Source organism: Dermacentor andersoni, chromosome 9, assembly GCF_023375885.2.
Source record: "Dermacentor andersoni chromosome 9, qqDerAnde1_hic_scaffold, whole genome shotgun sequence".
In the NCBI taxonomy this organism is placed as follows: Eukaryota; Metazoa; Arthropoda; class Arachnida; order Ixodida; family Ixodidae; genus Dermacentor; species Dermacentor andersoni.
The window spans coordinates 70,008,585-70,152,763 of record NC_092822.1 but is presented as its reverse complement, the minus strand read 5'-3'; the positions used below and the strand labels follow the sequence as shown (position 1 = coordinate 70,152,763).

At 46.1% G+C, this 144,179-nt stretch overlaps 2 protein-coding genes and 2 long non-coding RNA genes across 5 annotated transcripts; 1 reads left to right on the top strand and 3 right to left on the bottom strand.

Annotated features, from left to right (window-relative positions):
* Positions 1–26,102: 26,102 nt before the first annotated feature.
* LOC126528611 (carbohydrate sulfotransferase 5-like) lies at positions 26,103–40,512 on the bottom strand. The gene is made up of 3 exons (XM_072284549.1): positions 40,066–40,512; positions 36,131–36,385; positions 26,103–26,385 (listed from the first exon to the last, which is right to left on the bottom strand). The coding sequence occupies exons 1-3, from the start codon at positions 40,510–40,512 to the stop codon at positions 26,116–26,118; spliced, it is 972 nt and encodes a 323-aa protein (XP_072140650.1). The 3' UTR covers positions 26,103–26,115.
* Positions 40,513–51,207: 10,695 nt separating this feature from the next.
* On the top strand, positions 51,208–56,991 carry LOC140213102 (uncharacterized). The gene is made up of 3 exons (XR_011890022.1): positions 51,208–51,332; positions 53,990–54,134; positions 56,882–56,991. It is a non-coding gene; the product is annotated as an uncharacterized lncRNA (long non-coding RNA).
* Positions 56,992–80,115: 23,124 nt separating this feature from the next.
* On the bottom strand, positions 80,116–87,530 carry LOC140213101 (uncharacterized). Its single transcript, XR_011890021.1, has 4 exons — positions 86,883–87,530; positions 85,788–85,892; positions 82,973–83,117; positions 80,116–80,225 (listed from the first exon to the last, which is right to left on the bottom strand). It is a non-coding gene; the product is annotated as an uncharacterized lncRNA (long non-coding RNA).
* Positions 87,531–102,150: 14,620 nt separating this feature from the next.
* On the bottom strand, positions 102,151–124,421 carry LOC126528233 (carbohydrate sulfotransferase 1-like). 2 transcript variants are annotated; one of them, XM_050176118.3, is made up of 3 exons: positions 124,303–124,421; positions 110,267–110,555; positions 102,151–106,684 (listed from the first exon to the last, which is right to left on the bottom strand). In XM_050176118.3, exons 2-3 carry the CDS (start codon positions 110,448–110,450, stop codon positions 105,396–105,398), a joined length of 1,473 nt encoding a protein of 490 aa, XP_050032075.1. In that variant the 5' UTR covers positions 110,451–110,555; positions 124,303–124,421; the 3' UTR covers positions 102,151–105,395. The 2 variants fall into 2 exon arrangements, with proteins under 2 accessions (XP_050032075.1, XP_054925173.1); XM_055069198.1 differs by lacking the exon at positions 124,303–124,421 and adding an exon at positions 117,389–117,500.
* Between the last annotated feature and the right edge of the window lie 19,758 nt (positions 124,422–144,179).

The window sequence follows — 144,179 nt, the reverse complement described above, 5'->3', positions numbered from 1 at the left end:
GAGCATTAAAGAACATTTACCCTCACATCTGCGTGTCACTTTTGTAAATGAAAGATGCCTGTGCGCTACGCCCATGCCTCGCAGATAATGAACCGAACCATTATTGCGCGGGGTGGGTAGGCTCACTTTCATTTAACTCGCCTTCGTTCATTAGAAATGCGAAGATACAATGGAATATACAAACGCTTGATAAAGGACAAAAAAGTGTCACTGGAAAGAAAGTTCACTGCAGGTATAAACAAAACCTCGCAACAAGATATTTAAATATAGGTATAAGTATCCGATAAATCTACGCATCTAAGAAAAAGTCACTGTATATAATGCGTCAAACAAAGCAAATAAACATGTAGCGCAATCACAGATTCACAGAATCCTAGATCCCGCCCCCATTCCATCCACTCCATCCGATGCATCGCGCGCGGCGGAAAGCGGCGCGCTTGCTCCCCGCTTTTCGCCTTTGCGCACGCAAGACTGAGCCATCATCGTCGGCTCACCCATTCCACCCCTACCTCCCCTGTTCTTTCATTCGCACATACAACATGCGGCGCGCGGTCACGACGTTATTGCCATGAGACTTCATACGAAACATGAGGGCGACGGCGACAGCAGGAATGCGCCTGGAGTCTTCATATAATCGCTATCACAATAATATAATATTAGTATCCGGCAACCTAAGCGTGCCGTGGCCGATTACTTTCCGCAAAAGAAGTAACAAACTGTCACCATGCGACAATTCGCTGCGCCGCAACAATGCATCCTTTTTTTTCCTTTCGTGGGTTGGGGGCACCGAAATGAAAAAAAAAACGCGAAGGAGAGTATGTTGGGCACAATCCAATGCCTACTTTGGGCAACTAATGCGGCTACCGAATGAATACCTAAGAAAACGTGAGACGCTTGGTCCACCGAGAACCAAACGCACAGTGCTCGGTATTTTACACCGGTGAGACAAAGACTTTCCGGAGAGGTTGCGCTCAAGCGAACACGGTGTAATCCGTCAAGTCTTCACAGTGATCGCGGTAAGCGGCCATTGTATCTTTTTCTCGTCTGCTAGCCAGAAGGCGTCCAAAACTCTGCCAGGCGAAAATTCACTCGGCCAGAGAAAACCACACGCGCACCGAAGTACGCCGCGCGGTGGTCGGGGCAACACAAGAAAAACGCATCCGCTCTGGCTGGGTCTGGTAGCCCGTGGGTAGGGTAGCGAGAATAAAAAAAATTAAGAGGCTCAATGTGTCCTCACGAATAAAAGTCAAGGTAGAAAAAAATAAATATGAACGTAGTTACCCTGGCTGGCTTTAGTGTCTTGACATGGATGCTTCGGCGTAGATGAAAAAAAGAATGTTGATATTTTTTATGCAACATGACGCACAAATGAACCACCACAACGCTTCGTCTCATCGTATCTCGCTGCGTGTTTTGTCAACTTGTCTGATAGTGTGTTGATTTGGCTTGTCTCGTTGTATGTTCCGATCTAAGACTTTAGAAAAGTCAATGCACCTTGGGCGTCAAATGTTTATAACAACGTTAAGCCCACAATGTTCCGGAATCGAAAATCTAAAGCACGACTTTGGAAATATCAATGCACGTTTCGCATCAAAAGTTTATTAGAACTTTATACCCACAAAGTGTCAGAATTCAAATCCAAGCGCCATCGATTCCGCGGCCTCAGCGAGATGCCGCGACGAGTCCGCCCGCCACGCCTTTGGAACTGTGTGCTCGGATGGAGCTCCTTGCGTTACATGTGACTCCCGGTGCATGGGCGTTGCCGCGAAACCCAGCCCGATTTCACAATGTTCGCGCTAAAATGTTTTTTTGATCGTGAAAAGGACATTCTAGACAAAAACGAGCATGATTTCCGGCCGCGGGGGTTGTTTTGGCCGGCGGCGCATGGACAGCACGAAAAAAATTTTTTTTTTTTGGCGGGGGGGGGAGGGAGGCTGAAGCCCCATAAGCCCCCTCGCCCCCGGCTACGCCCCTGTCTGTCACCGAAACATTTGGAGCCTTTTTTGACAGACTCAACGAGCTCGCAGTTCACCAAGACTGCATCATGTTCGGGATGAGTGATCGTGCCGGCAAATTTGCGTGACTCGCTGCTGGACGAACTCCACGAAGGGCGCCCAGGCATCGTGCGCAACCAGCAGCTGACGCGCAGCTACGTGTGGTCACCGTCCATCGAGGCGGACCTCTAGCATCGTGTCAAGGCTTGCGTAAGTTGTCAAGAACGTTGCGAGCCGTGCAAAGCGCCCCTGCATCCTTGGTCTTGCCCAACAGCACCATGGCATCGCGTACATATAGATTTTGCTGGCCTCTCTCTGCACGACAAGTTTCTTGTGGTCGTGGAGGCGCACTCCAAGTGGCCGGAAGTGTTTCTTATGTGCTTGACTACGGCGGATGCTGTAGTTGACAGACTGAGAGAGCTGTTTGCGCAGTTTCGTTTCCCAGAAACCATATTCACTGATAACGGCCCGCAGTTCACTTCTGAAGAGTTCCCGTTTTTTTGCATGAATTTGGCTGTCGTCATGTGCTTACAGCACCGCATCATCCCAGCTCAAACGGGCTGGCAGAGCGTTTTATTCAGACAGTTAAAAACTCTCTTGGTAAATCTAGCGGAGCGGACACGTTACATCTAAGGCTTCAAACGTTTTGCTCACCTATCGCAACGCACCCAATGCGACAACACATGAGTCACCAGCAAAATGTATTCCTAGGATGACGGCTGCGAATTAGACTCGATGTTGTCAAGCCATCGGGGGGAGGAACGGTTGCGTATAGTCAGTTCAAGCAAACCGTGGCTCGCCCTCGTCATGAACGTGATATAACAGTCGATGACCAAGTGATGGCTGGCAATTATCGAGGAAGACCAAATTGGGTTCCTAGTGTTGTTGTAGGCAAATCCGGCCCTTTGTCTTTTACTGTTCGTGCTACCACACCCAGAGGCAGTTTCACCTGGCATAGTCACAAGGACCAGCTGCTCGCGCGGACCACGGATCCAGACCGCGAGGCAGCTGACCAGGAGGAATACGAGTTCCTGGCGTTTCAACCAAGCGTCGACCGATTGATCTCCTCCGCTCATACCACAAGCGGTCCTGCCAGTTCGCTAGAGATCCTGACGGCTGGTGGAAGACGTTACCCGGCTAAAGACCGTCGGCCACCAGACAGATATCAAGCTGGAGTTTAGGTTGTTAAACTAGCCAATGTAAAAGGTGAGGGATATGGTGTCCGGCCTATTGCCGCAGTTTGTCATCAGGTCAATAATGCACAGGCGCGCGAAACCTATAAAAGGCGTGCGCCGGAACTTGCCGGCAGGCTTATCTCGACCAGCCGCGCACCACCGAACATGTGATAATAAACTTCTCTCGTCCCCAACTGCCCCCCCCCCCCCCTCTTGGAAACTTGTCTCTTCGCATGAACCCCGCAATACAACACTTCGCATACACAGATCTCCGCAGTGTGGGGCATCTCCACTGACTTTTGAAGACAGGTTCTTTTTTTGGCGACTTCAAAGCTTTAGCGTATCGAGGATATGGATAGCTATGCATGTAATCTCTTAAAATGGCAATTTCCGGGCATTTGGGATGTCGTACAAATTGCAAAAGAGCCCTAAACAACAGACATGCGTAAAGCAATAGTAGTCGTGGTGTACTTTAGGGTAGAGCCGTAAATAGCGCCAATATAGAGAAAATCTAACCATGTGGCACCGTATATAGCGCATGTCTCCGGAATTAGCCCACCTTGTCTCTAGGTGATATAAAACATACCGTCAACCGCAGGTGTCTATAACAAAGACAACGACCAAGTCATGATCGCAAATAAAAAAATGGCTTGAATAAAAATGAATGTGCCAGGAAGAAGACCCGAGATCTGACCGCAGAACGAATAAGGTAATGCGAATAACGCCAAAATATGGTCACATTACGCAACATTGTATAAGCTGTATTACTCCCAATTTTATGGCATAATGCATCTATGTCGACCTTGTCATGTTTCGTGTTGATGTGGGTTTGGACGCCTTTCTTTCATAAAACCTTAGTTAATTTGAGTAGTTTTTGTTACCTTCTGGTATAATCTTGTTTCCTACTTCAAGTCCTTGTGTCCTTATATTTTAGTAAAGTGCAGAATTATCGTTGTGCAACTTTTAGTACATAGAATTAAAATAAATTGTGATGTTTAAAGTGGCAAAATTATGATCCAATTGTGCGGAACGCCGTAGTGTACGACCCGGTATTATTTTGACCACCTGAGGTTAATTAACGTGCATCTAAACATGACTGCACGAGTATTGTTGCATTTCGGAGCATTCAAATGCGATCGCCGCAGCCGGGATCCCACCCATGACCTCGACACAGCAATGCAATGCACCATCCACTAAGCTAATACGCGTGACCTTTTTTTTGTTAATTTATTTCGATTTCGTTGAAATTAAAGTGTTCCTTTCGTATTTGTAGCCCAATACTAAAACTGTTTTCGTATGGTTGTTCTTTCGTATCGTTTCTCCCTCAACGTGTAGATTTGTTCTTACTTACACACCCTTGTAGGTTCTTTTGACATTTATGTTCTGTTTGCTGCGATATAAAAACCGTGTCCCCGTATTCACATCTTAAGTTTGTGCCCAGCCGCATTGCCTGCATGGTTAGTAATAATTCCACATTCAGACTTCACCATGTAAGAAAAAGCGTCACAGAGCTCTAGCAGATTGACAAGGAGACGATCTCCACCCAGTCTTCACGGTTCCAGCTATTCGTGCATAGCTACAATATTAAATTTTGGCAAATGTTTAGCATATTTGCAATCAGTAGGATATAACATTGATCATCAAATAAGCGCGCATACGTCGAGGTAGGAATATAAGAGGGACATACACGCCGCTCACTGCCAAGTGGTCTTTATTTTGTCAGAGGGCGCCCATTTATGGTCGACATAGAGGAATATAAAGAAAACTAAGCCAAACTGGTGTGCATACGTTATAACATTTGGGCCTTCGTTTTACGTGCTGTAATTGCATGATCAATCAGCAAGCCCGAATTTCCGCTTTCGTTTAAGTTCACATAATCATATCTAGTTAACGAATCTCAATTTTTATTTCTGTTGGTGTGATATTGACACGCACTTCATAATAGGGATAGAAGAGCTTGGTGCGAGATCATTCTTAATTGTAGTTACTCAGAAAATCACAGCTCCGCGATAAGCGTAAATGCGAAGCTTCCTGTAAAGATTACGGGAAATTCCCCGAATCTGAGTGGTAACTAGATTATGAATTTTTGTTCACACGCGTGTTGTTCTTCCCTCTTGCCTATTTCTCTTTTTTTTTTTTAACAGAGGCAGTGATGGTCACCGCTGACCGTCTACTTCTTGCTGTAGCCATGTTCATCGTGGTGACGAATGTCGGCGGTCTTAAAATTGACGACACGGACGGCGAATATGTTGACTTGCTTGTCGGTATCCATCCTGATATTCTACCTAATAAAACACTCACCGACAATATGAAGGTGCGTACGATGCTCTTAAATAACATTACTATACTGAAATAAAGAACGCGCGTATGTGTGCACGGCCTATCTATATACACGCCATTTCTACGAAAATGGCAAAACGCACTCATTTGTGTAGCTGCTCTCTTCGTCTCCGTAAAGCATTTATGTAACCATCTTATAGGATAAATGCTGCACAGCATTTGGTTATGCCAAATCTTGTAGCATTCGAGCTACTGTCTACAGACTTAGCCAAGCCCTATTCAAAGTTCTCCGTATAAGGGGTTGTTCCTACTAAAGGCCACGCCAAAGCTACTTCCAGGCGACAGCATGCGTAACAAAACGCGCCCGACCCGCTGGTCCCGGCTATATGCGGCCAATTATCAAACGCAACGTTTACAGACTGTTTCGTCGAGGGCGCCGCCATTTTGCGATCGCAGCGGCGTCTATCATCCGGCACATTAGGCCGCCATACCGCTAACTGGAATCGCGCGGCACGGTAGATAGTGTACGGGCTCTTGACTACGAGTTGCCAATTTTCGCGCTTTCCTGAGAGGGCTCAAGTTTTTGGTGATTGGGAAAATATTTAGGCGTATCGTTATAAGCTTTCAGTTTCGATATAGCCGCAGTGTCAAAGGGCGATAGACCGTTAGGGGCTCCCACAGTTCTGCTCGGGACCGAAATACGAGGCGAGACAAGTCTGCACATTGTCGACACATAACATACGAGAAACGTGTCATTATTGTATGCCTAGATTTGACTGTCTATTAAGGTATCGCTCAGGTAACAACAATCAGAGGTGTCTCCATGTGCCACACCAGTGTGTATTCCTATGCAGGAAACTATAAAGAATTGCACAGGAAAAACGTTTTGGTAGCTTTCCTGCTCCTTAAGTTTCCGCGGTACTATATTTAGGAGTTTGTTTCGCACACCTGAGATTGAGCTTCACGAAATACAAGAACTGTAAAATAGTAATCTTTTTCCAGCCAATCTCGCTTTCAAAGAGCCTGCCCACGGGAACTAATTGTTCGCGTAGATCCCATATGAAATCCGCTATTCGAAATTTATTCGTTGGGATAGGTATTGTCGAGGACGGGCCCAAAAGTACTGATTTGCTGTACCCAATTACAGTTGATAATTAGAAAAGTAATTACCGTAACTTCGCTAATTAGGCATCTACTTGTGGAAATGGCTCTGTATCTAGAGGCTGCCAATCCGTAAACTCGCATGGTAAACATAACGTTACCGTGATTTTTACTTTTCCAGTTTTAAGTATTTGGTGCAGCTAATAAAACCCTGTATAATACAGTTCGCGACGCGCGGCGTCGGCCAGACAGCTTGTCGGCGAGAACTCACAGCGCTCTCTTCCTAACATAAACCATCCACCTAGATAAGCATAACACAAAATAATTACACACGAAATGGAAACACCTAAAGAGCTACGCTCAGATTTCGCATTAGAGAGTCTCGGGATCGTCGGTGAAATTTTGTACCGAATACGACACAGCGGTATCCCGTTCACCTGGAGAGAGCTGACGTTGCAGCAATCACAGACGGAACACGTTAGAATCACCGTAATTTGAAATAACACCGCTACCATTCCAAGCTGAGGCTGCGAGAAACAGCGATCCGCACATACCAGTGCGAGGAGCAGAGAGGCATGGCGCGCTGGTTTGATGCTACGTTCCTCCTCGCCGATAAAACTGTCCATACCGAGGGAACCATTTTTCATTTGATTCCATGCGTCGTACGCACATTCTGGAGCGTACTCGAACACCAGGAATCACGCTTGAGTCAACGACTCATGTATAAAAATCACAGCCCCTTCCAGTCCGTGAAGATGGTCGAACAGCGAAGCTGTTTTAGTTACACCGAGTAGAGCATTGCACGGGCCTGATTTTACAGCCCGGGCCAGGCCCGGGCCCGCTTTATGAAGCCAGAGCCCAGCCCAGGCATGTGATACCAACCCCGGGGCCGGCCCGGGCCCGGGCGTACATGACCGAGCCCAGCCCGGGCCCGGGCTTTATTACTAAACTTAGCCAGGGCGCATGTGTTCATGACCAGGCCCAGCCCGGGCCGGCTACATGATATTTGTTGTTGATGACTATTATTATTGATGCGTTGCGTGATCAGACGGAAAATCCGGTGTGTACATGCATCGAAATGTTGCTTTACCCGTGGTGGTAGCTCACCGGTTAAGCTTTTGCGCTGTTAAGCCCTAGGACGCGGGTACGATTCCCGCAGCCACGGGGGCCGCATTTCGATATGGCCGAAATGCAATCACAACCGTGTACTTCTATTAAGGTGCACGTGAAAGAAGTCCAGGTGGTCCAAATTAATCCAGTCCCCACTATGGCGTGCCTCGTAATCATATTGTGGTTTGGCACATAATACGAAGGAATATAAATGAAATTTGGTGCATGAACATGTGGTACATGAAAAGTCATTACAATGCAAGTACAGCAACAACAAAACATAGCAATAAGATTTATTTAAAAGGAGTGTACAACTAAAGTGGAAAAGCGGATAGAAGCAAACCAGGGACATTTTCTTTGATGCTCTTTTCTACACTCGCGTTGGAAACATTATTTACACAACTTTTTAAAAGAGGCTCTTGAATAATAATTTGTTACAGTAAGGTAAAGGAGCTATATAATACATTTTCTATATTTCACCAGCAAATGCCGATGAAATATAAATCGTTCATATCCTAACGTCGGCACGGAAACGTAATCGCCACGTACTATCATCATCATCAGCAGCAGCAGTAGCCTGGTTACGCCCACTGCAGGGCAAAGGCCTCTCCCATACTTCTCCAACTACCCCGGTCATGTACTAATTGTGGCCATGTCGTCCCTGCAAACTTTTTAATCTCATCCGCCCACCTAACTTTCTGCCGCCCCCTGCTACGCTTTCCTTCCCTTGGAATCCAGTCCGTAACCCTTAATGACCATCGGTTATCTTCCCTCCTCATTACATGTCCTGCCCATGCCCATTTCTTTTTCTTGATTTCAACTAAGATGTCATTAACTCGGTTTGTTCCCTAACCCAATCTGCTCCTTTCTTATTCCTTAACGTTACACCTATAATTCTTCTTTCCATAGCTCGTTGCGTCGTCCGCAATTTAAGTAGAACACTTTTCGTAAGCCTCCAGGTTTCTGCCCCGTAAGTGAGTACTGGTAAGACACAGCTGTTATACACTTTTCTCTTGAGGCATAATGTCAACCTGCTGTTCATGATCTGAGAATGCCTGCCAAACGCGCCCCAGCACATTCTTATTCTTGTGATTATTTCAGTCTCATGATCCGGATCCCCGGTCACTACCTGCCGTAAGCAGATGTATTCCCTTACCACTTCCAGTGACTCGCTACCTATCGTTAACTGCTGTTCTCTTCGCAGAATGTTAAACATTACTCTAGTTTTCTGTAGATTAATTTTTTAGACCCACTGTTCTGCTTTGCGTCTCCAGGTCAGTGAGCATGCATTGCAATTGGTCCCCTGAGTTACTAAGCAAGGCAATATCATCAGCGAATCGCAAGTTACTAAGGTATTCACCATTAACTCTTATCCCCAATTCTTCTCAATCCAGGTCTCCGAATACCTCCTGTAAACACGCTTTCAATAACATTGGGGAGATCGTATCTCCCTGCCTGACGCTTTTCTTTATTGGGCTTTTGTTGCTTTCTTTATGGAGGACTACGGTGGCTGTGGAGCCGCTATAGGTATCTTTCAGCATATTTACGTACGGCTCGTCTACACCCTGATTCCGTAATGCCTCCATGAGTGCTGAGGGCTCGACAGAATCAAACGCTTTCTCGTAATCAATGAAAGCTATATATAAAGGGTGGTTATATTCCGCACATTTCTCTATCACCTGATTGATTGTGTGAATATGGTCTACTGTTGAGTAGCCTTTACGGAATCCTGCCTAGTCCTTTGCTTGACAGAAGTCTAAGGTATTCCTGATTCTATTTGCGATTACCTTAGTCTAACGTCGGCACGGAAACGTAATCGCTACGTACTATATAACTCTATAATCAACCTGCCCCGTACCATACTTGATGCTATTCCAGGTGAAAGGTTTCTCCCTTCTTAATGAAATAAAGATAGAAAATACGCTTAAAATAACACCCAGTGACACAACAAGACCGCACTCGAAAAGAAGCCACTGCAATAGGAGTCTGAAAAGGCCAGCAAAAGGCAAACATTTACATGTTCTTGTTCAAAAACAGCAGGTTGTCCAGGCTCTCCGGCTCCAAGCATATTCTCCTCTCCTGGAGTACGTACCCAGCTGCAATAAAATTGCGTTCGCTACTGGCGCTCACGGATGCGATGCAAAGTACTTTTTTTGCAAGAAATAAAAGCCCTAGGTATTTGCTACACTGGGTTTCCCGCCATTCAAGCAGTTTGTCAATGTCCTCACACGAGTCACTGTCCTGTAGGTAACTGTCAAGCTCACTGTCGGCTGGCTGAGCTTTCGCAGCATCGTGTCACTCCTTAACTTCATCAAGGAACGTACGCTTCGCTGGGGCTCAATTATCCAGCTGGTCCGTGCACGCTTCTCCTTGTGGAAAAAGCAGATGTACATCAATAAACAATTCGCGTACTCTTTCGTGAACAGTTTTCCTCTACTTCTCATCAAGCACGTGGAGATAACGGAATGGCGGCCACAGCAACGTTGCGATTTTGTGAAGCTCTCCTATGGACATTTTTATTTGAAGAAATTCTAGCGTCCACAACGTGAGCTTGCATACTTCTGGTGAGTATGTCGAAGCAGCAGTAAGGTGCTTCTTCAGTTTTGTGTAGCACATCAGTACAAAGGGCAGCGTTACAACTTTGTCCTGCTCAAGGTTTTCGCTGGCCTCCTTGAAGGGCTCCGAGAATTCCACGACCTCCATCAACATTGCCTAATTCACGTCTTCAAAGAGTAGATTGCCCCTTGAATCCAGGAGGTTCTCTAACCTATCGTACTGAGTTAGCACGGACTTGATCATGGCGAGCTTCGAATCTTCTTGCACACACCGTGTGATAGCTGGCCCGTCAGTCCGCTCTGTTCTAGAAAAGTCACGACAGCCTTCATTCCTGGCAGTTGTTCCAAAAGGTCGTGCAGTTCCTGAGCGAGGTACCTCTCATTCTGACATATGGACGCAGCGCGCTATGTTGGCGCCCTGGTCTGACACGAACGCCACATTGCTTAACATGGGTTCATCAATCCCCAACTTCGCGCTCCTTCGTACACCCTCTTTACGGATGTTCTCTCTCGTTTTGCTATCGGGGGAAAGTCACTAGTGAACAAAAAAAGGCTCCTCAGTTCCCATTTCGTACTCATGTAATGCGCCGTTGCAGCGATATAGGCTACTTTCTTGAAGTCGTCGGTCGACCTTCCTTCATCGCTGACTGGATCTCAGGGATCACCGCTACTCGGAGTTTGTTTGCAACTTCGGACACCTTGCAATACTCCGTCGTAGGATGCGGAATCAAGTTCTTCGCGGATAGGCGCCCGTACTTGGCATCCATAGCAATCAGTTCGTCGGAAACTTTTAGGAATCCGTCCTCCCAGAGAGCGTCAAATGGCCGCGTATCTTTTGCGCAACACTTTACGCGAGCAGTCGTCAGCATCCCGTTAATGGTATATGAAAGCTGGGGTTGCTTCTCGGTTAACAACTAAGTAATGGCAGCGGTGTCATCTGCAGCCTTGCACTTGTGGCGGTTCAGGGGCGACGTTCCTGTCTTCCCGCCATCGTATGCGAAGAAAGCTTTGCAGCTTTTGCACTGCACATATCCTACTGGTGATAGGGTGTGCACGTCAACAATTTCCAGGAAATGTTTCCAAACCTGGCTTTTCTTAAGTTGCTTGGAGACAAGTTTTATCTTCCCGGCAGCTAGCTTATCTCTTAATACAGCTGCATTCGTAGCGCCACTTGTGCAGGAGACAAATTACGAACTGTATAATGCCGGTAACCAACACATTAAAAGCATCAGCGCGCTCTGACGAGCTACGACAGAACAGCCAAAGCCTTTCTTTCCCTCTCTTTTTCAGTAGATGGCGACGTTGATCCCAAGTTACGCACGAAGCAGTTCCTCGCAGGAGGTTCCCTAAGGGTGGGCCGCGCTCTGCACATGCTCCGCCTTGCTGTCTGTCGCCTAGCAACGGAGGCCGTCTCTTAGGCGCTTCTTCCCTCGTGAGCCTCTTATTTCTGCTCACATGTGGAGTTAGCAAAATCTCGCAGTGGTCGCTGCAAGGCGGAACGGCCTTCATTTTCCGGATAGCGCGAATTACATGCGCTTGCGTCTTCGAATGGTTCAGGCGTGCGCCTCGAGCAAGACATTTCAGAACTTACAATGTCTGTGACGAGGAATGTCCCGTTAATTCCCTCACTGCCCAAGGAAAAAATAATATGACGCTTTAAAGGAGATTTAAAGCTTACAAACGCCTTAACATCAGCCATTCGACCAGAATAGTCATATACAAAATGTTTCAGTTAACCTGGGCCCCACTTTAATGATATGCAGATAGTTCGTAGCACAACAGGACCAAAGTAATGTAACCAAAATAACCAAAGGCCACATTTAGGCCTTTTAATGAGCGGCCCCGAGTCCAGCCCGGGCCCGCGTCCTCAAGCGTGGGCCCGGCCCTGGCCCGCGCTTTCAAGCCCAGTCCCAGCCCGGCCCATTTATAGCCTAAGTATTTGGCTATAATGGGGCAGCATTTATCAAGTGAATACGGACCGAAATGACGAGCGCGTTCAATTTCCATAGTCTGTAAATTGCCGATTACACTTGTGAGCGCGTTAATGATGTGGACCTTAAATTCTTCCCATGATTCACGAGAATCAGGGAAGCCATAGGAATTACATTATTTCTTCGCTATCTGTCGTCTAGGTCGTTAAACCAAGATTGCAAAGAATCAAGGTTAATGTTGCAGGTCTGTACACATTGCTGCAGACCTGCGACGTGTTCCTTAAACCGATCGAGTTTGCTTTTTTCTCAAGAGTATCCACTCTTTCTTGGATGCAGCCAATCTTGCTTTCTACATTTTTTTGGCTGCCTTTGATTGCGATAGTGTCAGCTACCAATTCTGTCTGCTTCTTTGAGGAGTGAACCGACCGCACCTGAGCATCTTTCAGAAGATGGAAGAGGACCGCGATTTGTTCCGAGAGTTCACCAGGTAACATGTGTGTTTCAAGAAAAGACTGAACGCGTGGTACGCCCAGGATTCATTTCGTCGTCACCACATGTGAAGACACTCGCAAATTATATCACAAAGCACGTGTGGGCGTGGAAGTAGAAACAAGCAGAGACCGTTGCTGGTTTAGCGTACAAGAAAAAACGCTTACACAATAGCGAAGTGCCGAAAAGTGGAAGGGGAGCCATGTTCCTGTTGGTACTCCCGCGCCCACTGACGACGGTGTCGAACGGCCGGGAATGGGCACCGGGAAAATACGTCTCCATTGCTGACGTACACGCCCTGTAGGTAGGGGAAGCCTGTCTGGATAGACTCAGTAGGGAGTAGTTATCAGAGAGGTGAGAGGCAAGCGCTGACCACAGCAGAAAAGACGCCAGGAAAGCTTGCGAAGTGCCAAAAAGTGGAAGGTTAGACATGTTGCTGGTCGCTACTCTCACGCCCACTTAAGACAGTGTCGAACGGCCGGGAATAGACACCGGGGGTTGACGTCACCATTGATGACGTAGATGCGCTGCAGGTAGGGCAAGGCTGTCCAGATAGATTCAGTAGCGAGTAGTCATCGGAGAAAGGATGACCGGCGCATTCGTCTGGCGGTGCAGCACAGTCGAGACGGCCCGCTAAGTCGTCAGAGGCAAGCGATGACACCTGCAGAATAGACGCCAGGAAAGCTTGCGAAGTGCATAAAAGTGGAAGGTTACCCATGTTGCTCGTTGCTACGGCTGCCCCCACTTAAGAGGGTGTCGAATGGCCGGGATTAGGCGCCCGGGGTCGATGTCACCATTGATGACGTACATGCGCTGTAGTTAGGGCAAGGCTGTCCGGATAGACACATTAGGGAGTAGTTATCGGAGAAGTGATAACCGGCGTATTCGTCTTGCGGTGCAGCACAGCCGAGACGGCCCGCTAATTGGTCAGTGGCAAGCGATGACCCCTGCAGAATAGACGGCAGGAAAGCTTGCGAGGTGCCAAAAGTGGAGTACTCCCGCATCTTCTTAAGACGGTGTCGAACGGCCGGGAATAGGCACCGGGGGTTGACGTCACCATTGATGACGTACATGAGCTGTAGGTGTGGCAAGGTTGTCCGGATAGATTCAGTACGGAACAGTTATCAGAGAAGTGATGACCGGCGTATTCGTGTGGTGGTGAAGCACAGTCGAGACGGCCCGCTAAGTCATCAGAGGCAAGCGCTGACCATAGCAGAAAAGACACCAGGGGCGTGCGAAGTACCGAAAAGTGGAAGGTGAGCGATGCTGCTGTTGCTACTCCAGCGCGGACTTCAGAGGGCGTCAAACGGCCGGGATTAGGCGCCGGGGGTTGACGTCGCCATTGATGACGTACATGCGATGTAGGTATGGCAAGGCTGTTTACATAGATTCAGTAGGGAACACTTATCGGAGAAGTGATGACCAACGTATTCGTCTGGCGGTACAGGACAGTCGAGACAGCCCGCTAAGTCGTCAGAGGCAAGCGCTGAACACAGCAGAAAAGACGCCAGGAAAGCCTGCGAATTGCCGAAAAGAGGAAGGTGAGCCATATTCAATATGAAACGCAGTAAGATTTCTTAGCATTTCTTTCACTTACTTTGTTAGTTTGTTTAATTTCATTTTGTTAGGACATGTAGAATACTAGTAACTGGCATGCTTACAATGTACAGGGTTTTTTTTTTTTTTAATCCAGACAATTGTTTAACTGGGGCAAAAATGAGCTTTCTTTTGGGTCAGAAAGTGAACACATTATATTTCTTACATTTGGTGTCTAATAACTTTTCTTCGCTGTCAGTGTCTGTCTGGTGCATTCTTCCTTACAGCAAGTAGCAACTGCTCTCGAAGGCGTTTACTGGCCTCGGAGGCATTGCCGATAACTAGCGTTCTTGCTAGGACGACTGTATCAAAGATTTTCAAAGAGGGGCTCTGTGATCAGTGAAAGGAAAAAATTAGGAAGTGCGGCGATGGGTTCATTCGCCATTGGACCACGTGTGCGTGTGACTTCCTCAATTCAGCGGTGGCCCTGTGCCGTCGATTGGGCCACGTATCGTACATGTGGCGAGCACGCGGCGAAATGCTTCGTGGCGGTACGTTTCGCCTATGCAGTGGCAGACGGAATACAGCAGGCCAAAGGGTCGGACACCGGCGTTCGTTCCGAGGAGGTACAATGCCTGCTCGGGTGGCCAGCTCATGGACGGCTGAGTTACCTTGAGCGCCGGCGTTCGACATTTCGGCCTGCAGTGTTCCGTCTGGTGCCGTGTAAGCGCTTGACCCGCGCCACCAAACATTTAGCTACTGCTTGCCACACCTAAACTAAAATGCCTTTAATTCCTTCACAATACCCCCATTGCATCTCCCAGTCAAATGGGGGTGAAGTAGGCGTATTGCGGTACTCCCGCTGTCTGCCTAAATAATGCCCACCTCAATGGCAGTTTTATCGTACGCCCTTTCTATGCGAGCAAAAATATGTACGAAAGGTAACGTGCTAGAGGACAAGCAAGAACGCCTATCTGGGTGTTTTTCTGTTTACAGTGTATGATCATGGGACACGCCGCAGTATAGAAATCTAAATTAATTTGTCAACCTGGGGTTCCTTCAATTCAATTATGGCATTTTACGTGTCAAAATCACATTCTGATTATAAGGCATGCCGTAGTGGAGTACTCCGGAGATTTCGACTATCTGGGGTTTCTCAACGTGAACCTAAATCTAAGTACACAGGCGTTTTCGCCCCTGACCGAAATACGGCCGCCGCGGCCGGGATTCAATCTCGCGACCTCGTGCTTAGCAGCCCAACACCATAACCACTGAGCAACCACGGTGGGTGGTTTATGGAACCTGCGGGTTCCTTAAAAGGCACTTTAATCTAATCACACGAGAGTTATCGCATTTCGCTCCCATCGACATGGGGCCGCCACTGCCGGGATCGTACCCGTGAACTCGAGATCAGCAGCGCCAAGTCATAGCCGCGGTGGGTGCCTCTACTGTACTGCACTAACTTCTGCCGTCAAAAGGTTAAAAGGGAATGAATGAATGAATGAATGAATGAATGAATGAATGAATGAATGAATGAATGAATGAATGAATGAATGAATGAATGAATGAATGAATGTTGTTTAATGGCGCAAGGGCCAGGTATGGCCAAAGAGCGCCAAGACAGTCTAATTGATTTCTCGGTGGAATGATGAGTTCTGTGAAGTTGATGTGACGTGGCTGCAGAGGGGCCTAAAGATAGCCGCGGTAAAGTGCGTAAAATCTACGTGCAATAAGAATATGGCAATGACTAATGATGAGTACTATGAGCCTTACACTGCATTGCGAAAGAATGGTGTGATATGCAGAACATGTAAGATGCAAAAATTAGCTACAGCACAACTGCCTCGCCAGATCCCTTGAAACACAAGGGCCTGGAGCCATGTGCTATACAGTACAATTATCCCAGCGGCATCCTCTAAAGAGAGGAGGCGCTACGAATGTATGGGACTAATAACATGTAAGGCCACATCTCTGAAAAAACCTAGGACTGTGTCTGTATTAAAAAGCGGTTCTGGACCGAGAACCATTGCAGGATGAAGAGGAATCTGCTGCCGGTATGCTAAGGAAAAATGTCTCTTTCTCTCAGATTCGGCTTCCCGACAATCCAGGAGGACGTGGAGTACTGTCAGCCTCTTCCCGCATCTACCACAGGTAGGAGGCTCACTTCCGGTGAGGAGAAAATTATGGGTGCCGAATGTGTGCCCCATTCTGAGACGACAGAATAGGACATCTGTTCGGCGTGATCTTGTTGCAGAGGGCCAGAAGCCTAACTGTGGCTTCATCACGTGGAGCTTATTATTTGTTTGTGCGTCCCACGTGCACTGCCAGTGGTTTCGCACTTTCTTTCGTAAGAAAGGCCTCAGATATGTGACAGGCACAACAGCGGTAGGGTTAACAGCTTGCGATATGATTGACGTGGCGATCTCGTCCGCCAGAACGCTACCTTCGATTCCCCTATGGCCAGGTACCCAGCATATTATGATATACAGGTTAGATGAGTACGCTTTACACAAGACCGAATAGAGTTCATTAAATAAGGAATTTTTGTTTCCTGAGTGACATTAAGGCCTTCACGACGCTTAGAGAGTCTGTATAGATCGCTGCTTTTGGAAGTTTTGATTTTCTTGTATGCGTAGCAAAGCATACAACAGCAGAGAGTAATGCGTAGGCCTCGGCCGTAAAGATACTTGGTTCCGGATGCAGTACATCGTATTCCGAGAAGGATGAACTGATGACTGCATAGGACACCCCGGCATTTGACTTCGAAGCGTCTGTGTAGAACTCTGCGCAGGAGTGCTTGTACTGAAGTTCTAGGGAATGCATTCGGATTTAAGCCACAAAAGCGTCCTTTGTAACTTTTATAAAGGATACGTCACATTCTATCACCTGCCACTCCCAAGGAGGTAAGAGCTTGGTTAGGTGCATTAAGCGATGCTAGAGGAGTGAGACATGCATTTCATCGCTATGCTCCTTTACACGCAGCGAGAAAGGCTGTCTTATAGAGGGGCGATTGCGAAAAAGTGTAGCACACGTCATATCGGTAACGGTATTAAAACATGAATGTTCAAGATTATATAGTGCACTTTAAGGGAATATGTAAAGCTGATGTATGATCTCTGCAGGTGGAGTGACCACTCATTCGATTCGGCATATAAGCATTCAATCGGGCTTGTTCAGAAAGCGCCCGTGGCTAAGCGGATACCTAGATGGTGAACAGGGTCTAGCATCTTTAGCGCGCTCAGGGCGGCAGAGTTATATACCACGGCACCATAATCTAATCGTGACCGAATCAGGCTCTTGTAGAGATTCATTAAACACTTCCTGTCACTACCTCATGTGGTCTGGGATAGAAATTTCATTAGGTTCATTGTTTTTAGACATTCTTCTTTAAGTTGTTTAATGTGTGGGACGAAAGTGAGTCTATAGTCAAGCATAACACCTAGAAATTTGTGTTCTTTGTTTACAGGTATCTGTTGTCCACACAGTTCTAAGGAAGGATCCGGAACCAGGCTTCTCGTTCTTATAAAAAGAACACAAGATCTCGTGTGAGGATTGATTTTAAATCCATTTTTCTCTGCCCACTTTGACACTTTGTTCAAGCCATGCTGTACCTGTCTTTCACATACTGTAAGGTTGCAGGATTTGAAGCCTATCTGTATATCGTCTACGTAGACGGAATAAAAAATGGCTGGGGGCAGTGAAGAACGAAGTGTATTCATCTTAACGATAAAGAGAGTGCAGCTAAGCACGCCTCCCTTGGGTACACCAGTTTCTCTGCCCACTTTGACACTTTGTTCAAGCCATGCTGTACCTGTCTCTGGCACACTGCGAGGTTACATGATTTGAAACCTATTTGAACGTCGTCCACGTAGACGGAATACAACATGGCTGGTGGTACGGAAGCACGAAGTGTTGTAATCTTAACAATAAAGACTCTGCAACTGAGCACGCCTCCCTGGGGTACGCCATTTTCTTGTGTAAAAGGACGTGACAGTACATTGCCGACTTTTACCTGAAAGGTACAATTGGACAAGTAGCTTTTTATTAGGTTAAGCATATTAAAATGAATACCCATTTCTGACAAATCTCTCAAGATTCCGTAGCGCCATGTTGTATCGTACGCCTTCTCCATATCGAGGAATAACGATAAGAAAAACTGTTTGTGTACAAATGCGTCACGGATATTTCCTTCAATACGTGCAAGATGATCGGTTGTGGAGCGCCCTTCTCGGAAGCCACACTGATAGGAATCAAGCATTTTGCTCATTTCAAGGAAATAGATGAGTCGCCGATTAATAATTTTTTCAAATACCTTACAAAGGCAACTTGTGAGGACTATTGGGTGGTAACTTAACACTGAGGAAGGGTGTTTGCCTGGTCTCAAAACAGGGACCACAATGGCTTCTTTCCAAGCGATTGGAAGGTATCCTACAGCCCAAATAATGTTAAAAAGTGCGAGTAGTGTAACTTGCGTGTCATTGTGTAGGTTTTTGATCATTTCATTGATGATTCTGTCAGATCCCGGTGCAGAGCTCTTGCATGAGCTCAAGGCAGCTCTCAACTCGGCAATACTAAATGGATAGTTGTACGGTTCATTCTGTCGACACTTTCTTGTGAGTGGCTTACATTCTTCTACTTGTTTATATTTGAGAAATGATTGCGAATAGTGGGTTGAACTTGGCACGCTCTCAAAGTGCTCCCCAAGTGAGTCTGCCTGGTCTTGCAGTGTATCGCCCTCTGTATTCACCAAAGAGAGTGAATATGTTTGTCGCCTTCTTATCTTATTTACTCTGTTCCAGACTTTGGGCTCATCTGTAAACGAGTTGATATTCGCTAAAAACTTTTGCCAACTTTCTATTCTGGCCTGTCGGCGGGTTCTCCTGCTTTGGGACTTCACTTTCTTAATGTTGGTAAGATTCTATGCAGTGGGAGAAGCGTGTAGCAACCCCCATGCTTTGTTCTGTTTCTTACGAACGATCCTACATTCATCGTTTCACCACGGGACACGCCATCTGCATGCCAAGCCACTAACTTCAGATATGCACTTAGATGCAGCATCTATATGAAGGCTGTAAAATACTGCACAGCAGCATCAATTCCTAAAGAAGACATGTCATTCCATGAGATACAAGTGAGAGTTCGGAATTTCTCCCAGTCGGCTGTATCAACCTTCCACCTAGGAGCCTGTGGGGGATATTCGTTTTCTTTAGATGTTCTTAGCAGTAAGGGGAATTAGTTGCTCCCGTAAGGACTGTTCGTAACTTCCCATTCGAGTTCAGGCAGTATAGACAGGGAAACTATGCTGAGATCAATTGAAGAAAAGGTTCTGTTTGCAAGACAGTAATATGTGGGTTCCTTCTTATTCAGAAGACACGCACCAGAAGAAAAAAGGAACTGTTCAACAAGACGACCTGACGCATCTATACGAGAATCGCCCCACAGGCAGCTGTGCACATTGAAATCGCCAAGAACAACATACGGTTCTGGCAATTCATCTATGAAGGACAGAAATTCATGTTTGTTTAATTTGTAATGTGGGGGTATGTAAAGCGAGCAAACGGTAATGAGTTTGTTCAGGTGGACAACTCGAACCACCACTGCTTCAAGGGGCGTTTGTACCTGTAATCGTTGACACGCTCTACTTTTATGAATAACAATGGCAACACCGCCCGATGATGCGACAGCATCATCGCGATCTTTGCGGAACGCAACATACTTTCGGAGAGTTTGTGTTGTTTGATTTTAAGTGTGTTTCCTGTAAACACAGCACTTTCAGATTGTTTTTGAGGATAAGTTCTTGCACATCATCAAGGTTTCTAAGAAGACCTCCGGCGTTCCATTGAATAATTTGGGTATCCATATTGGAAGGAAATTAGTACTGTCTGTGCAGAAACAGAAGTGCTGATTACAGGGATTAGATCACAGAGCTCTTTCCAGGCCCTGTAACGGGGGTTTTGCCCATTTTGGAGCGTTCGAGGGAGCCTCGCCGCCCCTTAGGCACTTGGTGCGCCGTGAGGACAGGTGTACTGTCCATTGCCTCTTGTAAGGCGCCGGACACGCGCTCTTGCGAGCGAGTTTTCCGGGAGAGTCTCGCCTCGGAAGGCAAAACCCCTGCGCCCACCAGCCCCGAGATCGATGAGGCTCCCTGTGGGATTGAGCTGCGTCGGCTGTTGCCAGCGCTGGAAGTTCCCGGGGAAGTTGAGGCAGTCTTGGTTGCGTTTACCTTCGGGGCCGCTATCGGTCCTGCGGGATCGCTGCGTGTAGCGCAGGTTGCCGCAGATAACTCTTGTGGGGCCGGCAAACCAACGGTAGCCTGGCTTGTTTGCTGGTTGGATGGAGTAGGCTTACCTACTTCCACCCTGGCGGCAGGAGCCAAAGGTACCTGCTCGCAGCACGCGCGCTGGGCACGTGGCAGTGGCCGCTGCGACGCTGCCCCCCGACGCACCGCGTGAGCATAAGGTGTGCTGTGAAATGGTGAGCACCTCTTACGGGCTTCCTTAAACGAAATCTTTTCTTTGACTTTGAGGGTAATTATTTCTTTTTTCTTTCTCCTAGTTCGGACAGGAGCGTGAGTAGGCTGGATGGCCACCACTGCAGTTCACGCGGTGAGGTGTGCCACTGCAGTTGTCGGAGGGGTGGCCCTGGACTCCACACTTTGCACAAGTTATTTGACCACGGCAGCTCTGTGAGCCATGGCCGAAACTTTCGCATTGGAAACAACGTCTAGGGTTTGGAATATACAGTCGGACAGTTAGTCTAATATATCCCGTTTTAATGGTTTCTGGCAGAATGCTAGCTGCAAATGTGAAACAAGGTGTTTGGTCGGAATTTCTTTGTTGTCCCGTCCAAGGATAATACGTTTTACATCGGTCACATTTTGATCTTTCCACCCTTTCAGGAGTTCAGCTTCTGTCAAATCCTGAATGTCTGCCTCTGACACGACTCCGCGGCAGCTATGCATTGATCGGTGGGGTGTAACAGAAACTGGTGTGTTACCAGATGTCACCAAATTGCCTAGCTTCTCGTACTGATTTTTCTGAGGGATCTCAAGAAGAAGGTCACCGCTTGCCATTTTCGTCACTTTGTAACCTGACCCTAAGGCTTCGGTCAAAGATTTTAAAACTATGAATGGTGAAATGAGTCTGGCCTGTTTTGCATCGTTCTCGCTGTGTACAACATGGTATTTCGGGTAGGTCTCTTTTGTGCGGGTGAAGTGTTCGGTGCGTCCCCTCTTCTGAGGATGACAATAAAGTAGGCGGGGAAATGCGGGTGTTCCCATTGTATTTCGGTTCGTTTTCGGCAGCAATGGCGGCCACCCGCCACGGAGCCCCAACATGGGGACGCTGCAGAACTTAACGCGTAAGGCTGCAGGCGCCAAACATACATTGCCACTGTAACCTAATATATTATACCCAAGGGAGGGCACATACACGAGGTTAACCCTAGCCACGCTAGGAAATTAGGAAGTGACGGCAGAGAAGAGATGATAGGACAGTAAAAGAAAGAAGATAGGAAAGAAACAGATTGAAGAGGGGGACAGGAAAGGGCGACTGCCGATTTCACCCAGGTGGGTGAGCCTGGAGGTGCCGTCTACGTGAAGCAGAGGCCGAAGAGGCGTGCTGCCTCCACCGGGGGGCCTTGACGGTCCGAACACCCGGCATCGGCTCAAACCCCAGGATCCCCCTTTCCCCGGACACGGCTACGCCGCGCACGGTTACACGCAGGAGGGCCCAACCTCGTGTGCTCGGGTACGTGGTGTCGCAACACACCAAACGACTGCTGACGCAGACGCCCCTGCGGAGAAGGTTAGAAGGGGGGGGGGCTTATAGTAATGTCCCTGAAGGAATAGCCCCTTTCACGCAGCTCGCCACCCAGGTCAATCCAAACAGGTCGCGAAGCTTCGGGCGAAAAGCGGTTCAGTACAAATTACCACCGACATCAGCAAGGGTGGTTATGTGAGCAGCGATTGAAGCGCTATGTTTCGAGGGAACAAATACTGGGAAAGAAAGAAAGCGTTTTTTTTTATTTAAAACGAGACACAGTTAGGTTCGTTCAACGAAAATAATATTCCTAATCAATTTTTTATATGCGTGACGAGTAAAAAAAGGCAACTCTATTTTATTTTATCATTATCAATAAATAACTTTTTACAGCACCCATCATAAGAGGGGGCTTGAGGCCGCTATCGCTTGCAAGGCAATGCAGCTCTTGAACTGTGCAGGAAGGCGCGCTTGTAAAGTTCACCTGTTAGAATACGCCCCCATCACACGTTGTGCTGTTTCGCTTGTCGACGTTTGTCTGAATTTGGCGACGTGGGTAGCTCCATCGTTTCTTAAAGGGAAGCTGAAAGGTTTTCCAGAAAAAATGAGTGAAGAGCAGTACGCCGTGGTTTTCAACCCTTTGAATTCGAATACCGCATCGAAATTGAGTGAAAGAAAACGCAAACATATTTTATTTCGACGAAAAGTGCAGCAGCAGACACGCCCAGCTCGCGCGCCTCGTTTCCGCCTGTGATTGGTCGGGCGCCTCGTGACGTCAACAATGGTGTTCGTCCGGACTGACTGCTGCCGCTACACACGAAGCACGGTGCAAAGTAGTTTGGTGGTGTTTTGCTGAGACGGTCATGGAAATTTTCGAGAGCTTGCGTTTCCCTGAAGCACTCAGCGTTAAGTCCAAACTCTACGAGAGCGATTTTGCGCGCGACGGTGACGGGCGACGGCTTCGAGCGATAAAACGGGCCGTCGCTTGAACAAATAGCTCGGTGTTGTCACTCGATCGCTCGTTTCTAGAAATCTAGAGCTCGTCGCTCGTCGCCCGGAAATGCTATGAGCGACTAGCCAATTGTGCGAAGCCGAAACTGGATGCATATAACTCAAATACTGCTGTTTGCTAACGAGCAAGCTCACTCTGCTGTGCGAGATCTCACATGCCGCGCATCAGATCAGGAACTGCTCCAGGATGACTGCGGCTCCTACAAAGACCCACTTACTACTTTTCACGAGATCACCTCACACTATAGGGAAGGCAGGAGGTTTTTTCCTCCCCCCCATCAGAAGCTCAACCGAGCTCAGGCAGTCACATTAAGAATGCTTCAAACTAAATCTTATTCCACACCTTTTGTGCTTAACAATATTGACCGGGATTTTCCCGCGGAATGTAAAAGTTGTGGACACACTTCGTGCCTATTTGATCATACGTTCTGGCTGTGCCCCAACCAGAGGGCTTCGGATCTCAACAGTGAGGAGGACTGGAGTCGGCGCATATCCAGCGAAGTCCTCCAAGATCAACTCCTGGCCGTCCGGAGAGCTCACGACATCGGGAAAGCCTTTGGCCTACCGGTGCCTACGTGGGCGGAGCCACCGACTTAGCCTGGGGGCTTGTGCCCTCGGACCCTAGTTTCTCTGGACTAAAATAAAGTTCTTGCCATGCCATGCCATGTCGCATGGAACGAGCAAACTATTGAATTTTACACGTGCAAGAATAAGAGCCTAGTGCAAGACCTTCAGAAATATTTTATGCGCCTTCTTCAGTAGAATACATCAATTTAAATTGATAAAGCATGCGTCACGCTAGTTTCGGCGCGTATATTGCTGCCCTCATTCCGAGAAGTCGTCGCTCAAAGCCGTCGCTCGCGTGGAGTTCGGCTTGCAGACGACGAGTGAACGCGACAGCCATCGCCTCGCTTGTAGCGCTGTCGCTGTCGCGTGCAAGATCACTTGTAAAGGGTTTATACTTGTACATACTACACGTACGTACATACTTGTACATACTACATGTACAAGCCGATTGCGAAGAGCCGGCCTCTCCAAGAAGCAAAAAATGCTGGTGCAAGCACTGCTTTTCACGCGAACGAAGGCGAAGTGTTAGCATCTCCTTGAGTTGGAAATGTTCTTTGGCGGGTATGTTTTTTGCTAAGCTGCATTCAGCGTTCCAGTGAGTACGTTTCCGGGCAAACAACTGTAGTGTTATGTTCCTGCATGCCTCCTCGTAGAACGTAAGCGATGATGCGATCTTCAGCATTTGTGCGCTGCCCCAAAGCTGTCGGCAATCTACACAGACGGTTTAAACGCGGGAAAAGTTTACCGGCTGTTGTAGCACGTGTAGTATAGAACCTTCATCAGCGCGCCATCCGCACGCTACTCGTAACCGGCGAATTCCGTCGGCTACGTGAGATGGTCGGTTTCTTATGTGTGCGAGAGAAGGGGGAGTGCAGCGTCTTGGCGTGAGCAGGCTTTCCAACACATGCAAACTTTACGCTTGCACTGCGTTATGGTAGCTGCATGCAGGCTGTTTCACAACACACGTGCGAATAGAAAATTCGCGGCGCTTGGCGATGAAACCTGCATCAAGGGTGGGCGATAAACATGCACCTTCCGTTCAGCGTGCTAACTATTTTTTAGGAGAACCCAAAGCACGCATTATTGATAAACTCCGGTAGTAATCGTCACGGAAGTGGTTAGAGCACAACGCTTGTTCTTGAGCGCTTGAAGTTGTTTCACTTCGCAGCAGCCTCCCACTTAGGTGAAAGCTTCTTGTCTTGCAGGAACTAATGGAACATCAGAACATCGTCGCTGCCGTAGGTGTTCGTGCAAGCGTAGGCTGCACAGAACGCCGGCATGATCGGCCTACAAGTTCAATTGATGCTGCGCACGTCAACTACCACTCATATATACACACAAATAAAGGAATGTAGGGTCGAGCGAAGCAGATTAGGACGGCACGCACGCAGAAATAAGGCCAGTCAGGCACGGTCGCGGAGGCTGCGAAGGAGCGGAACACCAGTGTTGACGTCACTACGCCACCGTTTCCGGTCTCCGCTGGCATCGTCAGCGTCAGCAGCAGCGCGCGGCGCTCGACGGGGGGCGGAGCTACAGTGCAATTTTAACCGACGATTGCGTCGCTCCTAAGTGAAAAATCACCCCCAGAATTTTACCTTCATGGTTTATAAGGTTCCCGCATCCGTATATGAGCGTCTTATTGAATTCGACAGACTCTTCAGCTTCCCTGTAACGCGTTCAGTCAAAAGTAGGGAGTTACGACCGCCTGATAATTGCTTACTTTAGTTGTTTTCGTGCGACTGCGCAGGCCAACGGGCTTGGTGTTTGACGATAGAACCAGCACTCTACTCCTAGAACCTTCATCGGTCTTGCAAGAAAGTATGTTCTGTTCAGGGGTGCGATTTCGACACCGGTACGGCTCACTTTTTCTTGCATCGCTCTCCGCGCTGAATGCTCGAAACGCCCATCAAGTCGAATTGTGGGGTATTTGAATACACAGCTCTAATGGCAGGTCACAACAAGAAATTTTGCACCTTTGAGAACAAAATGACACCCGCCGTGGTTGCTCAGTGGCTATGGTGTTAGGCTGCTGAGCACGAGGTCGCGGGATCGAATCCCGGCCACGGCGGCCGCATTTCGATGGGGGCGAAACGCGAAAACACCCGTGTACTTAGATTTAGGTGCACGTTAAAGAACCCCAGGTGGTCGAAATTTCTGGAGTCCTCCACTACGGCGTGCCTCATAATCAGAAAGTGGTTTTGGCACGTAAAACCCCTTAATTGAATTGAAAGAAAATGACGTCACTTTCTTTTAACGGATGTGAAATCACATTATTTTTTTTCTTCCGCCGGAAGTATTCCCTCCACATACAGATGGCGCTAAGCCCCATGAACCGGCGAAGAACCGCCATGTTTTGAACGTATGGGCTTCAATGGAAGCTTTGCTACAATATATATATACCTTGTCGCCACTTTTTAGCGTCCGCACTGAGCCCGCCAACAGCTTCAATGCAACAGATAAGAATTCCTCACGTCCGTTTCGTGGTGCTGCCGTGCTCGCATCGACAGCAGAACGGCCCTGGTCCCGACGCTGATTCTGGCGCGCGACGCGTATTGGCCGGAGATGTGCACGCAGCCATGGGGACGACAGGCACCCATGCGCAAACGTCACAGTTCGTAACCCAGTCTTTTGATCACGCGTCGGCATGCCCGGTTGATGTGTCGAGCGTGGGAAGGCTTGATGCTCCGCTTCCACGCGTCGACCATGTCCTTGGAGTTCCTGGATGTCGCGTATGGATTGCGGCGCACTCTTATGTTTCTCTCGCTGGTGTGGGACTCGATGAATTTTTTGACGAACGTAGTGAAAGGCATTCCGAGTGCGTCGTACAGATTCACGGTGACGTTTAAGGGGTCCATGGCAAGGTCTTCGTAACGCACCTGTGAAAATGAAAACCAGCAAAAGGTGGAAGTTAAATGACAGTTAAATTTGTAACTATAAGATGATACAGTGAACCGTTGTCTAATCAAGATTATATATATATATATATATATATATATATATATATATATATATATATGCGGGCGCGTGGTACGCGCCCGCATGTATCGGAACTTTCTCGATTGTTATCGGTGGTTCTCTTGTCACCGAGGCTTCTGTAATCTCATTGCATGAGCGACGCCAACTGTGTGGAAGTTTCTGCAAGACACGCGCGCACCCCCGATTACTCTGGAGCCTTCAATGACTTGTGTATAAAAGCGAACGCGCTTGACCCGCAGATCAGATTTTTGACGATGGCCGACTGTGTTCACCACTATCGTTGTTTTTCGATTGCAGCCTGTTTTTGAGGGCACAGGTTCGCCCGAGAAAACCCTAGTTTCGACAATCACAGTCTTGCTGCCTTCTTCACCGTCCCTACTACGTAACATCATGCGGAGGTGCTAGTGCGTTCATGTTCAGAACGCCCCCGCAAAGCCGCGAAGGAAGCCCGAACCCCGAAGACAACACCATCGTCGCCCAAGGCTAGCGAGCTAGCCGCAGACTGCAATGATTGCCCCTGGAGCACGGCTTTCTGCTTGATCAGACCAGGAAGACCGTGGCCAGCTCAACAACCATAATGGTAGCACCAGCGTCACCCATCGTGCTTCAAAAACCCGGAGAGCCCCCTACCTTCAGTGGAGCTTCTTCGGAGCATCCGGAAACCTTGCTCCAAACCTTCGAAAGAATCTCGACCTTCAACAACTGGACCTCTGAAGATAAGCTACGTCATGTGTATTTCTCCTTGGAAGATACCACGAGGACTTGGTTCGAGAAATGGGAGCCCACCCTTACAACGTGGCACCTGTTCCGCAGTAACTTCCTGAGGACCTATACAAGCCTTGTCCGAGAAGAAAGGGCTGAAATTCTGCTGGGAATTTGAGGGAAACTACCAATTGAGACCATCGCCATCTTCACGGAAGAGATGACCCGTCTTTTCCGGTACGCCGACCTGGAAAAGTCGGCGGAGAAAAAAGTTTGTCGTTTCCTAATGCGGGGCGCCAAGCGACAACTTTTCGCCGGACTGATCCGCAACCAGCCGAAGACGGTAGCTGAGTTTCAACAAAGGCATCGACCATTGAGGAAACTCTGGAAATACGGACGAGGCAATATAGTCGCCAGTGCGCACGCCGCAGTGCGCCAGCTAAGCACTGGGTTCCGACGACGTCCAACAGACCATCAGGACTATTGTGCGCTATGAACAGCGCAAGATCTTGCCTTCGTCGCAACCTCATGTGGCTTCGGTCACTGCCATGGTCAAGGAGTAACTACAGCGATCACTTGAAATTTCTCAGGTGCAGCCCCAATCGCCGCAACCCCCAGACAGAAGCGATGACATACGCTGCCGTCGTCCGCCGCCATGGTCCTCCTCCACGCCCGCGCCAGGGCCCTGTTATGCAAAAAGAGGTGAGGCGTGCAGACAGGACACAAGAGTAGAGAAGTGAACAACACGAACGCCGACTATCAACTGAAGGGAGCACTGAGGCGAAAAAAGAAAGAAGACACAAAACTAATCTGCGCAAGCTCAGGAATGCCACGTGTCAGTCGGGTACATGTGCCGGTCTACGTGAGAAATAGCTGTTAAGGCCCTTCATCTCTTCCTTGTGTAAAGTAATCGAAGGCTGACTCCCGCACGCACTTCCAACATTATAGATATGCCATGCCTCTACCATAAGAGGCGTATCTTCATTCTTATGCCTGTGCAATATCGTGCATTCGTCTAACTCTGGCGTGCAGTTGCAATCTTGGCAATGTAGGGAAAGATTTGAAGGCGATCCACCGGTTAACGACCTTTTATGTTCCATTAGCCTCTGGTTGATACACCGTCTCTTTTGCCCTACATAGAACTGGCCACAGCTAAGGCGAATTTTATGAACCACACCCATACGACAGTCAGTCAAACTTTTGTTCTTATTGTGCTTCACTGGAGAAATATCTGTTCTATTTTTCCTTTTAGCTTCTCCTTTTTCCTCTGTACGGCAGCGCATATCTTACCTAGCTTATTGGGAGAAGTGAAAGCAACATTAATATGATATCTACTTGCAACTTTTTAAGCCTCTGCGACACTTACTGAATTTATGAAATGGCCACTACTAGTTTTTTTTTTTGCTATTACTGCTTTCTGTAATCACGTCCGTCCCCCTCAAAACCAACTTTAAACGCTCAGCCACAGTGGCCACTGCTGCACTAGGATAACCTGCTTCTAATAGGCAGAAATGATTACAGAAAGCAGTAATAGCAAACAAAGAGTAGTGGCTATTCCGTACATTCATTCAGTGTCGCACAGGCTTAAAAAAGTTGCAATTAGATATGATATTAATGTTGCTTTCACTACTCCCAATAAGCTAGGTAAAATATGCGTTACCGTACAGAGGAAAACGGAGCAGCTAAAAGGAAAAACAGAACAGATATTTGTCCAGTGAAGCACAATAACAGTCTTACTGACTGCCGTATTGGTGTGGTTCATAAAATTCCCCTTACCAACCAGGCCGCGTGCTGCCTGGTTGAAGCTCTGCATCATCTGAAGATTATCTTGGTTCCGCAGCGAACTTCACTGAGTCTGCGTCGCCGGTATCGGAGGCAGCGCCACCTGGACCTATGAAGGCACCAGCACTGGACCAACTCGTTGGGATTTGCGGACACAAGCAGCATCTACTGAGTTGTGCGTTTTCCTGCCATAGGTAGGCCATCATTTTGAGTTGTTCGATTAGCCCTAGGTGATTTCTGTGGCCGTTAATCCCCCTGCGTATGTGCCTTTTTTGATGTTCAAATGGGTGTGGATCTGTGCACGTACCGCGCACGCGTTAGTTTGTTTGCATGCCGCAGTCACAGTAGGGTTGCGCTTTTACATGACAGCTCGTGCTTTATTCGCGCGCTTAGCCCTAGACCCTCATTGACATTGCTGTGCATTTGTCTCGCTCTGCTCGTGCTTCGAGCTGGAGACGTGGAGAGTAACCCCGGGCCCAGGATCGAGGACGTGCTGACCTTTCTGAAAGAGTTTCGGGAAGAAATTTCATCCGATCTAAAGCAAGTTAACCAACAAATTGCATGCTTGAATACCCGGGTCAACGTCATTGAAAAAAAAATTTGTAGCGTACCGGAAGTCAAAAAGCACTTTGACGCTGTCAAGAATTCTGTTCAGGAAGTTAAGACAAATATATCTAAAGCAAATGAGCTCGTCGATGTTGTGGACGACATAAATAACAGAATGAGGCGCAACAACCTTATAATCAATGGTCCATGAAGGATATGCCGAATCCGAAGCGATTGTGAAGGAATTTTATTCCGCTCACTTGAAGGTCAACGTTGGTGACATTGAACGTGCTCATCTTATTGGTCAGCGTCGTCACAGTTTTCACCGTCCTATTATAATTAAATCCCACAACTTTAAATCTAAAACAGAAGTGCTACCAAATGCCCACAAACTGAAAAACCTCGAGTCCCCTAAAGTGTGGATAGGAGAAGACTTTTCGCCTGAAGCACAGTTGGCTCGTGGGAAGTTGCGCGATTTTGCTAAGAGCAATCGTGAAGAAAACGAACGTTTTTCTATTCGTTTTACGTCCCTACATTTTATAGGTTCTGTTTACCGGTTTGACTCAGTCACTAATAATGTTGTACAGGTTGCTGCAAGGAGCCAACCTCCCAGTAATTGACGAACAACAACTGAGAGGCGTAAGGTTACATTGATACATGCAATCTCGTTGCTCTTGGCAAATTTCCGCAATTTCCTTTCTCACAAAATTGACGCATTGAAAATGCTCATACATTCTTGCACCACAGATATAGTAATAGGTACGAAAACATTGCTTTCCAGTGACATCACTAACAGCGAACTTGCACTTGACCCATTTTTTTAATCTTTCGAAAGGACCGGGAAGGCTTCCTAGTTATTATAGTCATTAAAGATGACTATGAATCATCACTAGTGATAGTCGACTCTCCTTTTGAAATAGTGTGGGTCTCTGCACGTATTGGACATGCGCAATGTGTCATTGGTGGATGCTATCGTCCACCTGATAGCCGTTTGGTATTTGTTCATATTTTGCAAGGATGCTTTACAGCAGGTCATATCCCAGTTCCCAAAATGCATATTGATATTAGGGGGTTAGTTTAATTACCCAAGTATCGAGTGGTCGACTTTGTCCTCAAAGGAAAATAGCAACAGATCTGAGTGCCTTCATTTTCTACAAACCTTGCATCTTCATCTTATAACTCAAGTCGTGCGCGGAACCAACTCGGGGTGACCATGTACTAGATATTATGTTAACAAGTTACCCAGACCTTGCTGCGACACATGTACTAGAACCATTAGGTGATCACAGGGTGGTGCAATGTTCTTTTGCATTGAAAAGTGCCAAGAAATATATATCGAAAAAATTCATTCTCAACCACGTACGCGCCGACACTGGCAGAATGACTGGTATGTTAGCCTCATTTACAGCCAACTTTGCAAACAAATTTCAAAACACAAAGATAAATGATAACTGGAGCTTATTCTGCGATGAACTGAAATAAGTTGAATGCATGTATGCCAAAAATGACCATGCGCTCAAAGCAGAACGATCCGTGGTTTAACCGCGAAGTGAAGAAGTACATCAACAATAAAAAAAGAGCGTTCAGGAAAGCTGCCCGAACAAATGCTCGAGAAGACCAGCAAAATTACAAAACCATAGTGCGCCATGCAGAAACTGCAAATCTCGAGGCTAAAGATAATGTCTTTAATTGCACCCTTCCCAATATGATAAAACCTGAACCGAAAAAGTTTTGGCAAGTTGTTAAGCCAAAACCAAATCACACTGCGTCCTTACTAATTTGCGAAAACGGAGCAGTGCTTAGCTCAAGAGATAGCACATAGCTATTTATCAAATGCTTCTCTGCAGTTTGTACTAAAGAACTGCCGCTTGATAACACTCACACACTTGAACAATTATCTATTCAATTCCCTTTTTCATCGATCATAATATCAGAACATGGTGTCTCACGTGCAATTGAAAGGCTTCCTCATAAATCCAGCCCGGGTCCTGAAGGTGTAAGTGCTAAACTTTTGAAATTAAACTCGCACTACTCTTCAGTTTTGTTATCTATAATATCTAAGCAGTCACTAGATACGGCGTGCCAACCGGAAGATTGGAAATCAGCATCAGTAATATTGGTATTTAAATCTGGTGATACAGCAGGCCCTAATAATTACAGATCTATACCACTAACATCTATTTGTTGCAAATTACTGGAACACATCCGATACCCTCACATTATAGCCTATCTTAACGATAATAACCTGCTCCTAAAAAACCAACATGGCTTTCGCCAAAATCCCTCATGTCAGGCGCAACTATATAAACTTGTAACAGATATTCACATTTCTTTGCACAAATTGATTAGTACAGATGCCACTTTTATTGATTTTTCTAAAGCTTTTGAGCGGGCACCTCATAATGACTAAAACTGAAAGTTAGAAACCTACAGCTTGACTACAACACGACGCGATGGATTGAGGAGTTCCTAATGAACATATTTCAAGCAATTAGTTTAAACAGCTGCTTTTTTAACCGCACTCTCGTCAGTTCGGGAGTTCCTCAAGGGTCTGTCCTTGGTCCACTGCTATTTTTAATATACATCAACGACATCACAACTAATATTACTTCACAAATACGCCTCTTCGCAGATGACTGCGTCTTCTATAATCAAGTAAGCTGCCCTGCCGACATCTCTGTGCTGTAGCCTGATTTAACAAAGCTAACTGACTGGTGTGACATATGGCAGATGGAAATTAACATAGCCAAAACTGAACACGTAAAATTTGCTTCGATAACTCGACCTGCCTCTGACCAGTATACAATATGCGGTATTGCTGTTGACTCAGTATCTTCAATCAAGTACTTTGGTGTCCTGTTTGCCTCCAATTTAACCTGAAATTCTCACATTGAACACATCACCACAAAAGCATGCAAAAAACTTGGTTACCTTAACCGGCACTTACACCTTGCGAACACAGATAAGACTTCTCGCATGCAGTTCTCTTGTCCGGCCCTCTTTAGAATATGCGTGCATAATTTGGCACCCCCATCACTCTAAGCTCATGAACCAACTCGAATCAGTTCAAAATAAAGCTGCGTGGTTCATCTTAACTTCATGCACCCGATATCAAAGTGTGTGCGCCTTAAAGAAATTATTCAATCTCCCGTTACTTGATATGCGCAGGAAATTATCACGGTTGTCCTTCTTCCGTAGCCTTTACCACAGCAACATTGCATTCGCTCGAGCCCATATTCTTCCCGCTCCCCATATCTCGACCCGCGCAGACCATGTTCATAAAGTAAAACCTATATTTGCCTGGACTAATGCTTACCAAAATTCGCCTCTATTTTTATTTATTGTCGAATGGGACTCGCTACCGTCAAACATTGCCTCGCTTACGGAGTCATCATCACTTCATGCAGTGCTGCTAACCTAGTTAGAGCTTATCAACCTGTGCGAACCCACATTTGCTTGAATATTTACTTAAAAAGTGTTTTCATATGCTCGGCATTGCATAAAATTCTTTCCGTTTCATCTTGTATGTATCTGTGTACGTTGTTTACCTAAATCCTCATTCCATTCTATCATTAAACTCGTGTTCTGATGGGTACTGGTTGTCTACATCGCATTTTAGGTTCTTATGCGTTTTTCACGCTACCAAATATTGTATTTAGCTCCGTTTCTCTTTTATTTCTTTATTTTATTCAATTTTCTTTGTTTCTGCTCGAAATTTAGATCATTTTTTATTGTTCCTAATTCCTTCATATATTATTTGCATTCTACACATTCCACTTATGCTTGAATTTCTTCGCCCCTTCCTATGCAATGCCGTGATGGGCCCTTAGGGTACTCAAATAAATAAAAATAAGTAAATAAATATCGCATGGGGAGCTTTCGCGGTTGTTTGACGTCACGCTACAGACAGGCGAAGTGGGTGCGATGCGAAAACTTTCGACCAATAGCAGAGCAATAATGGGCGAAAAGGCGTCAAAGGAGAAATAATTGTTTTTCTTTCGTTCGGTGTAATGCATAATCAGTGTGTACACATCTATCAGGTTGGGAACTCTCGTGGTTTTCGTGACGTCGCGCGACAGAAAGACGAGGTGGGGTCGCGAAATAAAAAACATTTTTTCCCAATCGTGGGGGCACATTGCAGAATTAGAATAGAAAAGTTTCCAACAGGTTTACTTCATAGCGTCCCTTGTTTTGAAGCAAATAGTATCGATTGGTAAGGAAATCGGTTGCTCTAGGTGTCCGGCACCATCTTGGTCAGTGTTCTCGGCTCCAAAATGAGAAAAGTCAAGTGAAGAGAGGTGGAGACGCGGCCCCGTGTTTTAGAGGTGCTGTGGGTATGAGGTAACATCCCGGAGAGTGGTGTCATGGTTTGATCTGTCCTTTGATTCCCTCCGCAAAGGTTGCAATATAATGATTATAGTAGTGTCAATTGCATGATGTTACATGGTATGTATACCTCCGGATTTATTACGAGTACAGGCGAAGCAGGTGCCGGATAAATGAATGAATGAATCAATCGATCAAAAATAAACAAAGAAATAAATATATGCAGAGAACATCATGACGAAATAGTGATTACTGCTGCTTCAAGCTTCGGAACTACAGTGATTTCAAAAGCAGCAACTCAAGTGGAAGGTAATGCACCATGACACCCAGTAGGTAAACTCTCCTAAATAACAAAGAGCCTACTAAAACAACAACAATGCATTAAAGTGCTTAACTCAAGAGATAAGATAGGATTCGCAGAACTGTGAACGCTGATAAAGAAGAAAGTCAGTCATAATCGAAATTATAACGTCGGAAAGATGCAGGAAGCAGTAAGAAATGACTGCCCCATAAAATATGTGAGAAGAAAACTTGGCATAGGACTGAGCAAGACGTATGTTGTGAAAGATAAACACAGTAACGTCATCACTCATTGCCAGGATACAGTAAACGCAACAGAAGAATTATATACTAACCTGCACAGTACCTAGAACCACCACGCAACTTTCATTGGACGCAATGAACAGGATACAGAGGCTGCTTCTGTAGAGATTAAGTTAAAAGAACCTTGCAAGACCTTTCCAGGGGAAACGAGGCAAGAGAAGATAGAATAACAGTCAATTTAATCAAGGATGGAGGAGATATCTGATGCTTGAAAAGCTTGCAGCCCTTTATACGCAATGCCTCATGACTTCAAGTGCATCAGAGAGCTGAAAAAATGCTAAGAAAAAAGATGTTAAAGTATTGAAGAAATTGGTTACTTAACTTGCTTTCAATGTTGCGGAAAACACTCTCGAAGGCAATTTTCAAAACAATCAGGAAAACACTTGAATTCAATCAACCAAGAGAGCAGGATAGTTTCAAGAAGGGATATTCTACAATGAATCGCGCCCATGTCAGCAATCACGTAATTGAGGAGTCTACGGACGAAAATCAACCTATGTATGTGGCTTTCATAGAATATGAAAAAGCATTTGATTCAGTAGAGACACCAGCTCTCCCGGAGGCATTGCCTAATAAAGGAATACAGGACGCAAACGTGAATATCTTGGGGAAATAGCTACAAAGATTCCACAGTTACCTTGATTCTCCACAAGAGTAGAAAGCTGCCTATTAAGAAAGGGGTCAGGCAAGGAAAGGCAATCCCCTCAATGCCACGTGACACGTCACGTGGCATTGCTTGCCTAGAAGTTTTCAAGCTATTGAATTAGGAAGCCTTAGGAGTGAGGAACAACGGCGAATACCGCAACAACCTTGAGTTCGCAGATGACATTGTCCTGTTCAGCTACGCTGGGGAGGAACGAAATGCAACAAATTATTGAGGTTCTCAAGCGTGAATGTGTAAAATTAGGGTGGTATAACAATATGTAGGACACAAAGGTAATGCTCAATACCCTGCCAAGGAAGCAAGAATTTATGATCACCAGTAAGTCTCTAGAGTCTGTGTAGGAGTAAGTTTATCTAGGTCAAATATTCACAGCTCCCCCTGATCATGGCAAGGAAATTTACAGAGGAATAAAAATGGGTTGGAGTGCATATGGTAAGCGTTGCTACATCCTTACTGGAAGCTTTCCTCTGCGTTGAAAATAAACGTGTACTATCATGGCATTCTACCGGTGTTAACAGATGAGGCAGAAACTTGAAGGTTAACAAAGATCTACGAGAACCAGTTAAGGATCCCGCAAAGAGCGATAGAGCGAAAAGTGATAAGAACGTTAGGAGACACGAAGAGAGCGCTGTGGATCTGAGAACGAACTGGCATAGCCGATATTCTGGTTGACATTAAGAGAAAAAAGGAGCCGGGCAGGTCATGTGATGCGAAGGGTAAATAACCGGTGGACGATTAGAGTTACAGAATGGGCGCCTACGAAGAAAAGCACAGTCGTGGACAGCAGAAAATGAGGCGTGGATATAATATAAAATCTTCAGGCGCAAGTTACAATCAGCTAGCGCAAGACTGGGGTAATTGGAGATCGCTTGAAGAGGCCTTCGCCCTGCACTGGACATAAAGGTAGGCTGATAAAGATGATGATGACTGCTTCAAGCCTGAGCGAAGCTGTCAATCAGGTTCTTTTCCTTTAGCATGGGAGCTTCGCAGCCACTGCGTTCACAACTACTTTTGAGCCTCACCTGTATTGTCGGGCCGGGAAACTCTCGGCGAAGATTCTCAAAGACGTCCAGGTCGCGCTCGATCTCGTCGCACAGCACGCGGGCGCTGGAACAGTCGGCCCTACCACGGCACCAGCCACGTTTCTGACGCGACAGCCAGATGGCGCGGGGGTCACGGACTAGGTGCACCACACTGAATTCTCCCGCAATTGGCGTTGGCCCATCCAGTAGAAAACGCCGCACGGTGTCCATGTCGATGCGCACCACCTTCATCACCTGCGGTCCGTGTGTAGTACTGATTTACTCCACTAATGTGTGCGTTCAATCATCGATTGATATAGCGCAAATAAATCCGGCTCGATTCCACTGTCGGTCGGATTTCTTTTCGTTATAGATGTCCGAAATATGGCGAGCCTGGAAATACCTGCCGACCTATTAACCAGCCTACCACAAACTGCCCGAAATGGGGTATATAATGCTACGCATAACAATTGTCACCAAGCCGACTATAGCAAGAAGCTGAAAAAGAAAGTTGACAGTCACTTTAGCGCTGGCTAATTTGAGCGCTAAAGACGTGCTGCGATTTTGCTTGCGATCCGTCGCGCGACACGTTGGAGTCCGACTTGCCGCATACGACGATTCGGAACACATGGTTCGAATAAGCGAGTGGCGCGTAGCTCCGCCAAGAATCGGCGCCCCTCCATGGACACTCGGAATGACTTCGCAAATGAAGCCAAAGCAACCGTGTTTGCACTCTCGTTTTAAACAAAAGATGCAAACATAAACGCGACTGTGCGAGCAGCGTAGACGTGTTTTCGCAAAGGCCACGTCCGCAGTGTCGGCTCCGTCGACAGCCGCCGATGACTAGGAGCCGGCAGGCCTAGCTCGCTCGGCTTGTCGAATCGAAGGCGAAAGACTGCGCGCCCACGAGACATTTATCAAATTGTTGGACAGTCTCATTCGCATGCGTTGTTACGTGCTATTACTTGTTTTCTCCCACCAAAGGTTCCGGGTTCGATTCCCACCGAAGTTCGAGGGTTCGATTCCGAGGAAAGGTTGAAGGATCGTGTGCCTGAATTAACTATGTCAAAATAATTGTGCATTTATTAACTTTGTCGTAATTAACAACAAAAGTCGTGGGGTTTGAATACCACCAAAGGTCGAGGATTCAACTCCCACACAATGTTGTCAAATTCTTCCATTTCCTGGAATCGAACTTCCTCAATCAAAAGCAAGCAAGACATTTCAATCTAAGTATCTTTAATATACAGAACCGGCGACAGAAGCAATGCTCTAAATTGCCCTCCTTATTGGAAGGCAAACTAATAAGAACTTCAATGGTGCCTTATTTATGTCAAGCTTGACGTGTATGCCAGAGAGACATATGGTGAACAGCTGCTCAGAACATGTTCAATAAATGCATGAAGAATACCGACGTGAACATGCCGTTTAGAGAAAGTGTGTTGCTAAGCACTAATCTGAAGAATGCCAACGATGGGTTTGAAGCGTCAGAGCGTAGCGCGCGACGCGTCGGCGCGAGGTTGGCGAAAACGCAATCAGGGACGCGTAGACAGACATTGGCCATTTCTCCGACCCGTCGTCATAGTAATTTTAATAGTCTTTTTGAATTATTATTCAGATAATCGGAATAAATCTTCAGCTTGTATTTGCCGAACATCGGCTAGAATCGTACGGTAACCAAGTGACAAGAGAACTATAATCTAAAACTAAAAACTAAAACTATAAAACTATAAACTAAAACAAACAAAAAAATATTTTTTTTTTCGTCGCCGACACAGACGCGCCGATGCAATGGGCGTGGTGTCTCGCGCAACCGAGTTGCGAGGTACGTTCACCGATGAACGCGAACTTTCAGGCGCACGTGCTACTGCGTGAGCTCTTGGGCGTCTGAAGGCTCGGATGCTGTGGTGGAGCGCTCTGGAAGGACAGCTGGTGATGATGATAATTGATGTATTGGCATCCCTTTTGAAACAGTGCGGCCACAAATAGTCACCCAGCATAGCCTTGGCGCTCCTTGGCTACATCTGGCCCTTTAATCCGGAGTCCCCCACTGCGTCATGCACGCCTCATAATGTGATCGTGGTTTCGGCACGTCAAACGCCAGGATTTCATAAAAAAAAAAAAGCTGCTTGAACCATCAGACGTAGAACGCACGACTTTGAAGCTTTCCGCACGCGAAAGAGCGGTGGCGCACGGGTGAGTAGTACGTCTGTTTCATTCCTCTGGAATTCGAGCTGCTATCACGGTGGTAAAATTCGCCATAGTTATTTCCAGCTTTCTTTTTTTTTATTTTCTTGCTCTTCTCGTGGGCCTCGAATGTGTATCCTCGTGGGGCTCCTCATGCAATGCACATTGCTTTGAATTCTTCTCGAAACTAGTTTGGAGACGGTTACCCAAAATATTTTTTTTAGAAATTTTGGGGCTTCACTTGCCAAAACCACGATCTGATTACAAAGCAGGCCGTGGTGGTTGGTTCCAGATTAATTTTAACCAGAACGGGTTATTTAACGCGCAGCTAACATACGGCACATGGCTGTTTTTGCATTCAGCGCCCATCGGAATGCGACTGCCGTGGTGGGAGTCGAACCCAAGACCAAGAGCTCAGCAGAGCAACGCCTTGCCACCAGGCTACCGATGTGGGGAGGAACGATTACCACTAAGCGCCGCTACGTAGGGACTGCCTGTGCTACCGGCCGCCCTTCGCGATGCACGGCGATCGTCGAGGAAAAAAAATTAGTTAACCGCCAGCGTTGTATATCTAAACTCGAAAGAAAGGGCTTCAACCCCGTAACGTCGGCAAGAGTGAGTGCCGCTCGTTACACAGTGACAAAGGGAGTATAGCGCCGCTTCCTGGCGTAGTAAGTCTCTCGCACGTTACCTACACACATCCACCCCAAATGACACGTAAGCTTATGCCCACTCTATCGCCAACGTATCTAAGGTAATGAATGGGCGCACACTTGAATCAATGCGCCGAAGCATGGGAGACGGTGGCTACCGACAACACATGAATGTCCGAGGCTGAACGTCTCATGGCGGTCCACCGAGTGGGCGAGTGACTTGCGATAATGCGTACTTGCTACAAGCTATTGCAATGCATAGAACATCTAGGTTCCAAGTGTTGAGCGCCGCAAAGTTTAATTTGTCGCAACTGAGCACATCCGTGTGCGGTTAGGCAGAAAATAAACGACCGCGACCGCACCACACAGCTTGAATGAGTCAGCAACGCGACAAGCTGCTGCTGTTAAAAACGTTTGTTAAATACAGAACGCAGAGAAAACCACGCTGATCTTGATTGAATTCATAAGCGCAAAGTTTGGGCACGTTCGAGTTCTAGCCTCGATGTTAGTGCAAGGACCCTATAGGCTGCTCGCGCCTTTTGAGAGGATGTAACGAGCTCCGAGAGCGCTGGCATGTCTTCTGAAGCTGCGGCCAAAGCTTCTTTTCATCCACCCAGCCATAATCTATTCGGTATCCGCCGAAACAGACGTTTGCTGAGTCGCACCGGCGTCATGCTTATCCATTGTAAACACGGAGTCAAGAGAGGTAACTGAGGCAAAGAGTACGGACGTCGCCAGGTGATCAAACATGGTGGCGCACACGGGATCGCCGTGATAAGGGTACATGAGTAGCAAAAACGATACGAGCGTAAAACACGCGGACATCCACACATTCTGATAGCGGCACCATATTTTCTTCTCCTGTGTCTATTGAGAGACAGATGCTACATAAGCCTCGTTGATCACCTACCAACCTACTGTCGCTGTTAAGCGGCAATGACTCTGTACACAGTGATCATACGAACAGCGCATACAAATACAGACAAAAGAAAGGCGGTCATGCAGTCTCCTGCGTTCTTTCTGAAAACAAAATGTGGCACTCACCATGCAACTGAAAGCCTAAACAATGTAAAGTATACAACCTCATCGGCTTACCTGCGTCGGCGCTGTCTTGCACACAGCGTTGAGAAATTCGGGATCGAGGCAGATTCGTTTGACGCCGGCGCAGGCGTTCCACAGATAACTGTTCTGCCTGAACGGGTGAGGAAACTTCATGGCCAGTCGCAGGTGGTCCGCGTGGTTGGCGAAAGTGCAGCTGAAGAAATCCGCGATGTAATCGAGGCCCCTAAGGGCCGCTTTACCAGACAGCCGGGACCCTGCGGAAAGCGTCCGCAGAGGCTCGAAGTGGTAAAAGGTCTGTGGGTTCGCCGAGAGCAGCTGACCCAGGAAGGACGACCCTGACCGGAAGTAGGCGACTTCCAGTATCCTCCGGACTTTCTTGGGTTCCTCTTGAGGATAGGCGTCCGCGAACAGTTTCAGCAACACGGCTTTCGAGGCTGCCGACAAGTTCCCGTAAGGCGAGTTTGTGTCGCTCAATGGCATCGCAGACTTTGAAGTCACGTTACCTGCTTCGGCACCTTTGGCCGGATGCTTCGTTAAGTAGGTTACCGTCGAGTTAGGGCTGATTGTGATGGCAGCCGTCGTGCCTGTCTCGGTGATTGTCGAGGGTGTTCTAGTTCTCCTAACCGATAAAAATTCAGAGACGACCTCGGTCACAGGCTGTGGTTGCGTCGAAGATGGGGGTGACCTAGAGAGAATGTCCGCAGTCGCCGTCACGTTTTTCGATTTTACTTGTTCTGAATGACGGCGAAAGTAGTGTCCGTCAACTGCACTGTTGCGATGAAGGGCGCGGATAGTGACATTCCAAGAAGAAAACGAAGCGCTGTATTGCCCGCGCCGAAAGATGCAGAACGTCGTCACCAGCAGGGCTGCAGTCAGCAGTTGTCGTGGTCCCAGCCATGCTGAAAGCCGAACGTGACATTACAAGCTTGCTTATTACAGGAAATAGGGTTATCGCAGCATCAATCACTGCCTCAATCATTTGTTCTGGCAGAGGCAGCGATTGGCGCTGCCTATGCTATGATTGAGGACCTTAAATAAGAAAGTGCAAGAGTCGGGTTGAAGATTAATACGTAGAAGACAAAGATAAGGGTCAATAGCCGGAAGAGTTCAGAACCACCAGTCAGTTTCTAGAGTCTGTGGAGGAATACGTTCACCTAGGTCTATTAATCACAGAGAACCCTGTTCATGAGAAAGAAATTCATAGGAGGATAAAAATGGGTTGGATCGTATACGGCAGACACTGTCAGCTCCTGACTGGAAGCTTACCATTATCATTGAAAAGGAAGGTGTACATTCAGTGCATTTTACCGGTACTGACATATGGGGCAGCGACTTGGAGACTGGCAAAGAAGCTTGAGAACAAGTTAAGGACCTCGCAAAGAGCGATGGAACGAAGAATGCTAGGCATATATAACCTTAAGAGACAGAAAGACAGCGGTTTCGATCAGAGGGCAAACGGGTATTCTAATTGACAATAAGAGAAAAAAATGGAGCTGGGCAGATCATGTAGTGTGCAGGTTAGATAACCGTTGGACCATGAGGCTTACAGAATGTGTACCAAGATAAAAGAAGCGCAGTCGTGGATGGCAGAAGACTAGATGGGGCGATGAAATTTGGAAATTCGCGGGCGCTAGTTGGAATCGGTTGGCGCAACACACGGGTAATTGCAGATCGTAGGGAGAGGCCGTAGTCCTGCAGAGGACCTAAAATGGGCTTATGACGATGATGAATCACTTCCACGCATTGTAACGCCGCAGTAACTGTTCGAACAATAGGCCTGATGACAATTCTCTTTTCAACTCCTACGTGTAGAGCTTTACGTGGTGCTGATATCATTCGCCACATCACAAGCACTCACTAAGTTTTCGAGGAAAAAGAAGGAGCTTTGTTTTGATCGCAATGTTCAATCTAATATAAGCGTTGAATGTTAGAGAAAATGTTATTGGTTCGTATGAGTGTTTCCAGCATATTGTGAGCAAACTGCGGAAGCACTAGCCGCCTTAATTCTCACACAGCACGTGAGTTCAATGAAGAACCATCCGCGAAATGTAGAGCCAATTTGCGCATCGAGTATCAAGCATACAGAACTCCTGCTTCCGAGCTTTAAAGCGGCACGAATAACTGGTACCGCGATAATTGCTGACTACGCTGCTGCTGGGGGCCTTCATTTGACGAAAAAGAACACGAAATCACAAAAGTGTTAACTTTTACAAATATAATCACGCGTGTTATGCGCCGGAGCGCATCATGACAAATCATGCCCATCTGAGGTGGAAAAAAGGCTCTTTTGTTGCGACATGTGAGAAACTGAACTGACAAACTTGCCACCTCGCAAACCTATCGCAAGAGGTTTGGTTCATAATATATAAAAACCCGAAGTTTTAGCTCTTTCGCAGAACTCGGTGGTCATTCAATGCTTGTTTTGGTATTCTAACCACATATCCAAGCCTACAAGACACCGCAAATCGGCTTTTGTTTGTGTGGCACGGACGCACGTCTTCGTGGCAGGGAGCGCGCTTGTGCCGTGAGCGATATAAAACGAATTCATGAATAAAACTTGCACATTCATCGTCACCTCGCAGAAATCTCTGCAGACTCATATATTTTAACTGAAGAGCACATGACATTTCACGACTTGCTTAACTCTTGTAAATTTCTTATTGCAGTGGCGTCAGCACGCGCGTCACTCCCTAACACGTCACTGGCTTGAAAAATGTGTCGCGCACTTGTCCTTCCCTTGCCGTTGACGTGGTTTACATGTGTTTACAGCAATGTGGGCCTAGGAAAAAAACAAAGCTCGCCTCGTGTTCCAACGTGCATCGCTAAATTAGGGTAAATACATTCGCGGGTTTTGTGGGCCCAAGTCACGAGATGATATGAGGTGCGCCGTACAGTGGTGGACTCCGGAATTGACTTGTAGCAGCTGGGTGTCTTCAACGTGCGCCTTAAATTATGAGTGCACGGCCTTTTGCATTTCGCCTCCCATCGCAATGCGACCGCCGCGACTGGGATCGAACCCGCGACCTCGACCTCAGCAACACATCGCGCCATAGTCACAAGGCCATCGGGTTGGGACAGCGTGTCGCTCTCATTCGTTCATTAAGCGATCAGATCCTGGGAATTGAGGCCGCTGAATGGCCGGCACTCTCAATCAACAAAGTAATATCCACGGGGACTAAAACGCGTACTAAAAGAGCAAACGAGAAACAAAGGTGAGGAATGCGTCGTGAGGCGAATGGTAATGAGCCGCTCACCTTTTGCGCATGACTTCCGGCTTCGGCTAATCATGTACGCGGTTCAACAAAGTCGGCGAGCCTTTTTGCCGTATCTGCCGTCTTCGAATGAGAATGTTGAATGCGGCTCGGCGCCGACTCTAAAGAGAGGAAGCAAAAGAAAGAAAAACGACGAATGCTTAAGTGTCGCCAACTAAGATCCGCTTCAAACTCACACCGAGGGCAGCTACGCTGAAAGAGCAATCCTCCACGGAAACGTGACCCGAATAGTAACAATAAAAAATACAAAATAAAAGAAAGAAAGCAGCATTGTCTCAGCTTTTTTTTTTTTTCCAATGCGCCCTCGACACAAGTGGCAGCGAGCAGCACTAAAGGGCAAAAATAGCATCACAACGTTTCCTTACACCAACGCGTTCTTGGTTCGTTATCGGAATGCAATAGGCAAAGCAGTGCTTCCTCCGCGAAAGGAGCAATGAATTTGGATCGCGCTTCAAACCAGCTGCCTCTAAATAATGAGTCTAACCTTTCCGAGGATGTCAGCTGAGTTCGCGATATTCGAATAGGAACATTGCATAGTGTATACAATTCGGCTCAGCGTTAACGGGCGCAGCTATTAATTGTCATCAATTTTAAAGGAGCCCTGCAGAAAACATAATACTGAGAGTTTTTTAAAGCGATACTATAAGCGCATCTCACAAAGTTAAGCAGCGGTTCTAGTTCCTGAACACGAATTGTAGCAACAAAGGAATGTCCTATAGTATTCTCAAGAAGCTCCCGCCCTGAACCAGGAACTAAAGATTTTGACAAAGCACCAGTGAAGCGATGACTAGGTGAGCACCCCAGATAACTGATAAACACACTTCGTGCTGTGTGCATATAAAAAGCGAGTTGCACGGATAACTCATCCAGCTGAGGGCCGCGAACGGTCACTATTGTCAGAAGTACTACGGAGCCGATCTGGCACTCGATACTGACAATCGGAGTAACCAAAGAGTGGCAAGGCAGTATGGAAATCAGATGTATTTGTTTAAAAGGACTGAGGCGTTGCCGTTTTTGTATAAAATGTATAAGCATCTAGGACAATTGTCCTGACGTGTGAAACACGACTAGCGTGATTTGGTGCACGAAAACGTGAATTAGTTAAGGGGCCCATCAATACGTTCGGATATCTCGAAAAATCAAGTGGATCATGTAGCACCTGACGCGCCAAGGACCGTGTCTGCAAAGTGTTGCGGTGGTGTGCGCCTTAATATCCTGATGCGTAATGATTCGTAATAGGGCTTAATAAAGCGGAGTACAATCCTCAGCGAACAAATTGGGAGGGAACATTTATTTACTCACATACGTTAGTATATTTGCGCAATTGCAAAATTAACATATTTACAAACAGGGAAGCATATGATGACAGGAAGATTCCACACAGGACACCAGGAGACTGCACCATATTTGAATGCGTGGGAATTGTGTCTCGCTGCCAAGAAGTTGGGAGGGGGGGGGGGGGGGGGGGGAGGTGTTGGACAAATGCTTTTACCTCATTATAGTGAACTGTGACGTCAAGCCTGGTGATTTGATAATAAACAGATGTCTCAGCTCTTCATGCGCTAATGGGAAGCCGTGATACCGGTTACATTTATTAGCCTGGATAACGTTTTCTGTTAAAAAAAAACACAATACCTAGTGCTGGAAGCTGACATGCACCTGTAGGCAATTTTTTTTTAACCTTGGGAGCTGTTCAGAGCCTACCTATCTATATAAAGTGATTAGATTTTCGTGTTAGTTGCGCTTCAATGTGTGTGTCTGTAGTTCAAATACTTCTAATTGCAAGGAATCTGGCAGTAAATGCACTGGAAAAAATTGGCTGAAGGCTTAGCTTGGTTAAGCCTGGAAGATTGCGAAAGCAATACCCTTGGCTGCACTTTGGTTCGACTGATGGTGTGGAGATGGTTGCCCTTTGTTAAACTTATGGCTATACATCATCCGACATAGCGCAAGGCAGCGTGCCGACCACTGCGAGGAGCCGAGCTGTAGCCCCATTTATCCTCCTAGCGTGACGTCACACCAGCGAGCGCCCTCTCTCGGTAGCGCCGCAGCAGCGGCGCACAAGGCTTTGCCTCCACCATCGATGCCACGAGCTGGGGCCCCGTCTCTCGGTCTGGCGTGACGTCACACGGTCACGTGACGCACAGCTGTGTAAGGAGGCGCCACGACCACCGATGGGCCGAAAGTGCGAGCAGTATTGCTTTCGCAATAAAAGGACCGCGCAAGAAAGAAGGACCAGGACACGAGAGAGCGACACGCACCCAGCTCTGATAGAACGCGCACAGTTTTTTTATGAAGCAATGAAGGAATAAATATATAGGGTACTACCATATGTGAATGATCGGCAAAAATCTGGAATATCATTTGCAATGCTGATAATGATAACCACGTACCTGCAGAGGACACGAAATGCTTGCCATTAAAGCCTTCTTAAGATACGCCATTTCGCGAGATGAAAGTGCGGCCGAAGGAGAGCAGACTCATGAGCTATCAAACTTCCTAATGAAATCTGCCTCAATGATTTCACGTGTCAGCTCTGAACTATGTTTAGCCTGCTCTTCGCTTTCTTCAAAGTGGTGCTTACACCCGTGGTCGTGGCAATGAATACGCCGATGGCCGCATACCGTGTTGTGCACATTGTTATAGTGCTCTCTGGGACGATCTTTTGAGCACCGTCCTGTCTGTCGCACGTACTTTTTTCCACAAGGGAGAGGAATCACATACACCACGCCAGTAATGCAGGGCACTAGAGCCTTCCCGTGTTTCACAGTAAAATGGCCTGCCTGGCTTGTGACGCCGACTTGCAAAGCTTTGCTAGTTTTTCTGGAGCGGGAAAAACCACCGCAACACTAGCGCGTTGCCCTACCCTCTTCGGTTTGTGGGACACACCATGTACACATGGAAGTAGTGCAAGCTTTTTCTTTTCCGCTGGCGGACGTGGTGCTCGATCAGCTTCGCCAATGCTTGATTTGCTTAAAGAGCTTTCTCCGCTACAGCTGATACTAAACATAGGTCAACCTGAGCATCAAAACTTTATTGCGCAACATGCGACATTACCTTCTGAGGGAAGTGACAAGGCGCACATTAATGATGCCTGTTTTGGCTAATTTCTAATGTGCTGACTGGAAAAAGAGAAGCGGTTTCCCCCTCCTTGGTTCGAACGACCAGCATAAATGTCCACTGGAAATGCGCAGCCTGACGTCCAAAAACCTTAAACAGTTATTTGCGGGTTGTTCATGCGTGGGCTTAAACGGATGCAGGTTTTTGCTGAATACATCTAACATTTTTCCTGCAACCTGCTCAAACACCTCCTCCGGGCATTCAATGAGAACTGAAAAATTATCTGCATATCTGCACACCTTTGCAACGGGGCTCGTATCAAGAACGGTTTGAATAATGCGGTGTTTATGTGCGAGATACATAACGCTGAGGAGAAGCGCAAGACATGAGCCTATGCAAATTCCACTTTTCTTTATGTGCGGGCTTTCCTCCCTAGAGACAAACGTAGATTTAAGATAAAATGGCAATTCTAAAAACCCACTAACCGGAATTCCTGTCTTGTTCTGGAATGCTAACAATCCAAACTTGTCTATGCATTTTTCTACACATCTTATCATCTCACCATGTGGGAGGGAATAATACACCTCTTTTACATCGATCGAAGAAATCCTCAGACCCTTATTGTTTCCTTTCAAAAATCTGTTGACAGCGTCGTAATCTCTTACCAGATAGGGATCGTCAATGGTTAGTAGATTAAGCTTATTCTGCAGAAATATGGCGACAGATTTCTGCCAAATCCCCTTTTCGGTTACAATTAGTCTCTGAGGACAGTCAAGCTTGCGAGTTTTAGCGGTAAAAAGCAAGTCCAAACTTAGCTTTGCTCATTTATCAACCGATTTTACGAGTTTGTCAAGGCCAAGCGCATTGCAAAGCCTCTTGGCTTCGAATTTTACTTTGGTGAGAGAAATATCCTCACGTCAAAAAACGGATTCAATAGCTAAAGTCGCTTTGGTATTGAAGATACTGGAAGGCAACACAGCAAAGCCAGCTTCTTTGACAGAATGTAAAAGCACCAGGGATCGCGCCTTCAAAAACGAAGCTACATGTCTAGTCGGCAAAGCATTACAAGGTGGTTTTAGACGTAACAAAACGTCTACACCTTGAGATACAGACCAATTTGATTCGCTGTCCGGAATGCGTTGAGCAATTTTTTTGACAAGCGTGAGTAGTTCACCTGGTGTTTTCCGAGATTCCACAGCGAATTTCGGTCCAAGACTGAAAGGCTGTCTCACTTTCTCTGGCAGTTCCACGTCACCCACAATGTGCACACGGTTGCTTGACTGCGGCGACTTCTTCGGAGTGATGTCTTCGGAATGATTCCTCTCTCTTGTGGAAAAAAGTACATGAGGCAGACAGGAACGTGCTTCAATGATCGCCTCAGAGAGCACCATAATAACATCCCTATTGGAAAATCCTATTTAAATTCAAACTGGTTTATACAGGTTTAAACTGGTTTTAACAGGGACCTGTTTAGCAACAAACAGGTATAAACAGGACCAGTTTACACACGAACAGGTCTGAACGGGGTCCCGTTTGGCACGCAAACAGGTATAAACTGGACCAGTTCACACATGAACAGGGCTGAGCGGGGTCCCGTTTGGCATGCAAGCAGGTATAGGCACGACCAGTTCAAGCAGAAATGGGTCTTAACAGGGGCCCTGTTTGCAACTAAACTGGCTTATACTGGACACAGTGGCACCATATAGGGTCGCCTGTTTGGCACAAAAGCTGGTTTATTCTGGAGCTTTTTGGCAACCATACTGGATGGTATCATGCATACGAGTTTAATGCTTAAATAGAACTGGGGAGGAACTTTTTATTGTTCGACATCCTGACAATTTAGCCCCTAGTGCTAAATTGGGACCATTATCAAGCTCTACAGAAACTGCGTGACCACCTCGGAACATTCACAGACCAAACTGCGATATGCTAGCTGCGAATTTCAAACCGATTCCCGCTCCTGCCAAGTTGAAAAAGACACAGGAATTCCTGCTGCAACTACAGTAATTTCTGTTGTACGACAGAAGTTCCTAACGTTTCTGAAGTTGCGACAGACATTTCTGACGTTACGACAGCGATTCTGACGTCGCAACAGAAACATTCGGTCGCGACGGCCAAGAGTTCTGAAGTCGCAACAGAAGCACTTTCCGTCGCGGCCCTTTAAAATGTCAGCTTCGCATAGGTGGTGTACACTGTACTTTTTTTCTTGCGCGGTATTCAATCGTGCTTCTTTGGAGCCGGCAGTACTGATAGCACCGACACCGGCATTAAAGTCGACGTTGCCAATTGTTATAATTGTGCCGTGACGACGCGGCACCAGCAACGCCCTACCGGCCTCCTCAAAATCGGCCGCTGATCAAAATCATACCATCTGCGGGAATGGCTGCGTATCCGCTTTGTTTTATTTGGTAAGATGGGGCACACAGGCCTGTGTACTTACATGACACATTAGTTAATTTCCCAGAAATATTGCACAAGCATATGCGAAGCGGGAAAGAAGTTTTGGATTGTTCCACAAAGTTGCGTGAAAAGCTACATGTCTCGCTCGGGTCTCATTAATCTGGTACAGCGCTGCCGTGAGAAGCCAGTATTCTGTCGAGATGAAGACTCACCCACGAGTGTTTATGTAGCTATATTGTATTGAACACACGAATTATATGCGAGCTCAAAAGTGTAAAGAGCAAGAGACAACTGTCGAAATTAGCAGTAACAACCCTCAGTGTCCCCGGTCACCGTTGTCTGTTTCTGAATTTCGTATGAAATATGGATATCGTTACAGCAAAATCGATGGTCTAGCACTCCACGATGTACCTGTCGATGGTAAAAACACTTTTGCTCATCTAGAGATGCGGCAGTTGACGCGGTGAAGTGAAAGCGCATCGTGGCTTTTAAAATGCAAATGTAAACAGCAACCCAGACAGCAATTCACACTCTTCACATAGCTTCAACATACACCAGCAGTTATGTTGGGCGTGGTGCAGTAGTAAGATGCTTGTCTCGGAACCGTCAGGTCCAAAGTTCGAATCCTAGGCAAAAGGCATTTTTTTTCTACTTTTATTTTTTTATTTTATTTCGTATTAATAATTTTACATAACCTTAAAATGACCTCTGTCAATTTTTAATCAAATATTGATCAGGAACTACAGAATTTTCGACTACAGGGCGTCACACTACAGAGAACAGAACGACAGTCACAACGTCCCAAAATACGACAGATTGAAAATTTGCTGTTGTGTTTTTCAAGTGGGTGAGACGTCTATACGGCGTATACGCAGATTGCTGTCCTCTCTATTAAAAGCAACGTTGCTGAAACACGTCGTACAAGACGCTGTACGACTCGCATAACATCGAAATACAACGCAGTCACCATCCACGAGATCACCGAAAGCACGGTCGCTTTCGGTGGCGGCCTACAGATGGCAGCACAGGTAGCGCCGGTAAAGTTGCAGGTGATATTTTGGCGTCCTCAGTTGTCGCCACATGTGAGTGCTTGCTGCATTGACGCCGTCCGATGTAGATGTTTAATCGTGTGTACGCTGTGCCGAGAGAAATTGTGGTGCATTTTGTATGCATTGAGAATCACAAAACCCCTGGGACCGCGTAATGTAGCCCGCAGTATCCTTCGTGTGGTGCGCCGATGTCGAAGATATGACCCTTCGCGCTTCCTTTGTTCCGGGCTCATGAACAGGATCTCCTCCTCTGGCACTGTCGCATCGTATGGCGCTGTACGGAAGAATTTGGTGAAAGTTGTGCTCTTACGTCCTGTAGTTGATCCGCAATTCAACAGTGTGTGCGCCGGAAGGACCGTTGGTGCAGTCGATGCCGCGGCACCTGTGACGCTAAAAGGAGCGTTTTCCGAGTACGCCTAGAAAGGCAAGTCCGGCGCTTGCGCGCATTCTTCCTGTCTATAGTTCGTGAAGTGTGCGTTGTTGTACGTATCGCAAGATCCGTACAACAACCGGATCCGGATTTGTAAAGCAGCAAGAATTATAAATGTGCTTTTCAAATGGTTGTTCTTCATGTCGCAGTGCACATTTAGCAAAAAGTTCCATGGAAATTGCCCTAAAACGTATTCATGTTACCAACAGCTCTATCTGTGGTTTATTTACTTTCACCTATGAAGCACGCTAGCGCGGGTGGTTCTTTGATCTAAATGGGCACAAAAATTCAAGCAAAGAAAGTTACTGTTTGTGTACATAATTTTTCATTAAGAAATGGTATAGTCATTTCTAGAAGTAGTACGTCGATGTGTCGTCGTCACAGCTAACAGCTGCGCGAGATAGCACCCGATTTCTTCGTCGACGCATGGCCAGATTTTTAGCTTGTATGGAAATTCTTCTGTTTATAGTGTGTCGTCAGATGACGTGTATTAGTGTCCTGTGTGTTTTCGTGTACTTGTAAAGGATTCCGATCTAGCAGAGAAGCCGAAATTAGATAAGCAATGTTTCTTTTTAATCGAAAAATCTTTCTCTTTACTGTATTGTCTCTCCAGAAATGAGGTGGTCTGTTGTAATTTTAAGCGCATCGTCCTTTGGGAGCAGTGCTTTGTTGCGCCGCATAGACAAGTTAGGTTTTGGAACGCTTTTCATGTCCTAAGGAATTTTTTGATAGTACAATTCACATTTCACGTTATACAGCTGTACGTTTGTGTGAACCTTTTCATAGTAGATTCATGTACTCTACAGTTCGATTTACGTGTTATTTAACCGCCTGTGATGTTACAATCAGATATTTGCACAACCAGTTGCAGCTTCATGTAACTGGTTGTATGAGACTTTTTTCAAAATATGACGTGATCTTTTTATATCACAAGTTTGCAGTTTCAGCAGGGATTACAATAAATAAGTATTTATTATTGTTTAGGGATTGCAAGATTTTGTGAACCAGAGGCACCTCCACATATGCACCTGCGGCACTTCTGCAGCCTCAACAGCACGGAAAAGTACCTGATGTGCATGCTGTGACAAGGTGTGTGCAAAGCAGTTGCTGCCACTTACAAGAGCTGCAGATTTTGTTGGTATCATCCATGTTTGGAAACTCCTGAATTTTTCGTGGGTTTACAAATGTGGGCTCATTTTACAATTTTATTAATGTCATTTTAGAAAGACAATGAAGTTGTGTTGGTTAAGATGTTTTAAAGCTGTTGAGAGATTGACGGTATGACATTGTTAAAATGCATGTAAAAAATTAATTATAATGGTACTTGTACTGCTTTATTATTAGCGATGCAATATCTCTAACGAGAACATCAGAGGGGCACGTGCTTTTAGGAAGTTTAGTCAGATAAATTCCTGAAGCAGCGTAAAGCTCTGTAATCTAAAAAAAAATGTTGTCAGTTACTGGTTTCAAGCTCGCTGCTGCTTTTCGTGCTGCACGACAAGTTAAATAATGGTTCATAATGTGTGTGTGACGTAATAGTTCTGCGCAAACACACGAGGTGGAGAGAAGTAATTAATAAAGGGAAAATCAGACATCCACCCGCTCGTACCATTTGCAACAAAGGAAACCTGTATGTGTTCCTCAAAAGGAAAGCCGCACAGTTGAAGAAAAATTCGTCCTGGTCCGGGACTCGAACCCGGGACTACCGCCTTTCCGAGGCAGCCACTCTACCATCTGAGATAACCAGCTGGCTAGCACATGGCAGGGCGAAGTCGAATTACTTGACAACGCGAAGCAAAAGCAAGGGTTTGACATAATATTTTTTTCTCCTTTATTAATTACTTCTCTACACCTTGCGCATTTCCGCAGAACTATTACGTCAGACCCTTGCCTTTGCTTCATGTTGTCGACAAATTCGACTTGGCCCGGCCATCTGCTAGCCGCCTGGTTATCTTAGATGGTAAAGCGGCTGTCCCGGAAAGGCGGTGGTCCCGGGTTTGAGTCCCAGACCTGGACGGTTTCTTTTTTTCAATTGTGAGGCTTTCCTTTCGAGGAATCCGTATGGGTTTCTTTTGTAGCAATTGCTACGAGCGGGTAGATGTGCGATTTTCCCTTTATTAATAATGTGTGTGTGTATGCAACAATGGGGGTGCTGAGAGCAAGCTTTAAAATAATGTGTGCTATGTCCCCAACAAAGAATTTAGTGTCTGCAGCATTTTTACAAAATATTATGTTCACAGGTTGGCAGGTATGACATAATGTACAACACTTTTGCTGTAGATGCATTTTCATAACGTCCATTTTCTGTCTACTTGAATCGTATATTTAGACTTTGGCCCACCTTCAGTTTGATCAAGTTACATAGGTAGCCCCCTCTGAGTTAAATATAATTAGGAGCTATTGTAGATATGCATGATATACCTACTCACTGTATTGTGACAGATATTTTTAGGGACTGTGTTGTGAGGCATGCTTTACCTGTATGTCTTGCTGCAGCTTGCCCGACAAAAGCATAAATGCTTTGCCCACCTTTATTATTATGCTTTCATGTAGACTTCTAATATCTGTGCCCACATAGACTCCATGTTCTTAATTACATTTTTCTAAGTATTCACTGTTGTGCATTACATTATTGTGTTACATTACTGTGCATTACATGTTTTTCTTTGTTTTATTTTGGAGGGGGTATTCATTTCTATAATAGTACAGAGAATAGGAGTTCAAAACAAAAAGCCACGAAAGGTGGCTTAAAAGTGTATGAAGCTTGGAATTCTACATTCCATCCCCTAAAGCGCTACCAGTAGTAAAAGATTCCTAATTGTCTTTTTTAGAAGCTAGCTGCCAGATACATAGTCCCATTAGGAGAGTATGTTATTTTTTCTTCTTTGGTCTTACTTGTTTTGTTGAATGTTCTCCTTGTTCAGAATTTGTTTTCTTGCCACCTCATGCAATACTCCAACTTGAGCCTATGAGCTATGTGTATAATAAATAAGTAAATTCCTAAAGCATGCAACAAACCATGCAGCATAGCATTTAAATGTTGCCAGTTTATAATGCTTCTTGAGTGCAGCGCATCATGGAGCTTGAGGCTGATCTCTTCAGATGTAAAACAAATTGCAGGGTATGAAAATGTGGTCCTACAAACTGCTGGTTACGCATGTCAGTCAGCCTGTTGCAGTGGTCACAAGTGAGAATGTAACCAGAAGCTGGGCGTGCTCGGCCATTTTGCATATGGCACAGGATAAAGCTTCACCTCTGCCATTGCTTCTCTTATAATAATGGCCTCCGAGTATAAATGCCGAGTTATGCTTCTGGGGACACCTATTAGTTAACCTTATCAGGTAATACCATTAGCCTTATGGGTGCTATAATGTTGCAGTGCCTGCAGGATGGCCAGCATTACAACACATTAAAATTATTGTACAAGTCATGCAATGGTATCGGGATTGGCCCACCAAGTGACAACCTTTAATTACACTATACCTGGGATCAGCTCACTCAGTCAGGGAGACATCCATGCATAAGGGGAGGGGTATGGCAAATAGAGGGCGTTCGATTAATCTTTCTCACATAGATAGCTGATACATATAATCTTTCTTAAATTGGATGCTTTGTTGCTCAAAGTGAAGTTACTTATGGGCATAATGTCAGCATTTCGATCCTATTTATGCTTAACGAAAGTTGCTTTGTTCAGTGTCACTTTTTATATTGTTTCGCTTGTGATTCTAAGCTCACTTGTTTTATAGCTGCTGTAGGTATGGCTGGACCTGGAGAAGAAGTGTAAGCAGACCATGCTATGTTGCTGATCTGCGCTGATCTCCACATCCAAGTTGGTCCCGCGACAGTTGGGCACCATTGTGCCTTGCTTCATTGACAAGGTGATATAATATGGTGAGCTTGTACTTCAATATCGGTATTGAAAATTATGTTAAGGAAAAAAGACAAGGATTGGTCTTTATGATAGATACACTCATGTTCTTTCTTTAAGGTGTTCTTTTGACACTGTTCTGCATGGACAAATTTTTAGAGAATTATAACAGTCCTTTATTGCAAAGTGCCATGGCGCTAGTTTATGCGTTAAACTAGCACTCTTTCACCAAAAAAAGCCTTATTTAGCACACAATTCACAAGGAAAGAAAGGAGGCAACAGGACAGAGTGCTACTAACAGTTCAGTATTATTGCTCGCACAGTGATATTGTGCAAAAGGTGAAAGGGGGAGAATAGATCTGAATACATGCTGTTCGCACAGAAACATGGTGAGCGTGACACTTGTTTTACAATGATAAGAAGCAGTCTCACTGTCTAGTAATTCTCTGCATGGGGAGCTAACGCTAGGTTCCTCGTCATACATATAAGAAAAGCCTCAGATATCCCTCCAGCGCTTTTGTCTTTATATTTTGTCACGATCAAGCAGCTTTCAAACATAGGTGCATGTGCGCCGAGAGCAGTGCACTACCACTGCTAACTGACCCATGCATCAAGTTTGCTTGGTCACGCTGCCAGTCATTTATACATTGGCCGGTTTATCCGATGTAGCCTCTACTGCACGAAATGGTATGTGATAGACACTGCACCTGTGTACTGTACGTGCTTTGTTACATGATTTTTTTTCAGAGATAGTGATGCAGGCCTTTTCATTATTTACATGCCTACACAACAAACCAAGCCAGCATGAGGCAACTGTTCTCGGCACGAAACAAACTTGATTCGTTAGTTTTCGTTCATTGGTGCGATCACACTAAGGCAGACAAGCTTGTAGGCTGTGCTTCTGCAATTTGTACAGCACACTGACAGCACTGGTGTGGGCCTCATCTGTGGGCTGACTTATGGCACCTTCTACAGCGCAGACCACTTGTGTTGGGCGAGGCACCAATGTTGACGTTTGTTCCCTTGTGCAAAACAGCAGTCCTAGGTTTTGAGTAGTTGTAGGAAGACAAGGTAAACACAACTTCCATGGCTTGAGTGGGCTCATTTCTCTTGGGGCATCTAGCTTTTTTTCTTGCAACTGTGCAGAGGTGCTTCCCTAGAGTCTGTGTGAAAATGGCATAGAGTTGTGCATTCGGGAACTCCTGAACAATGATCTGCTATAGTTAGGGCTTTGCAAAAATGCACTGTCTACCAATTGGTAGAAGGTGCATTATTCAGCCACTGATTTCCTGTTGGCATGCTTGCACTCGTGCTGTCAGTAATTTCTTGGCTTGCCGAATTATCTTGAGGCCCCACGCTGATGATGCTACCGATGTCGTCATGTGCAGACTTTTCAGGATGAGGTTTTTTGCTTTGCAAATGTTGTTGAAAGGTAGGTGGTGCTTACAGGTAGCTATTCTAGATATTAGTGGAATGAATTGGCCCATCTTGCTTCATCAAACATCGTCACGCCGACATCAGTTGCACAAACAAAAAACCTGGCCTACTCGCAGCGTCGTGCACGAAGAAACAAACAAATCAGCTGCTGGATTGTCTTGACATGGCATACTAAGCTGAGACCGGAACTGCTGTAGCTACAAACCAGGCAGAGACGATGATGATGAGCAGGGATTTGCAGTAGCGCCACTTCGTGGGGCAGCAAGGAGGCTCCATTCAAAACAAAAATGTCGTTCAGCAAGTAGAACCATGCAACGGTCAGAGTCGGTGCATGGTGCTCTCGATCAAGTTGGCTCAAGGAGTGTCCGAAAAATCAGACGAGAGGTTGCAAGGCGACCGAACTTTCGGAAGTTGTTATACATTATGGTCCATGGGGAGAATGGCGGTGCCGTGAAGCAGACCGAGTAATCAAGTCCGAATTTTCGGAGTCCGGAAAATCAGTCGGCGACTGTACCTATACCTATGCGTCTATGTATACCTAGGTGCAACAGTGTTTGCTACGATCTGTGCAAGAATTGCTGTTGCCCGTAGATGCCCAACATGTCGGGTGTCAAGTTGTAAAATACCTTGCAAAAGTGATCTACGGAAAAATACCGCTTCTGCTATATTTCGCTTTTGCAAGAAATTTTGCGGCTGCTGGCACCTACCTTAAAAGGCTTTATATGGTCTTCGCATGGCCAGGGCCTTCTACTTTTGTGAGTTTGCTTATCTCGAAATTTACCCCGGTTTTTATAACTTTAAGTTGGCGGGATCCCTAGTCTCCTTTAACGTGTGTCCAATAGACCTTACATAGGGGTTTTGGCATTTCCCTGCCATCTAAATGCAGCCATTGTGGCCGGGATTCAATCCCACGCCCTCTGCCTGAGCAGCGCAATGTCAAAGCCAGTACACTACGGTATTTTGCTGGCAGAAGGGTTTAGTTTCTGAATAATTTATTATCTCAACCTGTCGGTGTTGTTTTTAAAGGTATTTCATGTTTGTATTCTGTTGCTTCAATACTAGTAATTATTGCTAATCAAACGATGTGTCCATCTTTTTCCTATAACACTTGCTTCAATCGCCTGCTAATTATGACAGCTTATTCTCCCACAGTACTCCATGTTCCCTTGAAACATAGGCATTGCATGAAACCACATATTTTTCAATAAGATTTATTCATTATCTCCTATGACCGGAATGCTGAACCTTTCTTATCTGTGGGAACATAGGCGAATTTGCCTATGTGCCAACCTGTTGCATGAGTCAAGATAAATTATTGGCTTTACTTTTTCAGGTGCCCTGCTCGCTCTCACCCAAGCAACCCACTCCAGCGGTCTTCTCTCGGCAGACTGGATGCATCGAAATACCGTTAGAAGGTCCAATAAACAGTGCTTGGGACATTTATGACATGCTTTTTTTTAAGCCGGATGACTTCAGGCTTAATGAAAGCTCAAGTTGGTGTACAGAAATACCTACGTAAAGTATACTTGTCTTTTTCACTTACAAGTACATGCCAATACTTTGCCTGACATTTTTCACCCCAAAATTACGCTTTACTGTGGATTTGTGAACAAACCATTACAACAAAAAGCACTGCATTAAAACGAGTACAAGTAATCGAACAAATACTAAATCTGCGAGAATTACATTTGCATACTAGTAGTAAATATGAAAATGAGGTACAGTCTTCTTCAGGGTGCATTTTCTTGTAGGTCATACAAAGAGATCGTACTCTTGAGTCATACAAAACTTGATGATGTATCACATCAGTGTTGGTAGTGCTAATCAATTTATGCCGAAAATTGTGTTTATCTTCGTATCAAGCAATGTACCAGGCAAACCTACATGTGAAAGTGGCATTCTTGTTGCAAACATAATGCAGATATACTTCTCTTCAATGCTGATCGCAAATACACAAATGTACAAAATAGGTTTAAGAGTAAATTATATTAAGCAACATCAATCCATTCTGAAAGGACCAGGTATGAATGCAGCAAAATATAGGTCTGAACAGGGCCAACAGGTCTGGGTTAGATAGGACGGGATTAAACGGGTCAGGATTAAACAGGATTTAAACGGGTCAGGATCAAACAGGATTTAAACGGGTCAGGTTTAAACAGGATTTAAACGGGTCAGGTTTAAACAGGAATAAACGGGATTTAAACAGGTCAGGACTGAACAGGATCAAACGGGGTCCCGTTCCATAACCCTATTTGATGAAACCCGTTTGAAAACAAATAGGATTTTCTAGTAGGGATGTACAACACGGTGGGAAAATCCGCTGGGAACTTCCTCATGACATCAGAAGGCCAGGGCAAATGGAGCTGAGCAGGTCCCGAGGAGTAGTCAATGAACGCTGAAAGGGCTGACTGAAAATGGAGACGCAAGATAACGTCATGGGGACATTCTTCACGGACAGAGAAAAGAACAGAGGTCTGACGGCAGGCAACAATGACACGAGCAGCATACATTCCTATGACGGCCCACGTTCTTCCGTCGGCGATCCGCACAACACATGATGCAGCAGGTGTGAGGACTTTAGTCAGGTGCCTTTGAAGATGATAACTTATGACCTCTGTCAGGAGTGACCATCTTCGTAGAGCCTGCGTGCCTTTATCAGTCAAAGCCGCTACATCGACACCATTCACATACACCTGAAGCAAATTCCTATCCCTCGGCAGGGTCAACAGATAAATTTCAGTCCGGGTCGACGTAGCAGTGTCACGCCTCGGTGTTGCACTCGTCAGTTTCCCAACGGGCGCCGGTACATGAGCGACGAAGAACGGCGAAGAGAAGCTAGGCGAGGTAGGGGGCGTCGTGGTGAAGGCGAACGACTCAGCCTTGCAGGTGGCGAGGCCTGGGTATGGTCGTATGGCTCTGTAAGTTATTCCGGTGACGGGCGACCCCCAGATGATAGGCGGTAAGGTTGGAACTCATACCGACATGAGGGCGTCCAAGTGTTGTGGCAGTGACGGGAAATGTGGCCAACACGTCGGCACTTGAAACAAATAGGCCTGTCACTGGTGTTCGCCATTTCATTTGGTTACAAAAAGGCCGTGAGTTCTGGTTCCCCGAAGCCGGGACAGTAGCAAAGGCGTCGAATCGGTTGACGGAGCAAACTGAATGCACACCAAGGTTCGCCAGCTCTTCGCCAACAACGGATGAGATGACGGAGATCGTCGGACGAAAATGATTAGGTTGTTCGAAACGCCGGCATTCACTTATGACGTTGTCGATGCCAGTGATGTTCTTGCCCACGAGAAGGTTAAAGGCGTCATCTGCTATGCACTTCACTACGTGGTTTACCTTTCCTTCTTCCCGAATTTCCTCGTCCACCTTGCGGCAAAGGGCAAGGACGTCCTGAATATACGTCACGTAAGACCAAGTTGACATCTAGGCATGAGTCCCTAGTTCCTTCTCCGCGGCTTGTCGTCGTTCAACTATTCACCTGAAAAGGTCGCAGATTTTCCTTGCATTTTTCCCAGCTTGTTAGCTCTTCTTCATGTGCCTGAAACCAGACCCTTGCCGCTCCTTTCAAGTAGAAGATCACGTTGGCTAGCACAAGGGTCTGATTCCACCTGTTATTTTCGCTGAGACGCTCGTACATCCGGAGCTAATTTTCGGCGTCAATGTTGTCTGTACCCGTAAGCGTTTCAGGATCGCTGGGCTGCGCCATGATGACGGTTGGCATGGTGGTCACCATCATGGTCGCCATTGTTGCAGCCCCTTTGTCAGTCAGCATAGTAGTAGTGGCCAGGCTACGTCCACTTCGGCACCCCGAATTTTCACCAAATATGACACAACGATTATGGTTACAAGGAAAATTATTTACGTGGCATATACAAAAACAGGCAGACCAGGCAAGTCCCTCACGTCGTCGTCTTCAGTCCAAGCCCGTGCTCTCCTTCTTCCACCTTGCCTTCAGCGTCGCAAGAATATTATGTGCTTCCTGTATGCCTGGAGAATCGCACAAGGCACTTTACAACGAAGTTGTGTACCTCTACCGTCCAAGGACGATGATGATGAAAAGCTTTATTTATCCCTCTTTAAAGGGAAGGGGGCAATGAAATAGAGGGTGGGGGAGGAACTACTTGAAGTAGGCCTCCTTTAACCTTTAACCTCTCAGCCAAGCAAAGTTTCGTGTCGTTGGCGGGGTAAGCAAAATACTCCCGATACGTGGGCCAATCCGCCGCAGAGGTGAAGCAGGTGCTAAGCACTCCCCATACGTGGGCTGATCCAGAAGATAGTGCAATGCCGGGCCGACCCGCGGCGGAGGTGCAGTTGGCCATTACGGCACCCACATACACAGCTTCGCTGGTCATCCTCCTTCACAGAGTGAAAGGGCACTGAGTTTTTTTCTGACCCTTACAATCTTGGAGGATGCTGTCTTTTTTATAATAATTAGGCAATAAACTTACTCAGTGCATTGCTGTGAGAATGATAACAGGCTTCACAGTAGGACTGCAGACATACCCTCATATGACATCATAGATATGCATCTTTAGACACTTTACGCTGGCCACAATCAGCATAATTTTGAAATTCAGCTGAACAGGGTGTGAGGTCATGTGCGTGAAATAACTCTGTGTTCCTTTGAGAGAATGTGTATCTGTCGGCCATATGATTATCAATTCACAATACATGTGGCAGAAGAACAGAATATACAAGACAACGCAATCAAGTTCCCTCTGAAAGGCTGCCTTTTGCCACTATGATATGCAGCAAAGTGAGACTTCAGAAAGCACAACTATATCTTGGGTGGATCTTTGTGCATTGTATTGTGGTCACTAAATCCTTCTTACATAGAAGGATTTAGTGACCACGAACTCCTTCATTTCTGAATTATTCTACCTTTAACTTTTACAAGTTCAGCGACTAAAACTATTCGGCATTATAGGCGTGGTAATTACGTTAGATTAAACACTGAACTAGAAGCTTTCTATAACGAACCTTTTCTGCCGTCTTTCGCCTCACGGACCATGAATGATAATTGGGCTATTTTTAAACAAAAAATGTTGAATTACTTGACAAGTATGTGCCGCTAATCTCTTTATCCAACGATAAAGCTAACCATTGGTTTACTAAACAACTTCGAACATTACGAAATAAAAAGAAACGTTTCTGAAATACTGCGAAACGTACCAATGCTACCTCCTACTGGTATAAGTACAAGGACTGCTTACAAGTTTACTTTAAAGCATTAAGCGCAGCCAAGAAGAAATATTATTCGCAGGACTTGCCCTCACTTATTAGAAATAATCGAAAAAAGTGCTGGCATGTAATTGCTCCCTATAATGTGTCTACTAATCGCATTACAATACACGATTTAAAAAAATGTAGATTCTGCGGTTGTTTTCAATGAATATTTTGCGTCTGTTTTTACACAAGAAGGTTGTTCCAATGTGCCATTTGTTCCTGAACAACCCTTCCTTGTCACGGCTCAAATCACCATCACTGCTTAAGGTATCGCGAACCTCATCACGCATCTTAAAGTTTCTACTTCATCTGGCATTGATCACATCAACTCTAATATACTAAAGAATACCACTGATACTTGAAGTCGCTTTCTGTGTCTTCTCTTTAACCAGTCTGTATAATGATGTGAGCTGCCTAAAGACTGGATGATTGGTAAGGTAGTTCCCCTATTTAAATCCGGCGACAAGCACTCGGCCTGTAATTATTGACCCATTTCACTAACATGCATATGCAGCAAATTGCTTGAACACATTATAGCTTTTGATATCTACGGTAACCTTGAATCAAATACCTTTTTTTTGTTATTTGAATTCACGACTGACCTTCAGTTTAACATGAACTCGAACGATGAAACAGATTGCCTCTTTCTTGATTTTGCTAAAGCGTTCGATACTGTAGATAATTGCCATTTAATTTCCAAATTGTCTGCCCTCTGTATTGATTCATAAACACTATCTTGGCTGCGCAACTTCCTCTCTTCGCGTCAGCAATTTACAGTGGTCAACAACGTTTCATCTAACATTTCCGACGTCACGTCCGGTGTCCCCCAATGCTGTGTGCTAGGTCCATTACTCTTTTTAATATACATCAACGACTTTCCTGCTAACCTTTCATCCTCAGTTGCGTTGTTCGCTGACGACTGCGTCATCAACCGCAATATTAAATGTTTCGATGATCATCTTCAATTCCAACATGACCTTGAACTAGCCTATAGATGGTGCGTAACTTGGAAGATGCCCCTTAACGCCTCTAAATGCAAGTTAATCGCGTTTAGTCGAAAGCGCACTAGCTCACTGTTCCACTAATCCGATTAATAATACCGTAGTTTCGACTGCCCCATCGTACAAATATCTCGGCGTTCATCTTTCATCGGACTTATCCAGGACAACGCATGTAGCAACTGTCATCCAAAGCTTCTCAATCTCTCGGCTAGCTGCGTAGAAACTTGCATAACGCGCCTTCTAATGTACGAAAATTAGCATATCTTACTTATGTTCGCCTACAACTAGAGTACGCTTCATCCACATGATCACCATATCTTTGGATAACCGTCGAGTTATGCAATTCTTTGCCACGGGATGTTGTTGACAGCTATTGTGTGTCCAGCTTTGTAACTAAATTAGAATCGTTTTTTCATCATGTGCGATAACGCGGAAGTTGCGTGTGCTCTTTTGAAACTTGGCCAGAATGATGTGTTGCGAAACAGTACATTGATGTGAAAATGTCCTGTATATAGAGATCCAAACTGTGAATACCCCTGTAACCCACCCCTGTATGGGCCTGTCAAGGCCTACAGTATTTCTAAATAAGATTATCTAATCCGTATGTTGGAAGCCGTTCTGAAAGGGCAGCCAGATTCATCTCTGGCAACTTGATTGATTGATTGATTGATTGATTGATTGATTGATTGATTGATTGATTGATTGACTGACTGACTGACTGACTGACTGACTGATTGATTGATTGATTGATTGATTGATTGATTGATTGACCCGCCGTGGTTGCTCAGTGGCTATGGTGTTGGGCTGTTGAGCACGAGGTCGCGGGATCGAATCCCGGCCATGGCGGCCGCATTTCGAAGGGGGAGAAATGCGAAAATGCCCGTGTACTTAGATTTAGGTGCACGTTAAAGAACCCCAGGTGGTCGAAATTTCCGGAGTCCCCCACTACGGCGTGCCTCATAATCAGAAAGTGGTTTTGGCACGTAAAACCCCATAAATTAATTTTTTACATTGATTGATTGATTGATTGATTGATTGATTGATTGATTGATTGATTGATTGATTGATTGATTGATTGATTGATTCTTTATTGCTTTATCACATATACATGTGATGGGAGGCGAAGGGAAAAGCCATTCAAGGATGGCTTGAGGGAGTCCTTCGCCCCCATACTGGCAAAGGCAACAGCAGAGGCACACACGTTTTGTTCACATGGTCGTACACTTTAACAAAACCATTATATTAAGCACAACATTGTCATAAACTTTGACAAAATCATAAAATTAAACACATTAGCTACTGTCCTACGTAGGGCATCATGCGTTAACATACGTAATTTCAGCTCAGCATTGAATGACAGCACATTTCATAACAACGTGCGCTTAGTAATAGTGGCATTGAAACAATATAATTAAATACCAATCGTAAACAGCTCTAGAGGTCAATGTTAGGCTAGAAAGAACGTGTACGAGTTAGATAATTTTCCTTCGCGAATATCGATTTCTTTTTGATTAAACTCATTTATTAGACGTGGAAGTTTGTTTTGGAGCATTTGCCGACCATAGCCAGTGCGACAATACGGAACATTCCATATTTCTGTTGTTCTTGTGGCATATGATGCTTCCTTCGAATGGAGATTTACTAAACCCATGAAGAGAGAATTAGGACAGTCATAGTTAAGGCGATATACACGCAACAATTTATACTCATACGTGTCTTGTACTCTAATTATCTTAAATTTTTAAAGAGCTCCACAGTAAAATGCCGGAGTGGCACATTCTCAATTATTCTCAAAACTCTTTTTTCCATTACTAATAGCAGCGAGAAATTCGATTGTGTAGTAGTCCCCCAGACCAAATGACAGTAGTTTAGATAGGAAGCGAAGGGGGCGTTATAGATTAACAAATTTATCGACTTCGGAATTAAGTAGTGGTTTCTGTTCACAATTCCCGTTATTGCACCTAACTTTTGTAATATCGCATTGATGTGCTCATTCCACTGCAGTGATTCTGAAAAAATGCACGCCAAGTACTTTAATAGACCTAACTAGCTCTATCTCTGAACAGCGATAAACGAGGTTACGTACTACTGAAACCTTCCTGTCTATAGAATGAAACATCACAGCCTTTGTTTTCTTTGTATTTATCTTTCATTTGTTATTATCTGCCCACGTGCTTACTTCCTCTAAAATGGCATTACCTTTATGAAAAAGTTCGGCATCTGATGAAGGCGAAACAAATATGCTAGTGTCGTCAGCATAAATTATAATTTTATCTTCTGAAGGTATATGGACTATGTCACTTATATATAAAAATAAAGATCAAAGGCCCGAGGATGCTACCCTGCGGTACTCCCGAGATTATTTGCTTTCTGTCAGATACTATTTCATTCATTGACACAAACTGACGTCTTTCCGAAAGATAACTTTTCAGAAGCATCAGGGGAAGCCTACGAATGCCAAAGTGACTTAATTTGTCAAATAAAATTTTATGATTTATGTAATCAAATGCTTGCGTAAAATCAACAAAGACACCAAGAACAAATTGTTTTTGTTCAAATTTCTCCAATATATATTCTGTCTGGTCGAGAAGAGCTAGTTGTGTTGATCAATTTTTTTATAAATCCGTACTGCCATTTCGTTATCACGTGCTTGTTACAGAAAGGATACAGTCGATTATAGATTATTTTCTCAACACCTTTAGAAGATATAGGCAGTATCGACACTAGTCTATAATTCGAGGCGTCTTTTTTGTCTCCTTATATAAAGCCACTGCACGAGCCACTTGCATTTTGGATGGAAGAACACCCGTTGAAATAAATAAGCTATATATATATATATATATATATATATATATGTATATATATATATATATATATATATATATATATATATATATATATATATATATATATATATATATATATATATATATATATATATATATAACAAGTTATGGGGTTTTACGTGCCGAAAATACTTTGTGATTATGAGGCACGCCGTAGTGGAGGACTCTGGAAATTTCGACCACCTGGGGTTCTTTAACGTGCACCTAAATCTAAGCACACGGGTGTTTTCGCATTTAGCCCCCATTGAAATGCGTCCGCCGTGGCCGGGATTTGATCCCGCGACCTCGTGCTCAGCAGCCCAACACCATAGCCACTGAGCAACAACGGCGTGTAACGCATTTTTGAAATACGTTTACATTATTTGAAATACAATTACATCATTATTTGTTTTTATTAATGTAGGCCTCCTAACCAGATATGAAGATGAACCAGTAGTTAGTTTTTCCTGAGCTGTATTAGTGTTTCGGCTTTCCGTGGTCATGAGTTCTTACTTCATCTGAACCTCAAGAGTCGTGCGAAGGGAGTGTGTGGATGCATCGTAGTGACATGCGTACGCGGTTTTTATTAGAGAATAAAGCAGCTGCTAAGTCGGCTTTCAATGATTCTTGTAGCGTGGATGCCGTCCTCTGCAGAATGCGGCAGGCATTTGCGAACATGCAGTCGTTATCCCATACCTACTTGTGAAATATAGCCATTTGCTGGCGACACTCTTGGACTCCACTTGGCTTATCATGTGCTAAGATTGTCGATATATTTTTGGTTCGTCGTGCTTCCAAGAGCTATCAAGCACGCAGCCATTCTGACGTTTTTGAAAGCGTCAAATCAAGACTAGCGATTACAGCTTACCAGTTTGCTCCAATTATTGTGCTAATTTGCGCACAATTTGCCTTGTGCCGCCGCATGAGTGTATGGCTCATATGCATCTTTTGTTCTTGCATTCTTCCTTACACCCCCCCCCCCCCCTCTCAGCCCCATCCCTTCATATTCCTGTTTTTTTTTTATCCCGCTAAGGATATGTTCCCACTAGCAAATCCGGCGCCAAGAGTAGCCCGAAATCCACTTTGGCGGCGGAGATAACTACCGAAAAGACCTTTCGCGCGCTAGTCGGTTCCAGACCGGCTTTCGTTGCCACTGCCGCCAGATTCTCTGGCCGCCCACCAATCAGAGAGCGAGGCAAAAGTCTTGTATAGGGCAGGCCGGACACACCATCGCCGTTGGCACCATCTGTTCGACAAACGCCTGTTCTGCTCCTGATTCAAGCCTAACAGGTACGCACCAAGAAGCCCAGAAGCACCGCTTATTTGGCTTGCGTTCACGATTGACGAAAAAAAATGAACGGCGAAAGCCTACTCTTCGTCCACTTATCACTCGCCTCTTTCTCTTCTTTCTTTTAGTCATTACTGCTCACTATTAAGCATTTTTATTCATTTACAATGAATTGTGGTCATTACAAGCCGTCGTTGGACATATGGCGCATATCATAGTCATCAGTAGTCAATACAAGTCATTTCAGTCATTACTGGTCATTACTATGCACTTTTACTCATTTCTAATGAATTTTAGCCGTTACAAGTTGTCGTTACAAATTGTCGTTAGACATATTGGTCATTCCATAGCCCATACTAGTCATTACAAGTCATTTCAGCACCATTACCGTTCACTAGCAAGCATTTTAGTCATTTCTGATCACTTGTGGTCATTACAAGCCGTCGATAGACATATTTCTCAATTCTTAGTCATTAGTAGTCAATACAAGCTATTAGTAGTAACTTTAGTCACTACTACTTATTACTAGACATTTCTAGTCATTTCTAATCAATTGTAATCATACAAGTCGTCGTTCGGCATATTGGTCATTTCAGTTTCATTAGTATTCATTACAAGTCCTTACTAGTCATTATTAGTCATTACTAGTCATAATTAACCTCTACCAATCTCTACTATAACGTTATCATTCACTATCTGTCACTATCAAACATTTTTCATTCTTTCATCTGTCTTTAATCTGTCTTCGTATGATGTGATGACGCTTCGGCGGACACTCCGGCGGTCACGTCTGCTGCCACGAACTTCCCCGTGAGCCTAGAAAGGCTTTCGCCTTAAAAACAGATACTCGACGGAGGCGGAGAAAGTGAGAGGCGTGTGGGGACATCCAGCATACACCACGTGGGCGTATTCGACGGATCATGCTAGCAGTAAAATATCACGCTGTAGCGAAGGCTTCGGCGACGCGGTGGGAAAGCAATGTGAATAGAGGTGTCCGAATATTCGAACTTTTCAAATAACGAACCGAATAGTAGTCTACTCGCTTCTGTCTTGGAAACGAATACTCAATATCGATAATTGCGAATATTATTTAATACTATTCGCACATTTCGAAACGTGAACTGCGCCGATACAAACATAATATCGCAACAAGAATATGGTAAATATTCACCCCCGAGGGCATAAGATTGGCATGAAACATGAGAAATTGCGTATTAGAACAAGCTACGTTACTTAATAGCCATTGTGGATCCTACAGCGATCATTCGCACTACAGGTAGAGCCCTGGGCATGCGATGAAACTACTTGGTTGCTTCTAATGCTCCATTCGTGCTTTTAATAAGCAACACTTCATAGCGTACTAGCTAATGACAGAAACTTGCTAACTTTTACAATACTGGGATGTGAACATCGTGTTATATTGTTTGCGATAATGGCTATTTATTATTCGAAAACTTCGAAGAGCATTTGGTATTGGATTCGCTTCTGGCGCTGTTCGATTCCTACCCGATTCGGTCTCAAAAATTACTATTCGCACGCCCCCGAACGTGAAGAATGCGGCACTTTGGCGGCAGAATACTTCCGGTCGCCGAATGCCCCTGCTGGAATGTGGTATTATTCTACTTCCTGTTCTTCACTTACTGTTTTTTTTTTTATGTACCATTTCTCTCGTAGGGCCGGCAGGCGTTCTGCGTTCTCCTGATGGCAGTTGCCAGCTGCCTTTCCCTGAGTCTGATCACGTCAAAAGTCCTTGGACGTCATCTGCCTAGTATTTGCGTCAAGATCATCGCGTCTAGCTTTGCACACGAAATGAAATTTCATGCGACGCTTATTGTCGCCGACCGCAGCGTTTCGGAGACCGCAGCGCGTGTAAATGTTGCACGCGTCTTTGCAGCGCCTGTGCAGATTTTCCGACTCTCGTGAACATCGAGATTCGATGGCCTGTCGTGGTCCCCGCGGTAATCGGCACCGAGGGCCACGTCGTGGATCCCCATTTCTTCTTTCGAGTCCTTAAAGTCAACGTTGTTGCAGACGTTTAATGCTGGGGGTGGTGGTAAATTTTTGGACCGAGCTGGTCACCCGGGGACGACCGCAAATCTTCCAACGAGGCTGTGTTCGCGCGTACGTCTTCGATTATTCCAGAGGCACTGCATGAAACTTTTGCCGACCTCGTAACTCTGAGCATGCGGCCTACTTGTTTAAGCCAATGTGGTACGTCAATGGAATGTGAATGAAGTATAATGTTTAGGGCATTCTCAAAAGGGAGTACAACGAGCAGCACCGTAAAGGCATAAACTCACTCAGGACGGTCATTGCGGACATGGTCGTCAAGGTTCCTAAAGTGCGCCTTAATAATGCCTACAAAAGCTTTCGAAGCCAAATTGAGGCCCTGATTGAAGCTGACGGAACATTTAGGGAATGAAATTCAGTTGAATGGAGACGGCGACCTTTGTGTCTAACGCGGTTCGAATACATCGCTTCATGCGCTTCAAGCGATGTATTCGAAGAAGGAGTGGTGTTTTGTTTCACTTATGCGTTCTTCTCGAATACATGCCGCACTCTGTAGTAAAAAATAAAATGACATATGTGAATAAACCTTTTGCAAAACGCGTGTGCCAGATGGCTCAGACATTAATTGACATTTTACGACAGGGGAGTAGGAAGCTTAGTCAACCTGTTTGTCACTTTTTTGTTCTTGTCCACTCCATCAACGCGTACTGTTGGGTAAAAAAAAAATAATTCTGCTTGACGAGCGTCGTTGCCCTTCGATAGCGAGAATCTAACACAAAAGATTCGTCGAACTGCTGGAGGTATAAAACTAATCCGCACGACAGAATACAGTAAAAAACGTGTGTTAATATTTTGCAAAGAACGATTAATCATATGAGTACGTGTTCTTCCGCACTTTTTTAATAGACTTTGCGAGCTGAGCGCAGCTTACAGCCTTCTCGGTTCACAATTTACTCGATCAAGGGTCGAGTTGCTTTTGCACATTTTTTTATAAGCACGTCAGACTGAGCGGTGCGCACTGGCGCTCGGTTGTCGAAGGGCAATGAAAAAATGCGAAGCGTACGTCCGGTCCCATCGCGCTTGAGCCAAAGGTCTTGTGCATAACAGCATCCCTGAGGAACGGGACTTTGCAAATTACACTGCGACAGCTTTCAGGGATGCCGTGCCGGGCGACTCGTCTGGAGGAATGGTGCATCACCATGGAGAAGTGTGGTTGCGAATTCCGCTGATTTTAGTCGACCAACCTGTTTCTTTTTTACTCAATCGGCAGAAAAAAAAATCAAAGGTCTCCTTTCATTTTATTATTAAACTCATTGTTCTCTTTCTGCGTTCCCGTTATCTCTATGATTTGTTGTTGTTGTTGTTGTTGTTGTTGTTGTTGCGCTCACTTAGGCTAATTGTTAAATGAGAAGATATCTCCACTCTTCTTGCTTTCATGTATTCGTCATTTTCATATTGTGATGGTTAAGCTAATCTGTGAAACACATTTGTGAACGACAGCTCACTTGTAAAATGCCCTTGATCCGCGGATAGGTGCCACTGTCTTTGAGGTGATCACACAGCAACAACAACAGCAGCCACAACAATTACAACCACGATGACGATAACGGGTTCGGTAGGAGAGGTGGCGGCTGCATTTTGCCTTTCGCTGCTGCCATGAGCGCGGTGCGCATGCGCGTAAGAGCTCCCGCTGATTAGTTGAGCAACCTGTCACGTGTAGGAGCCTGAGTGCAGAGTACGGCGAACGCCGCTCTAAAACTCACTTACACCTCAAAAGTTTGCGCTGTTGCGTCTCTTTACCGTGCAACATGCTGTAGTAATTCTCGGTTTTATTAAAGGCACACTGAAATGCGAGACTAATCGATACTGATAAAGTGCTTTTCCAAAACTCTGTGTGCACCCGTATAGCGAGATATGTTTATTACTAGAAGCGATGATATAAGAACTCTTTAGAATTTCGCGCTGAAGCATCAGCACCGGTACGTCAGTGTGAAGTCACGGATTTTTAAGTATTTTCCGAAGTTACGGCAACTTTGGCACAGTGAACGTTGTCCAAACTTGCCATCTTCCTTAATGTCTTGTTTCTTTAGAGTACAATGCACTCTCTCTTTGCCTCAGCGCATGCTGTTATGGACCCTGACTATGCACTGTACAAATTCGTGACGTCACAGGGAGCAGTTGCGAAAATTTCAGAGTGACGCCGCCCCTCGTTTTCAGTTTTTTTTTTTCGTGTTTTCTGGCTTATAGAATCTCCGTTCTTAGTAACAGTGCCCTTTTTCGGTGTCTTAGAAACGTAATTTGCTAATAAACGCATCTCTTTATATAGTACCCATTCAAGGTACCGATCTGCGTGGCAAACTTCAACGCACTAGGTAGAACACGAGAGCGGTTTTGCTTACCTTACGAAGCGCGTGCCCATAAATAGTGTGCACATCTGCACGTGGGTAAAAATTTTGAACGAAACCCTCGTGAAGTGGAGTTCGCTGTCTGAACCGCGTTCGCGAACTTAAACCTTCGCCGGCGACAGTATGGGCCCATCTGTATACGGGTTTCGGCCACAAGCAATTCGAATCACGAGAACAGATGCCTAGCGCGACAGAAATTGTCCGCATCGGGCATAGCAGCTGTTTCCGAAAACTTCCTGTGTGACGAATAACGAATTCTATTTATTTATTCCGTCTTTGATGCAACCAACACGCGCATGAAGTACGCGAAAACTAAACACGGAGAGAAAACCTCAATCTCTTTTCACAAGCGATCATGTGTGTGACTATCACAGGCTATCGAATACAGTGGTTTTCACCAATGGCCTATTAAACCTGACAGTTCGAGAGCAAACAGAACGGGTACCCTGGGTTCACGCAGACACACGCACGCAGAATGATGTAATATAAATTATTGTGATCTCGCTTTTATATTCCTTGAATGTAATCGTTGGCAGCCTTTAGATAAGGGGTAAGTTGTGCTGTTAAATAAGGAACAGTGCGGCTTTAATTAACTTGTCTAATTAATGCCTTGAAATGACCAACGCATTAGAGCAGTTCGAAGAGATTCGTGGGGATTATCTAGACGCGCGACGAAATTTTCAACAATTGAGCTCTTCTCGCTCCCCGTTGTGCGTGTGCCGCACTGAATCATTGAGTAAAGAAATAATCCTCACCGTGGTTAAATAGCTTTGAAAAAATATGTTTCCAGTGAAAAAAAAATGACGCAGTAATACGAGCAGCAAGGCGACCACATGAATAGCCTACAGGATGCTCAGGCAAAACAATCGCCAGTCAAGCATGCTGGGATAGCCAAGCCTGCAGCAACATTCGCACGCTGTGGCACACTAGACCGCCGAGTACGTAGCCGTGGTAGTTTCTTCAATAACTGGAAACGTGCATCGTACCTTGCGAACATGTGCATTTGCTCAGAACGAACGGGTGGGCTGGTTGGTTATACATGTTGGTTATACATGTCTGTCTGATCACAGCGCTCTGTGGTGTCTTTGCTCTGTCAGTCCCTGTCGATTTTGTGTGCGCTGTGATCAAATAGGCCTGCGTATTTATTTAGTCCAGACGTAAATATTGTGCTTTGTAAATGTAGTATTTAAATAATGAGGCTTGATTCGTCAACTACTAGTTTAAAGCAGTCAGTGTTCTTGGTGCGAAAGTTAAGCAGAGGTAAGCAGAGATGGACAGAAAGAGCGCCGGTGTGAACACGCGTAGACGACAATAACAACTTACGAGACAGAACCACAGATTGTTCGCATCCGGTTGCAAAAAAGCGGCCCGTATTTTCTAGCGTTCAACTTTATTTCCGGTTGACCTTACTGAGCGGCGAGACCAGTGATTGATCCCAGCGATAAACAGCGGCGTGCGAGGCATACGCGTAGGAGAATATGGCAAAAAAAAAGGCTGAGTAACTGGGAAACAAAATTTAATGTGAGAAAAAAGTCATCGGCGTAAAACTGGCGCCGAACGTGCTCCGTGCGGGACGGTCGACGTGACGTGAAGCAGACTGTGCTGCCATGAACAGGTATCCGCAGTCAGTCGTGACGAACTTGGCTCGCAAGTAACTGTCTGTGGGCGACAGATACACTTCGTATTTTAATAATTTACCGATAGTAGAAAAAAATTAAATTATGGGGTTTTACGTGCCAAAACCACTTTCTGATTATGAGGCACGCCCTAGTGGAGGACTCCGGAAATTTCGACCACCTGGGGTTCTTTAACGTGCACCTAAATCTATGTACACGGGTGTTTTCGCATTTCGCCCCCATCGAGATGCCGCCGCCGTGGCCGGGATTCGATACCGCGACCTCGTGCTCAGCAGCCCAACACCATAGCCACTGAGCAACGACGGCGGGTTACCGATAGTAACAGTGCACGAGCTTCGCCCGATATGAGGAGGAGCGCTCATGTCGTGAAATCCGACGTTTATAAGCAACCAAAACGATGCGGGAAGCGCTACGTGGGCTGCATTTCTGGAGTCCTCTTCGCACCCTCTTTCGGAACCCGAGCCGAAGAGGCGAATTTTTGTCGACTAATATTTCAACATTGGAATGAACTTTTAAACTTGCGAGGACTTATTTCGCCTCCCGTCACTGCACACTGTGTATGCACGATTCAGTTAGACTGAATCATACATTCGGAACAGGACGTGTTCGGTCATTATCAAGCGGCTGACGCCAATAAGACCGAATCTGACAAGATTTCCCATATTGTGAAGGGAATACCGGCGTTGCCTTTATTCTGCTTGCCTTCAAGGACTGTACCACGGTCGTCCTATTGTGAACGTATGTGTGTGTGCCTAGTTAGCCAAGAACCGCTGCATCCCCGGCCAGTTGATTCGGGTTGCCCAATAGCGCTGTGCGAAGACGCAACGATGATTAGTGCTCAGTCAGAAGATATCGCCCTCGTTGTCCGCCGCGAACTAGAAGCAATAACCCGTGCAGCCATTTCTTTCTGGGCGTTTAATCGACCACTGTGCTCACCCTGTCGCTCACGCAAGTATAATGGTCCGCCAGGAGTTCGCAAGCCTGCCTTTCTGATCTATCTGATCTCACCGCGCGCGACAGTGCTGCTTCTACTGCCACCTAGAGCCATGTTTACCTTCAGCGCTACCAAAACGTGGATGTCAACATGAAATTATATTTCCTTAAACAAAACTTAAATTTTCTTGCAGCTGCCATTCCAGAAAATTCCTGCAACGCTCCGTTTTCTATTTCTTTTTATGTAACACGTTTGTTTTGTTTTACTTTAGCAGAAATTCTGTGTTTAGAGGCAGGCATCTACTTTGTATTAAAGAAAAACTTCTCTGTTTCCTGTTTACATTTTTCAGGTATTTAGTATATTTTCTGTTTTCTTTTATAGAAAATGTATGTCTGAAAGCAATCATCCATTTTCAGCCTCAAGAAATTTTCTTTTCTGTTTATGTATCTCTGTTTATATTCTTTTCTCGTATTTCACTTTCTTTCCTGTTCATCTGTGCATAAACTTGACTTGTTAAGACAGCTTTTGTCGGGATGAACAGTGGGCGAACCAGGAATGTCGCTGAAGCCAATGTTTTGACAGGGGCATTTGTCTTCATGAGGTTAGTTGCCGCCCTGACGAAAAGAACTTCCTTTGGCCCAACTTTGTCTGCAGCCGCCATTCCTTGTTCGACCACTGTTTATCGCTTGTAGCCTGCATCTTCCTCTGAACTTCTGCCATACAGCTGCTTAGACTTAACTTCGGTGTCACGGCGCTTTGCCCCAAGCATCCACTGGTTTACGGACAATAAAACGCATGGAAGCGACCATATCCCAACGTACATAAAGATTAGAGGTGTTGAGCAACGTTCCTCTATTGTCTTGCGTACAGTTGATTGGACAAAGTTTAAGAAGGATATGGATGACGCATGTCGGGAAGGCCTTCCCCACACTATCGAAGATGCAATCGCAGAGGCATTGAAAACATCCATCTGCTCGCTCACAAGGCCAGCAAAGCGAACAGACTTGGATATGGAACTGGAGAGGCTGCGTGCGGCACGCCGACAGGCGGAGAGGAGGTATCGGCGTACGAAGTACGTCTTGGATCTGAGGGCTTCACGACGCATACAGAAGAAAGTCCAGCGTCGTATGGATAAATTGGAAGACAAGCGATGGAAAACTTTCTGTCAGTCGCTTGATCCCCGAAAATCGCTCTCGCACATATCGCGAACGGTTAGGGGCCTTCGCTCATCTCCGCATCAAAGGAAACCCTTTGCTGCTCTCGCCCTCTACCAACTCCGCTCGGAACTTCAAGTGGCTGAAGAGTTCGGCGCACGGGTTGCTGGTTCCGTGGCCATCATTACTGACGCATCATGGCATGACATCCCTGAGGCACGTGTACCAGAAATGAACGTGCTCTTTTCACTCGAAGAGCTCGATGATGCGTTGGCGACCTGCAGGCGTTCTTCGTCACTAGGACCTGATGACATCACGTATGCTGCCCTATGCCACCGTTTACATGACGCACGTGATGAGCTGCTCAGCTACTACAATGAGTCTTGGCAGAACGGCGCCATTCCTAGGCAATGGAAAACGAGCCGCTTGATCCCCATTCTGAAACCTGGAAAGCCTCCGCTTGAGCTCTCATCATATCGTCCGATTGCGCTTTCGAGCTGCGTCGGTAAAGTGATGGAAAGAATGATTCTTGCTCGCTTGGAATGGTACCTAGAGCGATTCAACATCTATCCGGACGCCATGACAGGCTTTCGTCGAGGTCGCTCGTCCATTGACAACGTCATTGACATCGTAACCTGGGTTCAAAATCAGAAAAGCCTCAAGCGCCTATCAGTGGCACTTTTTCTAGATATAAAAGGAGCATACGATAACGTCGCCCATGAGGCCATACTGAACTCACTTGAGGCTGTTGGAGTTGGTGGCGGGTCGTATCAATGGATTCGGGACTATTTGCCTGAGCGGTGCTTTTTCTTACAGACTGAAGACGGCCCAACTTCGGAACATTACACCTGCCGTGGTGTGCCGCAGGATGGGGTGTTGAGCCCCATTCTGTTCAATATCGTCTTGGTAGGACTAGCGGAGTACCTACCGCAGTCAGTTCACGTCTCAATATACGCCGACGACATTTGCATCTGGGCTTCTGCCATGACTCGCCCTCATGTACGAGCCAGGCTTCAGCGGGCGGCAACCATGACGGCGTCTTATCGCCGAGAACAAGGCCTCAGCGTGTCTACTGAAAAGTGCGCATTGGTTGGCTTTACGCGTAAACAAATGACATCGTATCCTGATTCAATCAATGGTCAAGCTGTATCCTATGCTAAGACACATCGCTTTCTGGGTGTAATCATTGACCGCAACCTCTCGTGGGGCCATGCTAAGCTCGCGAGAACCATCGGTCGATAACGTTGCCACGTATTGGTCGCCGAGACAATCAGTGGTCGCAAGGCAAATACCTTGCGGTAGAATTTGCTTTGCCAATCCAAAGTTACAAACAGGCATACGAGTGTGGTTCGCAGTAATAGTAAGTATACTGTGAGGCACGGTAACGTCATACTGTATTGGGATGTCGGGCAGAGGAGTGACGAGGTACTCGCCATCAGGAACTGGCGGGAAAGACAACAGTTCAATGTAGGCTGTGGACTTTGGCGGCAGGCGAAGAAAGCCGTTGGGGCGTAAGCGGCAGTGGGGTGCGTCAGAAGGTTCTGCGAGCATCGGCAACTCAAGGCGAAGAATACTGGAAGAGCAGTTAATAAGAGCAGAATGGACGGAGAGAAAATCGAGGCCGAGAATGAGGTCGGGGGGGGGGGGGGGGCAATGACCAATTACGGTGAAGAGCACAGGAGTGTGGCGACCGGCGGTGCTGACACGTGCCGTACACATGCCGATGGTAGGCACAGTACCGCCATCCGCAACGCGGACGACGCGTGCCGACGCTGGGATGAGGAGCTTGTTCAGTCGTCGTCGGAAGGCAGCACTCATAATGGAAAGATGTGCTAATGTATCGATGAGTGCCGTGACAGGATAGCCGTGAACGTCAACGTCAAGAACGTTTCGGTTAGTAGGTAACGTGAGCAGAGGATTTGAGGGCAGGGTCAACAACGCAGCTTCACCTCCAGAAGCTGCAGTGCATAGTTTTCCTGCTGGGTCCGGGAGGCGATAGGCAGCGAAGAGAAGCGGCGGTGTTGGGGCGAACGAGACTGGTGGCGACGAGGTGCGGGCGAGCGTTTGTAGCGAAGGTTCGGAGCAGGGGCATCAGCGGTAGTGGCATAGGGTACAGAAGGTCCAAAGGTAGGGGAATAAGTGGCGGCGTAAGTCCGAGGAGGTGGTGGCCATCGGTTGCGGCAGTGACGGGCGACGTGGCCGATGCGACATCAGTGGAAGCAGATCGGCCTGTCATCAAGGGTACGCCATTCAGACGGGTTGCGGCGAGATGTGGCAGAAAAGGACTGTCGGGGACGAGGAGGGCCGCTAGATAACTGGGGAACGCTGGGTCGAGACGTGGAACACGCGGTGTTCAGACCCATGTTTTCAAATTCCTGTCTGACGACGGCCTGAATCATCGCAATGGTGGTTGCGGGCAGATCGGGAGGCGTCGTGGAGAAGGCTGACGAACAAGCGGCCTCGAGTTCGCGGCGAACAATACGAGTGACGTCGTTGCAGGTGGTGGTCTGACGCGGTCGACCCTCACGTGTCTAAGTAGCAGCAGTGTTGGGTAGCCGCGCAATGTGGTGTGAGATACGGCGGCTCTTAGCCTGTTCAAGGCCACGGCATCCTTTTATAATGGCGTCGATAGTCGAGATGTTGCCGAAAACAAGCAAATTGAAAGCGTCGTCGGCGATGCCTTTTAGCACATGTGCCACATTATCTGTTTCGGACATATTATCGTCAGCTTTACGGCATAGAGCCAAGACGTCGAGGATGTAGGAAACGTATGGCTCTGTAGCTGACTGAACACGAGACGCAAGAGCCTTTCTCGCGGCAGCCTTGCGCCCAATGGGGTCGCCGAACAGTTCCCGTAGCTTTTCTTTGAAACCGTCCCAACTGGTTATTTTGTCACAATGCGTTTGGTGCCACACACGTGGGGTGCCGCCGAGATAAAAGATGATATTGGCGAGCATAATTGTTGGGTCCCACCTGTTATTAGCAGTGGCATGTTCATAGAGCTTGATCCAGTCGTCGACATCCTGTCCCTCCAGGCCAGAGAACACAGCTGGGTCACGATGTGGGGCAACCGTGACGATTAGAGCAGTCGGACAAGCCGAAGCCTCTGCAGAGGCGGGCTCGTCACCGGGAGGCATGGTGACAAGCTCGGTGTGCCGACCACTTCGCTGTTCCGTGGTGAGGACGGGGATCGCTGACCTCCACCAGAAATGTTACGTGTGGAAAGACACAGTGGAAATATGCTATTTACACGCTATTTACACTGGAGCCAGGCAGCCAGGCTGACACTCGCTCGTGCCAAGGGCACCGACCAAGTTCTTCGTCGTTCTCGCGGCGGCTCGTCTCTTGAGCATCGCTCGATGATATCGTAATAATACACTTAAAACAAGCATCGCTCACCATGGAGGAAAATGTACATGCACGTGCACACAAATCACACACACAATATATATGGCCCACATACACAACATGGACACTACCCCGAGTTGGTGGTCGCTGCATGTGTAAAAAAAAAATGTAGAAACATGCATAAAATTGGGCTGACAAGCTACATTTTATTGTCATCTTGTCGCTCAGTCGCCACGTGGGGGCCGCTGCATGGCGGTTGCACTGACTTGCGAACTGCGTCTGTCCGAAGGAAAAAAATTAAACTCCTCACATATTATAATTCGATGAAAAGTGCCAATGAGAAAATTGCAGGGGAACCTGAAAAGCTTTCTGTTGCATCAATATTTGCATAAACGAACTGGGAACTACAGAACACTTCCAGAAAAATAATTTGGAAAAGAATAATTTATTACCCTTTCGGGCCCACACACTGAACACTGCGTAATAATATTGCAGCAGCCAATGTTTCTGATTGACTTGTAAAAACACAAAGGATACAAATCAAATGCGATAACGCTGCCTTTAGAACGAACTACTTCTGCTCACCACTCTAGTATTATCAACTCCTCCAAGATTTCGATACAGTCACTAACTCCCAATTTTTACGCAATAATGACATCATATTATGCAGTCCTGGATCTCTTATTAATGAATCGCCAGTTTTCTTACAGGCCGTTCACAGTAGATTCTTAATGTGATTAGTATTACTTGCCTATTTCAGGCATTTTGAACATATCTTGGTGGGGAACACATCGTTCCCCACCTGCGACAAGTTGTTTTTCCATCCCCGTTCATCTCCATCAATTTATCGTTGCTTTATTTCATTTATTAAGCGCAAGTAATTTCCCCTATGTTGTCCTTGGTGTCAGTGTTTGTTGGCTTCTTATGATATGACTAATAAAACTCGTGCCCCTCGGTTAACCCCCTTTCTTCTCGCTCATATTTATATATATATATATATATATATATATATATATATATATATATATATATATATATGTATATATATGTGTGTGTGTGTGTGTGTGTGTGTGTATGTACGGAATCTTAGAATTTGCCGCCTGTAACAATTCGCCCCCATCCCATTCGATGATCTCTTTTTTGAAGCCAAACGTTATTAATCTTTCCTTTATTTACCTAATCTGTTGATGGGCATTTCGTAATGTTTTCCCGATTTCTTTCATGCCGCGTTTATTTGTGCAATTTATGAATTCTATAGTTGTATAATTCCTCCCGCAATACCCTCAGAGAGGGATACAGTATGTAAAAAATAAATAAGTAAATAAAAAGACCGCAGCGACAGACACACTCTGAAATCATTTCACATATATCCAAACTACGGATGGAAAGCTTTATAACCGGCAAAACGGCAGCGCGTGCCCCATGGCACAGGCAGAGCACTCTGGAGGAAAACTCGTGCACTCTCCTAGTTTCTAGCATGTCCTCCGAGATCCGCCAGCGCGCGCTGACTTTCCCAGGCCGTTTCACAGGCTGCGCTTCCCAGCAGTTCGCGCGTAGTTGGCTCTAGTTCCACTGCGAGCCGCCAAGCGCGCTGTCCACAGCAGCGTCGCGCCCCTGCTTCTTGCTGGTTGAAATTGCATCCGCGTTGCAAATACAAAATTTGCGCGCACAATTCACACAGGTATTGTGTCGCGCACATACTGAGCACACAGTCCACACAGATACTGAGCTTGTTGCGGAAACCACAGTAACTTATTGCACAAAAGAAAAGCGTTACAGCACCGTCTTCATTTTTTATTTTTTTTTTTTGAACGAGCGTATTGGTTTTGCCAAGCGAATATTATATGCACGAAAATCACAGATATCGAGTAGACGTCTACTAAAAAATCCTATTTGTTTTCAAACGGGTTTCATCAAATAGGGTTATGGAACGGGACCCCGTTTGATCCTGTTCAGTCCTGACCTGTTTAAATCCCGTTTATTCCTGTTTAAACCTGACCCGTTTAAATCCTGTTTAAACCTGACCCGTTTAAATCCTGTTTGATCCTGACCCGTTTAAATCCTGTTTAATCCTGACCCGTTTAATCCCGTCCTATCTAACCCAGACCTGTTTGCCCCTGTTCAGACCTATATTTTGCTGCATTCATACCTGGTCCTTTCAGAATGGATTGATGTTGCTTAATATAATTTACTCTTAAACCTATTTTGTACATTTGTGTATTTGCGATCAGCATTGAAGAGAAGTAGATCTGCATTATGTTTGCAACAAGAATGCCACTTTCACATGTAGGTTTGCCTGGTACATTGCTTGATACGAAGATAAACACAATTTTCGGCATAAATTGATTAGCACTACCAACACTGATGTGATACATCATGAACAAGTTTTGTATGACCCACGAGTACGTTCTCTATGTATGACCTACAAGAAAATGCACCCTGAAGAAGACTGTACCTCATTTTCATATTTACTACTAGTATGCAAATGTAATTCTTGCAGATTTAGTATTTGTTCGATTACTTGTACTCGTTTTAATGCAGTGCTTTTTGTTGTAATGGTTTGTTCACAAATCCACAGTAAAGCGTAATTTTGGGGTGAAAAATGTCAGGCAAAGTATTGGCATGTACTTGTAAGTGAAAAAGACAAGTATACTTTACGTAGGTATTTCTGTACACCAACTTGAGCTTTCATTAAGCCTGAAGTCATCCGGCTTAAAAAAAAGCATGTCATAAATGTCCCAAGCACTGTTTATTGGACCTTCTAACGGTATTTCGATGCATCCAGTCTGCCGAGAGAAGACCGCTGGAGTGGGTTGCTTGGGTGAGAGCGAGCAGGGCACCTGAAAAAGTAAAGCCAATAATTTATCTTGACTCATGCAACAGGTTGGCACATAGGCAAATTCGCCTATGTTCCCACAGATAAGAAAGGTTCAGCATTCCGGTCATAGGAGATAATGAATAAATCTTATTGAAAAATATGTGGTTTCATGCAATGCCTATGTTTCAAGGGAACATGGAGTACTGTGGGAGAATAAGCTGTCATAATTAGCAGGCGATTGAAGCAAGTGTTATAGGAAAAAGACGGACACATCGTTTGATTAGCAATAATTACTAGTATTGAAGCAACAGAATACAAACATGAAATACCTTTAAAAACAACACCGACAGGTTGAGATAATAAATTATTCAGAAACTAAACCCTTCTGCCAGCGAAATACCGTAGTGTACTGGCTTTGACATTGCGCTGCTCAGGCAGAGGGCGTGGGATTGAATCCCGGCCACAATGGCTGCATTTAGATGGCACGGAAATGCCAAAACCCCTATGTAAGGTCTATTGGGTACACGTTAAAGGAGACTAGGGATCCCGCCAACTTGAAGTTATAAAAACCGGGGTAAATTTCGAGATAAGCAAACTCACAAAAGTAGAAGGCCCTGGCCATGCGAAGACCATATAAAGCCTTTTAAGGTAGGTGCCAGCAGCCGCAAAATTTCTTGCAAAAGCGAAATATAGCAGAAGCGGTATTTTTCCGTAGATCACTTTTGCAAGGTAGTTTACAACTTGACACCCGACATGTTGGGCATCTACGGGCAACAGCAATTCTTGCACAGATCATAGCAAACACTGTTGCACCTAGGTATACATAGACACATAGGTATAGGTACAGTCGCCGACTGATTTTCCGGACTCCGAAAATTCGGACTTGATTACTCGGTCTGCTTCACGGCACCGCCATTCTCCCCATGGACCATAATGTATAACAACTTCCGAAAGTTCGGTCGCCTTGCAGCCTCTCGTCTGATTTTTCGGACACTCCTTGAGCCAACTTGATCGAGAGCACCATGCACCGACTCTGACCGTTGCATGGTTCTACTTGCTGAACGACATTTTTGTTTTGAACGGAGCCTCCTTGCTGCCCCACGAAGTGGCGCTACTGCAAATCCCTGCTCATCATCATCGTCTCTGCCTGGTTTGTAGCTACAGCAGTTCCGGTCTCAGCTTAGTATGCCATGTCAAGACAGTCCAGCAGCTGATTTGTTTGTTTCTTCGTGCACGACGCTGCGAGTAGGCCAGGTTTTTTGTTTGTGCAACTGATGTCGGCGTGACGATGTTTGATGAAGCAAGATGGGCCAATTCATTCCACTAATATCTAGAATAGCTACCTGTAAGCACCACCTACCTTTCAACAACATTTGCAAAGCAAAAAACCTCATCCTGAAAAGTCTGCACATGACGACATCGGTAGCATCATCAGCGTGGGGCCTCAAGATAATTCGGCAAGCCAAGAAATTACTGACAGCACGAGTGCAAGCATGCCAACAGGAAATCAGTGGCTGAATAATGCACCTTCTACCAATTGGTAGACAGTGCATTCTCGCAAAGCCCTAACTATAGCAGATCATTGTTCAGGAGTTCCCGAATGCACAACTCTATGCCATTTTCACACAGACTCTAGGGAAGCACCTCTGCACAGTTGCAAGAAAAAAAGCTAGATGCCCCAAGAGAAATGAGCCCACTCAAGCCATGGAAGTTGTGTTTACCTTGTCTTCCTACAACTACTCAAAACCTAGGACTGCTGTTTTGCACAAGGGAACAAACGTCAACATTGGTGCCTCGCCCAACACAAGTGGTCTGCGCTGTAGAAGGTGCCATAAGTCAGCCCACAGATGAGGCCCACACCAGTGCTGTCAGTGTGCTGTACAAATTACAGAAGCACAGCCTACAAGCTTGTCTGCCTTAGTGTGATCGCACCAATGAACGAAAACTAACGAATCAAGTTTGTTTCGTGCCGAGAACAGTTGCCTCATGCTGGCTTGGTTTGTTGTGTAGGCATGTAAATAATGAAAAGGCCTGCATCACTATCTCTGAAAAAAAAATCATGTAACAAAGCACGTACAGTACACAGGTGCAGTGTCTATCACATACCATTTCGTGCAGTAGAGGCTACATCGGATAAACCGGCCAATGTATAAATGACTGGCAGCGTGACCAAGCAAACTTGATGCATGGGTCAGTTATCAGTGGTAGTGCACTGCTCTCGGCGCACATGCACCTATGTTTGAAAGCTGCTTGATCGTGACAAAATATAAAGACAAAAGCGCTGGAGAGATATCTGAGGCTTTTCTTATATGTATGACGAGGAACCTAGCGCTAGCTCCCCATGCAGAGAATTACTAGACAGTGAGACTGCTTCTTATCATTGTAAAACAAGTGTCACGCTCACCATGTTTCTGTGCGAACAGCATGTATTCAGATCTATTCTCCCCTTTCACCTTTTGCACAATATCACTGTGCGAGCAATAATACTGAACTGTTAGTAGCACTCTGTCCTGTTGCCTCCTTTCTTTCCTTGTGAATTGTGTGCTAAATAAGGCTTTTTTTGGTGAAAGAGTGCTAGTTTAACGCATAAACTAGCGCCATGGCACTTTGCAATAAAGGACTGTTATAATTCTCTAAAAATTTGTCCATGCAGAACAGTGTCAAAAGAACACCTTAAAGAAAGAACATGAGTGTATCTATCATAAAGACCAATCCTTGTCTTTTTTCCTTAACATAATTTTCAATACCGATATTGAAGTACAAGCTCACCATATTATATCACCTTGTCAATGAAGCAAGGCACAATGGTGCCCAACTGTCGCGGGACCAACTTGGATGTGGAGATCAGCGCAGATCAGCAACATAGCATGGTCTGCTTACACTTCTTCTCCAGGTCCAGCCATACCTACAGCAGCTATAAAACAAGTGAGCTTAGAATCACAAGCGAAACAATATAAAAAGTGACACTGAACAAAGCAACTTTCGTTAAGCATAAATAGGATCGAAATGCTGAGATTATGCCCATAAGTAACTTCACTTTGAGCAACAAAGCATCCAATTTAAGAAAGATTATATGTATCAGCTATCTATGTGAGAAAGATTAATCGAACGCCCTCTATTTGCCATACCCCTCCCCTTATGCATGGATGTCTCCCTGACTGAGTGAGCTGATCCCAGGTATAGTGTAATTAAAGGTTGTCACTTGGTGGGCCAATCCCGATACCATTGCATGACTTGTACAATAATTTTAATGTGTTGTAATGCTGGCCATCCTGCAGGCACTGCAACATTATAGCACCCATAAGGCTAATGGTATTACCTGATAAGGTTAACTAATAGGTGTCCCCAGAAGCATAACTCGGCATGTATACTCGGAGGCCATTATTATAAGAGAAGCAATGGCAGAGGTGAAGCTTTATCCTGTGCCATATGCAAAATGGCCGAGCACGCCCAGATTCTGGTTACATTCTCACTTGTCACCACTGCAACAGGCTGACTGACATGCGTAACCAGCAGTTTGTAGGACCACATTTTCATACCCTGCAATTTGTTTTACATCTGAAGAGATCAGCCTCAAGCTCCATGATGCGCTGCACTCAAGAAGCATTATAAACTGGCAACATTTAAATGCTATGCTGCATGGTTTGTTGCATGCTTTAGGAATTTACTTATTTATTATACACATAGCTCATAGGCTCCAGTTGGAGTATTGCATGAGGTGGCAAGAAAACAAATTCTGAACAAGGAGAACATTCAACAAAACAAGTCAGACCAAAGAAGAAAAAATAACATACTTTCCTAATGGGACTACGTATCTGGCAGCTAGCTTCTAAAAAAGACAATTAGGAATCTTTTACAACTGGTAGCGCTTTAGGGGATGGAATGTAGAATTCCAAGCTTCATACACTTTTAAGCCACCTTTCGTGGCTTTTTGTTTTGAACTCCTATTCTCTGTACTATTATATAAATGAATACCCCCTCCAAAATAAAACAAAGAAAAACATGTAATGCACAGTAATGTAACACAATAATGTAATGCACAACAGTGAATACTTAGAAAAATGTAATTAAGAACATGGAGTCTATGTGGGCACAGATGTTAGAAGTCTACATGAAAGCATAATAATAAAGGTGGGCAAAGCATTTATGCTTTTGTCGGGCAAGCTGCAGCAAGACATACAGGTAAAGCATGCCTCACAACACAGTCCCTAAAAATATCTGTCACAATACAGTGAGTAGGTATATCATGCATATCTACAATAGCTCCTAATTATATTTAACTCAGAGGGGGCTACCTATGTAACTTGATCAAACTGAAGGTGGGCCAAATTCTAAATATACGATTCAAGTAGACAGAAAATGGACGTTATGAAAATGCATCTACAGCAAAAGTGTTGTACATTATTGTTGTACATTATGTCATACCTGCCAACCTGTGAACATAATATTTTGTAAAAATGCTGCAGACACTAAATTCTTTGTTGGGGACATAGCACACATTATTTTAAAGCTTGCTCTCAGCACCCCCATTGTTGCATACACACACACATTATTAATAAAGGGAAAATCGCACATCTACCCGCTCGTAGCAATTGCTACAAAAGAAACCCGTACGGATTCCTCGAAAGGAAAGCCTCACAATTGAAAAAAAGAAACCGTCCAGGTCTGGGACTCAAACCCGGGACCACCGCCTTTCCGGGACAGCCGCTTTACCATCTAAGATAACCAGGCGGCTAGCAGATGGCCGGGCCAAGTCGAATTTGTCGACAACATGAAGCAAAGGCAAGGGTCTGACGTAATAGTTCTGCGGAAATGCGCAAGGTGTAGAGAAGTAATTAATAAAGGAGAAAAAAATATTATGTCAAACCCTTGCTTTTGCTTCGCGTTGTCAAGTAATTCGACTTCGCCCTGCCATGTGCTAGCCAGCTGGTTATCTCAGATGGTAGAGTGGCTGCCTCGGAAAGGCGGTAGTCCCGGGTTCGAGTCCCAGACCAAGACGAATTTTTCTTCAACTGTGCGGCTTTCCTTTTGAGGAACACATACAGGTTTCCTTTGTTGCAAATGGTACGAGCGGGTGGATGTCTGATTTTCCCTTTATTAATTACTTCTCTCCACCTCGTGTGTTTGCGCAGAACTATTACGTCACACACACATTATCAACCATTATTTAACTTGTCGTGCAGCACGAAAAGCAGCAGCGAACTTGAAACCAGTAACTAACAACATTTTTTTTTAGATTACAGAGCTTTACGCTGCTTCAGGAATTTATCTGACTAAACTTCCTAAAAGCACGTGCCCCTCTGATGTTCTCGTTAGAGATATTGCATCGCTAATAATAAAGCAGTACAAGTACCATTATAATTAATTTTTTACATGCATTTTAACAATGTCATACCGTCAATCTCTCAACAGCTTTAAAACATCTTAACCAACACAACTTCATTGTCTTTCTAAAATGACATTAATAAAATTGTAAAATGAGCCCACATTTGTAAACCCACGAAAAATTCAGGAGTTTCCAAACATGGATGATACCAACAAAATCTGCAGCTCTTGTAAGTGGCAGCAACTGCTTTGCACACACCTTGTCACAGCATGCACATCAGGTACTTTTCCGTGCTGTTGAGGCTGCAGAAGTGCCGCAGGTGCATATGTGGAGGTGCCTCTGGTTCACAAAATCTTGCCATCCCTAAACAATAATAAATACTTATTTATTGTAATCCCTGCTGAAACTGCAAACTTGTAATATAAAAAGATCACGTCATATTTTGAAAAAAGTCTCATACAACCAGTTACATGAAGCTGCAACTGGTTGTGCAAATATCTGATTGTAACATCACAGGCGGTTAAATAACACGTAAATCGAACTGTAGAGAACATGAATCTACTATGAAAAGGTTCACACAAACGTACAGCTGTATAACGTGAAATGTGAATTGTACTATCAAAAAATTCCTTAGGACATGAAAAGCGTTCCAAAACCTAACTTGTCTATGCGGCGCAACAAAGCACTGCTCCCAAAGGACGATGCGCTTAAAATTGCAACAGACCACCTCATTTCTGGAGAGACAATACAGAAAAGAGAAAGATTTTTCGATTAAAAAGAAACATTGCTTATGTAATTTCGGCTTCTCTGCTAGATCGGAATCCTTTACAAGAACACGAAAACACACAGGACACTAATACACGTCATCTGACGACACACTATAAACAGAAGAATTTCCATACAAGCTAAAAATCTGGCCATGCGTCGACGAAGAAATCGGGTGCTATCTCGCGCAGCTGTTAGCTGTGACGACGACACATCGACGTACTACTTCTAGACATGACTATACCATTTCTTAATGAAAAATTATGTACACAAACAGTAACTTTCTTTGCTTGAATTTTTGTGTCCATTTAGATCAAAGAACCACCCGCGCTAGCGTGCTTCATAGGTGAAAGTAAATAAACCACAGATAGAGCTGTTGGTAACATGAATACGTTTTAGGGCAATTTCCATGGAACTTTTTGCTAAATGTGCACTGCGACATGAAGAACAACCATTTGAAAAGCACATTTATAATTCTTGCTGCTTTACAAATCCGAATCCGGTTGTTGTACGGATCTTGCGATACGTACAACAACGCACACTTCACGAACCATAGACAGGAAGAATGCGCGCAAGCGCCGGACTTACCTTTCTAGGCGTACTCGGAAAACGCTCCTTTTAGCGTCACAGGTGCCGCGGCATCGACTGCACCAACGGTCCTTCCGGCGCACACACTGTTGAATTGCGGATCAACTACAGGACGTAAGAGCACAACTTTCACCAAATTCTTCCGTACAGCGCGATACGATGCGACAGTGCCAGAGGAGGAGATCCTGTTCATGAGCCCGGAACAAAGGAAGCGCGAAGGGTCATATCTTCGACATCGGCGCACCACACGAAGGATACTGCGGGCTACATTACGCGGTCCCAGGGGTTTTGTGATTCTCAATGCATACAAAATGCACCACAATTTCTCTCGGCACAGCGTACACACGATTAAACAACTACATCGGACGGCGTCAATGCAGCAAGCACTCACATGTGGCGACAACTGAGGACGGCAAAATAATATCACCTGTAACTTTACCGGCGCTACCTGTGCTGCCATCTGTAGGCCGCCACCGAAAGCGACCGTGCTTTCGGTGATCTCATGGATGGTGACGGCGTTGTATTTCGATGTTATGCGAGTCGTACAGCGTCTTGTACGACGTGTTTCAGCAACGTTGCTTTTAATAGAGAGGACAGCAATCTGCGTATACGCCGTATAGACGTCTCACCCAATTGAAAAACACAACAGCAAATTTTCAGTCTGTTGTATTTTGGGACGTTGTGACTGTCGTTCTGTTCTCTGTAGTGTGACGCCCTGTAGTCGAAAATTCTGTAGTTCCTGATCAATATTTGATTAAAAATTGACAGAGGTCATTTTAAGGTTATGTATAGTTATTAATACGAAATGAAATAAAAAAATAAAAGTACAAAAAAAATGCCCTTTGCCTAGGATTCAAACTCCGGACCTGACGGTTCCGAGACAAGCGTCTTACCACTGCACCACGCCGAACATCGCTGCTGGAGTATGTTGAAGCTATGTCAAGAGTGTAAATTGCTGTCTGGGTTGCTGTTTACATTTGCATTTTTAAAAGCCACGATGCGCTTTCACTTCACCGCGTCAACTGCCGCATCTCTAGATGAGCAAAAGTGTTGTTACCATCGACAGGTACATCGTGGAGTGCTAGACCATCGATTTTGCTGTAACGATATCCATATTTCATACGAAATTCAGAAACAGACAACGGTGACCGGGGACACTGAGGGTTGTTACTGCTAATTTCGACAGTTGTCTCTTGCTCTTTACACTTTTGAGCTCGCATATAATTCGTGTGTTCAATACAATATAGCTACATAAACACTCGTGGGTGAGTCTTCATCTCGACAGAATACTGGCTTCTCACGGCAGCGCTGTACCAGATTAATGAGACCCGAGCGAGACAGCTTTTCACGCAACTTTGTGGAACAATCCAAAACTTCTTTCCCGCTTCGCATATGCTTGTGCAATATTTCTGGGAAATTAACTAATGTGTCAGTGTAACCGCACATGTAAGTCCACAGGCCTGTGTGCCCCATCTTACCAAATAAAACAAAGCGGATACGCAGCCATTCCCGCAGATGGTATGATTTTGATCAGCGGGCGATTTTGAGGAGGCCGGTAGGGCGTTGCTGGTGCCACGTCGTCACGGCACAATTATAACAATTGGCAACGTCGACTTTAATGCCGGTGTCGGTGCTATCAGTACTGCCGGCTCCAAAGAAGCACGATTGAATACCGCGCAAGAAAAAAAGTACAGTGTACACCACCGATGCGAAGCTGACATTTTAAAGGGCCGCGACGGAAAGTGCTTCTGTTGCGACTTCAGAACTCTTGGCCGTCGCGACCGAATGTTTCTGTTGCGACGTCAGAATCGCTGTCGTAACGGCAGAAATGTCTGTCGCAACTTCAGAAACGTTAGGAACTTCTGTCGTACAACAGAAATTGCTGTAGTTGCAGCAGGAATTCCTGTGTCTTTTTCAACTGGGCAGGACCGGGAATCGGTTTGAAATTCGCAGCTAGCATATCGCAGTTTGGTCTGTGAATGTTCCGAGGTGGTCACGCAATTTCTGTAGAGCTTGATAATGGCCCCAATTTAGCACTAGGGGCTAAATTGTCAGGATGTCGAACAATAAAAAGTTCCTCCCCAGTTCTATTCAAGCATTAAACTCGTATGCATGATACCATCCAGTATGGTTGCCACAAAGCTCCAGAATAAACCAGCTTTTGTGCCAAACAGGCGACCCTATATGGTGACACTGTGTCCAGTATAAGCCAGTTTAGTTGCAAACAGGGCCCCTGTTAAGACCCATTTCTGCTTGAACTGGTCGTGCCTATACCTGCTTGCATGCCAAACGGGACCCCGCTCAGCCCTGTTCATGTGTGAACTGGTCCAGTTTATACCTGTTTGCATGCCAAACGGGACCCCGTTCAGACCTGTTCGTGTGTAAACTGGTCCAGTTTATACCTGTTTGCATGCCAAACGGGACCCCGTTCAAACCTGTTCGTGTGTAAACTGGTCCTGTTTATACCTGTTTGTTGCTAAACAGGTCCCTGTTAAAACCAGTTTAAACCTGTATAACCCAGTTTGAATTTAAATAGGATTTTCCAATAGGGACGCGATGCATGGACATTGTGAAATTAACCGCAGTGAATCCTTTCTCAAAAATCTTTTTAGGACGCGGTCCTTTTTTTTTTTTTGCTTCTGTTCTGTTTTAAGGAACGTCCCGGGCAAGGTGTCAGTTTTTCCATACGCCAGCAAATTAGAAAAATGCTGTGTTAATATTATTTATGGGAATTAACTTCGTAGATATGCACAGTGAATTCTCGCAGAAATTTTTTACAATGGCGGTACTGTCTTTCTTTCTTTCTTTGTTGAAGTTGCTTCAAATCCGACACATAACGCGTTGTTCAAAGACGGATTTATTAACAGCGAATTCTTGCGCAACAAATGTTTGTTTGCGCTGGTGTTTTCTTTTCCTATGTTTAAGGAGCGTTCTGGTTTCGGTAAATTTATTTCGATATACCGAAACTGTACTCTGACCTAAGCAAAAGTGAAAAAGAAAGAAATGCCACCACTAATAATAACAACAGTGCATACTTGCCTTACAACAAACAAGCAGAAAGAACCATTTTTTCTGGGAAAGCGAGGGCCACCGCTCCGACAACGCTCGTTTCTGTGTGAAGATTCTTTAACCGGTAGCATGTAGGCCAGTTATAAAGTTCCAAGTCACGCATTCGAAGTTGCGCGTTACGCGAACGGGACAGGGCGCCCTGTCCCGTTCTCTTCTCTTATGTGTGTCCGTTTATTTGGCGTCTGCATGTTTTATGAGAAACGTTACCGGTCATTCGTTCCCTGTTTTCCCACAAAAGAGGTAATAACGAGAGAAGGTTATATGTTTATGGCTCTAGCTATTCACAGCTATAAAAGACTAAAAGGGAGAACCAAAAATTGCGAGGACAACTAGGCACTTCTTATGAGTTGTGGATGGGAAAGCATTAATGTCCGATTGAATGGCGCTGAGCGGTCCTTCGAGTTTTGCGCTGCGAGTAATGTACCATAGCGTTACGTGCCGCCAGCGCCAGCAAGCAGCAGCCTGCGATGTCTGCGCCGCATGCCGCCGACGCGGCAATGCCCTTTCCCCTCACGCAACACCTGGCGCGTTATCGCGGTAGTAAACGTTAAAGCCCCTTAAACTTCGTAAAGTACTGTCACGCTTTGAAGAATGCCGCCTCCTCCTCGCGCGCCCTTGCCTAGGCCGATGCCGCGTCGCTATTGGCCTAATCGCATCACGTGGGCCCTCGCGCCGTGCATCAGCGCCATTTTTGCTCGAGAAGCGTCTGCGGAGTGGCTAGGAGCGCATGTTGGCGCTGTTGCTACTCTCGAGCAGCGTAGGCGGCGCCACTGTCGAGGAGGGAGCGTGAAAGAAAGTAGAAACGAGGAGGGGTGCAGGCGAAGGAGGAGAGTGTCACTACTTTAGAAGTTTGAGGGACTTTAGCAGATGTACCCTTTCGCCCGCTCTGCCAACGTCTTGCCCCGTCGAGGGGTGCTCGTTCCGGAAGTGGGAGCGAGGGTGACGTGGCGTCGCGGCGACGCCTTCTCCCCTCACCCAACGCCTGACGCGCCAGCGCTGCAGCGGGTGTTCCCTTTCGCCCGCTTTGCTCCGTCGAGGCCCAGCTCGTGACGTGTCGTCGCAGCCAATCGCAATGCAAGTTTATTTATAAATACTGTTTATTTAGATGCAGTTTCGCTGCTACAGATGACAGACGCAGGCATTTTCGCATGATGCCGACTGGACGCATTCGCAACAAAAGGTTGAAAAGAAATGGAATCTTATCAAGTTGATCGGTATTGGCCGGTTAAGAATAAAATTAACAAATCGGAAACGAAATAAATCGCTAATAATTGACGTACTGCCGGAAAGTGAGACAGAAAATAAAGTGATGACACATAAGATACCGCAATAAATATAAGACAAGATCTACAATAAAGCTTAGCTTAAAAGATACGAACTAATTACCTAAAAATCAATAAAACACAAGCTGTCACAAAAGCAGTGATCGGGGTGGGGGATAAGATTAGCTTTGTAATTTATAATCAGGTTTCCTTCTCGTTTGTTCTATTTTTGAAAAGCCAAAAATCCTGCCTCCTGTTAATTCCAGTTTACGGCGAAAATTTAGCTCACTGGAATGACGACGTCTGCGCCCCCGCGAAGAATTCGTCCCGTTTTGGTCAACTCTACTTTTTAGAAGAGCCACAGCCCACCCACTTTTCGTACTGAGCCACCAAACACTTGTGGAGAAAAAGTTTAGTTGTACTGTCAAGCCGAGTCCCGTTGCTCGTGTCAGCTGCAGTCCTTATTTACCATCTACGTCAAATTACGTCTGACCGCCGGAATAATGAAGTTAAGTGCAATATACTATCGTCCAAAGTAACAATATACGCTTCTGTATTTTGCCGTAAAGCAGCAAGAAGCACTGCAAGCCGTTTTACAGCGGAGCTGTTATGCGCTTGCTTCCAGCCGATCTCTGCATGCGTAAACCGAGCGCGTAGACGAAAAACGCCGTAGCCTCGACACAAAGCAAAACCCAATCGCAAGTGTACCCTCTCTACTCACCACCTGTGCGCAGTGCTTAGATGGGGCTATAATGAAGTCTGACATCAAATGAAATAATAATAAACAAAATAAAATTACAATGACAAACTGAAAATAGCCAGTGGGTGTGTCCTTTGGCTGGTGACGTCACGCACTGGACAGGCACGTTATCTCAGTTACGTTCCGGCTGCGTAATGGGTAGGACGCGTATTGTGCGGACCGTGGAAGAACAGCATGCGTACCAAGAACTCCCAGGCACATCGTTTTTCCTTCCCATGTGCCGCTGATCCATAAATCCTTCTTCCATGTGGCTTTCACCCTTTACCACTTCTTACCTCACCTAATTATCATGCCTACGCCTCCGCCTGCCCTTGACCCAGTCATCCTGTTGCAACGCTCCCGTACGAATTGTCAATAACAAGCGGTTGCTCCAAATCTCGTAGATGTCTTTCGGTCAACGCTTGCACGCTAACAGCTTCGTCATTCAGCTGCGTTTGAATTTGCATCCACTTATCCTGCTTGCGACCACCCGGCATGTCTATGTAATGAAGTTTACCATTTCTATGCCTATCCTTCGCGCACATTTTCTGAACTCCGTTCGCTTTAATTTTGCTCCTTGCTGCGTCGCTACATTCGATGCCTTCCCTATTGCCTGGTGCCAGCCTAAAGAAGCTACTGCCCGTGCCCCGGATCGACGTCCAAACGGTGTTGCTACATTCTCGCTGAAGCGTGTACCGTGACGAACAAACGTTCATCGTCCCGCATATGCCTCGGCGGCCAGCGCCACTGCGTCCGGAGAGAGAACTTCGCGACTACGCGCTCTCCGTACGAAAGGGACGGCCTGAGAAAGACAGCACGCAGCGCCCAATCTCGGAGGCCATATATTTAAGATAGGCTCCGACATTGCGCGGCGCGCAGTCCGATATTCGAGACCTTGCTGCTAGAGCGGATACAGTTCGCGTTCGCGCATCAAGCTGCTGCCGTTATTACAACGCAGCGTTCGGAAACATGGGCCCCGTGTTTGTTCATAGTGGTATTCGCGGCTCCATGCGCACGCGCCTTTATTTCCGCTTTTGTTAGTAATGCGTAGCAGAATACAAGCGAGCTCAATTAAAGTAGAGTGGAGTTGATTTTAATAAAGCTCCTAAATTCGGGAGCGCGCCAGCCACTCGCCAGAGCGCTCTGCCTGTAGCGAGGAGAACGGGTTCCTGCGTGATTCCCGGGTACCATACCGGATATTGTCAAATGAAGCAATTGCCAAATTCGGCAACATGCCGGAATTTGGCAATATCCAGAATGGAACCCCTGGTCGAAAAGCTTGTGGTTGTGAGGTTAGCTTAACTTGCGCCAATATGGCTACGGTTGAAGGTTCGTTCTCGGAATATGTTGGGGCTGGCTACTTAGCTACTTTTTCGGCAACCTTAAAACCAGCATTCTCTAACGACAACTACGAACAAACAAGCCCAGCTATTATACTCGAATGGTGTAATTTGCTGCACTACGTCTTTGTGGCACACCTAACGAGGAACGACCACCGCCATCACGTGTATCTGTTCGGAAGAAAAAATAGAGTGGAACCTTCGCCATTCTTTAAAACTGATGGTAGCGCTAAAAGGACGGACACAAGATGAAAAGACGACACGACGACGAGGAAACGCTCAGTTTTAAAGAATGCATCACCAACTAGCCCAGCACCAAGTTTTATTGAAACCTTCGCCATATTGAGGCATACTGAGGATCAAGTTCGGACTGGGGAATCAGAATCCTTACCTGTTCGAGATTTGTTGTTCTTCCAAAAATAATGACTTAAATGAGCACAACTGCTACTTATCGTATAACGCTAGTACCAGCGAATTTCTCACGTCCACAAGTCTAGCTTTCTATAGTAATTTGTCAATGGATTCCTGTGCGTTAACTCTACTTTTTAGGCAATATGAGATGAGCGGAGTTTTTATCCCTGGATAATTTCTTTCTGGTAATTTTTCTTCTAACATATCGACGTCATCACGTGCCTTTCCTCAATTTCACGCATGACCACGGTGAGCGGCAGCTTACGTCTCCTCTGTAATGAAACTGATGTTGTCACCTTGCACATTTGTGAGCAATCAACAGCAATCAATTCCCTCCCTCAAGAGAAAAGTGTATAATAGCTGTGTCTTACCAGTACTCACCTACGGGGCAGAAACCTGGAGGCTTACGAAAAGGGTTCTACTTAAATTGAGGACGACGCAACGAGCTATGGAAAGAAGAATGATGGGTGTAACGTTGAGGGATAAGAAAAGAGCAGATTGGGTGAGGGAACAAACGCAAGTTAATGACATCTTAGTTGAGATCAAGAAAAAGAAATTGGCATGGGCAGGACATGTAATGCGGAGGGAAGATAACCGATGGTCATTCAGGGTTACGGACTGGATTCCAAGGGAAGGGAAGCGTAGCACGGGGCGGCAGAAAGTTAGGTGGGCAGATGAGACTAAGAAGTTTGCAGGGACGACATGGCCACAATTAGTACATGACCGGGGTTGTTGGAGAAGTATGGGAGAGGCCTTTGCCCTGCAGTGGGCGTAACCAGGCTGCTGCTGCTGCTGCTGCTGCTGATGATGATGATGATGATGATGATGATGATGATGATGATGATGAATAGTAAAAAAGACGTTCCATAGACCCATGCAGAAGGTGCTCCTGTTATGTTGATTCTTTTGGTTACGTGCTGCAGCTAAGGAGAACGAGCATAAAGTCGTAAGACATGCTAATAATAAATTTAGACGCACTAAAGGAAATGTTCCCCAACGAGAAGCTTCATTATACTTGGCCCCAGCAATGTTTTCCTCACCTGATTGCCCATGGCTGCAGCATAGCGACAGTTTCCGGGCACCTCTCGAGAATTCGGGGCTGCTTTTAATCTTTTTTATCTGGCAAACCCACGTGACTGTAGACCGAGCTGGTAAGAAACGTTCCTACTATCTTGTCCAGCCCACTTACTCTATGTTTCCGGTCAGAGGACTTCCCTGCGGCTGCGCTCATGCAAAACGGAACATCTACGTGTCATAAAGAGCACGTTGACCGCGTGGGGGCAGCCTGCTTCAATAAAAGTAAAAGTAATAAGAAGGAACAAGAAGCATGTGCTTGCTGCGGTAAAGCTATAGGGAAACTATGGAGCATGTTTTATTAGAATGTGAAGACGTCTACCCAGCGGTCCATTTAGGCCCCACTGGCCTCCTTGAAGCCCTTAGGTTCAGCGGGAGCAGTGGAAAAGTAAGCATGTCCGCAATAGGCATTAGTAAGAGGTGATTGTAGGATTGGTGGACGAAAAGTAGGGAAACGACAAAAAACGAAGACGTACAAAAGCACAGTTAGCAATAAGGGATCAGAAAATTTGAGTGTGGGAGTTCATAGTGTTTTTTTTATTTCTTTATTGTTTAACTTAGGTAGGACATTAGGCAGTATAATAGCCAGGGCTTGATGGCGCAACCCACCGCCCCGTTCTAAAGGGGACGCTCATAACATCCATCCCTCCAGTAGACTTACATACAGTAACATAAATAGATGGTTAACCAAAATTTCGACTCCGTTATTTCGCAAAAAAAAGGAAGAAGCGCGCTGGCACGTTGCATCAGCGCGGCGACATTCAATAGAGGCGCTCCAGTTACGGGCAGCAGTGACATTGCCATTCTACAACTGCTTGACGTGCGCAAAAACTTGTTTAAGACATGCACCCACTTCGCCTTGCTTCTGAGGAATTCGGTGGCTTATTGCCTGCGTAGCAAGTGCAAAAAATGCTTGGCTTACCTCATCATCTGGGAAGGGGAGCTTACGTAGAATGTATGGCTTGGTAAATCATGCAGCATTTTTCGTAGCCTCTGTAAGTATCGCAAATAGCTACCGACAGCAGATGTGAAAAGATGCTACTAACAGTAAGAGAACAGAAGAGACTCGTACTACGATTTCGCGCGAGCACGATGTAGTTGCAGCTTGTACCAAACGCTTCGGTGAGCGCACTGGCAGCCTGCTTTCAACGAACGGCGTAGGAAATGGAGCAATATTGGAAAATGGCGGTGAGGACCGCAGTGGCTGTGCTAGTAGGGTTGAGAGGGGATGGCATGACGCCTCCGGCAGAGCGATGACAATTAAAACGCCGCCCTTTGCCGTATCGAACAATGGCAGAAAGTCGGGGGGAAATGCAAGTAGGCGAAAAGGACGAAATACAACAAAATAACTTTAGGCTTTACACAAAACTTCTTACCATTAGTTCATAGCCCGCAGTGTTTGCTTAGTGGCTATGGTGTTGGGCTGTTAAGCACAAGGTCGCGGGATCGAATCCCGGCCACAGCGGCCGCATTTCGATTGGGGCGAAAGGCAGAAGCACCCGTGTACTTATATTTCGGTGCACGTTAAAGAACCCGAGATATTCAATATTATGAGGCGTGCCTCATAATCAAATCGTGGTTTCTGGCACGTAACACCTCATAATAATAAATATTAGATCATAATATAAGTTATCTGTATGTGGCAGCTAGAGCCAATTCTTTGCAGTTTACCTATTCATTAAAAGCTCCCGCAGAATTGGCAGTTGACACTATATCACCAAACCAAGACTAGTCCTCCCTGTCCTCCGCCTATTGTTTATACGCATACTGCAACGTAAGCGCCCAAGTGCAGAGAACCGAATGCCTTTTCAGTTCAACCGTTTCCTTCTACGTAGCTGCATGCTGTAGGACATTTTGTCGTTGGGCTAGTTACCGAAAAGAAAGCTATTGCAAACGTCACACACGTGTATGTACAGGAAGGTGAGCCAACGCTTGGACAAGTGGACTTGTCTTTCTCAAGGAGACATATCCTTTTCTGTGTGTGCACGTGGCACCCCTTCTCTAAGTGCATGTTGTGCACTTCCGAGAAGCACACACCGTTCAATAGAACTTCCCGCACGCGAGCCCTTTATTTGGCGCAGCAACATGGTCGGGTTCTCTTCAGAAAGGCCCTTAGTGTTTGTGACGTAAACGTAAAGAAGCTATAGCCGAATTTTAGCCACTGGCAGTACTCGCTAGCCGCAAGCAAAGCACCCATGCCTCAGCACTCGCGTCACCCACGATGGCCGATTTCGTGACTGTTCACGGCACTTAAAGCTGAATTAAACTATTCAGTACCATGGACAATCGTCATCGTGGCGCGCGACAGTGCGCAGAATCAGACCGTTGGTTGCTGAAGCATCAAGCGGATGACTGTTACACGTCACCGCCTGCTTCCCTCAACACTAGGCGCCCCTGGCACGAGGTTTACTCGTGCAGGTGCTCACGTATTGGCGCACTGCGTTGCAGTTCGCATTCGATCCTGTCTCTATGAGCTTTCGGCGAGACGGCGTCCACGTGTCCCTGGCGAGAAACAAGCAACCCAACCACGTGTCTAGCCCATTGTAAACTTCGCGTACCCCAACACCCTACAGTTTTCACGAACAGGACGGGTAAAAAGCTAACAGCCAACTGTAAATAGTGAAGCAGGGGGCAAATATCTTATTTTAAAAAAGGGAACTTGTCTGCTTCCGCAGTCGCGAAAGTTATATTTCTGGTTTTGTATTGTTCTATGCTTCTTTTGGATTTTCCGTTTGCCTCTATTCGAAACGTGACGCCGCACTCTAACGACGCCTCTGCAGAAAAGGCCAGACGCTGCTTTTAGCGTCCAATTCCAAGGCGTGTTTTTCGTTTTCGTTTTTCTGTTTAACTTTATTCTTCGCTAATAGGCTGCTACTATGTTTGCTGCACATGTGCGACCAGCTTTATCAACAACTGCGCGAAATTTGCCAAGAAATGTGTTGCTCTACCAGTTTACAGCAATCCGAACTGCAGTTCATTACGCAGAAAAAAAGGGCTATTAGAACATCGGCGCTTTTCGCTGTTCATTCTTCTGGATGTATTTCCTAAAGCTCGTTTATACACGCGATTTCATCTAAATTAATATTACTCCATCAGTGCTTTCTTCCATTTCCCATTTGACAAATGTGTACTATATGGGACATTCTTAAAGTTAATTAGCACGAGAGTGTCTTAATTGCGTACATCACGCTGCACTTCGGTGTGGTCATATATTTTCTGCCTCTTCAATTTATCCAGCTCTATTGAGAAATTCGCTAATTGGAAGAGGCAATAATGGTGTGCTTAGCGGCTACGAGCTCCTGAATATAAGGCTATTGTGCAGCACGTGGCTCGAACGAAAGCAAATAAAAGCGAGAAAGAATTTATCATTTATGGGATTCGAACTAAGGACGTCGCTGATCGACCATAAGGACTCTCGACTGTAACCGCATTGCATCGCCCGCGAGAAAAGAAGTACTTTTTTTGGGTAATCGTTTTAACCGCGGACACGATAAACATTGAATTATAATATATAAAATTATTTCTGCGGTGACTAGAGGCACTAAGTTGAAAGGTAACGAGAGGAAGAATGAGTAAGGTACAGTGCGCCTCGTTGTCTGCCATGCAGTAAAATATATTAGTAACAACAATGAATGATATTCTTGGGTATTCCTCTTCAAAACCCCGATATGATTACGATTCACGCCTTAGTGGGGAATCGGGATTAACTTTGACCACCTTTAGTTCTTTAATGGGCACCAAATGACGGTTCACGGGCGTTTCTGCTTTTTTTTATTTCGCGCCTGTCTAAACGCAGCTGCTGTGGTCGAGACTTGATCTCGCGGCGCCCTCGACTTTAGCAGCGCAATGTCAAAGCCACTGCGCCAACACGGCGGGTTGAAACAACAGTAAGCTGCGCTATACCCTCATTCTTGAGGTGACTGAGGATTGAGGCGATCGCACTAGGGGCAGTGTCCCTCTCTGTCGTCACTGCAGTTACATCTCAAACGTACCGAAGGGCAAAGGGAACAAGGACCCCTCACTGCACCTGGTCGCATTTTCAGGAAGCATCCGGTCACCGCTTCAGCGCGAAAGCGCGACTACACACCAAGTTGGCAAGGCGCGCCATGCGCGTACAACCGGCGACAAAATTTACGGACCACAGGATCTCCGAAAACGCTCGATACCCGAGCAGCCTATAGCAGTAGCCAGTAAAACTGTATGCGAAAATTGGTTTGGCATATTCAAGAACGAGGCCCTAAATGCAATTACCAGACTACGTTGTTAGGTTGCTGAAATATTCATCTTTTTCTCGGACCTCGTGTCCCGCTAAATTTTGGCGTCGGGTGTACGTCAATAAGACGCGAGTCATTCGTTGAGTGAGGTTAATCTCAATGACCGTTACATGACTGCCTTCTCGGCGTCCTTGGGTATCTGAAGCCGAATTCGCAAAGCTTCTCGTATCGTAAGTGCTATTTGCCATAGCCCGGACGTCTTCGGCAATCATATGAGCGCCATCACGAGTGGCTGGCCTGTGCACTTAAAAGCAGTCGTTTAAAGGGACACTAAAGGCAAACACTAAGTTAAGCGAAAGTTATATATTAGCGTTCGAGAATCTCTAAGGCGTCAATATTATCGCGAACGGAGCCTTAATAACTGAGAAATGGAAGTAAATGCAGGACATTATTAGAGACTCCTCCGGGACTTCCAAGCACTTGCCCGATAACGAAATCACTCCTCAGTTAAATTTTGTCGCTAGTACTCAACCGCTCATTGCAAAAACATCCTTGCATCCTATGATAAGAGGAAACAAAATGCTGCTTGTCCAGTTCTGTTCCACTTTTAGAAAAAGCAACTAATTTAAATTACCCTTGACAAGCTTTCGTTTTCGAGCGACTCTGCACGCGCACGTGCCCGCTTTCGCGTTTCAGTAGATTCCATAATAGAGTGTATAAGCGCGACTGAACGAGGACGTAGAAAGAAACAGAGACAGATCTGTTTCTTTCTACACCCTCGTTCATTCGCGCTTACACACTCTACCACGGATTCATATCTTCTAGCCCACCAACATGTTTTAACCAAGTTCAGTAGTTTCATTGTTGCGTAGTGCTGCGCTGGTTTTGCTGGCTCGCGAAACTCACACGAACTACTAGTAGCAGAGAATTCAACTTCCGTGTGATGCCGCGGGTTGCCCGAACGGTCTGCGCCACTTGTATAAAACGCAGCTGCAGCGGCGAATCCAGTGCTCTGTCTTCGTTCAGTACCGCCGTCTGTCGGGCGCCGTTTCACTCACCGACGGCAGCAAAGGGTCTATGCAACGTCACCGCACCTCCGGTTGGATGGCGGGAGATTTGAATTTGGAAAACGGTATTCGTACTCTTCAGATTCAATTTTCTCGTAAACCAAGTCTTTTCTTGCCACGAAACAAGCGTTGCGGGGTTTCTGGAATGGTATTTAAACAGTCCACGTCCACTTAGTCTTTGACTTTAGTGTCCCTTTAAATCGACTAGATAGGCGTGCTTTATCTCTGGAGAAGGTCCTTAGTCCCTGGTTTGCGCCCAGACAAGCAGAGACACTCTGTCACAGCTGTTCGTGACTTTCTGACAGATAGTGAGTTTATGAAGTCTATTTGAAAGACGACCCATTGTGAGCGTGCTCATTGTCTGAATTTGCGCACGTTCGTGTGAACTTGTACTGTCTTTATGTGATTTACTCTGCACGTCATTTTGCTTATTATGCCGTACGTGACTGTACAGATTGACACTGTTTTGGTGACGCTCGCTGTAACTGGATCCACGCTCTCATATTGCTGATACAGTGCGCTTGATATTGTATAGCAAGCTAAGGCACGATTTTTTATTGTTATTATTATGGTGTTTTACGTGCTGAAACCAAGATCTGATTATGAGGCACGCCGTAGTGGGGGACACTGAATTAACTTAGACCAACTGTGGTTCTCTAACGTGCACTTAAATCTAAGTACACGGGTGTTTTTTTTTTTTTTCGCCTCTATCGAAATTCGGCCGCCGTGGCGGGGATTTGGTCCCGCTACCTCGTGCTTAGCAGCGCAACATCGAAGCAACCAAGCAACCATGTCGCTAAGCCGCAGTTGAGTTTAACTCTACTTCCCCTCTACTTTTCAACTCTTACTTCTCTTTTCTTTTTCCTTTCATTCGTATCTTTATATACATTCCTTAGTCGCTGGAGTTTACTTTGACGAATCCGATAGGCGACCCTTCAGTGACCCATATTCTCACTTGTTCTTCATTTATAAACAACAGTTGCAGCGTGAGAACTCTTTTTGTGAATACGGACCATGAAAGTATGCACATGTATACAAATTTTCTTTTAATAAAGACCAAGTATTGAACACCCGAACAAACACCCAGTGCTGTGGGAATCTCGCCTTTGTAGTGTGTTGTCGAGTTATGTGTTTTAGAGGAGATTGTTCTGAATCATGCATCCTAGCTGTCGGGTCCATTTTACCATGTCACCGGCAACCTGAACCGGCACTTGGTGAATGAATTCACCTGCTTCTAGATGAAAAAATCGACAGCCATATATCAGCAGTGCCACAGTGGCGTTCAAGCAAGGACTAATCATATGCACTTTTGTAAGCATTCCATCGGTCGTATGACGGCGGCTGGTTGATGATTAGGAAGGGCGCATGATTGCTGCACCCAAAGAAGCACCGCTGCTGCCGCATTCTCGAGTACATCTATTATTTTTCATGCCATTCACAATGTGCCACCCTTAGACAAATTACAGGGCCCGTATTAAAAAAAGCTATTATGCTGAAGTTGTTCCCGAGAAAAATTTTCATCCACCGATGATGATGGAAAGAGAGATATAGAGAAAGGGAGAAGGCAGAATTGTTAACCAGAAGAGTGTCTGATTGGCTACCCTACACCGGGAGAAGGGAAACGGGGAATATTGTTATCGAAGGTGGCTGGCCGATAGCAGAGGGCATTTACGAAAGGAAAGCTTTGTGAATTCGCAATAAGGGAAAATTTTTCCTCGTCGGGTAACTTCCAGCAGCTTAACGGAACTTTTCTCCTCTTATAAGTTTACAATGTTTACAAAGATGACCAGTGGGAGACCATGCTGCTTTTCTTGGCCCCGGAAGACCAACTCTGGGCCGTCCAGGTGGCCGAGGACACCGCCAAGGCCCAAAGGCTACTGGCCGCCGTTTAGGCTTGGGCTTGTGCACCTAAACTGCTGGACACTAAATAAAGTCATTTCCCTCTCTCTCGACGCGTGCATGTCGAACTTCCCATTCGACCAAACCCGACACAGCTATTTTGCATCCACTCATATTTATTAAATTCAGTTGGCGCATGCATGTACTATATTATTGTTACCTTTGATGACATAAATGACAACCCAGAGAGGAGTAATGATGGTGCATTTTATTTACATGCTGCGAAATGTCCACACTAAGTTTTCACATCCAGTTCCTGCTGGATAACAAGCAAGCGGTCGCGCTCAGTCATAACGACACATGATAGAGTAACAGCAACATCATAATGAGCACTGGGTGCCATTCACCTGCCAGTGTAAATGACTCAAACTTCACGGAAGACATGAGCACATTTCTACGTGCTCCAATTATGACGTCAATGGTAGTGGAATCCCGACTTGGAAAAACAAATGTACAAAAACCAGAGAAACAGACACGACGAGTGGTCTTGCATTTCTACGTTTGCCTCGCTCAATTCATCGTCAGCATGTGATAAATGACCCATACCTACGTTTCGGATGATGACGCTTATAAATAACGACGTTTGGACGCGTCGACCGCATCTTCGTTGCACAAAGAATGACGTATGTTGAACATTGCGTCACGAGGAGCTTCAAGAGAAATTTGTCCTAGTGCTAATAGTGCCACTTAAACGCTTTCCATGACTCACGTCGGGCGTTATGAATGCTTTAAGAGCACATTTGTCATCTGAAAGTATATAACTCTTCACCGTTACTAATCTAGCTCGCCCTTGACTAGCTCTTCGTTATATATTCGCATGTTCGGCAAAACACTATGCGTAAAATGACATGCTGCGGTTTTTGGAGAGCGAACGTAAACACATTGATCTTAAAATACTTTGCAGTCTGATAGCAACCAATCTTTTAAACACCTTGTAGCTGATATTACAGTATTTATGCACTTTTCCATGCACAGTAAATAGATATCGTAACATGTTTTTCCTCCTCGTGAACCTAATACCCAACCGCACTGTCTATAGGCTTCCGAGTTGCCCAACTACGGGGAAGTGCTGACCACTCCTCACCTTCTTGAACTCCAGGTCCCGACGACAAAGCCTAGGGCCGTGTAAACGAAGCCAATTAGCCCTCTTGTCAAAATCACGTCAACGCTGATCATCATGCTGTTCTTGTGTCTCTTGGTCATGCGCGGACAATAAAATTAACACCATATCGTGCTTCCTAAAGCTTACACGCAATACCAATGCCCGCTCGCCAAACACAAATGAACTGCACAAAAAAGCCCGTGCGTAAGCTCCCTGAACCAGTCAAGGTTTTGGCACCTAGACATCAGCGCCAGGCGAGTGGAACGCCGATGATAGTCGATTGCAGGACGCCTTGCGCGTGGAAACGCAGTTGTACAAGCTCGGACGGAATGACTGGGCTCAAGGCAACTCTCTTTGTGCCACGTCATGAAAACAAAGCCTTCGCTACTTCATTCTCACCTAGCAACACTTCAAATCGCCACACATTCAGGCCTCTTCACTCATTTCGGTCCTATACGATGCCTAAAGATGTTTCTTTTTCTTCCCTAACCGTGCTCTTTCCGGAGATTCTAGTTTTTGACAGCTTACGTGACCGGTTGTCTTCTTAAGCATTATGAAGCAAGTCGCATAAGCAAAACGGCTACAGCCGAATACGTGCACCTATTCTATCGCGCAAATCACGATACCTCGCGACAAACGCACGCTAGTTTTCAGCAGGTTTCGTTCGTGTATCAACAGGTCTTCTTCATGTGATAGGCGCCTAGGTGTGAACAGAGTACCTTTGTCAAAGCAGAGTGGTTATCAAACGCGTAGTGTTGGCCGTCCCTCGATCGTCCAGTGCTACGAATAAAACCCGCATTTAGACAGTTCAATAGGCACACCAATTAGTCTCAAATAACTTGATGGAGATAATAAACCGAGTTGTTGAGTGTCGCTCTCTTACATAATTTTCCATGTTCAAATTTTCTTTAATAAAGAATATAACCTTGTGCTTTGGTTCTACCAATCCACACAAAATATGTCATCATGAAACCAATAAATTAAGACCTATACGCCGTATTATTTTTGCTATTAGTTTTATTGTTGTTGTTGTTGTTGTTGCTGTTGGTAGAGTTTAAGGAATCGCATTGAACTGGGTTCTTTGTTCTTGAACTTTGCAACTTTACCCTTTACTACTTGAACCACGTTACGAATATGATGGAATTGTCAACACTATGAAAGGAAGACTGCACACTTGAGATAGAGACAACAACTGCACACCCTGCACAGCTTCATAACCAAGCCCGTATCGTGAACAAAACGTTTCAAGGTGAAAAGCACAGGCTTACAAAACGTGGTCACCGTTGAAGTGACCTGTCAAAAGCCTTCCAGGATATAAGTTAACAAACTGTGCCCTGCGTTAGAGTAACGCCATAGTATGCAGGTGTAGGTGAAATCAAATGCAGGAGAATCAACTACAATTTGTTTTAACAATAAACCGTATCTTCTATCGTAACCATTTTGTGGGCGCCAGGTACAACTTTCCATCTGATTACGGAAAGACATAACATTGCTGTAACAAGTGATAACATTTATATACCATATCTCGTTCTAACGATACGTTACCGACCTTTCGTCGATGAACCTTTCCCAAATTATGTTTGTGAAATCGCAGTAGGAAAAGAGCACCATGAGCATCATATATCCCACCACTCCAAATGTCTATAAACCTGCATTATTCACAAACGTAAAAATTATTCCAGCGGTGAATGCTTTCCATCTGTGTGATTAAGTGCTTCAGTCAACACTTGACTTCGCCTACTGTTGTTTACTGTTGCAGTCGAAGTCAAAACTTGTGCATAAGCAACCACCCAAGAGGTATATAAACCTATAAATATTTGCTGGTGGTGTTTCTAGAGTGCACTTGATATTCATAGCAGCAAACGTAAATGCGGGAGAACTACAAGAAATACCAGCGACACATCACACACACATAAACGCTGACGTAGCCATATTCAAAGCAACAAAGGCGCAAGGCTTACTATATCGTCAAACAAAACAGATGAACTTCAAATATGCGCACACACATGTCCCATGAGCACATCACGATTTCTTGGCGTGCTCTGAAAATGTGGTTCACGATCGCACTACTAAATTTTCACTCATATTATGTCACTCACGTAGATACCTTGATCCGACAGTCATTCAGACCTTTCAGCAGTGGGAACTCGCAGAGTGCAACGTCACCATTCCTGTCGGTTGACAATGGCATCAATGTTATATTTAATTGCAGATCACACTAATTCGTCCATTAAGCAAGCTACGGACCATAGAAAGTGAAAATTTCTCACCGTAACCGCAGTAATGAAATCCAGCGCGCGTAATGCACTCATGAAAAGCGTACATTGACTAATTTACTATCTTGCGGTGCCCACAGATACCCTCAAGGTCGTACGGACACTGGCTGCTATCAAATGCGGCACAGGAGCTATGGGTACTTCGTCGAGCAACTCGTTTTCACTGGTGATAGTCTTGTAACCTAACCGAAGGAGCACGTCCGAGCAGGACCGCTGAATATCCGCGATGTCTTCGTAGTTCAGCTTAGTCCTCCACTGAAACGCTACCGTGGACGAATTCCTCCTCGTCGAGTACGGGTCTAAAGCGTCCGCCTTTCGCGCCCTGGTGTGCGTCTTGAGGAAGTTGGACACAAACACCGTGTAGTTCAGCCCGAGGGCGTCGAACATTTTCAAAGCTTCCTTTTTTGGGTCTAGAGATACGTCCTCGTATCGAAGCCTGTATGTGCTGTTCGGAAACGTCCTCTGAAGGTCCTCGAACGTGTCGAGGTCTGCGCGGAGCTCTGAGCAGAGTGTGTCCTGGTGTGCGCAGCTCTTGGATTCGTTGCACCAGTCCAGGAGCCTCCTCGAAGCCAGAATGCCTCGCGGGTCGCGCACCAGGTGCAGAATTTTCACAGATCCGGCAATGTCCGGGTTGCTGTGCAGCCAGTCGCGAACCTGAGACATGTGCAGGCGCGTGACCTTCATGACTTGCGCGGGGGCCCGAGCGCACACTTTGGACACGTAGTCTGGCTTGAAGCAGACCGGATGCTGGCCTCCGCACAGGGCCCAGAGGAAGTGGTTCCGCCTGAAGAGGAACTTTTTCTCGGCAGCCCAGCGCACGTAATGTTGGACGCGCTGAAAGTCGCAGCGGAGCAGGTGGCCGATCAAGCCGGAGGCGTTGCCCGCGGCGCTGCCATCGAGCCTGGCGTCTTTGCTGAACATGTGCAGAGGCTCGAAGTGGTAGAAGGTGCGCGGCGTCGAGGACAGGATGTCGCCGACAAAAGTAGAACCGGCCCGGAAGTAGGTGACGACGATGACCCTGTGGACCTTGTCGGCGGGCACGACGGGGTAGTGAGCCAGGGTCCTGTCGAACATTTTCAGCATTCTGGAGAGCAAGAGCGGCTTGAAACGGTTCATGACAGGCCTAGTGACGGAGGCCTTCTGGTGGATGACGAAATGTCGAAACGCGACGGGCGCTCGCACCACGGAGATGGACGTGGAGGTTACTACCCCTGGCCTCAGGACGCCGGCAGGCGTAATTCTATGCAGTGCCTTCTTCGTCGTCGAAGCCTTTGCAATCGATGCTTGCAGGACGTCAATGTTATTGTGTCCCATGGCTTTTCTGACCATGCCTCCTGGAGACGACGTTCCTGCACAGGAGAGCAAAAGACATCGTTGGGAACAAGTATGTCTATTTTGCCATCAAGGGCATCTTTAAATTCTTGAATATCTGTTTTCATTGTGTCTCGTTAATGGCAATAACTCAAGCACGACAAAAAAAAAAGGTTTTCAAGCACATCTTTACGGCTTTCAGCAAGAGCTTGTGTGGTACATTTACTCACACTCGTGCGTGCAGGAAAATCAGCTAAAAGCTGATTTTCCTGGGCACCAGGGCGCGAAAGGCGGACGCTTTAGACCCGTACTCGACGAGGAGGAATTCGTCCACGGTAGCGTTTCAGTGGAGGACTAAGCTGAACTACGAAGACATCCCGCTACCTCCACCCATCGCTTGTACCAGGTTATAATCGTCGGTCTAATCGTCGGTCGGTATTTATGTATAATATATATATACCGACCAGACAATTCGAGAGAGTTCTGAGCATGTCAATGATGGCGAATATGTTAAACATAATTGAAGCACAATTAGAGAGGAAAGTTGGGCGAACTAGCCGTGGTGGCGTAGTGACTCTGGCGCTGCGCGGCTATGCATGAGGTGGCGGGATTAAATCCCGGCCGCGGCGGCTGCATTTTGATGGAGGCGAAATGCCGAAAGCCCCCGTGTACCGGTCACTGGGTGCACGTTGAAGAACTCCAGGTGCTCAGAATTAATGCCGAGTAGCCCATTACGGTGTGCCTCACAATCAGATTGCGGCTCTGGCACGTACAAACCCACAATCCAATTCAATTCGAAGTTGGGTTAGTTGCTGCGCATTCCAGAAATGACGCGCATTTACCCTATAGTGCTAAAGAGACGGCGTATAAGAAAAGAATGCACATAGTACACCACGCTGGTGTCGTTTGTGCTCGTCATAGCCTGCAGTGTGCTCCACGTTCTCGTTCTACATTTCCTCAGCGCTAAGTAATTACGTCTCAATTTTGGCACAATTCGGGGACTTAGTAGCGGCTTCACGCTTTTCTGAACGGGCTATGCTCTCGCCACATAGTATAGCAGAAAGCGAGAGAAGGTTGTTTTACGTTGACCACTACGTCTGATTCGCACTTTCATTTAGCACTTCTCATCTAAAGCGAGATTGCAGAGTGAGCTAAAGTTAATTGCACGTCGCGCACAGCGAGCTACAAAAGTCTTAATTGTCTGTGTTTGTTGTAAGTAATGGCGTTCCCCCTGGTATTCTTGTAGGTCGTGCCAACGATACTCTTATCATTTCCGTAACTCCCTTGTTTTATCTTGTAAAATGGAGAAAAAACTTTGTTGGTGAAACAGATTACATCGAAATGATATATTTATATTACCGTTCGTCCCCTGCTTGGGGTTGTTGGTAGGGGAAGGTAAGTCGGGCTACAGATACAAACTTGTCATACGAAATTCGACAGTGAGTTTGGCCTTTCGGTAGTCAATGTAGCAGAAGCAGTGCATTGGCACGTTCCTGCCAGTTATCTAAGCTACTTGTCTTAGCTTATATAATTCACGACTCTAACTTCTAGTTTGGCGTGTCTTATTGCCGATGTGCTTAGACATGGGATTAGTGCGAAATTATTCCGTGCCCTTGTGCCTCTGCCGTGACTGCTCGCTTCGCAGAACTTTGCCCGTATTCGCAAAACAGTTATCATGCTACGGTTATTAGCAAGTGCAGATTTCAGCCAACCGTGATGCCTGTAATGCTCTTAGCGAAGGCCGATGGCAAACAGCACTGACGATCGAAAACCTTTGTGAATTTGGCCGACGAAACTAGAGTGATATCGTACTGGTTCATTGGTTAATTTTACTAAATGGCGCGAAATAGATGGTGGCAAAAGAACAGCAGAACTAAAAACACGTGTGGCATTTTTCAACTAGGGGGGAGAGAGAGAGAGAGAGAGACTGCTGTTTAATGAAACTCGGAGATTTCTGCGGCCATGTGTATAGCCGCCCATCTACCACTCTGCAAGGCAGATAGATCAGGGTATTGAAAACACTGAAGGAGAGAGAGCGGAACAAGTAAACAGTGTAATGAAAAAAAAAACGAGGGCACGAAAAACGTGTACTTGTTCGGTTTTTGTCGCGTGTATCAAATATTTCCTCAATCTTGTCAACCACGCCAACGTCCAAGAGATAAGCGTAAAAAAAACGTTTAAAGCCCCGCGCTTCCTGGGGCAAACTGCGGGGACATGAAGGGCACCCAACTTTAGTAATTGTGACGGACAAATTTCTAGACTTTCTAGCAGCACATAAAATGACACAAAGCTAATGTCTCACCAAATTAGACATATTGAAATATATCACAGTTCAACGGTTCCTTTTTTCTTTTTTCGAAAGGTCACAGTTGAACGGTTCCTTTTTCTTTTTTGAAAGGAGCTTGCCTTAACGAAAGAGAAAGTGCTTGATTCTTTACAGGAGGTTAAGCGAAATCGCGGGCCCAGATACTGTGCCAGCTGACAGATGCATTTTTGTTTAGTTCCTTTTTTTTTCTTGGGGGATGCGCTTGAACCGCACATCTGGGTACATGGCTGCTGCACCGTAAGTCAGTACACAGCGCACAAAAGCTCATGAAAAGACATCTTTTTACATATACGTCGGGTGTGATAGAGTGTATTCTCTGTACGGGAAAGCCAACTTAAAGAACCCTTTTGCGCTAAGGGAACTTCAATGTATTTTGTGTACAGACGATTTTCTTTCTTTGCAACCGCACACGACTCGTTAATATGAAAGAGAACTATGTACTTGCGTTTAACTCAGCGGTACTTTTTCATCTAACAATGAAATAAAAATAGTTGCATAGTATTCCTTTTTTTTTTTAACAAAAGAGCTACAGAGAAATTAGCAGCGAGCTGCCGATTTTGACCTGTGAGTTTGAGTCTGTGTTTTAACACACATGAAATCTTACGCTCTGTAGTGGCCACGCGTTTGCATTATGTATTTTCGCCACAACTTCAGAACTTACATAAGTGGCTTGATGCAAACGGACACTAAAGATAAACATAAGAACAGTACAGTCTAATGAATTTTTTTTTTTCAGAAACATTTTTCGGTGATTTCGCGGGAAGATGTCGATTACTAACACCAAAAACAAATATTTTATGACCGTGTTCTCTTCCTTTTTTCTCTTCCTTTTGTTTAAAGATTGCGCCACCATTTAGCGACTGTGCGTCAACGAGACGAAACTGGCTTCAAACTACTTTCGCGTATTTCGGCCGTCGTGGCACCAAAGTTTCTGAAAACCGGCTAAGTTCCCTGTTTTACCCTTTCAGAGTACAATGTGCAGTCCGTGTTTACGAATACAAAATGTTAACGAGTCGGAAACGACGATGTCCAAATTCAGGACGTCGCTGCGAACTTCGACGGCGGACTTCAATGCGGCCTCACCCCCTGTTTTCGTGTAGAGCCTATTCTTGCTTTTGTTCCTCTAACGCTTAAGGCAACCTTTTTCTTTTATTTTTTTTTCTCATTGTATTTTATAGGAGTAATTTACTTCTACAACTCAATGTACCTTCATCGCGAGATAATCCTAGTTATCCGGGTTAGATACAATGGAGTTCGACTTTCGTACTGTTACGGCCAAAGCCCGAGCGCATACCTTTCCCATCCTGGCCTGCTCGCAGTGCGTCGCCGGTGCTGACTTTCCCGACCAGCGAGTTGACGGAAGACACGGGCGGTGCCCGCACTGCTGGCAAGCCTAGGTCCGGAGCCAGCTGAACTACCGCCAGGAACAGGGCAGCTCCCAGCGATAGCAGCAGCAGCAGCCGCCTGTGGCGAACCATGGCCTACTGTGAAACCCAGTCAGGCACCGGGTTCAACTCGGACGTGCCGGAGTCAGGACATGGCCGACCACCACCTCCTATGGCACTGGTGCTGAAGCTTTCTTTCTGCGAGGTGAGAAAATTGCGCCCGTATGAGAGAGAGAGATAAAGGACGGTTGCCCAAACAATAATAAACTCCAATAGAAACTGACAAGCAATTGCAGATATAAGGAAATACTGAAAAAGAAAGATAACATACTGCTTGGTCAGTGATTTCATTCCAAAGTTTTTCATTATTAGCAGTGATAATATTGTTTTCGAATTGTTATAATTTTGCAAATGTGGTGACTTTTGTACGTCGTAAACATTTGCTTAGTGCAAAAATGGGATTTATAACCTATATTCCGCTATCTCAAAAGACTGCCTGATTCATTGTTGCCTCGGGTACTCCGAAAGAAATTCTGCGGCCTCTCACCTCCACGCTTCAAAAGCAGACGCTCGGTCGGAGCGCCTCCTTTAGCCTGTGGACTAGTTCCGCCTGTAGCTAACAACGTGATCCTCGTCCTTCGTCTAGAACGCAATGTGCATAAATTCAAGTGCTCTTAATATGCTGAAGGTATCCTGTTTCCTGTGATGTACCGTGTCTCCTGTTTCTGTCATTTATTCGAGTGCAATGGCACTGTGTTCTGATAAGCTCAGTCAGACATTGGCGCCTCTTGCCATTCTCCTGAGTGCCCAGACTGCCGCACGCCTGAATGAACTTGCATTTCAACAGAGAGAAAGCCAAACAGAACTAGTTCTCGTTGCCTACTCAGCACAAGGAGAGTAAAGCAAGATAGTCTGAGGAGAAGGAGAGGGGCTGGCTTCATATAGAGTCCTCTCTCCTGCCCTGTTGCCTAGAGCGAAAGGGAATAAGAGGTCAAAGAAAAAGGCGTATGACGAACGACGATGGGGACGGGCTAGGATGGAAGTATCCACACATGCGCATCCGGTTGCCACGTTTAACGCAGCTCTTCCCCACACTTTACGAAGGCGAGCAAGATGAAATGTTCGATCTCCATGAGTTTTTTAGGGATCGCCGAGACGCAGCCGATTGGCAATCGTAATTATGCAGCAACATCCGCCGCCACGTGACGACAGTGGGATGAGGACGGTGGCTGACTGGTGGCATGACGTTGCGCTCATCGGGAAAATCACGCTTGCCCTAGGCTTAATTCCTAAGCCACAGCGAACAATGATCGGCGGGGAAACTGCTTCGGGCCATCGCTGAAAGCGCGCGGGCTTGGGGCGTGCGCCTCCTCTCCGGGCCCAAGGTTGATCGGCGAGCGCACGGTAGCGATTGCAGCGAGAGCGGGCGTTTGTCGAGTATTGCGACTGATTTCTTCGAGCGCGCAGTTCAATTCGTTTCGTAGTTAGTGCACGCATTGCCAATTCCACTCTCTGAAAGTGGATGACCAGCGAAGTTGTGTGTAGTGATGACTGTATTAATTTAATATATGGCGATTAGTGCATTGTTTCAATAAAGACACGTACACGTGACTTCGCGATTCCACCATATTTTATTTTATTTTATTTTATTTTATTACCATAGCGATCATGGCTTTATGGTCACTATGGTAGACGGCCATGGGCTGAACGACGATGCTGGAAAAATTTTTAGCGAACGTCAAGCCTAGACATGACCGATGACACATAATTGGTGCGCTGACGTGTGTATAGGATTGAATGCCGAATCTATCCTCCACGCGCTATTCGGCGTCCCAGAGGGCATCGCGCATACGCTCGGCGTTGGCGGCCCTCTCATCGTCGGTGGTCTCCTTCCGCCGCCGTCATGCCGTTCCCGTTTGCGACTTTACAATTGCTAGTAAGTACAGCGTGGCGTGGCACTTCTAGAGGGGCCGGACGCTTGTACGCATGCGCGAGTAAGAGCGGAGAAAATATGCGGGCTTTTGCTCTTTGAATACATGACTGCGCCTCGGCACTACGGAAGAGAAGTTTCTTAGCGCCTCTTGTGTGCGTTTGTCTCTAGGCATGCCGGCATTGGGAAGTGGGGTCGAGTTCTTTTACGCTCGGACGCTGGCTGCCGGCGCGGTGAAACAGTGAAGCAGCTCGCATCGACTCCCCATTTGGCGACCGCTGTGTCCGAAAGACTGTCTTGGAGCTGCGGCGCTCGTGCTAAATCAGTCGTGCCGGATCATACCTTTGTCGCGCCGCACGGCGATGTACCTTGTAAATAACATCGCAGATATTTCTGTGGAAGCAGTAGGGATCGTAGTAGAGGCCGGGCCTCATATATTCAAAATCTAGACGCCTTAGCAACCGCGGTAGCCTAACCTAACGCAGTCGAGACGCAAAGCTAATAACCCTCACGGCGTGACATCAGGCAGCGGCGTTCACCCGCGGTTGCTAAGGCGCTGTGCGTTTATTTCAATCAAAGGGTAGCGCTCAAAAGTGTTCCTGAAAAGTCGCGGACAGCTGCATACGAAAAGCCTGCCAAGAGCGAAGATATAATTCTTGAGGAGAGCATGCCCGGCCTTCATCACGGACCCTACTGCTCCCCCGGAAAAATCAGCGTGCTTTCTTTTCTTTTTCTTTCTTTTTAGCGGCCAGAAAAGTTTAATCAGGCATGACTGACTGAGCACCAGTGCCATAGGCGCGAGAAAGTCTGTCCGATGTAACTTCACACACTGCGATCACCTGCCTACTGCCTCAGCGCGCGGGCAGCCAGCGTAGGAGCGTAAACTCGACCCCACTCCGCAATGCCGGCACGCCTAGCGACAAACGCATACAACACGGGCTGAGAAACTTCTACGCAGTCCCTAGTCAAAGTCAGACATTCAAGGAGCAAAAGCCCCCAGATTTTCTCTCTAGCACACGCTCTCACTCGCGCCTGCGCAGAAACGTCGGGAACCACTGGAAGTGCCACGCGCTGCTGTACTTACCAGCAATTGTAAAAATGGTTTCACTTCTGTTCGCGAAGGCGATGTTCTCACGAGACTGGTCCGTGGGTTGTAGCTCGCCGAGGCATGCGCGTGCCAAAGGTGTATAAGATAGGCTGTCCGCTATTGCGGACAGCCAATTTTTTATGCGAACACCCCCTGGCACGCTTCGGCCTCCGCGGCCCCAACCTACGGGCCGCCCTGCTTCCAGCTTTGATCTCCCCGCTACTCCTTGGGTACCCTGGAGATCCTGCGCCGCCTCCTTTATTATAACTACAAGTGCTCTCCTGAGGCCTCCAAGGGGCATCCGCGCCCACTTCCTCACCGCGCGGGCAGCCAGCGGCTGAGCGTAAACAAATTGTACCGCACTCCGAAGTGCCCGCATGTCTGGGGACAAACGAATACAACGCGCGCTAGGAAACCTCCTCCGTAGTACCTAGAAAGAGCCATATATTCAAGTAGCAAAAACCCCCAGACATACTTCGGCCCTGTAACTTCCCACCATTGCTGCCGATAGCTGTCCGCTAGTGAAGCGGGAAATCTGCTTGATGTGAAATTAAGTTGAAGTCTGTAACGCTTAGACGGTGCGCACAGAGATGGACAGGCCGTGCTTGCCGACGTGAACATCGGCGTAAATAAGCGCGACTGTCCCTTTAGTCACCAGTCCCGGTCGATTGTGCGACCTGCCCCAACCAGAACTCTGAATACAAAGGATTAAAGATTCCTGTTTCGCGGACATCTTTACGGTGCCTACAACACCGTTTAGGTGGCAGTTAAACGATAAAAAAATGGAAACGAGAACTGCCCAAATTATCTAACCCCGTGTTGGTGACAGCCCTCATGTTGGGATGGTAAGGTAGGTTGATCGGTTGACCCATCGCGTTGTCTCACTGCATCGCGCCACGCTGGTGACGTGAAGTGCATGCATATTCTGCTCAGAACAGGTCTCTGTGCATTCGTGCATGCGTGTGTGTGTGACGACCCCCCCCCCCCCCCACTACACACACACGCACGCACACACAGGACGCCCTATAATATACGCAACAACTCATTCGTAGCTTCCGATGTCACGTATAACACGGAGTATCGTCGTCGTATCTTTTTTTTTTTCCGTCTGCGTGAAACGAGCTATCCTTTCCATTGAAAAGGGCGGAGCCCCTGACCCGACGGCATTTCCTAAGCGCCGCGGTATAAGTGATACTCGCGATCTAAATGCAAGACGATAAAAAATGAAACGCTGCTTGTGGAGACTCCGTAGCGGCCGATCAGGACGGCCACCCACGGTCGTTTATTGGGCCATGTGCTGTGCAAGCTCGCGTTCTTAGTTTATCAGTTTCTTTCATCTTTCCCCCAGACATCCGGAGCCGTGCAGACGAACGGGCATCTGCGAACTTGCACGGAACGCCGTGCAGCCCTACAGATTGCTATCTGCGGGAGATTCTTATCTGCTCTGGTCATTAGGGTTCCGTTGCATTGCGGAGGCTGGTTGATAACCCGGAGAAGAAAATCTTGCACGGGCTCACATTTGAGCATCCAAATCTACTGCGAGCGTGTAACGACTGCACCAGGGTGGTGCTTTCGTGAAGTGCTCTCTGCAAGGCAACCGGAGCGGAGTTGACAAATGATCGGCACAAGTGTTCGGGTGCTTATAATGGCGCCCTACGCATTACAACGTTCAGACGGCCGCGAAGATGCGTAACGACCGCACAGCTCATCAGGCGCCTACATAAACACGTGCAGTTATTAACACTGCTACGACAAGCACTCTATAATCCCTGTCTAGGAATTTGGGAGTCTCGTGGAAACATTACTACTCATCTAGCATTAAGATCATCAGGTTATTATTAGCTCGTAGTGGGAAATGAAGACAAGGAGCTATTTAGTTTGAAGAAACGAATTGCACGTTTATCAACATCGACGAGGTGACTCATTTAGTCGTGGTACAAGAAAAAAAGAACTGTCTGTAATATTGCAAGTCTGCCTTACAATACACCGAATTCGCGCGCTATAATCAAATAAACAAGTATATGCTAAAGCAATATATCTTACTTTATTAGCAACACGCACACACACACGCACACACACAGACACACACACACACACACACACATACACACACACACATATATTATATATATATATATATATATATATATATATATATGCGTCACATGCGCTTTGTCATGTAATGCCCAATTTTTATGCTAATTTCTCATTCTGCTTTTGTCCGTGGGCGCGTAGTTTCGCGGTGTTTACCCAGTTTTTATCCCCCTTTGACCCCCAACTTGGCAACCAAAACGTACTAATGTGATAACTGAAATTTCGCTCTAGCAGCCTTTGTTTCTCTTGCATATTTTATTTTTTCTTTCGGTCGAATAAAACTTATTGAACTAACGCTCTACACATCCCGGTTGCAAGTACTTCCCATTCTACTATTACGTAAATTACTTTCTTTTTCTACTTTCAATCATTTCAGGTAATTTTTAGTTAAATGTAACTGCTATATAGTCTGTCCGTGGACGCTGTCATAAAACAGCTGATGTCAGCGTGTCACATGATTCTTGACACCTTTGCACGAGGAGTTTTATGGGTGACAATGTCCACACAAACATCAATAGTAGTGATGTTAATCTACTCAACTAACCATTGTTTCTCGTTTTCTCCAATCAGTTTAAGCGTGTAATTAAGAAAATTTAAAACAAATAAGATGTTTACGTGGAGTGAAAATCGCCGCTTTGGTGTAACGCCGGCTGTTACTCGCTTAACGTGTACAGCGCGGCTGAAAGTAAGTTAAAGTATGTAACGCTTATACGGTGCGCCCAGAGATGGACAGTTTCGCAAGCAGATGTTACACGAAACGCAACAGCTACTTGAAGGTACAGTCGAGCGCGATTTGAAGGTTATCGCGCGAGCGTCGACCGGGAACGCGAACAGCGCCATGGCCCAGAATTCTCTGCCGAGGCGAGGGAGGTATCAGGGCTGCTTCCCTCACTCTTTTTGCTGTTCCTTCAGCAGCCGTCGCTCCCTGCTGGGCTATCAGTTTCTTTTTCTTTTTTTTTTTTTTTGGTTCTGCGAACAGGCAGTGATCGTAGTGCGCACGACGTATTCTTCGGTATTATCTGAAATTGGACGTTACGAAGCTGTATCTAGCCTATGTAACGTCATTGCTGCTGAGCCAGGAAGAATGGGTGACCAAGAACATTAGCTTAAGCCCGCGAAGGTACGAGGTAACCAAGTCAACACTTTATCGCAACAAATGGAAAGCTTAGAATAGAGAGAAAGGGCGGTGAGTTTTTCGCGGGGTGATGGTTGTTGTATGTAACAGCGAACGAGGGAGAGAAGAGTGCGAAATCATGATTTTTCCTGTCCCGAAACCGGCCGCCAGGGGCCTGGAGTGCTGGGCTGGTTGACGCTCGCGCGATAACCTTCAAATCGCGCTCGACTGTACGCGAGCCACTTCAGGTTCAACCAGACCCAGGTGCACTAATGTACAGTCTTACAATTTTTAAGCAGCATATAAAGAGTCGCAGAGTGGTTACTGACATCCACGCTTATTCCATGAACATATTCTTAAATCACGTAATCAGTTCAGCGCATGAAAACGTTCGTAAACTGATTTGCGCTAAGGCATAATAATGACTGGGTTAGAGGCGGAGAACACCGTAGCCACCCGTGGTGTAATTTCGCCGAATGGATGCCAAAAACCATGAACTGTCTTCGCGATGCATCGTTTCCCCACGGGTCTTTAATTATTCTTTTTTCATCTCGGGACAAGCTTTCATCAACGGTTCCCATTGCAGCCAAAAGCGAAAAATTCCTGGAGCTCGAAATCCAGGAGAAAAGGAAATGTGATCGCAACCGTTGAATCCGCGCACCCACCCTCTAATCGAAAAGCACAGTACTAGATACACCGGCGCTTGACCCGCCACATTGCTTAGTTGCATTCCAGGGTTCAACAGCGAAGTGCCAAGCACTCTGAAAAATTTTGCGACCGGCTGTACAATCCAAGCTTTAGCTCACCTCACGCCGAGTCTCCCCGTCTCGAGCCAACGGCACCGGGCGGCGCACGATAACAACTCGAGGAATCTCGTCCAGCGCGCACGCACACGACACCATTACTATAAACTGCAGCCCCCCGCCCGCCGCCCCCCCCCCCCCCCCAAAAAAAAAAAAACTTGCTCTCCAATCTGTCACACCGGCAGCGGTGACGAGTCTGGACACGCCGAAACACACGCAGACACACACACAGTGGGGCGCGGTGTAGAAGCGAACCGGCCCCGGCGCGACGATGGTTCTCACCGCGTAACCCACTGTCCCGTGCCGTATCCTCGCCGTCGGTAGTGGACGGCACCCACGTGGGTGACCGCCCCCTTCTAGCTACCGCTAGGCCGAGCGTGTACACGGAGCCAAAATCGTTAAATAGGCTGCCGCCCGTGCTGCCTACTTCACGATGCCCTCCTCACCCCCACTATCACTTTCGGGCCGCATTTCCTCCTTTCCCCTTCGCCCTTTCTCATAGGTGGTGCGTCCGGCCAACCGCAGGCAATACGTCACGTGCTTCGGTGATTTGCTTTATGCATCGCTGTACGTCACGCTTACGATTTTCATACGTTTTTTTTTTTTTCCCCTTTTTTTCTGGCGCACGCTTTTGTGATTGCTCTGTACGTGTACGTAACGCTGCGTTCTGTGTGTGGTGTCATTCGTTCCGGTCCTCTTCGCCAGTGCCCTTCTCCCCCTGCGTACCCGCTATCTGTTTCATTTTTATTTATTTATTTCGTTGTCCGCCGAAAGCTTTTGACATTGCATTTACCTGCTTTGGCGGGCGAACGAGGGTGTTTGGGCGACGGTGGCGAGCAACGTGTATAGAGGGGAAGGCCTCGGATACCGGTGGCAGACCCACGCCACGACAGACGCGCGTAACCAACGGTAGTGATTAGAACATTCGGCGCTGACAGCCGCTGTGCACAAAGCACCGAGAGGACGATTGCTAAGTGACTGAATCCACCGTGGTTGCTCAGTGGCTATGGCGTTGGGCTGCTAAACACCAGATCGCAGGATCGAATCCCGGCCACGGCGGCCGCATATCAATTGGGGAAAAATGGAAAACACCCGTGTACCGTGCTTTTTGGCACGGTAAAGAGGCTTAGCTGGTTAAAATTAACCCGGACTCCCCCACTACGGCGTGCCTCATGATCATATCGTAGACGCGGGATCGAATCCCGGCCACGGCGGCCGCATTCCGGTGGAGGCGAAAGGCGAAAACACCCGTGTACTTAGATTTAGGTACACGTTAAAGAACCCCAGGTGGTCCGAATTTCTGGAGTCCCCCACTACGGTGTGCCTCACAATCAGAAAGGGGTTTTGGCACGCAAAAACCCCATAACTTATTTAAAAATTTAAGTGATTGGATCCAAGTATCAAGGGCGGGGCGAAGTAAATTGCAGACATCACGTGATAACTTGTATCAGCTAGCGTTTCATTTACTCCTACATTTGACCCACAGCCACAGCGACACGAAAATACAACGGAGCTTCTCTGCAAAGCATGCGGCTCTTGAAACGCCTTCATTCCAGCAAGTGATAACCATAGGAATGCAATCATTTAGCAGATACCCGTCGAACTCTCATTAGACACAACAAAACTCATCCCTTAAACAGCCACGAAATCTTACAGTCAAAGCAACGAGAAAAAACAAGGACAGCCTAAAGAAAGTTCTATAATCGTACAAGAGCGATGTCGGGAATTCCGAAAGTTTTCGTTCCTACGAACCCTCTGTCATAGGATGGTTTGTAGCCTTCTCCGAGAGAGTTTGGAGCCGTGGGAGGGTCTGCTGGGCAGCGACAGCCTTGACGACCAACTCAGTTTGATCGGCAGGGCACGCCGAGCGGCAACTGCGTGTGGCGCCCTGGACCGAGGGCAGCCACCTCAACTTATATGGGACCCATGAACCAAGTGGGCCCCACCCCCCAAACGCAATTTGTTTCTTCAAATAAATGTGTCTCTCTTCCTCTCCCTCTCTCTCCAATATTGCAACTTCCGACACGCGATTAGGCGGCGAGCCAGCCCTCACGAACCGGTCAAATAAAGTGCTTCAGAACGAGGACCCCCAAGTCGACCTCAAGAAGGCGCCTATTTGCGCAGAATAAACAAAAACTGGAGGGACAGCTTAGTGGATGTGGTGCTGTGCCAGTTGGTGAACCTTGGCTTCGAGAAGAGGGGCGCAAATTGACCGATGGACGGCATACAAGACGAGCGCTCGTCTGGTCCATCCTCTCCGCATACGGGGGTTAATTTGCGCCCTCCTTACAAAAGGAGCGCCCCCCTGTCGTGTACAACGTAAAATAATTTCCACCCTTCTCCACTATGAAGGATGTAAACTATTTTGCGGCGCACGCACTGCAATTTAGGAATGTGATATCCGGGCTACGTCTGCTCCGTTGCCACCGCACGCAAAGCGCGCAAGAGCTCGCGCGCTGTGCCCGCACGGGCACAGCGCGCGCATGCGCAGTGCGCCGGTCCATTCGGCTGATGGGCCCACCGAAGAGCCTCAAGAGTGGCGGCCCGAGTGAAGGTGGGGCGAATGCGACGGTAGCGCGGGAAACGCTGTTGTACCTACAATGTTCATAGACCCCCTCGGGGTGAATTAGCTCCATCTCTCTATCACTTGTCATTACGACAAGTATTTATCTCTATGCTTGCGCTGCGTCCGGGGGAAACGGGAGCGCGCGGTTAATCGTCTTCGGCGCCACGGACTCTTCCGTATGATTGCATAAGTAACCTTGTTTTTCCTTTTTAATGACCTTTCTTCTATTCTGCTTATCGGACTCTTTTTTTGCGGATGGAGATGGAGGAAGCGGATAGATTGGAAGACTGCTTTACAGCATAGTACAGAAAAATAAAAAAATAAATATAGATCTATGAGCCAGGCGCCCGAGAACCATTTAAGGGCGTAGTGAGGAAGGGCGAAATCACGTGACGAAAGCGCCCTCTTTCGAAATCGCAGCACGCTCAGCATGGGCTGACTTTTCACAGCGCATTATTTTTGCGCGCTGAACCGCCGCTGCTCCAGTTGATGGCCGAATTTATTTCTAACCGCACGCTGTTTGTTTCCACTAATGATATTGATTGTCCTGAAGTACCCGTGCGTTAAGGCATATCTCAGGGTTCTTATTTTTTTAATATAAATCAGTGATTTACCTAATAGTATAAATTCGTCTATTTGTCTTTTTCATGACGATTGCGTTATCTGCCGGAATGTTACTCATGATGCCGACGTCGCATTCCGTCAAACAGACCTTTGTAATATTACGCATTGGGGTGACTTCTGGAATATGGAACTTAACATTTCTAAATGTAAAACAATGAGAGTTTCGTGTAACCACACGCCTTTACCTAACTGCTCGCATTGTTTTGAGGCAATCCGGATCGAATCTGCTCGGTCTTATATTTTGGTTCGAACATTACTCTTTCTCATGGGCTGATCATGCACACTGACTGCGCAACATCCAAATCTAATCGTATGCTCGATTACTTAAAACGAAACATTTCTCTTCCATCACGGCCATTCATGAAACCGTTATATCTCATTTACGTCCGTCCTGTGCTTGAATACGCCTCATCTGTATGGTACACCGGCCAGGTAGCACTTACCAACAAGCTAGAAATAGTTCAATACCGACGGGCACGTTTCATATTGTTCAACTACGTATCATCGAAAATCCAGTACAACTGCCATGAAAAATAGCATTTATCTCCCTTCTCTTGGCATGCACAGAAAATGCTATCGCCTCTCCCTTTACCAAAGGATCTATTATCACAATTACGTACGGAAATCGCGCTAGATACAGCCTGCTGCTTTCATATCCGGTTGCCTTGATCACCACTGCAAAGTTGCTATTTCTCGAGGAAACACCAAAGCATATTCCCATTCTTTTCTACTCATACCTTTCCGGGAATGAAATCAGCTACCCACCTCTGCAGCCAGTATTACTAACACTGAAAGAGAGAGAGAGATAAAGAGGAAAGGCAGGGGGGTTAACCAGATATCAGTCTCCGGTTTGCTACTCTACATTGGGGGTCGGAGATAGGGGTTAGAAAGAGGACATAGAGGAAAACATAAAAAAAAGACAGTGAAGAGCTTACCAGGTACGCTTGATAGCTTCATTTTTTTTAATGGGCTATTTCCTTTTGACTTTTTGTTTTTTCTTACCTTCGTAATTTTTTTGTGCATGTATGCGTGCGTAGCACATTGACATGTATGTAACCATCTTCGTCATTCCACGTTCCTTATGACGCATGCTACCATCCTTTATTTTCATTTTCTGTTGTTGCTTTTTGTGATTTTCTTTTTTTTTCTGTAAAGTGCTCTTCATTAAATTTGTAAGTTTGTTTCTGTGCCCCTCACCTCTATAATGCCGTAAAGCCTTGAGGGCACAATAAGTAAGTAAATAAATAAATAAATATATAACTAATCTTACACTCATGCATTCGCTGAATTATGCCAGGATGACATAGGCTCGAGTCCCAACAGTGTTTGAGTGGGGAGTGTGAGAGACTGCCCAAATTAATTTATTGATTGATCGGCCGCTTGATTGATTGATTGATTGATTGATTGATTGACTGACTGACTGACTGACTGACTGACTGACTGACTGACTGACTGACTGACTGACTGACTGACTGATTGATTGATTGATTGATTGATTGATTGATTGATTGATTGATTGATTGCGATTTACTATCCCCAACAAACAAAGTAACTGCGAACGACAAATTTTGCACACTTGAGGTGAGGTTCTGTACCACTGAAACTAAAGTCTCTCTCTCTCTCTCTCTCTCTCTCGATTTTCCTTTTTTTTTTTTGTTCTTTTGATAGCTGCCAACTCTAACAACGTTACCGTGCTAGAATTCCTCGCATACGCAGTAAAAAGTTACTTGCTGTTTTAACGCGGCGAGTTGAAAACGTGTGCCGAAAGCAACGTGGCTTCCTGGTGCAGGGGGTGTAGACGAGTGCTCATTTTACATTACGGAAATAGCAGATAGCGATCACGTGTTATAACAAACTATGGTATGCATAGCCTTCATTGCTGAGTATACTGGTTGCAGGTGACACAATAGTGGCGTCGGCGAAAGGGAGGCGCGCTGCAAGCGTCGGTCCTTCATTCAGCGTTCATTCTTCTTTTCTCCGCATTCAACACACGGATATTATGCTGACCATGGTGGACGTGAAGACCTACTGTGTGGTCTTCTATTAGACCTTTCTTTGACGAACGCATATTAATTCCTAACTGGAGCGGTGGGCAGTGTCCAATATGATATCTGTGACACAGAAAAAACATTCAAGTATTATTTGTGTGACTGCCCGTCAGAAGCAACTACGTTTCAAGGAAATTGGATGACATGCATTTCACCGAAGAGAAGATGCTGAAATCACGCGCCTTCTTTGTAAAATCTCGAGCCATAGCTTGCAGGCACTACAGAATCAGCACAAAAAGATGTATTCCTCCTAGGACATCGCCGCAACGTGGCATTGGTCCAGTAAATTAAATTGGACAATCAGACACACGTGGATGGCACTAACAGTGTTAAAACATTTTTAATTTTGTGGTTTTAGGTGCCAGAACCGCGATATGATTATAAGGTACACCGTAGTGGGGGAGTCCGGGTTAATCTTAAACAGTTGGGCCTCTTTACCGTGACCAAAAGCACGATACAGGGGTGCTTTGCATTTTTTTTTTCCCAATTGAAACGCGGTAGCCGCAGTCGGTATTATGCCCCGCGACCTCGAGCTTGGCAGCCCAAGACCAAAGTCACTACGTCACAACGGCGAATCAGCACCAGTTGGTTCGAGCCGGCATGTCCAGGCTGCGAGGGAAAAGAAAAACTATTTTTTTCTTGCCATCATCGCTAGTCAAGCTTTTTGCTCGCAACAGTAGAAAGTCATGAAAGCGCTGCTGCGTTTCTTGAGATTCGCGAGGCTCTAATACCGTTTTTTGTGACGTTGTGAAAGACAAGCGCTTCCGCGTGTGCACGTACATGCACATGCTATAAGCTCTATCATTTGCAGTACAGCACGGGCCGTGTTCATGCAGAAAAGAGCTAGGGCGTTTCCGCATAGACAACTGCTGTTCTTTTCTTTTATTATTATTGATAGGCCGATAAGTTCTCCTAAGCCAAACAACGTTGCTTTTCTAAAAGCTTGATACACTTTCTCAGCAAGCACCGCCGTTCGCAGCTGACAATCAGCATCACCCTTTGCACCTGTAGCCGCTATTCTGTATTTCGGCTGCACACAAGGTTAGAAATGGAGGAAGAGACGCGTTGCGCGAGTGGTGGCTCCACCTGGTTTCAGTTGTGCGAACTGCTCGTAGCAAAACGAATGCAGAAAGTTGGAAGGCGACTCAACCTCCAGTTGAAGTCCATGAAACAGAGCTTTCCCGATATAGTTCAGAGTGAGGATTGGGCTAGTCATATAATTTATACTGAGAGGCCCACAGTGTTTCAAGTGACAGCATTTCAAAAACGCTAGCTGTCACGAGGGAAGAATGCGAGAACGCTCCCCCCGATCACCGCCGGAACCACCGCATGGCGGTACCGGCGGTACCGGTACCGGTACCAGTGAGGGGGTGTTTGCAAGGTGGTACTACCGGTAGCGATACCATCGGGACTCAGGTGCAGCAGTAGTTTCCGCGGTACTAGATCTATCTTAGGGATCGACGCACAATTTTAGACTGCACCATCTCGGAGATCAGCCCACGAAATAAGATAGAAACATACCCAAAACCGAAAAGTAGGAGTAACTCGAAAAGAAAGACTTTTAAAAACTACAGGTTTCTACTACTGCACCAAGCATGACTAAGAGAAAGATTGAGTCTTAAATAGATTGACAGGTGCTACAACACAACTACACCTGCTGTGTAAGCTGTAACTCTCACCTTTAGTGTAGAATAGAAGCTGCAGTAGTGTATGGCAGGGTGACGTAGGAGTTCTTGTGGATTCTGAACCACAGCGCACATGGCAGCCTCATTCCTGTAAGCGAAACAAATAAAGTGCAATTAGAACAGTTCAAGTTAGCCGTATGACACTTGACGTGTCAAACCAATGCAATACATCATGAAAGGATAATTATTGTGACAAAGGACACAAAAAACGAATACGTGAAGGCAAGAAGCCTTCCTTCGTCCTCTTCAATGCGTTTTCGTGTGAATGACCCTCATTATGCTTTCATCACGGTTTAGACAATTTTAAGTAGAACTGCTTTGTTACTGCGGGTATTTTTGCAAATGAGACAGGTCAAAACGAAGAAGATAATACGAAGTTAAGGAGGCACGTTGCTTAACCGGAAAGTCGTTCTGTTGACTGCCATATACATAAGAAATGGTCGGAAATAGTTGTTTATGCTGTTTATGGATATTTGTGCTGTGTTCTCACCTTTTCTGTGGCTTCCTGAGCTCACGTGCAGAATGCTTGACGTTTAAGTGCTCTTTGACTGTATTCAGTGCTTTTCGTTACTTTTCGTGATCTCATGTCTTGTTTGTGTTGCCCTGAGTCGAGGAGTAGCAGGTGACACTTACAGGTTCCAGAGTCTCCTCTGAATTTGTTGTATTAAAAACCTTATGAGAAAGAAAGACAGACGGTTTGCTGAACACATGCACACGCAATGAAAAGATTACATTGTCAAATGAGATTACACAGACGGGTATATTTTAAAAAAGGAACGCGGTAAAGCACGTTCACGCTCCGTGGGCACATGAACGGCAAGGCCGGTGTTCCAATATCTTGTGCGTAGAGACAAAGGCCTATGATCCAGTCGCGCTAACGCGACGAAGAGTCACTGTTTCTGTGGACCAAACGCAGTCAAATCACAAAGTACACGATCTATGGTCTAAATACGGCGCCTACATAGTTACCATGGCACTGTCAGCCACTGCGAAGCCAGGACGTGCGAACAGCGAAGTGCAAAAGACAGCACTACTTCCCTACAGTGCCCATGCGTCAACAAGAGTACTCGCCTCTTCGAAATGCCACCTCTGTTCGATCGTAGATTTTGCATATGCGTTCCATAAATAAAAGCGCAGTTTTTCTTCTGAAGATCTACCCAACGCATCTGCACGCGCTCAAGGTAACTAGCAGCGTAGTTACTTCCACCAACCTCCCAGTCCTACTGGCTACTCCTTCGCATGTCAGGAAAAGTAAGTAGAAGTGCGCATTTGAGAAGGTTTAGCTCAAGCTAAATGTTCAATGCAAAAGCCAGATACTAACCTTATTCAACTCAACCAAGCCAAATAATTATTTCAAACAATTTTAAAGCGACAGCTGTATATGACTAACCTTCCGTAGTTTTTTCGGCGTCCGTCAACAAAAAAAAAAGAAAGCATCATGTGGGCCGATCCTGGTGATAGTGCAGAAATGGCCCTAGTTCAATAGCACATACCCCTGTGGGCTCGGGAACCTGTAACGCACCCTTGACCTATTCTTGTCACACGTGGGACCCAAAGAGGTCCCAAGCCCACCGGTAAGAACAAATGTTGGTGGAATTCGCGGAAAGGAATAAGCTGCGAGCAATGAACACCTTCTTCAGGAAGCGTTGGAAAAAAATTGGACCTGAAAAAGCCCTAATGGTGAAACAAGAAATGAGATTGATTTCGTACAATCTGCCGATCCCAGCATTGTGCAGGATGTAGAAGTGTTAGGTGGGGTAAAGTGCAGGGATCATAGGAAACTAGGCTAGCTTCAGAATTAGCAATTGAAGTGGGAGGTAAGGCACCAAGGCGACATCTAGCTAAGCTCTCCCAAGTAACAAAGTACCTAATAAAGAAACGACAGAGAATGAAAGTGTCCAACTCAAAAGATGAGATAGAAATCGTGGCACTGTAAAAACTGATCAACAAGGAGAAAGTAAGGGATATTCGAAATTATAACTTTAGAAAGACTGAGGATCGAAGCAGTAAAAAAATGGACGCAGCATGATATCAGTGAGAAGGAAACTTGGTGTAGGACAAACGATGATGTATCCACTCAAAGATAAGCAGGGTATTATCATCAGCAATCTCGAAGATGTAGTAAAAGCAGCGGTAGAATTCTATACTGACCGGTACAGTACCCAAAGAAGCCGCGATACTTCCACTTTGCTTTTTGTTTGAGAGCTTTGACTGTCATCAGCTTTCGCTGTCGTTCCATTTTCACAGAGTGGAATGGTTGTCACGTTTTCGTTTGTTTGCTTTATTAGCAGCAAAGCCGTCCGATTTCGCCACAACCTAAGTTATCTCACGTTAGCTCTCCTCTGGTTCCCGCCATGTCCGCTAACCATAATGGATTGAAAGTGGTTAACCTAATCATACTTTGCTGGTTTTCGCAGCACGTTTGGTAATAACGAAGTCCGGAGCTTACTGCTTCTTCCCCCGTCCCAGAAGTAAGAATATAGGCAGAAGTGCGTCCGATAATGACTGTAGGCTGAATGGCCCAGAGCTGGAAAATAAACACATTCCGAAATGACCCAAATGCATAAGTGCAGAATGTCCCAACCGCCGTGATTTTTTTTTATTATTATTCTCTGTTGCCTTCGCACAGTTTGCGTAGGTTATACTGAAAAGGGGTGGGTCACACAACATCGCGTGTGCTACAGTGGACATGTCACCTATGCCTACACGTTTTCCATTTTGCAAAGCCTATGCGCGTTAACTTGCAGCACGGGCTGTATGCAAATCTGTCGCATCACGCCAAGTCGTTTCCTCACGCATATTTTTGTTTTCTTTTGTAGTTTGCGCTCCTCCCATGCATAGCTAAAAGCTATCGATTGCTCTTGTCAGCCTCGTGTCATGAAAACGGACAAATATATCCCCCAGAGTACCGGAATGAACCGAACGTATTTTTTTTTTTTCGTGTTATAACTAGCAGAAACCAGAAGCATTTTCTTTTTATTTAGTTCTATTCTGTGTGTCTGTCATTAGTATTGAACTGTGCGGCATTTTTACGTCTGCTAACATCGCTTTCTGCCGGATATAGGGAATTATTTGCGGCACGCAGATTTACCTGAACTTGTGGTTTTTAACGACGTTCGGCATTAATATAACTTTCTTTGCGCTCACTTGCTACAGCAATTTTTCCATGGCAGCCACTGGTGCCATTTAACTTCTAATCTTTACCATTCGGCAGTTTTCAGAGCACCCCAAACAAGAGTAGTTCTTTAGGATATCAAAAATAGTTCCGAACGGGGGAGTGTTCCCAAAAATCACTTAGATTACGCGGCAAGGCTACACAGTAAAATGTTTGGTGATTTGTACGTGTACTGTAACTTACGCGATGAACTTGAATGAATATGAACTGTTTTGGAGAAACACCGTGACACTAGAATCAAACACTTTAATACAATACAAGACAACCAAGCTGCGATGTCGTTTCTGAAGGAATCCATGCCACATCGTAGAAATATTTATGTACCACACATGATTTAACGGTGTTAAACATGTTAATGCAGTGTATGCACGCATATAACAAGAAAGCGATGCATTTTGTTTTAGGTAAAGTGTAACTTATACCTGACGACTGCTATAAATAGTCGATTGAAAGCAAATGCGGTGTTAAGCAGGCTAGACGTGTTGCCGAAACTCTGCATGAGCAACCACTCATCACATCGTGAATTCTTGGGTGAACGTCTGTAGGTCCTTACTAGTGTTTCTTGTAGATTAGCTGCCCTCTCTTTCTCCCTTCTCTCTCTTCCCCTTATCCCTCCTCCCAACGTACGGTAGCCAACCGGGCACGTCCTTGGTTAACCTCCCTGCTTTTCCCTCTTTGTCTGTCTGGTTTAATAAGAAAAGCGGCTAGAGAGAGAGAGAGAGAGAGAGAGGGACATAAGGACGGCAGGTATGTTAGCCAGTCAAGAGTCGGGTACAACTGGGGAGGGGGAAAAATTGAAGCTAGATGAGAAAGATTAAACATAAGAAAAATAGTGAAGAGGCAGTCATTGTGACTACACTCGCTACAAACACTAAAAGCCAACAGGTGTTCGTAGACAGTCCATTCGCCTTCAAGAATTAGCTGAATGGAACTTTTGCAGCCTTGTGCATGCAAACGTTCTTATGCAAGAGTCCCAGGATCTTTTTCTCCAAGAGAGGTTTGTGATCCTAGTGGCTGAGCTATGTAGCTCACAGAGCACACCGCTGGACGTCGAGAAATGGGCACTTACTTTATGTGTGATAGCTACGGCAAATAAAGGTATTAGTTAGCTCTACCTTTGCCCATTATCATGTTATTAATTTAACGGTGTCTCACTACTTTACGCTTGGCTGTTTATCAGCGTTGTACGAACTACGCATCAGTGATGCCACTGGTTAGAACCACCAACCAGTCCGACGTGCCTACCAGCCAGGTATACATTAGACATTATTGAAGTACACTACTAAAGTGGTATTTTTCTTTTCATCCCTCAGCAAGTGTGCCATTACCTAATCGGAACGGAGACTTTCGTATTCGACATCAAAACGCCACTAAATATAGCTTTGGTGAATCTCGTCATGACATGTTTTAGGACATGTGGAAATGCTAGAGGCGCAGTGGCGTAGCTAGGTCGTCTGGCACCCGGGGCCCATAGGTCTTCTGTCACCTCCCCCCCCGGTTGTAGCCGGCGGAAAGAGTGTCTTCAGACGTATATGACACCCCCCCCCCCCCCCCCCCGCCACTGGCCCCTTGCACCCGGGGCCCACGGCCCCCCGGCCCCCCCTGTTGCTACGCCACTGTAGAGGCGGCTGTGTGATTTCCCCTGCCAGTAATAAGAAATCGGCGACGTGAATCCCTGGCTTTCAGTCATGCCCTGTTTGAATGAAACATTACGGTGGGTGAGAAATATCGCTTTGGATGAAGTAAATGTTCTATTAACACCGTGCATTGCATTCGTCAACGCCTGCAACGAGCAGAGCTAGTACAACAGGAAGGCATTATAGCCGGTCCATGTGACGTCTCTGACTAGTGCACCTGCAGTACGTCCCTTCTGCACCGACAGCCGAGTCGAGCTGTTTCTCCTTCAGCAATCAAAGCTCACGCTCAGGATTGGTTTTCATCATCATAATAATAATCACCATCAGTATATCTTACGTCCGTTGCAGGAGGAATGCCATTCCCCAATGACCCAAAACTACCGTACTCTATTGTTGGGTCAGCGGACTCCGTTCAATGCCTGCACATTTCCTGTAATAGAATCGCTCCCCCCTATCCTATGTCATTCTTGAGGTAGCGGTTCTTTACGGCACGTTTCTTTCTGTGTTCGTCGGACAGCGATTGTCGACAATGCCTCATTATTTGTTATCCTAACATCCTAACATTAATGTTAGGATAATCCTAATGTTATCCTAACATTATCCTAACTGATCCGTGGGTTCGGGGCACGTCCAGGTCTCCGCGTGCCATGTTTTGTACAAAATTAGCGGGCAGCCGCTCTTCCACGCAAACTCCACTCGTCCGCTCCGGCCTCGGTGGCCCCAACCCACGGACCACCCTGGTTCCAGCTTCGAGCACTCCGCTGTGTCTTTAGTGCCTTGGAGATCCTGCTTCGCCCGAATTATTATATTCTCAGCTCACCTCGTGAAGTCTCCGTTTGTTGGTACATTTTTTTTTTAAATTTTCGCATGCTAATTGATGTCACAAGAGTTAGATCGCACGATAAACGTCAATTTTAACTTCTGTAATTGTTCCAGAACACCAAACTTGGATTATAAAGTCAAAATAAAATAACATTGTGGGGTTTAACGACCAAGAGCAGCATAGGATCTACGAGAGACACCGTTGTGGGGGGAGGGGAGTTGGGGGAAGGGGGGTTATAAATGGAGTGTAACTTCGAAGTCCACTGGCGTTTTTTTGCCTTCCGCCCCAATTGGAATGCGGCTGCCGCTTCCGGAAATCGAACTCATCCCGTTGTGCTGAGTTGCACAATGCGATGCCTCGTCACTGAGCCGCAGCGGTGGGTCCGAAGATGAATACTTCCGGATAATGCGTCGAGTTTTGTGAGACCACGAGCGGCCGCTGAATAACATGGTGCACCGAGCCACAGCTCTATACGTGGGCACCAGCCTCTCCCCTTGTTACATAGACCACAGTGCGCGCGTGCAGTAGCGGTTTACGGCGCGCTTATTCAAGCGCGCGCTTTCCGTAATAAGCAAAAAGAAAGAAAGCACATCCGACCGCCGCAGCTTCTGTATAGCGAAGGAAATTGAGAGGGGTGCTGTAAAAAGGGTTGGCGGTAAGCGCTCAGCCTCGCGCTATTTCATTCCTCCCAGCGACCCCCGTGGCAGGCGAGGCGTAACTGTCCCGCTCGTTCCCAAGGCGGCGTCTTGCGGCGTGAGCAATGCCCGAGAGAGACGGCGGAAGGCCGCGGAGAATCTGGGTCGTGCCCGCATGGTTGAACCGGTTAGCATTGCAACGTGAACGACTCTTTCTCTCTCTCTCTCTCTCTCGTGCTCCGCTCTCGCAGAGCGAGCCGTGAGACGACTCGCTACAGTTTGTCGTCGGGGTCGACCCTCCGACGAGCAGCTTGCATCAGCGCGCGGAGATGCGTTCCGCGTATGTGACGTCGCCCGCGCGCTCGACCGCAGGGGACGGCAGATGAGAGAGCTTGTCGTAACGGTACGCGGTGCGCGTCCTCCCCTTTCCGGTGGGGGGTCTCCGTCCTTCCCTGTTCTTTCGAGTAGAAGCAACCCGCGCACGCTTCGTAAACAACGCGGAGCTTTAGCTTCTCCGTAATCATGTCGCCGGGTTACCGGAGATGCGTACGGCGGTAACAATGTCCGTGGCGGCATCTTGTCACGCAGAGTTGAATCAAAGAGCGCGCAAAGCCAATACATTGCGGTGACCTACCGTATTCTGTTTACCTTCTGGTGCAAAGTGTTATAGCAACATGACCGTTAACACGCTGTCCATTAATGGTCATTTTTAGACACAAGTAGTCACGTAATATATAAAAAAACGTCGCAGTTTCGCCCGAAAGGCGAAGCATCGATTGCGATAGCAAATTCATCATCGCCATCAGCCTATTTTATCTCCACTGCCAGGACTGAGGCCTCTCCCTGCGATCTCCAAATACCCCTATCCTGCGCCAACCAATTCCAACTAGCGCCTGCGAATTTCCTAATTTCACCACGCCACCTAGTCTTCTGCCGTCCTCGACTGCGCGACCCTTTTCTTGGCACACATTCTGTAACCGTAATGGTCCACTGTTTATCTAAGCTACGCATTACATGGCCTGCCCAGCTCTATTTTTTTCTCTTAATATCAATTAGAATGTCGGCTATCCCCATTTGCTCTCTAATGCACACCGCTATCGTCTTGTCTCTTAACGTTGCACCTAGCATTCTCCCTCATAATGGGAACAGCGCGAACAAGACGACGACGGAGTGAAAGGACACAGGACGAGCGCGGACTCAACTGAAGCGCTCGTCCTGTGTCGTTTCACTCCGTCGTTGTCTTGTTCGCGCTGTTACCATTATGAATGTATACCAACATGCCCAACTTTCCACTTTAATATAGCATTCTCCATTCCATAGGACTTTGCGGGGTCCTTAAGTTGCTCTCGAGCTTCCATGTCAGTCTCCAAATTTCTGTCCCATATGTTAGCAGACAGCAAATTGGTGGACACGTATAAGAAGTAAGGAAAACAGTTTATCTGCCATATAAATTTCTAAACATAGGCATACTAACTAAATTAAGAAGCCTGGTGTCACGCGCGCCAAGCAAACGTGAACACCTCTCACTCGATGACTGCGGAAGCTATCTGTCAAAACGCTGCAGTGATTAAGCGTGGTAGCTGCAGCGAGCGAATTGACCTTCGTGCTGCCGCTCCCATCAGCACGAACTAAGCCACGAAAACACAGCGAAGCACAGACTCTGTACCCGTGGCAGATGGCTTTCAAGATTCAACGGCCCGGAATAGAACGCCCCCCCCCCCTCCCTTCCCCCGGAACCTTGCGCACGACAGAAGACGGCACGCTTCCTCCCCGCTTTCCTCCGTTACGTGTGTGAGATGGAGCCGCGACCGCCTGCTCACCCTCGTAGGCTTTCACATACAGCATACGGCACGCGACGACGATTTTATCGCCCATGGACCTTATACGGAAACTCACGGCGACGTAAGACGTACGCCTGGAGTCTCCATGAAATTTATATCCCAATAAAAAATATTTAAACGCATTGTAGCTGGAGAAAGCGTCACAAGATGACAAAATACCGACGTCCGCCGATAGTGTAACCCGGTAACCTGTAAAGTTTACGTGCAAACTAAAGCTCTCTAATTTAAAATCGGTGTCTTCTCTGTTCTGCCTGGCGATCCCTCAGAACAAAGGATACTTCACCGGCTGACATGCGGCTGTCACGCGTGCTGAGCACGCCTCATCGTTCACTCAAGGCAGATAAATCTGCGTCATCTGAGTTTTACGGACAGGCAGTCAGGTTCCAGACCTTCGGCTCTTCCAGCGCCGAGAAATCACAGCTCGCTTCAAGACAACAACGCCGTCCCCTCCTGACCGTCACGAAGAGGCCACTGATTGATGACAGGGTCATTGTCGAGAATTCCCGGGGAAAGTCGTCGACGGCCGCTTCACAGTTTGCCACGTGGTTGCCTCGTGCTGTGCAATGTTAGAGACACATGCTACGTTGGGGAACGGGAGGTGGTGAACGATTCGGCGTTCGTGATTGGCCAGTGAATTCTTTCGACGAGAAAAAGAGGGAAATAAACTGCATGAGAAGCGGATCCGGACGGCTGTGAAAGAGAGGCTCGGAAATGCATAAACTCTAGCATGTGGTGTGCTCCGATAGTTGGAGCCATGTTTGTAAAACTGAATCATGTACCTTTTTCGAATATAATCCTTTTGCTGTTCTCTTAACCGTAGCTCGGAACCATTATCTTGCCCGGCATCTTTCACGGCATCCTCCATGGAACCTTCGTTGACCGCACGGACCCCCAATTTCACAACAGCTCATGTACGCTCTCTGGGCACCGGCCTTGACTTAGCCGCCGAGAAAGATAAGCGGTTGGGAAGTTCTGGCAACGTGTGTAAGATCTAGGAGTGGCGGAGACCACTTATACTGTGTAATGAAGAGTTGTCCACTTCCCGAAACACTGACACACAAGCTATTTATAGATTTGATTGCGGCGTTTAACATTCCCTTAATATATACGCGCCGCAATCGGGATCAGTGTTGCCGTTAGCTTGAGAGCTTAGCCTTAGCTTATGCAGCTCAGCAGCACAACTTCAGAGCAACAAAACAGTTCCACCCAAAGGAAGCAGTCCATGGGATGGTTGCCTGCAGTGCTGTGAAGAATTATTTATAGTTAAAGGTCTAATACTACTTAAAGATGCAGATTTTAGCGCGCGGATTGTTGCGCGCGGTTTTTCCTGATCCAAATGTCACAACACCTTTGATATTGGGGTGGCCACTGAAAAGTAAAATACGCATCAGAAGTGCAGGTGTATATGTTCAGTCAGTTCGAATAATTTACCAATCACAGGGAGAAGTCGTGTCATTGGTGCGGTGGTTAATGACGTTGCTGAGTGTGGTGGCTTTTTCCTTTATTATTTGGAAGGTTCCTCTTGGGCATACTATCATTTGCGACATAAATACAAGAAGAAGCGTCACGCGTGCACGAACAAGCTTTTCTTTATTATTAATTCTTTTTCGTGCGGAAGTTCTAGCAAGGACCAATAAAACGGCCGATGTATCTATAGTGTTGGAAATCAGGAGGGTGGCCTAGACGTTGGCCAGTCATTCGAAGGTGTCGCAGACGCGCATGTTGCAGCTCTGGGCACGCTCACAGAAAGTGCGTCACATTCACTGCATTAATATAGTCGGCCAAAAAGGGCATACTATTATACGCGGTTGCGGTGAGCGCTTAATGCCGGTGTAAGGGAAGCCCGGCACGAAGTCTCTGAAGCGCCATCTCATCTCGGCGAGTGAGCCCACCCTGCAGGGTGGTCAGGACCACACGGAGGAATGAGGGCTCTTTTGGTGCACTGAAGACTTTGCTTTTAGCGTTAGCAGTTGCCCGTAGGTATAATCGAGATATTGCGCTACTGGATGACATATGGCGGGTGGCAGGGTATTTCATACGCGCTGCAATGTTGCGTCTTTCACTTTTTCCCCCGTTTTTTTCGCCGATATATTCCCGTTTCTGTCGAATACACTTCGATGAATCTCGGTCTCCCGAAAAAAAAGATGGTAAACTCTGTGGCGACTAGCTATTGCAAAGTTGTCAGGCGGTTCTGGCGATTTTCTAGCTGGGCATAAACGCTCGTCACTTGAAAAGACGGTTGCAATGCTTCTTCGATATTCCCACTTCAAGTGTCCCGTGAAATAAGCAACGCGAGGAGGTTCCATTGATAGCACCGAGCTTTTAGGGCGCCTCTGAGAGTTGTCCAATTGAACAAACTGGCAATTAACCATGAATTGTTTTAAGTTAATTACGTCTATAGATCTCCCAGCAGTCTTTCCTGTATTTTTTCACTCGTTTGCCACGGACTTAACACCACCGCTTTTACACATCTGAATGAGTGAGAAACAGGAGAAATGAGGCTCACTCTAGGCACCCCTTCCGTGCCTTCTGTATGTCCAATCAGAAAACAAGACGTCGTAAATACCTTTCTTTCTTGTCGCTTTTTTTTTCTCTTCCACTTTCTCGTGGAGTTTCCAAAGTTAATGGCTCCACTTGTTACGGCCACGCCGCCGCTGTAGCACCGCAGCCCCGCCTAGTATGTCTGGGACTTCCAGACCTACGGGAAACTGCGTAAGGACGAGGTAGCGTGATGACACGCCAGGAGTGTCCACCCAGCCGCTAGTAGTAATCGGGACTTTTTCCGAGGTGCTAGACGCTAAGATGAGCGTCTTTGTTCCGCGGACGCGACCCTCCGACTTCGTCTGCGCTGGTCGTTGCGCAGTCATTTACGGTGCTGCCAAATCTCGATGAACCCGGGCTCGTATTCCTAAATTAACGAAATAAAGCTTCAACTCTAGTGCACTATTCTAAAGAGAAGACGGTAGGCAATCGTTATATCTGATCTATTAACTGGCGATATTGTAAATTTGCCAAATCAATTAGCGGAACAACATGTTTGCTTACATATATATATATATATATATATATATATATATATATATATATATATATATATATATATATATACACACACACACATGGGGAAGCTTGCCGTCCGTCCAATCGTGAACAGTATTTAAGATAGAGACAGCTTTGCCCTTTCAGGCCTCGAGATAGCATATTCATTGTTCTGGCTTAAAGAAATCGCAGGGCTTCACGTTTCACTTGAAAGACTTTCATGTGTTTAGCAGTGGCGCCTCCCTCTTACTCAATGATTGTCCGCCGACCGGAGCTTCTCCGGAGCTTATGGCAGACTCTCACGTGACCCCCGACGAAACTCCATAATTTTTCCAAAGGGAAAAATTATGCATCCACCCCACAGCAGCCGAAACCCCAAAGATAACCCATTACGGATTTCCTTAGAAAAGAAACCCGCATTATTTTTTAGGGAAACCCGTATTGAGTTTCCTTTGCAGCTTCGTGTATATACTGTGTGGTGGACGACAAATTTTCCTTTTCGTGGTTCATCGTCCACCTCGCGGGCTTCAACAGAACTGATTTGCGATACACTACTCTTTCTTTGCCGAGAGGATGCCTGCCCTGCCACTACTCAAAACGCGCCTAAATATTCAACTTTTGTACCGCAAGGGTAGCGGATAATTGCTAATGCCTTAAAAGATACTGTATAGAGCGAAGAGGAAACAGCAGAAGTGGGCAAATATCAACTTTTTGGAATAGGAAATGAATACGAATACTAAGTACCGAATATTGAATTGTCAAAAGCGGGCCCATATACTTACATAAGCAAAACCTATTTCGGTATAATTAGGTACCACGTCTGCACTCATTAGTGAAAAAGAAAGAGAAACTATGAAGGACTAAGGAACAGTTGCAAACACGAGGTCATTAATTGCCAATAAATTACTACACGAATGGCCCCTCAACAACTTTAGAGCATGGTGGCAAACCAGCCTTTCAAGAATAACTGGATGCTGTATGACTAGCTTTCCAAATACATGAAATCGATTGTGGTCGCGAAACAATGGAAAGTTGTGGAAAAAGAAAACCAAAAGTGATTCACGACCTTGTGGGGAAAACATCGCAAGTTGTAGCGTAAGAGCTAAAACTGTTACGTCACTGGAGTGCCACGAACACTATGCGACAGACTACAACCAAAAATCGCAGCTTGCCAAGTGCGCTTCTGCCGCAAAGCCGAACAGAGTTTTCATTACCCATTTTTCTTCTTCATTGCTTCGCAAACTTTTGTCATTGGCTTCTGACAATTTGCGAGGCTCTGTTCAGTTTACGGAGAACAGACGCCAGAAATTTACGGTTGGTTGTTGCCGGATGTTTGGTTAGTTTTGAACATTCAAAAATACTGAATCGTTCTTTTTCGAATACGAATCGAACATTACACAATAACTATTCGTATTCGCATTCGAAAATTCGATCTTCGTCTACCCCTATAGAAAACAGTGTTTTGTATCAACGACAACAAATCAGTGCCAGTTTTTCACTTTTCCAGTCAGCAGTTAAAGAATACGTTGAACGTGTGATTATTATATATTTCTTTTTGCAGATGTCCTTTGTTGGTCATTAGCCATCCTCCGGCTGTCCCCATTAACTTAGGCCTGATTTTGCCGTTGTTTCACGAGGGTCGTACGGGAAGTCGACATGGTCGCTACCAGCTGCAGTCACGGAGTTTTCATTAAAGATCACTAGAGGGAGCTCTGGCGATAGCGATTTTATCAGGGCTACAGGTATGGCGGTTGCGGTATTTCAATCGTTCAATGATTTATCATTCTTATTAAGCATTAATACAACTACAAAGGAAATGTAATAGAGAATGAGGTAGCAAAGCAAAAACTGGCAGCGGCCCCTCTTCTAGCATGCGTATAAAGATGAGGAACATACGATTAGCAACTAAGGTAAACACAGCGGGAAAATACAAAGCACCATATAAGAAGTGTTTACTGGGATTTACTCGGATTATTTACATATGAATTTGCCAAAACTTCGTCCTTCAGCTGGCTGCGAAGGGCTTTGTGGCTGCACTTCCCAAATTCTCAATATTCAACAAAATGTTGCGCTATAAGTTCACCGGTTCACACCGATTACGCATGTGCGTCGAGTCCCATTGCTTTACTCAATGCAGAAAACGTATTTTTTTTAATGAAATTATGGAGTTTTACGTACCAAAACCGCGATATGAATATGAGACACGCCGTAATGAGGGGATTTGAATTAAATTTTACAACCTGGTGTTCCTTCAACGTGCATCCAATGCACGCTACCCACCACCGTTTCTGCATTTCGTCACCCTCCCGTGAGAATGCGGCCGCCGCGGCCGGGATCGAACCCTCGACCTGAGCAGCGCAACGACAAAGCCGCTGACGTATACCGCGACGCTACGTGGAAGTGCGGTGTCTGGGCAAATATCTCGGCCTAAGATCTCGGCGGATTACGGCTATCTACGAGCACGGCGACTGCCATGTCGTCTAGAGTATGATCCCCACTCATCCCTATTATGTCGCTGCTAGTGATACTACACGGAAGCCATCGTTTGTGTTGCTTTATCTGCAGATAAAGCAACACGAACCTCGATTTATTGAGCAGCGTGTTTTTATACTGCAAGCCTCTGTCGTTGCAGTGACGGGCGTTGAAATAACTGCCTGCTGACGACGCATCATCTCTGCCCTATCAAAAGTCATAACGTTCAGGTAGTTTCCGTGGCAGTGTTCACCTTCGCAAGGGTGGCGGTGCGCCGCTTCCACCACGGTTTCTTCCGAACTGTCTTAATAAATCGAGGTTCTTGTTGCTTTACCTCGCTTCCTCGTAGTATTACTAGCAGCGACATAACCATTCCCCAGTCGACATTGGTGGCAGAGAAGATGCTCTGCTGCGTCTAGGAGGGGTGTCCTCACGGCCCTCTGGTTTGAACGCATGTATATAACGCGCTTTGAGGCTAAATGAGTCCTAGTCCGTCGGTCCGTGTCTACGACTCGTGGTCCGACGTCCATGAGAGTGTGAGAAGTTGCCTTTAAATGGTTCAGCTGGTTTCAGATATCTTAATGACGAGTATAGAACGTTAATTTCGCGCGAAGTTAATAACCGCGGCGCACCTGTGTTGAAAAAAAAAACGCACGAAACTGACCAAGCATGACGTCATAGACTGTCCAGTCAATGCCTCCGTCTTCCGCATTCGACGCCGATGTCTTCCCTCGCATTTTGTCACCCCTTCGAAGCAATTGCGCTTTGCTGATGGTGGGCGCAAGGTCATGTTCCAACAGACCGGCGAATTCGAATGCACCAGGAGCAACGAACCACCTATGCCGCCATGATATGTCAGGGGGAACGTGGCGTTCGGCCATATTCGTGCAGGAAATGAGCCTTTGATAAATCTTGGCGTTTCCGTGGTCTCTGAAGAAAAAAAAAGGACCTGCTAGCACCCGAACAAATAAATACAATCTACGGGCTATATCAGACGTAGCAGTTCACGATTCCCTCCGAAACTCCGAAAGCGTACGACAACGCAGGGTGATTCTTTTAAACGACGTCTCCTGCACGAGTTCTGCCCCGCGCCGTGCGCGGACCGAAACAAAACAATTGGCGCGAGCTTGCCCTTACATTGCACGAACCTGCCTCCCACGCGTTCCCTTCCGACTTTCGCTTCTGACCGAGCGCTTCCTCGTTATCATCAAGGGAGAGGAGCATAATGCAAGGCCGATGCCGCAATTCTTTAAAAAAAATAAAACAATGGCGAAAGCAAGCACCGCGGCGAAAGGAAGGGTAGCGACAGCGGCCGTAATTCTCCATTGTCTGCACCGCTCGGCGCTGCCCGACGAGGTGCCGGCCGAAGCGAAAACAAAAGCGAAAACAGGGTCAGCCGGGCATGCGGGCCGCCGTCACCGTCTCAACTATGTCGGCATGCCGGCTCTGAACGGGGAACCGGTTGCCGTTCTCACCGCGCTCAACTATAACAGATGGTCTGGAAGTGAACGTAGGTATACGCGATACACGGCCGACGCCTAATCGCCCCCTTCTTCGTGCTCGATTTCGACCGCCCCCTCGCTCAAGCCTTGCCACCTTTTTGCTGTGACGAGAGCGCGTGGCTGTGCAGTTTCACTTTCGGGAAAGCTGCGTACAGCTTGCCCGCAGTGTAAAAAAAAATGAACACGGAGTCGTGACGCGGCTGCATGCTGGCCATGGCGCGATAGATGCATTAGCATTCAGGGGAGACGTTTCCGTTTCGTGCGCGGCTTCCGCCGTGAGAAAAACAGTGCAGTCGCGAGACTTGATTGTGCGCGAACATCCCAGACAACTAAGGCGCGCAGCGCGAGATGCCTGAATGGCTGATTAGACAGCGCCCGGCCGAGCTGCCGCAGCCATTGTATGTAAACACGAGCGCATCTGCTCAACACGTTCAGCGCTGCGACAATACTGAGATCCGGAGATGCATTTGTTTCTCTTGAACGTGAACAACAACGGGGGTGTTATACAAGCGGAATGACCAGTTCGCATAATTGGCTAACACGAGGGTTTCGCCAGTCGGTTGCAGCGTCCTATAGCTCTTACAACGAAGCGCGGAGCGTAAGCTCATGACAACAAATGCGTGGATGCGGCGAGATGGTGATTAGGCTGAGAAGGATTAAATGGAGCCAGCACGAATGCTGACATGCAGGGTACATTGAGGGGCCGCCTCCCCTCAAGCTCCCTTTCAGGGCCCGAGATGGTAGAGAGCCTACGCCAATACATAAGCCTGGAGTCACGGTCTTTATCCGTCGGATGTTGAATTTTATCCCAAACTACAATATATTTTGCCAATACGAAAGTGCTTAGGGGTGTTCGGATACGAGGAGTCCAACTTGATGATTATCCGCCGTTTATCAGGCACGATTGTTTCTACAAGGCACTTCTGCAGTTTCTTTATAAAAAAAAAGAAGTAAGGAAAAGGCCAGAACGTACTTATTTAAATACGCAATGCCGTGTGACAAGGCGTGCTATAAAAGAAACTCCCATGTTTCCAATTACAGCCTTCTCAGCAGTTTTTTTTTTTCCGCGTCAGTTATGGATGTTACCTGCACTTCACTAAAAGACAAACCGATGCTTGAGAGAATCTAGCAAACTTTTGACACCTTTACTTGCGTAAGTGAGCTTATCAGAGACTCCCGTATACGCTGTTCGATAAGTCTAGGCGCATTTATGCAATTGTACTGGAAAGCAGCGTCACCACACGAGTATCGCGTATCTCATCAATGATGGGGATATTGCAGATCTTCTGTTCAACTCCCAAGACAATTTCGAATCCAGAAATTTTCGATCGACAGCTTAGCTTTAGAAATCGCCGGTTAGGAAGTTTAATTTCAATTTTGTTATATCGTTTCCGACTAGAGAGAAACAGAGAGAGAGGAAAAATAGACAAAGCGAAAAGCAGGGAAGTTAACAATGGACTGAGCCCAGCTCTGTACCCTGCGCTGTGGAAGGAGAAAATGCAGGAAAAGGTAAAAGGGAAGAAGAGAAATTCTGCTGCTGATACCACCGACCTATACTGACAGTCCTCTGCACTACGTCACAGATGGTCACTCAGTTCGGGAGCCTTCGGGAATGGCAGCAGCGCTTTCATGCCGTCTTATAGCTGCGAAATGCGAGCACATGGTCCCAAGATCTTGTTCTTCATTCGCTCTTAGCCTGCCCAGTCTCCGCTGAAAGCGATCTGCCACACGCCACACACTTAGTGTCAACTGGTTGCGCAATGTGAGTGAGGCTGCTTGAACCGCCCTGCTCTACTGATGTATCGCAGGACAGGGCGCTGAATAAAAAACTGATTCATCAGACAATGCTTTGGACAGAACGATATCGACTGCGTATGCTTCCCTATTCGCGTCCACAATTGCTTCGCGCCAGGAAGCAGACAGTTGCGAACTGACACTGCTACGTTTCGCTTTTCGACGCTACCTTTCTCGGCCGTGCATTTATAAAAGCACGCCATGACGCAAGCGGGTTTGCGTGTTCGCATCGCGCTTCCTTTTACTCCGTCGCCTCATCGGCGTCATCAGCGGCCGTAATAGCCGTGCCCCCCTCCATTGCGAGTAAACCGGAGCCAAGGACGATTGGCCCGAGCATGCCAGGACGCCTCTTTTTTCCTGCTCCGCCGCATTGAGCGCCCACGCCACGTTGTCGAGTGCAGCCGGGTGGACGGACACGCAAGCCAAGCGTCGGAGCAAGACGACACGAACGCAGGCGTCGAAATCATCGACGTCGCAGTGGACGGTGCAGCGTTCTCGAAAATGGTCGCATCGAAACACAATGAACAAATTTGGCGGACGCTTAGGCTTTGCCTTTAAGAGGAAGATATTCCAAAAGGACTTCTTCTTGGGCAAGTTGGTGCTTAGATTTCCTAGGTACACTTTGTGGTGCGATATTGCTTGGCACTTCACTGTCTTCCTTTGTTCTGTCCCTTTTCAAGAAACGTATTTTGCGCCACAATGGATGCCTAGGAAATTTAAGAGAAAGCTTTAGCTCGGGTGCTCGTATCTAAATACGTGTAAAAGGAGAATTCGTTTTTCTCGGCAACCATAACACCAAACCTGACGAGGTTTGTTTCGTTTCAAAGAAAAGCCTTAAATCTAGTGACCGTTCGTTTCGAATTTTTGATTTGAGTCGTCAATTTTTTATTAAAGATTGGCACAGATCGCAAATTTTTAGGAAACGAAACTATCAAGTTTACAACTCTTCAACTCAGCAATGAAAAGTGACATCACAATTATGTGAATTGCATGTGATAGTACATCTAAAGCGGCCAAAATTTACATATTTCACCTGAATCTAAAAAAAATTACTAATGTGGAAATACAGCTTTTGCAGAACCCTAGTACACAACGTAACAAATTCACGCAATATATACATTGACATATCGAATTTGTCCCCTTTGAATGATCCAATGGATGCCGTTTACGAAACCGTGATACCTGCTCTTCATGCAGAGACATTAATTTGTAAACTTCGTGCTTCTATTTCTTTTCGAACTTTCTAATTTTTGAAAATTGTTTTAACAACATTCAGGCCCGAAATCGAAATTCCGCTTCCAACAGTCACCAGAATTTCTTTCTCTCTCAAATTCAACAAATTTCATTGAAATCGGTCCAAGGGTTATCTCAGAAAAGCGTTTCTGCGTTTTACATGTATATGAATAGACCGCGCCATAGTTGCCCCCGAGCTAAAGCTTCCTCTTAAAAAGTGCAATGCGATAGCATTCAAAGACCCCTGACTGCTTTTCATGCTCCCTGGAAACTGCAGCTCATGTAACCGCAACGTTTGCCATCAAACGGCGGCGGCGAACGCTATGCACGAAGGCAAGCTTTCTGGTAGAAACGCGGCCTCTTGCTTGGGTCGATCTCCTGATATTGTTTCGCACTTTAACCATTTCAGTCCGAGAAGAGCTAACATAAAAGATATGCGCTGTCGGTGTTTTTTGTCATTACATTTGTTTAGGGGCTGCCGTTCTCAAAATGCCGAGGAATAACTTTGACAAGAATGAAAGACAAGGTATGAGCCACTTTGGCCGTAGAAGAGTGGTTGGGCTTGCGTGGTTGGAAATTAAGTTCGAAATTCCTTTTGCATACGCGACGTACGATGCTGGACGCGGGACGCAGACGCCGTAATCCCGGGGACACGGGGCCCTTAACGCATTCGCGTTAAAAGTATGCGTGTAAGTAGGTAGAGTCAAAACTGGGTTTGACTGCATGCAGGGACTGGAAGCAGCACGCCTGCAGAACTGCGTATCACTTCTGTGTAAAATGAATAAGTAAATAAGTATAGTAACAATAATAAATGTGCGTTAACATACACGAAGAAAAATGACAATGAAAGGAACACTTTAGCACACGCCAACGTTGACATATGCAAGAGCGGAAAAGAAAAAAAAAAGGACGTGCCATAACAACTCAAGCGAGTCGCTGAACGAAATCGTTACCAGTATTTCGAGCACGTGCCTGAACTTATAAAAAAGCATTTCAGCTAGTGCATTAAAATCTGTTCATGGTTATTCCACGCCAACTGAGACTTCGCGATTCGACCATCCTCGATTTCTTTAAAAAAATCATGGTTTGTTGCGTTACTGTGACAAACATTAACCCAACTTGGCTTTGGCGCAACAATTCGTTTCGCGCTTTTGGCGCTCTCTTAAGTTTGCAAGCGATTGCAAAACCCAGTCTAACAAAAAAATTTGTACAAATTAAGAATTTTTACGAAAGAATATGAGACTTCTTTCTTACATATAAAAGAAATGGTTATATATATATATATATATATATATATATATATATATATATATATATATATATATATATATATATATATATATATATATAAACTTGCACTGAATTTGTCTTACATTTTTTTAATATAAAAGACGAAAGAAGGTACAGAAAGGTGGAATTTCGAAATCCTTTATGAAACATTATGTTCCCACATTAGTCATTCCAACTATTTCTCTAGGCTTTCCAGAGGGCGAAGAAGCCGATAAAGATGTTTCACAGATGAAAAAACATAACGCATGCGAGCAAGAAAAAAATTCAAGATTGAGAAAATTTGCTTTTTGAGGCATATTCAGCCGTCAATTGCATAGTGAGGTTCTACTAGAAAAACTATGAAAAACAGTAAGTTGCGCAGTAACATTCAATGGTATTTCTTTCTGCAAGTTTAATCAGATAAATTTTTATTTTAAGCGAGAAAATAATT

What these genes read in the sequence shown, in the direction of transcription:
- LOC126528233 (XM_050176118.3), bottom strand. Translation starts at nt 110,450, where the DNA reads ATGGTTCGCCACAGGCGGCTGCTGCTGCTGCTATCGCTGGGAGCTGCC. An exon ending in AGCAGGCCAGGATGGGAAAG is followed by an intron (nt 106,685 to 110,266) that starts GTATGCGCTCGG and finishes TCTCCTGTGCAG; the next exon opens with GAACGTCGTCTCCAGGAGGC.
- LOC126528611 (XM_072284549.1), bottom strand. Translation starts at nt 40,512, where the DNA reads ATGCCATTGAGCGACACAAACTCGCCTTACGGGAACTTGTCGGCAGCC. An exon ending in GCAAGACAGCGCCGACGCAG is followed by an intron (nt 36,386 to 40,065) that starts GTAAGCCGATGA and finishes CACGGACCGCAG; the next exon opens with GTGATGAAGGTGGTGCGCAT. An exon ending in TTCCCGGCCCGACAATACAG is followed by an intron (nt 26,386 to 36,130) that starts GTGAGGCTCAAA and finishes TCATTTTCACAG; the next exon opens with GTGCGTTACGAAGACCTTGC.